Below are 144179 nucleotides of genomic sequence, written 5' to 3'. Positions count from 1 at the left end.
TCAATTTAACAGCTGACAGCGGAGTTGATTGAAATCGATTACATAACTTACTATCAAAGTTATCTGACATTGAGTTCTTGTCATATTTGATTACCTGTAGCGAATAAAATGTTGGTGTCTGAATACATTTTAGTTTGACTGTATGTATATATATATATATATATATATATATATATAAAATACTTTGCTCTGAAATAAAAATATATTAAATCAATAAAAATTCTAACCTGATATGTTCTAGTCTCAGACATATGCTGCACCAAAATGTGCTTATTTACTTTTTTAAGGACCCCCAAAGACTTTCTTTGTGTCAGGAAACATTTTGAATTAAATGCCTTGAGAAATTTGAGTAGCCAAAATGCATAATACATGTGAAAGTAAAGCAGGGTGTATCAAATATTACTTGGTCTGGACATGAACAAAACCATGAAGATTGGTTACAATAAAATTGCAACAACTTCGTAATTTCCTAGAACGCGTGTACACATTTGCTTCATCAGTAGGTAACAAGAGGCCCCTTGACAGAATTCGATAAAGCCGTACAGTAATATAATGATTTCATATGAGTTACTGTCTTCACGCTCTCTGAAAGAGCATGTCAGACATTACAGTAAACCAAGCCTGAAATTTGGACCTGATTGCGTGGCCCTGTGCCCACAGTGCAATTCACCACAGTGCAAGTTGATGGTAGAATGAGAAATGCCCCTCTCCCCTCTTTAGACGCTAAAGACATCACCCATGCTCTCAGTGGATTCTCCCTGCATTTAAATTCAAGAAGTAGGCTGAATAAGAAGCACCAGATGTACGTTAGTTCTTGATCCTCCACCTCTGCCCCTTGGAAATGTCTTAAATTTCCTGTGATGTTTCTGTCGAAGAGGACTCTTTTAGGGCAGACAGCTTTAGAATTAAGTTTCCATCCCACCTACCATGTGGTGCCCCGTCTCTACGCAAGTCCCTCTACGTCTGCATTTATCCTATTACAGAAATCTACCAGGATCTAATTCATCTCGGCAAACAGTTGGAAAATATGCGATTTGATGAGACCTAAAAAAGCTCCGCTTGTGGTGCCCATCGTGTCCCTGAATGTAATTCTCCATGATTTGAGCTGCCAAACATCCCAGCCGGGCTTAATACCTTATATCAAATCCCTCTAAAAGCGTATAATTTCCAGTGATTGCTCACACTTGCGGCCTACTTACAAACACATCGGCAACCGGGCGGTGGAAAGCCACCAGAGTACACATTCTCGGTCTCGTTGTGTTTTCAACCGCTGCCAACCTATTTATTTTTCACATTCTAAGTGGTGGCTGAGAAGAGAGGCAAGGAACAAAGAGTCCTTCTGCAAGCTTGTGCAACGTTAATACGCTTCCATTTTCCACATCGCTGTTGAGTGGATAAAAGTTGCATTTTCTCCTTTTCAACATGCTCCTATTCCACTCCAATGTAATAGCTATGTGGTACAACCGGCAACAATTTCACTGGACAGACAACAGGCTTTTCTTATCCAAGGGAACATGTAATATCTTAAATATAATGTTTATAATTGTGGGATTTTCAACATGATGCGTATAGCGTACAGACCCGAAATGGTTGCGAAAAATCATCCCGGGCCAAATCATTCACTGGAAATAGATAATTGTGACTGAGCTAAAACCATAAGCATAGCTCTCACCAAGGTATTACAGGCATAAGAAACCAAATAGTCAACCAAAGTTGTTTCATGTCTAAATTTCCAGGACAATATCCAATGACCCTTTTTAGAGGAATGTCATAACTGAGAGTGATGGCCAAGCACAATCCGGCTCATGAATCTGTCACCCTAATACAGTTTTGCACTATCATTAAATTATTGTTAGTGCTGCAGTTAGTGTGCGGTTCGTACCGGCAGTAATATTTGTGTTTTACTTTGCATCTTTTGTTGTTACATAATAAATTGGAGCAACAGTTCATCCAAAAGGAGCAAATAATTACAGATCATGGCTTTAAATGTTATTTCACAGTCCACATTTTGGTTTGTCCACGATGTCTAATAGTTTACCCAAGTACTGCTAAAGAAAAGGAATGTGTTTTTTCCCTTCATTTTTCCTCCCCAGTGAACCACAAAAAGGCCAACACATGGTCACCTCAGGACTTTATATTTAGATATCATATAATATTTTCAAACACATCAGAGAAATGATTCCTGTCCCGAAGCCTAGCTGCGTTCCAAAAAGGCCTTCTGTGAGTTACGGCTTTTACCAACTGGAAAATGCCTTGTCAAACCAAGCAAAGCGGGTCTCCATTTGGATGTCACATAATAAGTGAAAACCCAAGGAAAAACGGGTCATCAGAATTCCATAACCACACACAAGTCCCGCCTCTCGGGGGAGCCTACATGGAAAGCAAAGCGCTGCCGAAAGTCACTCCTGCTTTGGCTCTCAGCTATAACATATTTTGAGATAACTCAGCTTTTATCCAAAAATGTATGTAAAAGGTGTTGATGAATAACCAGTAATATTATAAAATAATATCACAATTTTAAATATTTGTTTTCTATTTTAATGTTTTAAAAATGTAAATTACTCCAGTGATGGTAAAGATGAATTTCAAGCATCATCACGTCAGTCTTCAACATAGAAATCATTCTAATATGCTGATTTGCTGCATAAGAACCATTTCTTATTATTAGTATAAATGTTGAAAACAATTGTGCAGCTTAATACTTAAACTATGAATCATTTCTTCCCAGGACTTTTTGATTTGAAGAAATTTGATACACTGAATGAATCCTTGCTTAATAGTATGAGTAACTTTATGAGTATATATATATATATATACACATATATATATATATATATATACACACATATATATATATACACACATATATATATTATATATATATATATATATATATATATATATATATATATATATATATATATAATTTTTTTTTTTTAGTGTTGAATGAAGTTCAGTCTAAAGCAGCTCTTGATGTTATAGTGAGACTGCTTCACTCGGTAATTACATCATTGCTTTGCATTACTGGTTGAGGTCGATGATGTCATTAAGTCTGAGCCAAAAAGCCATTCCAACATTTCTGCAATGGGTTTATTGTATGAGTAAATCTTCTGTTTGTTTCACTAATTCCTAATATCATTTACCGGCTGTTTTACATGCCCCTGAAATTCAATCAAGCCAAAGGGCTTTCTCTCTTTCGCACACGCTCTCAGCCACAGCTTAACTTTATTTGTTGAGTGCTTTTTAGAGCTGCAATTAGGGCACGGTTTTATTCTCTGTTTGCTCTGCAGGCCTTAATTAACAATGCAGAGCCATTTATTACATTACTGCTTGTAAAATTTAAGTACCTCCCCATATTGGATGCAGGATTTGACTAGAAGAGCCTGGGGGAGAATTTGACACTTTGCCGAAGCCAGCGCAAAGCTCCTTGAGAAACTCTTTGTTTCTTTTTTATTTCAATGACTCTAGAGATGCATTGCGATGTCAGAAATATAGACGTTTGCTTTAAATTATTAGTACTTTTTTAAGTAAACACAAGAATTTGGATACTCCGGGCTGCCTGGGGAGCTGTCCGTTAACAGACGAATTGGGTTTAAAGACCATGACTCTCTCCGCGACTTTGGATGCGCGACTGATAAGACGCAGCGACTGTAAGTGTTTATGGGATACACAGCAATAACGCAGGGGCCGGAAAAGCCCCTGATCCCTTCTCATAATAGCATTTTCCTAACTGCCTCTTTATCATAGGCAATTTCGAAAACTCTTCAGGGAATCCTTTTTTTCAGCCGTGGAATCACCATCCCGCAATAAATTCCACCTTTAAAAAAGTGTGGACCATGTGTTTTATGAAGTCCAAGTTCAGTCAGAGTGCAGGCTGAACCAGGGCCCCGTAGTCTCTGGGTTTCATCTGATTTGCGGTGGCAATAAAGGTGCGGGGGGGGGGAAAATCCCTCCACATGCTGCCCGTTTCAGATGTGTTTTGGATTGAAAATAGGATTAATGTGCTAAAGTGTGATTAGAATGGTTAAACACGATTAATTGGAACGGACTCGTATCGCCAGGGGAGCGAGGCGGGCGGAGGGGGGTGTTCCTGGACGGCCTCCAGCTCACCAAGTGAACAAAGCACACCAACTGTCCAGGATTTTCCATGTCTCCACTGGTGCGCCTTTTCCTTTGCATTTTCTCATAGCCAGCTTGTCTGAAGGCAGATTAAATGCAGCTGAGAATGTTGGTGTAGGCCTGCAGCGTGGGACCCTCTGGGAATAGGCAGGAACCACGAGCTTGGACTTGGCCTGAGCTGCGCTGCTTGAAAACAGCCATGCACCCAGGGCAGAGGTCCAGGTGGATCGGCAAGGGAGAGGGGAGTAATTTGGGGTTATTTAAAATGATCTATTAAACCCCTGAACTTTAATCAGGGTTGCTACTATACTGACAGGCATGATTTACTTACAAATCAAGATGATGGGGATGGGAGGGGATGGATAAGGTCAGAATTTGCGTACTTGATTTTCGGCGGACGATCAGGCGGAGTCCCGGCTCGCTAACTATTCCCGGCCAAGCGAGCTGACTCATTAGCACCTCGGAGGCATCGCGGAGACGGATCCGAGTAGCTGATGGAGCGGCGAGCTGCACTCGGGGGTGGGGCGGAGGGGGTGAGATCACGCAAGGAGCAGACACACTTGTTTGAGTTCTGTCTAAACACAGCAGGGCTCTGACAGACACCTAAAGTCAAACTGTTTTACCCCAGACTCACTAACTCACAGAGCAGAGCCTGCATTTCAAATGTGATTAGCCCTCATCATCGGAGGGTTGAAGAAGTTAACGGTCGCGTAAACACAGAACCAGCGATGGTGGGAGAGGCGCAGCCACGGGGCAAAAGTCGCAGAGGACATGAAGAGTGACATCTGAAGATCAAGGGGTCTCGTTCTGAAACAAAAACAGTTTAAGCACGGGGTTAGCAAACATGTGATTCAACACTGTCAGGTTCTCAAGAAAACCTTTGAAATGATACTAAAAAGAAATCAAATTTTGTAATTAAACTTAAACATTAATAAAACGTTAAGCTTGCCCTTTACAAATAAATGTGTCTAATGTTCCTGTTATCTGTATTTATTTAATTAAAAATGTACTTTATTAAAAATAAAAATGTAAAAATAAAACTTTACCATTTTTTTTTAATAAATGTGTAATTAAAAAATAATAAAAATGTATATAATAAATAGCCAGTCACAAAAAAATCACTTTGCAAACCAACCAATCAGAAGTGTGAGATATTAATTAAGCCAGTTAATTTAGTTTTTTGAGTTTAGTTGAATTAATTATATAATAAATTGTAATTATTCACATGTATGAATAGTAGCAATCATATAAATGGAGATAATTCAAAGACAATTAATATTAATTAAATCAGATGTTTTATATATATATATAAACACACACGCATATACATATATTACTTTCTAATCGCTATATATTATTGTGAACCATAATGATTGACAGAGTGTTGACAGATAAGCCCCGCCCCCCCGTGTTTCACCACTCACTGCTCTTCTGCTCTGACCGCTATGCATTGGAAGATTCTGACAACTCATAAAAGTATACGGGTTCTGGCAGCTGCTGCCCATAAACAGCTGCTGAACCCTATAAAACCATTATGAGGTCCTGCTCGGGTTCAGCAGGAAACAGAAATATAAATGCGTAAAATGAGTGGTAGATAAAGCGACTATGATTTAACTGATGTGCAGCAGTATTTAGCATCTCAAGAGTTGCATTTTTTATATGTATGTGTTATATGTATGTATTAACCAAAATCAGATGTCTTTTATTTTAATAGGAAAAAAGATAAGGGGTTAAAGCAAAAAAAATTTGGGCAAAAGAAGTACAATATGCCATGCAGCGGATCTGCTGTGCATGGACATGCTGTATTCATTTGTTTTGCAAATAGACAAGCCAGTAAAAACTTGCCGTCATAGCTGGTTTGGGTTCCAAATTCATCACCCTTCTTGCTTAAGCCTGAGGAATATACAAAGATTTCTTTGGTATGTGACAAGGTACGCAACATCATAGAATGCAGTGTTTCTCCAAATATGATCGAATGTCAAGACTTAGCTAGTTATAGGCTTTTGTGTTAAACCCTCTGGTTACGTCGACCTGGCAGAACGTTAATATGCATTGTCAGAGGATTTGAGGTCGGGCTGACTTGGAGAGAGGCTTTCTGATGCCTATGTGTAATTGCCCGGGTCAAGGCCATAGCTTTGGCGCAGGCGACTATAGCAGGCATTATGTATTATTATATGATGAGGGACTTCAGACTCTCGTAAAGTAAAGTATCAAGGGTATTTCCCTTTACTTTTAGCTTTGGGGCCTGGATTTTGTAAGAATCAAGCCCTGGTTCCTCAGTTATGTGTGTTTTGTTTGGCAGATTAGTTTTCAACAATCTTATTTTAAATTAAATGAAAACATAATAAAACAGAAAACAGGCACAGAAAACAGTAAAACTCCAGGTCTGATCTAAAAGTAAAGTGCATTTCTTCTTCAAATCCTAATGACAGTCTTAAGTAACATTTTTTTGTGACATTCTGACATTATATCTTCACTGCATCATTTACACTGTCAATGTCACACAGCAAATAGTTTCTTTTAAGAACCATTACATCATATGACATTTAGTATGACAGTTAATAGCACACTTAGAACCCACTATATGCCATATATGCATACTCCGCACATTATGCCAATTTTCTTTTTGTTGACCTACTACATGTTACAAAATGCATGGATGGATTTAATTATTATTCATATAGAAATTAAAGTCAAGCCATGATTGAAAGTTGAAAGTCACGATTAAAGACAAAATTGGATTAAAAATGCAAAATAATAATGATTGTTTCCAAGACACTGATGCCACTCACTAAATTAAACATATAAACAATACAATGAGGTCCTGTAACAATTTAGCATTTTAATTTAACTGTGAGCAGTGTACAGTATATACAGGTCATTGACAAATAAAGGTGTTATTTAAAAAAGTTTGTAATGCATTTTTGAATCCTGGCCAATGTGTTCAAAAGTTAAATAACATTTAAAAGTGTTTAAATTAATTTTCTTTTTACTTTTTATCTACTGAATTTTTGAAAGTAGTTACAAATACTTGTTTGTATATATACTGTAGTTGCACCGCATTACGTGGAAAGTGTGCCAACCTACCCATACTTGAAATGAGCAGTTTTTTACCAGTATTTGAGCGAACTACAAACTAGTATTTTTTCACACTTCCACAAGGATGAGTTGGATACTCTGGATGATGCATTATCTTGTTTACTGTTATTACCTTGTCAATTGATAATAAAAGAGCCATGTTTGCAGTTGTGCCACCCTGACACTTGTGAATATACAAATTGCTGGACAAATGTATCACAACAGCTTTAAAACTACTGATATTTATAAAAAGGTGCTTATATAAAAGGTTTCAAACCTAAAATGATGCCATAGTGTGAGTCTGTATGTTGTTCGGACAGTTGCACCACCGGACATTTGGGGGATTTAAGATAACAAAACATAAAATAATTAGTGCTGGGCTATTGATTAATCACGATTAAATCACATTCAAAACAAAAGTTTGGGTTACATATATATATATATATAAACTTTAAATAAATTTAACACAAACAATTTTTAATGCGACATTAACATTTTTTAAATGTCAAATGTCAATGAATTCAAACTAAACAGGTTTTATAGAATGAAGTGATGCATGTCATTTTATCAAATTATTTTAAAGGAAATAATGCACTTGGAAACAAAAACATGCACGTCATGCCATTTATCCATTTACTGGACAGTATTTATTAAACATTAAGCTAGTATTCCATTCTGACCACAGCCATATTAACAAAGAAACAGATACTCAAAACAGAATATCTCTGTTCTTTGGTGATCATTTAGTGATGCTAGAGATAGTGATGATAGATTTAGTGACAGCAACAATATTTCCTGCAGTTCCTTCCATTCAAACTAGTAAAAGTTGATGTGTGCTAGTTAGAACTGGCAGAGAGTCGTCAAGCCAGCGCTTCTTTCTGATCTTGAGCGCTCATGCTGAGATGAATAGTAATGCACATGGGGGAAGTATTTCATTCACATATGCCAAACATCAGCAGGAGCCGCAGGATGCACAGTGGACATGTCCTTTCTAAGTGTCACTTTTATTACAGGCCCTGCTGGCTAAGAAAAACCGCCCGCACTCAGCCCACTGCAAGTCATTTCTCTTCCATTTTCCACTACACACTGACATCTGATGGCCTGATGCTGGAGAGGTCTGAAAAACCAATTTACCTCCTCCTTTTCTTTTTTTTAACTGCCGCTTTCCATATTGAATCTTATGAGTTACACGTAAAAGCAAAAAAAGAGCTATGTTTCATATCCTACCATGATTTAAAAAATATACTAGTGAATGTTAACATCCATAGGTCATGGCATGTACTATAAATGTCATGTTCTATAATGAAGACGCCTCTAAAAATCATTGATAGCAGATGGGTATCAGTCCCAGGGTGAATAAATATCCCGCTCTCTTTTTCTTGTGGTCGAGAGAAACATATCCAGAGAGATGTTCTCAACATGCCTGCCAGTACGCTGAAATGATGTATTAGAGAGCAAAGAGACAACATAGCTAATCTTGAAATAACTTTCTCATGTTGTCTTGCGCAATTTCACCGTTTCGATATATCAGATAACACGTGTTGTCAGGCCTCGGAGTGCACTACATCATCTGTGATTCAGATGTCCATGAATACTGTCGGAACACACCGACTGTTTTGCGTACACTGCTATTTGTCTGCTACACTACGGTTTGCTCTCAAATTCCCTGGAGGTAATTTTCGAGTAAATTTATGATGTTTGTTCAAAATAGATCTTTGAAAACAAATCAAAGAAGTGTTTACAGAAAAGTAATGCACTGTTCATTTTTCATTGAATTAGCTATACACACAGAAAATGTTTTGACTGTTCCTACAAGACCATAAGTGCACTAAATTCATAATCATTGCTGACAGACATAACACGTTTGTGCTGCAAAAGTGCAGCGAGGGAATAAAAAAGACAATTTATCAGGCAACAGAAGTGTGTTCTCACATCCTTGAGGGTATCAAATGTATTCTTAGGCTTCTCACAATATAGTTCATTTGGCTAATATATATGGGATTATATATGGGAATCATCATAAAGAATAATGTTAATAATGTTTTGAATTCCTCAACAGCTCCGTTAATTTTTGTTGTTGTTGTACTTTTACAGTTCACATATATAGAAGAACAAATGCAATTCTGTTTCGAAATGAATATAATATTTTAAAGGGCAGCATTAAATTCATAGTAGCATAAACCTTATGATATCACCCTAAAATATCATTTTAAGAAAGCACTAAAACTATATATTTATGCCCCCTTGAACTTTGCGACCTTTTGCCACATTTCAGGCTTCAAACAAAGATATAAAACTGTAATTTTTTTGTGAAGAATCAACAACAAGTGGGACACAATCATGAAGTGGAATGAAATTTATTGGATATTTCAAACATTTTTAACAAATGAAAAACTGAAAAATTGGGCGTGCAAAATGATTCAGCCCCTTGCAGCAAACTCTCTCCAGAAGTTCAGTGAGGATCTCTGAATGATCCAATGTTGACCTAAATGACTAATGAAGATAAATAGAATCCACCTGTGTGTAATCAAGTCTCCGTATAAATGCACCTGCACTGTGATAGTCTCAGAGGTCCGTTTAAAGCGCAGAGAGCATCATGAAGAACAAGGAACACACCAGGCAGGTCTGAGATACTGTTGTGGAGAAGTTTAAAGCTGGATTTGGATACAAAAAGATTTCCCAAGCTTTAAACATCCCAAGGAGCACTGTGCAAGCGATAATATTGAAATGGAAGGAGTATCAGACCACTGTAAATCTACCAAGACCTGGCCGTCCCTCTAAACTTTCAGCTCATACAAGGAGAAGACTGATCAGAGATGCAGCCAAGAGGCCCATGATCACTGGATGAACTGCAGAGATCTACCGCTGAGGTGGGAGACTCTGTCCATAGGACAACAATCTGTTATATACTGCACAAATCTGGCCTTTATGGAAGAGTGGCAAGAAGAAAGCCATTTCTTAAAGATATCCACAAAAAGTGTTGTTTAAAGTTTGCCACAAGCCACCCGAGAGACACACCAAACATGTGGAAGAAGGTGCTCTGGTCAGATGAAACCAAAATTGAACTTTTTGGCAACAATGCAAAACGTTATGTTTAGCGTAAAAGCAACACAGCTCATCACCCTGAACACACCTTACCCACTGTCAAACATGGTGGTGGCAGCATCATGGTATGGGCCTACTTTTCTTCAGCAGGGACAGGGATTGATGGGAAGATGGATGGAGCCAAATACAGGACCATTCTGGAAGAAAACCTGATGGAGTCTGCAAAAGACCTGAGACTTGGACGGAGATTTGTCTTCCAACAAGACAATGATCCAAAACATAAAGCAAAATCTACAATGGAATGGTTCAAAAATAAACATATCCAGGTGTTAGAATGGCCAAGTCAAAGTCCAGACCTGAATCCAATCGAGAATCTGTGGAAAGAACTGAAAACTGCTGTTCACAAACGCTCTCCATCCAACCTCACTGAGCTCAAGCTGTTCTGCGAGGAGGAATGGGCAAAAATTTCAGTCTCTCGATGTGCAAAACTGATAGAGACATAACCCAAGCGACTTACAGCTGTAATCGCAGCAAAAGGTGGCGCTACAAAGTATTAACTTAAGGGGGCCGAATCATTTTGCACGCCCAGTCTTTGATTTGTTAAAAAAGTTTGAAATATCCAATACATTTCATTCCACTTCATGATTGTGTCCCACTTGTTGTTGATTCTTCACAAAAAATTACAGTTTTATATCTTTATGTTTGAAGCCTGAAATGAGGCAAAAGTTTGCAAAGTTCAAGGGGGCCGGATACTTTCGCAAGGCACTCTATGTTATATATATATATAAAAAATATATATACACACACATACACACACACACAATCTTTAACTATAGTTAAGTTTTGTTTTGTTTTTACTACACATTGTTATATGAACAAAGTCTCAGTTGTAAGGGTCATTTGTTCATGAATCATGCTTCACAAGTCGTGGTATGTTTTTGATTCACTAAAAAGAACCGGCTGATAAGAGTCAAATCAATCAGGAATCAAACTACACTAGTCATGGTATGTTTTTGATTCACAAAAAACCTGCTCATTAAAGTTATTTTTTGTGGGAAATGGACAACAATGGTGGCTATATTTTAGTGCGGTTTTCAGTTTTTCTCGGCAGAAGAATGAATGTGCGAAAACTGTTATAGGCAGTTGATTCTTGTATATATTTTTCGGAAACGTAACATTCCGAATATCATACATTACATATACACACACCTCAACTCTACTAGCTTATATCTGTGTTTGCTCAGGCGAAGTTGCGCATTGAGACAGCCGACCGAATAGACCTGCAGCTCTTCAAATACACTGCCCTTGACTTGACTCTCAATCCAATAATTAGGCAGAGGGCTCACTGGAAGGGACGGCTCCAGGCCCCACATACACCCCCGCCCCCGCGGTTCCGCTAGAAGACATTCCAAAACCCAAGATTGAGAGATTAATTTAGATTATCAGCGGCATGAGCCAAACCCAATCTGATTACTCCACCTTAGGCTTAATAGGTAAAACAAACAGCGATATCTCTGGATCTTATCTACAGACAATTGTGGCTGATGAGAGCTGGTGATAAGGAAGGTACCACTCAGAGGAAACGGTACACCCGGGTCTTTTCCGTGGATCCAGCAGGAGGCTCCTGGGTAAAGCCTGAATAACAAATGAGTTTGCTGCGGATTTGGCTAATCATCCCAGGCCTCGAAGCCCCCCGGACAATTCTCAACTTATCGCAAGAGTCAGAGCACTTGAACTGGAGACCCCTACCCCTAATTAACAACCCACCACAAATGAAAACCAGATGCTAATAATTACATAATTAAAGTGCCTATGGGGGGAAAAAAAGCATAATTTCTGCAGCCATCGCCATAAATCTTCTGCTGTCCGAGCCCATACTTTCAACGTGAACTTTTTCCCGAGCAGGTTAATGCATTACTCATACAAAAAACAGTATCCCTTTGTATTTTTATTGGACCTGCTTTATAACAAAGAATAGTCTGAGTGGTCTCCCTGAATGTCTATGGCTTGCCGAGGGCACGGGCTTTGACGCTTCGGCATGTCACCATCTGCAAAGGCTTTTTTGCTTTCGAGTCCAATCACAGAGGGGGGTCATTACAGACATAAACAAGCTGCCGCTTTACACCTACTTCTGTGACTAAACACTCCCACATACATAGAGAGAAATAAATTGAAATATCTCAGCTTTATTGTTGCAAAAATAAGGGTTGGATGGGGCGGGGAAAAAAATGGCATTGATTTTACTAACAAACTCCAGAAATAATTTGGTTTTACTTTTGATAATTCAAAGCCGCACTACCCGAGCTGGAACCAGCAGCAACGTGGCAATTAGGCAATTAAAACTATTTCACAGAATAAGCCATAAACACCTCTAAGTGTATTGTAGCCGGGGTCACATGCTCATATGGCCATAATGCGTGATCTTTCACCAACGTCTTTCCAGGATGATTAATAGTTTAATTTCGACGAATTATTCCGACACACAAAATATTTGATAGAACGACAGCTATTACTAAATCTAGTAATTGACATGTTGTCAGGATGAAAGGTGTAATTTGTTTTCAGAGCACTTAACAGGGTTAGAAAAGCCACCGGTCTTAGCATCATCAATCATCCGTCATTGAGGCGGCGGGGCAATAGCGTGCACGCGGGTGAAATGTGCTGAGCTGAATGAATACTGTCAGACAGCTCGCTTCCTCTCTTTAAATGTGTACGCGCTGTTTTTACTGTAAAGATAATTACAAGAAGTCCTCTGGTACATTATTTTTCCTTTTGAAATGAGTGATCGCTCGGGCAAAGCTGATGTTTTTTTTTTCTCCTGTTGAGGTAATTGAGTCACAAACATTTTCCAAAAGAAAATTTTATATTGAGCAATGCTGTGTGTAAATCATTGATTGCAGTTTACAAAAATAGAGTTATTTTTAGTTATTTTGGCTCATCGTGTTTATAATATTAATATAATATTATCACAAGAATGTTATATTTGATAAATAAAATATTTTATTGTATTTATTTATTAAAACTAGTGCTGTCGATTGATTCAACATTGATTAAATTTTTTATTGATTAAACATTACAGTCTTTATATATTTTTATATTAAAATTATAATAAATTAATTGTGGAAACAATATAAAATTGTTATTTTAAATATTTGATCCAACAGGTAGGAAATATACAGAAATCAAATAAAGCTATTAAACACTGCAATATTCACTTTAGTCACTGCATAAATTATACATTTCATATGAATTAATCCTTACTAAAGCTTAAACATTCAGAATAACATTCAAATATTCAGAAAAGAGCAGAGTGATTTTCTTGGATTAACAATACAGGTTTTTCAGGCTGCTGTCACTAAGATCTGAAGCACATGAAGCGGCTCCAGATCTCACATGTATCCTATGTCCTCACAATTCTTTACCGTCATTTGAGACTTTATTTAACTCATTTAAGATTTGCGAGGAGCTTACGAGGATACTTGACAAAGTAGACATTTTGGCTTAGTTATGTGGGGGGTTTTTTGCACACAAAAATCCAAATTTTATGTTTTTATTTTGTGTTTTTTGCATGCTTGAGTGGTTTAATAGCACTTGAATGAATTATAGCATGATCATATACTGCAGTGCAGCCAAAGGATGACGGGAAAACCAGATGCTGCGTTAATTGCATTAAATATTTTTATATATAATTATTATAAACGGAGGGGGGAAAAACAACAACAAAAAACGCATGTATTAATGAGTTAAAGGAAATGGATAATTAGTACATCAAATTCACAAATACTGAATCATTTAAACATTTCGAAAAATACATACCGAGTTACAAAAACAATCTTTGTCATAGCATATACTTGTTTGTTCACAGTTTGAACGTTCTTGTTTCCATTTGTTTAATTTCAAGATCTGAGGTAAATTACCCACTGTTGCTTGTAGTACGGCTTTTGTTACAAAGCCAAGAGCACTAAATGATATTCAAAGTCACAATTCACGCTTTTAACATTAAATAAAGCACATAAACATTACCTGAGATTATCATTGCCATGTTTTGTGTTGTCGACATAGAAACCGTTTCTAAACTACAATCATTGCATGTCGCCATCATGTCTGGTTAGATAAAAACTCTAATTAGCATGGAAAAGATACCTTGTATGGTGTGTTGCGTTGCGTTTAGTTAGGACATGGTGTCACTCATTGAATAGCGTACATTTGAGGCGGGGCCCATGAGTTCAACAACCAATGGAAGGTGAGTGCAGAGTTTGGGAAACCTGTTTGAAACCAGTAGTTTATTTTTTGCATGACTTCACCTTAATATTGCTGTTTTTCCACTCAAATAATTGGCACTTTAATCTAAATTCAAATGTTATGTTAATATGGTAACACCTTATTGTAAGGTGACGTAGTTACATGTTATATCATGTACTGACTATAATAATGACAGTAAATTATGCATAATTACAAGTAACTAAACCACCTTAACTCCAAAGAAAGTACTTGCAAGTTAATACTACTACTACTACTTAGTACTTATTTGAATACAATGTAAATACGTCAACTTAAAATGAAGTGTAACTTAATATTTAATATATTACAATATCATGCGTCATACACTGTTATGTTTATCATTTAAATGCAATGTAATAATCCTCACTTTCTTCTTCATCTTTGTCCTTTTGGCAAAGCTAAGCTCAGCTTATTCCCGCTGACACTCTTATGAGTTTACTTCAAAAGAGTGCAGCAGCAAGTACAGAACATACGGCATGTGGCGATGAGACGTTAAAGCCAATCACACTGGGAATGGGAAAATCTGAAGCAGATTTCTTGTATTTACATTATTCCGTTTTTGTGACTTTAAACAGTGTCAGCCAATTACGAGCTCAATTCGAACAAACCCGGCCATGACTATCCGAGGCCTTTGTTTTCCTTCATGTGTACTGTAAGGGAGTTTTCTGTGCTCAAGGGAAGCTGTTTTTCTAAGCAAGCATGTTGACACATCATTGTACCGCTACACAAGGCCATGATTGGGGCCGTGGGTTTTCCAGCACATTTCAACTTCTGACAGACTGAAGGTTAAGATGTTCTGAATTAGATTTGAATTACAACCACTAAATGCCCCTGTCAGAGGTAATTATGCCTGACACTGGCCATATACATCCAGCTGACTGGCTCTTATAGGAAGGCTCATAGCTTAAACAAAGACAGACTCTAAAGGCATATCTCCTAAAATTGTCAAAAGATAATGAGCTAACAGAGGCACATTTCTGGTAAAAGAATGCTAATCCATCTTTTAGCCAGGACTATTGCTCCACAAAAAATGCCAGCAGGATATATTCTCGCACAGCTGTGAAAGGGAAGAAATGGACGAATCATGAGCCAAGGGCTGGCTTTAAGGTTTTGATTATAAGGATCACACAAAACGCATAAACACATAGCAATTTTCTAATGCATTTCACATCCAAGCGTACCCTTAAACAGCCTGTTGTGAGCTGGCTAATATTTGCAGTTGACTTTCTTGCACGTTTGAGGGATTGGGATTCAAAAGTGTCTTGTTTGATATTTTCATAACGTCTAGCAGTGATGAAAATACATCAGGATTTTATTTCAGGGATTATGACAATTTTAAGGGCTTCGGGGAGGTGGATTCACACAAGCTGCAGTGAGAAGCGACACACAAAATCAAAATGCAAAGCTCTGTTTTACTCCGTGGCAGTTGTTTAAGTCTTTTGACACAGTAATTGCTCAGGGCTGTGCACAGGGGAACGAGGTATCCTTAAACAACGGTCAAAGTCTTTGAACAAGAATGAAAGAATGAAGAAATAAATTAAAATTCCTGTGTGAGATGCTGAAAATAAACAGTGTGCTGGGGCTGGCATCAACAATTTGCAGGACGGCCTCTGCTCTTTCTCAGGCCGAAAGCCTCCCAACATGACTGCAGCTCAGATCGCACTTCCCACCCGGCCAGGTGTGAAAGGCTCACCTCGTGTAAAAACTTGTAATCGCAAGTGATTTTTGAGTCCAAAAACACACCTATTGAGTTTTGCAAATTGTGTAAATTTTAAGTATGCCTGCTTTGTCTATAAGACTATACATAATCTTGCCCCTCCCTCACTGAATTATTTTTTTTAAGAGAACAGAGTGATGGTAGAACACGGGCCTCTATAAAAGGGGACTGTGTAATACCATTTAGGCGCACTAAATTTGGACAAACTGTCTTGTCAGTAAAGGGAAGTAAATATTGGAATAGCCTACCTACCACAATAAGGGACTGTCCCTCATACACTAATTTTAAAACTCATTATAAAATATGGCTTTTAGAAAACCAAATTTGCATGCATTCTTAAACTGCCTCATGAAACTTTTTATGTGTGACGATTACTTGAATATTTGCTCGTATATTCTGTTTTTATTGTTGCTGTTAGTGTTTTGCTGTTAGTGTGTTCTGTGTCCCTCAAACTATTGAGGGTGTGTATGCGTGCTTGTCCTTGTTTTGTTTTTTATCTGCCTAGGGAGAATAGATGAAAACTAGCTGTGGTGCTAACTCTAGCATGTTTACATTGTGTACTTGTACTGATGTCCCTATCTAAATAAATAAATTAAATTAAATTAATTTATAGGCAGTGACCTGGCCACACAAAATAAGAAGGGATTTAAACCAGGGTTAATTTGTCTGCCAAATCTTTAGAGCTGCGGTCTGTATATATATTTTTTTTTTGGTTAAAAATAGTCCAAAATAATTTTTTGAGCAAGTACATACATAACGAGTCAGTGTTCAAAATGCTCTCCTTACCTTAGCCTGATTCACATCGGTAAAATTGTAATAATGTGTTATAATTTGAGTGGTACTGGTAGCTTTCCACTTTTTTTTTTTTTTTTAATTTTTATGCATGGCACCGTTCCTCTTAGCATCATTATGTCATGTCTGTATACATACAGAGTCTGTCTAGTAGGCTATCGCATGTGAGGATGCTGCAGGTGGCGGATCATTTAAAGCCTTTTCTCTTGGCAGCTGGAGTAATTAAATGGATCATTCTGATAGCGGACTGTAATCCAGAAAGGTCTAAACAAAAATCATCAGTAACAACTGGAGATTCACCCGTAGCCAAACGCAAAGATAAAGAAACGATTAGACAGAAATCTTCAGGTAATGCTAATACATAATGCTGATGTTGTTAACATTAACAATTTCCGAACAAAGTATAACAATAATAAAATAAAATAAAAAAATAATAATAATATGCACGGTTTGAAGTGATGTGAGCCAAGCGATCGTTCGATTTAATCACCGTTGGAATAGCACATTTTATTTTAATGCTTTTTTTTCTTTTGGTTAGAACGAAAGTGGCAGACATGTTACTTGTTCAGACAACATTTTCCTGTGAAAATTATAATTGGTTGGTCATATTTTAAAGACATAGAATCTGTGATTCATAAGTACAGTATCAACACCGGTGCAGTGAATGAATGACAGTCACAAATATTCCGCCAAACATTAGATTCATCCCCGCTGAGGAGCACTGCCCATGCACAACCCACATAAAATGATAATTCCGCAAATAATTGCAAATGCAGGTTTTAAACAGAGATGGCGACAAAGAGGCAAAACTTAATGACAACAGGTTTAAAGATCCAACAAGATATGTGCATACGCATTGAAATTCAGACGAAAAAGAAAATTTAATGAAAAATTGGTTACTTTTCAGCCGACAAAGTTTAAATCCGTCTGGCTAGAGCGCTTACCATTACATTTACGCATTAGGTCAGTAGGTGAAAAGTAGGCTGTGTTTTGTAGCGGTTTGAACACATTCAACCTCATTAGCGTTTACACTATGAAAGCAATCCGGTCTAATGCGTTTTCAACTACCTCTGAAAGAGGTCGAAAGTGGACAAGCTCAAAAGTTTTAGACCCTGTTTACACTTGTATTTAAGCTTCGTCAACTTGTGATCTGATCGACCAAAACGCATCTAGAGTAAACAGGGCCTAAGGTACAAAAGCTTGTTTGTACCTTATTTACCCCATAAATGGTACATATTACCTTAAAGGTGCACTATGCAACTTATCGTCCACTGGAGGCCGCCTATTCTAAACGGCTCGCGATTACCGGGACTTTTATTATGACCGGACGGGATACAGTCGCCGGGCGCCCGCACTTCCGCTTTTTCTAGTCAGGTAAAAACAGCTATTTTTATCATATCAGATACATTTAAGGGGCCAAGGGCTTCGGCCATCTGTCCACTCTCTTCCCTGAACTGAAATTCTTTCCACACGATTGACATCAGGTTCAAGTACGCCAGGTTGGCTGGTGGTTATGTTGCCCGCATACCGCCTCCCATGGCTGAGACTGGTATTACGATACCTGTCGGGCCGGGGCTAGTAATGCTACTGCTAATCAAGGTTGATATCTCTGCAGCACTATAACTTGACATTTTTTAATGACATCATCGCCCTTATTTCTTCTCATTCTTTTGATGCATGTAGGTCATTTTTGGGATATTTTTACCTCAATTTTTACACATGGCACCTTTAAGTGTACATATTAGTACCATTTGAACTTCAGGGTACTACCTGAAAGTTGAGATATAGATCCAATTGTGAAATATAGTTTTGAGAGACTATTTCAGTTACAACAAATAAAGTCAGCTTACATATACATTTAAGACAATCCCCTTTATTCATTATTTTCTGAGTTTTCATACTAATGATACACTTTTTTGCATTGGCATACCTCACATCTCAGCAGTGTAATTTAAACTGAGAGCCTGGTCCAGAAACACCTCATTAAAAACTCACAAGTACCCTCTCAGGTGTGCCTAAATGGATGCCCACTTCATGACGCTCAAAAAAACGTTACTCACCGAGCTATACACATCACTGGGGAACCTCAGAGTTGACCCAGAGAATCAGCTCCCCTGCTATTTATAGGTATACATTACACTTCAAGTGCAAATTAGGTTACCCAGTAGTGTACACAGAGCAGTGGGCCCACGGGTCCTAGCCGACCCTATGAAGCATGTTTAACAAAACAGCCACTGAGCTTAATATACTCCGCTTATTATCAAGGGTAGGATTAGGGTAGGATTTGGCAAGCCATAAATATATCATAGCTTCATTAAATCTGGACACTGCGGTAACGTACACCAGAAAATAGATGATTCAAGCTCACAACACTCAGCAAACCTTAAATGCTCTTGTGCAGCGCAATGGAAAAAAGAGGCCTGGTCTGAAAGGGCCTTACATATGAAACCACTTAATTAGGGCTCCCAAAATTATGCCCCGCTCTTCCAAGCAGGCATTAAGCAGTTGACATGGTGAGTTTGTTGTGGTGGGGCCTAACAGGGTTGTGTTTGTGTATCATCATCAGCTGTTGCGGTCTAAACTCAAATGTTATCTGAGAGGCAAGAGCCATTTAAATCAGCTTTGATGGCTTTTAGGATAATTGTATAAACAACCAATTGCTAGTTTAGAGGGATTACTTTGTCTGAATCAGCCCTCCGGTTCATTCTGAAAAGCAGCAGTTATACTCCTGATGGCCAGGAAAAGTCCAGGTTCAGTACAAGTTAGGTTCAATTACAGCATTTATGGCATTATGTTGATTATGGCATTATGTTGATTAACACATTTTTTTTAAAGCATAAAAGGAGGTTACAGTGAGGCACTTACAATGAAAGTGAATGAGGACAATTTTTTGGACAATCACAAGAAGAAATGTAACGCTTATAACTTTATAAAAGCGTTTATATTAATTTCTCTGTTTGAAATGTGCATTATTTGAGCGGTAAAGTTGTTTGTGTGGTCATTTTAGTGTTTACTATATTATTGAAATAATGAGTATTTTAACATTAGCAGATTAGACCTATTTCCTTCCATTATAGAAGTGCCTCAACGTAACCATGAAAAAACAATGTTTTAAAGGATACATACGCACCAGTGACGCGTGGGTCAATGTATGAACAACCCGCACCCGACCAACGTTTTTAAATAACCCGCCTGCAACTCGGACCGGAAAAAAAAGAAGAAAATATTTTACCTGACCCGCTTCCTGACCCGCATTTTGAAAAGTAGTAAATGCTCCCAGGCCTATAATATCCATTAATCCATCCTGTGGAGGAGAAATGTTTCAGGCCCTGACGTGGTGCGAGAGTTGCAGCGGCGAATGCAGGCAGTTCTTGAGGCGGCCCATCATTTTCCATTTCAGCTGTCTCTAGTTGCATATTATTGATGAACGCAATGTTTATGTTTCGACCCTGCTTGGAGAATTCAGCAGCAGGTCAACTGAGAGAAAGCCCACTTTTGGAAAACCGTGAAAGCCCTTAGGAGCGCAAAGTCGCAAACTGTTCTTTTCCTGAATGCTGTATGATATAGCCTAGTGTTATGTAATAAAGGCTTGATTTATTCATTTTGTTTTCTTAACAATTAAAATGCTGCATGTGTTTATCAAGTCTAATTGAAGTGTGTTTCTCTTCCCTGACTTTCCCAACAAAGATCCCACCCTGGAATGTATACGCCAAAATTAGTTTTATGCACGCAGGTTTTTGCGTGCATATGATACGCACTATATGGCGTATTATACGCACCCATTCTACCCAAGAGCGTGTCATATACACGCCATGAAGTGCGTATCATATGCACGCCAAAACTCATTTTGGCATATACATTCCACGAGATTGCACACTCGTACCCTACTATTGATACGCATTACCATGTGATCGTGTTGGACATTACTGAGTTATATGCGTTTAAAAGTATAGCCTATTAAAATGGTACAATGGCATTGCTCAGTTTAACATGTTGGGAAATCGGGCATTTTGTCCCACGTCATCTTTATTTCAAACGACCCGACTGACCACAACCCGAAAATCATTAAAAATATTTTTGGATGACTCGTAACCGCAGGCACCCGCTCAGTTTAGATCAACCCGCGCATCACTGATACGCACCGTTTCTGTCAGTCTCATATTAATCTTGAGTACCTATAGAGTAGTGTTGAATCCTTCATATCTCAGAGGAGTCTTTAGTTTTATCATATTTATTAAAGATAGATACGCTGTACGGATTCTTTCTGAAATCAGCCAAACTTGTGCAGGTTTGCAGTGGGCGGAGCTAAAGAGTCAATCACACACATGGAATCATATATAGTCACCAAAAGGATTATTAGGAACACCATACTAAAACTGTGTCTGACCCCCTTTCGCCTTCAGAACTGCCTTAATTCTACGTGGCATTGATTCAACAAGGTGCTGAAAGCATTCTTTAGAAATGTTGGCCCATATTGATAGGATATCATCTCGCAGTTGATGGAGATTTGTGGGATGCACATCCAGGCCATTTTAGTACAGTCAACTAATTATCATGTTCAAGAAACCAATTTGAAATGATTCGAGCTTTGTGACATGGTGCATTATCCTGCTTCAGAGGATGGGTACATGGTGGTCATAAAGGGATGGACATGGTCAGTATCAATGCTCAGGTAGGCCGTGGTATTTAATAATTCATTACATTTTTTACATTTATATATCGCTTTTCTAGACACCCAAAGCGCTTTTAGAAGGGGGTATCTCCTCAGCCACCACCAATGTGCAGCATCCACTTGGATGATGCGACGGCAGCCATATTGCGCCAAACCCAAACAATAATCCGCAAATAAACTGAATCGCGATCGCATGCTGTCTGAAAGGCGTGCGCGTGTGTGCGCTTTTTCTTCTCATGCGCGCATAATTCTGTTGCTTTCGTATTTAACTATTTTACTCCCATTGTTTAGTGAAGGGTGGAAGCAGAGCTCACACACGTCCTGACACCTGCTGTCACACATCCACGCAAACTAAGAAATACAGCTCACATTAGCACTGTCCTCCTTAAAGTCCCGGTACTAATAAAAGTCCATATCATACAGTTTGTAATAGCAGGGTACCGGTAATTTGATTAACTATACCATTGTGTTGTTTACATTATATGCACTTACACACCGATTGTCAACAAAACACACACTCACTGCCTTCAGCTTCGACTCATAACTGGGAACAAATCCGCACACCTGCAGAACTCTGTTGCCGGAAAAACAAACTGCATCCACTGTTTCCTTAACGCTGGGTTATTTGGGAAGCTGAGCTGAACAAGGTTATCTTTCCCTCGCAACCAAAAACACATTTCTTTAGTGAAGTTGTTGATTTCGTGGTATAAAAACGAAATGTCAGCGCTACCGATGGCTTCCGTAACCCGAACAAAGCTTGTTGTTCGGCGTGCTCTTGCTCTCGTTGATGTGTGCACACGTTCATCCGAGAGAAGTGCCCATACAAGCAATTCCACTTTTTAAAAAGTCATACAGGGCCAAAAAAAAAAACTTTCCAAAACATATTCAAATCCTGAAGGACTGTATTTGGCACATAAATACGCCATTATACATCCAACTCATTTTTTTTAAATTTTGGCCATGAGAATACAACTCTTTAACAGCGTAAGTCAGAATGCATGAAATAGCATTAGATCCCCCCCTTTAAAGAAAGCAAGGGACAATAAGTGCTGTCCACAGAGCTTAACTTGTACTGAACCCAGAATATTGCTTTAAAACCATTTTAACGTTTATGCATAGTGACAGACGTTACATTTAGCAAAACACATTTAAGCATAAAAATCGGTTTTAACTGCAGCATGGGCAAGCCTAGTCCATATTTCTGACATGCATGTCACAGTTCTTCTGATTCCATCATCTGCAAAACACATTGATTATATTCGCCCCATGACAGATCTGGCTAATTGTCAGACTGCTGGTTTATTTAAGCTACATACCAGCCTAACATTCTTACAAAATCAATTCAAGCCCTGTCATCAGACATGCCTACGTGGAGCACTTTACATACAGTAAGAGAATATGTGCTCTAATAATACTGTAATTTTATATATTGGCTTATTTTTCTTTCCCTAAATAATACATGTGTTGTGTTAAGTTCACCCGGCAGGAATTTCACTGCGTATGTGTGCCTAGACAGAAAATAGACAGTCCAAATCTATCCCAGGTTGCCTCTTGGTGAAAATCTGGACTTCTTAAAAGGAAAAATATATAGATGAAGGGCTTGGATATCAGATTATCATCAAGTAGCACAAGTTCCCCCTTATTTTGTAGCAGATTTTAGTATCAAGTCTCTACTTCAAAGTAGCTCATTACACTAAGTCCTGATTTCATGGTCACAGCTGCATTGTATTAGCAATCACAGCATCTATACATACTGAGCTGTGGTTTCTTTTCAGGGAATGGGTGGAATATTGTGGCTTATCTTACAGATATTGATGCATGTATGATTGAGACACTCCCTTTGAGGCTCCATCAATGATGAATTGGCATGTGCAAAATCAAATTCAGCAATGAAAACAAGCCTAAATGGGTTTGTGTACATTAAGAATTTGATTGCCACAAAAAAAAAAAAAAAAAAAGTACCTCACCAAGACGATGGTACAAAACAAATAGAGGAATTTACCTTCTCTGTTGGAGTGCAGATATTATGGCCACTCATGAGTTTCCAATGGAAGTAATTTTCCCAGTATTTCCCGCCTGGCACACCAGTCATCTGCCTCCTCACGCTCTTGTCAGTCTTGCGGCAAGTCACAATTTGTGGTATAAACATGATACGCCAAACAAAATGTGTGACGTTATCAATTCCTAATTCAAATGGACACATAAATTGCAGTGGTTTAATTCTTGAAGCATACAACAATTATTTGAATTCATCCCATTTAATAATACATGCCTGATGGCTGTGTGTTCACAGGGCTCTCGGCACAATCAAGATCCCGGATTTGTATCGAGTTACGCATGGCTAAGAGAAAAAAAGAGGGCTGAATAACCAGTGTTTGAAGACTAGACTGTCTAATCACACTATGTGGGCTCACAAGCCTAGGAGGGATTGAGATTCATATAGCCTACAGTTCTTAACATATTTCTTGTTTTGTACATATGTACTTCAGAAATTCACAATATCATCAGAAATTCATCAACATTTATCAATATCTTAAAAAATAAAATTGGTGGTGCAATTACAAAAAGAAGTATGAGACAATGTTTTTATATTATGGAGGCGGCTGGGGCCATTCCATAACATCTACTCACCTTTATCCGCCATCCACTCCTTTATGCCAAACTCCAATATATCCCTAACTTGTTTTGAGGTAATCTATTTTGTATTTTATATATTGGATTTTTTTTACTGCATCTGTTGTCTCAACAATCAGCTTTGATTCCGCTTTGTGATAACGTTACTGAAATCTGATTGGCTTTAACGTTCACCACTGAATATTATTAGTTATTATAGGCTATATGTGGAAGGACTAGGAGTAATATTTCTGGATGAAACTTTTGGCAGCTAGTTGTTGCTATGCGTGCGCAAAGAAGATAACGTTGCATCGAGAAAACTAATTTCAGACTTCTGAGGCATCATGACGGTCTAATGATCTCAATAAAGGCCACTTAGTGATAACTAAGCAGATATTTCAATACTAATTTCTCACAGGAAAAGGAGTCTGTTTAAAAAAATATATTTTAAACACTTTTTTTCTTTTTCCCTGGTGCCTTTTGGGGCAAGTTACATAATTTGAATATTAATCTGTAAATAAGCCTCATCCATCAATAATAATAATTAAAAAAATCTCATCTGGACTACAGTGTTAAGTACAAAAACAAAACAAAAAAAAACAACATATTTATAAGGAAAGTCTGTTCACTAGGCGGGCATAATTTGCAACGACTCGGGGGCCGGACAGCGCAAGTCCTATTTGAATGGCGGAATCCTAAAATCTCATAAACTGCTTCACGAACTCACAATAACTAACATACCTCACATCAGCAACAAAATTTGACAATAATTGTCCAATAAATGTTGTTTCTTATGCTCAAATAGCATTCAAAAGCTTATTTTTCAGGCCAGACCCACCATGTGCAGTCCTAAGCGAGTCTCGTTTCTATGGGAACCGACGCTTCTAACGGCAGCTGTAGACAGTGGCGCAATGACTTTACCGATTGATCATGGAGTACATGGCCTAAATTCTTCAGAAGCCATTTGAAAGCTTTGAGTGTCAAACCAAAATTTTTTAAGTTCACTAGTCTTCTCCTTTACTTCAGCTCTTTTTTTTTTTTTTTAGTAAAACTCTAAATATTTTGCATTTGTAGAGCTTGACAACCTGAGACAAAAATAATCTATTACCTTAAGGTTTATATATTTTTAAAATAGCAAACAAGTTTGAATGGCACGATGATGAGTAAATAGGTCTACATTAAATGACAATTTTATTTTGTGGGTGAACTGTTTCTATATCTAATGGCAAGCCTATATAAAAAGTGAAAAGCAAGGTAGGCCTATATAATTTATATTTCTGTATAGAATTCTGTATAGAACCATATTTTTAAGAGCCAGTCTATCCGTGACATCAGTTGCTCTCTGGAAGGAAGGATCAAACAGTCTTATGTTCAACGAAAACAAATCTTCCACTCGTGTCTTCCCACCTCTCACCATCTGGAATAAATAACCAGCTCTCCAAAGAACAATAACTACACTGAGCATAGTTGTTCCTTGTTGTTGCTGATTTTTTACAGCAATCTAAAATGTGTCAGGAGTCAGGACCACTATCTTATCCACAAATATTAAAGAACAGCTTTATTATTTAATTAGAAACCTCCACTTTGTAGTGAAACAATCTGCAAGCCCTTATCCAGAATGGGTGTGAGAAACTCAGAAAAGGGCAAGTCCAAAGCACTCCTGGGAGAAAAGCGAAAGGTGTCGTTGGACTGGGTGGACTTGTCTATCTATTCAGGCCCTCTTGTGAAGACAAGGCTGGAACACACGACTGCTTAGTATCACATCTCAACAAACACTGCATTTCTGGAGGTTCAGCATATATGGGTAATTACCTTCAGATGAAAGGGAACACGGCTGACCACAAACCTGCGGAAAAGTTAGTCATTAGAGGCTGAACCACTTCACTGAACACAACCGCGTGCACAGTGAAAATAAAATACTATAATCCGTGTCCGTAACAACGGTTATGAAGCAGAGATAAACGCAGGTGGCTCGAGTCGAGAATAACAGGTGTTGATCACAGAGAACAGGCCAAGATAGTTTTTTTGTGGTGGGAAAAAATATTTTTAACCTTTACATTTTTTCACAATAACCACATAGCTTGCATATAAGGTGCTCATTGTTTGAGGGTCACACTCATGCTCATCCCAGTCAAAAGTGGTGAAATACAAAATGTTTTTTTTTTTTTTTTTTTATAAATGTAACTATATGTGACCCTGAAATACAAAACCATAAAGTCATAAACTCCCACAGGTAAATTTGTGGCAAAAGCCAAATATACATTGTGTGGGCCAAAATTAACGATTTTTCTTTTATGCCAAAAATCATTGGGATATTAAGTCAAGATCATGATATTATGTAATCTCCTACCATAAATATATCAAACATTTATTATTAATATAAAAAATGCATTGCTTAGATAGGTCTTCACTTGGTAAATTTTAAAGGCGATTTTCTAAAAAAAATTACATTTTTGTACACCCTCAGAATCCAGATTTTTAAATAGTTGTACCCTGGCCAAATATTGTCCTATTCTATCTTTTCATGATGTATAAATCTCAATTTCAAATTTTTCAAAAAATTGATCCTTACGATTGGCTGTGTGGTCCAGGTTCACATATTTTATGGTTTGCAATTATGATCCATTCTTTAAAGTTTTTAAAATACAATTATTCAATCCATAAATGTTTTTCAAAATGAAAAAATTTAAATTTTTCATATAGCCTAACTCCTTCATTACGACTTTTAGATTGTACACAAAAATGCTCAGCATTTATAATAATAATAATAATTATATATATAAAGGGGTAATATATATAAGGGATATATATGCATATTTATACACACACACACACACAAACACACGCACATATATAAAATGTATGTGTGCCGGAAGAGTCACCAAGTGTCATACCATTCTGAAGTAAAAATAAAAATCGAAATGTAAAACTGTGACCGAAGTGACACCAGAGGGATAAAACGTTGTCGCTTATTGTCACACAAATAAATAGCTAATAATTTTTTTATATTTTTTTTGCCATAATGCAATTTAGCCAGGCTAAAATGTGTCAGGAGAGTCAATTCCACACTTTCCTGTATTCCTTCAATCATTGCTTTTTGGACTGGCACATGCCATTCTGACGGACCCCTGATTGCTTTTCAGACGGATGACATTTCTCATTTGAGCTAAACGAGGGGAACATGACCGTTAGACTAAACTCTCATTACTCTCCTCTGCAAACAGTGGGGGCAATTTACAGACACCACTCAAGACTAAAACACTGTTATTGCAAATGGAAATAGGCCCTGGGACCCAAATGATTCTGTTAATTATTTCTGCATCTCGCCAGCCCGAGATGTCATGCTGTTCGAAAGCCCCCTGCTCAGACTTCATTTCAATATTCCCCAGATTGCTTTTGTGGTTCATGAGAGGAGAAAATGGGTGCGTGGCCAGGAGTGAGAGGAGAAGGGAGACAGACTTGTCTGAGCTGACGACAGGTGATGATGACAAATCAAACATACCCAGTGGCTCATCAGAGGAGCTGTGTAAAGTAATTACCATCTGATCATGGCTTTCATCCTGCTCTCATTACTGCTAACTGTGGACATTATAACCTGGGCTCTTTGGGGATTTGCTTTCAGAAATATTCATATTCCATTTCTGTTCGGCATTTAAGAATCGTAAAATGAGAGATTACATATATGCCTGCCTGCATTATTGTTCTAATGTGTTTGCAAAATACATCCTTGGTGCAGATTAATGGAGAATTCTATGATGGCTAAATTATGTTCAAGCTGATGAAGAAATATAGCCGTATCAAAACATTTCCCCTCTTGTGCATTTTCCTTATATTGGCCGTATGTACACATGCGGCCCAAAAGTCAGAGAACATATTGAAAATCTGGAATTTAAAACAGAATTTTTAACCTTCTAACAGAGAAAGCTGCCCAACTTAATATTAGGTGGCCTTAACTACTATGTACTTACATCAAAAATAAGTACAATGTACACTTTTGCTGATATTGAGGTGGGATACGGGTAGAGTTAGAGACAGGTGTGGTGGGATGGGTAAGTTTAAGAGTAAAGTTAAGGACAGGTGTGGTGGTATGGGTAAGTTTAAGAGTAAAGTTAAGGACAGGTGTGGTGGGATGGGTAAGTTTAAGAGTAAAGTTAAGGACAGGTGTGGTAGTATGGGTAAGTTTAAGAGTAAAGTCAAGGACAGGTGTGGTGGGATGGGTAAGTTTAAGAGTAAAGTTAGGGACAGGTGTGGTGGGATGGGTAAGTTTAAGGGTAAAGTTAGGGACAGGTGTGGTGGGATGGGTAAGTTTAAGAGTAAAGTTAGAGACAGGTGTGGTGGGATGGGTAAGTTTAAGAGTAAAGTTAAGGACAGGTGTGGTGGTATGGGTAAGTTTAAGAGTAAAGTTAAGGACAGGTGTGGTGGGATGGGTAAGTTTAAGAGTAAAGTTAAGGACAGGTGTGGTAGTATGGGTAAGTTTAAGAGTAAAGTCAAGGACAGGTGTGGTGGGATGGGTAAGTTTAAGAGTAAAGTTAGGGACAGGTGTGGTGGGATGGGTAAGTTTAAGGGTAAAGTTAGGGACAGGTGTGGTGGGATGGGTAAGTTTAAGGGTAAAGTTAGGGACAGGTGTGGTGGGATGGGTAAGTTTAAGAGTAAAGTTAGGGACAGGTGTGGTGGGATGGGTAAGTTTAAGAGTAAAGTTAGGGACAGGTGTGGAGGGATGGGTAAGTTTAAGAGTAAAGTTAGGGACAGTTGTGGTGGGATGGGTAAGTTTAAGGGTAAAGTTAGGGACAGGTGTGGTGAGATGGGAAAGTTTAAGGGTAAAGTTAGGGACAGGTGTGGTGGGATGGGTAAGTTTAAGGGTAAAGTTAGGGACAGGTGTGGTGGGATGGGTAAGTTTAAGGGTAAAGTTAGGGACAGGTGTGGTGGGATGGGTAAGTTTAAGAGTAAAGTTAGGGACAGGTGTGGTGGGATGGGTAAGTTTAAGGGTAAAGTTAGGGACAGGTGTGGTGGGATGGGTAAGTTTAAGAGTAAAGTTAGGGACAGGTGTGGTGGGATGGGTAAGTTTAAGAGTAAAGTTAGGGACAGGTGGGATGGGATGGGTAAGTTTATGGGTAAAGTTAGGGACAGTTGTGGTGGGATGGGTAAGTTTAAGGGTAAAGTTAGGGGCAGGTGTGGTGGGATGGGTAAGTTTAAGGGTAAAGTTAGGGACAGGTGTGTTGGGATGGGTAAGTTTAAGGTTAAAGTTAGGGACAGGTGTGGTGGGATGGGTAAGTTTAAGGTTAAAGTTAGAGACAGGTGTGGTGGGATGGTTAAGTTTAAGGGTAAAGTTAGGGACAGGTGTGGTGGGATGGGTAAGTTTAAGGGTAAAGTTAGGGACAGGTGTGGTGGGATGGGTAAATTTAAGAGTAAAGTTAGGGACAGGTGTGGTGGGATGGGTAAGTTTAAGGGTAAAGTTAGGGACAGGTGTGGTGGGATGGGTAAGTTTAAGGGTAAAGTTAGGGACAGGTGTGGTGGGATGGGTAAATTTAAGAGTAAAGTTAGGGACAGGTGTGGTGGGATGGGTAAGTTTAAGAGTAAAGTTAGAGAAAGGTGTGGTGGGATGGGTAAGTTTAAGAGTAAAGTTAGGGACAGGTGTGGTGGGATGGGTAAGTTTAAGAGTAAAGTTAGGGACAGGTGTGGTGGGATGGGTAAGTTTAAGGGTAAAGTTAGAGAAAGGTGTGGTGGGATGGGTAAGTTTAAGAGTAAAGTTAGGGACAGGTGTGGTGGGATGGGTAAGTTTAAGAGTAAAGTTAGGGACAGGTGTGGTGGGATGGGTAAGTTTAAGAGTAAAGTTAGGGACAGGTGTGGTGGGATGGGTAAGTTTAAGAGTAAAGTTAGGGACAGGTGTGGTGGGATGGGTAAGTTTAAGAGTAACGTTAGGGACAGGTGTGGTGGGATGGGTCGGGTCAGGTGTAAGGTGCATCAAATAATTTAAATGTAAGGCCACCTTATATAAAGTGGGTCTGAGAAAGTTGTAGAATTATGACAAATAATTATGATTATTGAACATTCTGCAACATTTCAAATGAAATTGATCATGTAACTTCACATCCACCTTATTTTTTAACATAAGAGCATTATCACAATGTGTAATTTTAATGTTTCTGGCTTCCAGAGTTATCCGATTCCAGTTTTTTTTTTTATGTGCACAAACAGTCCTTAATGCTACTTGATATTGCAAACTGGTACTTATTATCACATTTTAATTGGTAACACTTTATTTTAAGGTGACATGGTTAGTACTTAATGTAAAAAAAAATAAAAAAATTCATATATATATACACAACCCCAAATCAGAAAAAGTTGGGACAGTTTGGAAAACGCAAATAAAAAAAGAATGTAGTGATTTCTAAATTTACTTTGACTTGTATTTCATTGCAGACAATATGAACACAAAATATTTCATGTTTTGTCTGGTCAACTTCATGTCATTTGTAAATATGCATCCTTTCCTGTCATTCAGACCTGCAACACATTTCAAAAAAAGTTGGGACAGGAGCAATTTAGGGCTAGTAATGAGGTAAAAGGGTTAAATAATGATGTGATTTGAAACAGTTGATGTCAACAGGTGATTGAAATTATGATTTGGTACAAAAGCAGCATCCAAGAAAGATCTAATCCTTTAGGAGCAAAGATGGGCCGAGAATCGCCAGTTTGCCAACAAATACATGAGAAAATTATTGAAATGTTTAAAAACAATGTTCCTCAAAGAAAGCTAGGAAGAGATTTGGATATTTCACATTCAACAGCGCATAGCATAATTACAAGATTCAAGGAATCTGGAGGAATTTCAGTGCGTAAAGGACAAGGCCGCAAGCCTAAGCTGAACAACCGTGATCTCCGATCCCTCAGGCGGCACTGCATCAAGAATCGTCATTCATCTATGAGCGATATCACCACATGGGCTCAGGACTACTTTGGCAAACCTTTGTCAAGTACCACAATACGTAGTTACATCCACAAATGCCAGTTAAAACTGTACTGTGCCAAAAGGAAGCCTTATGTTAACAGTGTCCAGAAGCGCCGTTGACTTCTCTGGGCTCGGAGGCATCTGGGATGGACCATCACACAGTGGAAATGTGTACTATGGTCAGATGAATCAGTATTTGGGGGTTTTTTTGGGAGGAATGGACGCCGTGTGCTCCGGACCAAAGAAGAAAAGGATCATCCAGACTGTTACCAGCAACAAGTCCAAAAGCCAGGGTCTGTCTGTCATGGTATGGGGTTGTGTCAGTGCCCTTGGCAAAGGTAACTTGCACATGTGAAGGCACCATTAATGCTGAAAAGTACATAGAGATTTTGGAGCATAATATGCTCCCTTCAAGAAGATATCTTTTCCAGGGACGTCCATGCATATTTCAACAAGACAATGCAAAACCACATTCTGCACACATTACAAAGTCCTGTCTGCGGAGGAAGAGGGTACGGGTACTTGACTGGCCTGCCTGCAGTCCCGACCTGTCTCCAATAGAGAATGTGTGGCGCATTTTGAAGCGCAAAATGCGACAACGAAGACCCCGTACTGTTGCCCACCTTAAGACTTGTTTGCAGGAAGAATGGGACAAAATTACACCTGAAACACTTCATCACTTGGTGTCTTCAGTCCCTAAACATCTTTTAAGTGTTGTGAAAAGGAATGGCAACATTACAAATTGGTAAATGCTTTACTGTCCCAACTTTTTTTGAAATGTGTTGCAGGTCTGAATGACAGGAAATTATGCATATTTACAAATGACATGAAGTTGAACAGACAAAACATGAAATATTTTGTGTTCATATTGTCTGCAATGAAATACAAGTCAAAGTAATTTTAGAAATCACTTCTTTTTTATTTTATTTGCACATTCCATACTGTCCCAACTTTTTCTGATTTGGGGTTGTGTGTGTGTGTATATATATATATATATATATATATATATATATATATATATATATATATATATATATATATATATATATATATATATATATATATATATATATATATATATATATATATATATATAAATCACCCTAAAATAAAGTGTAACCTTCTAATTTATTATCATAAACACACTGGTTTGTAGCACAAATACTAGTTACTATACATTTAAGTGCTGGGTTTGGTTTAGGCGTAGTTGCACCTACTTGTGAATAATTTATAGCTATTACTATAGTAACTACTATGTAACAATGACACTGTAAAATAAAGAGTTGGCCAAATACTTTAACAGTTTACTGTCTCTTCTAGTTGTTTACCTAGCTAATGAATCAGAAGTCTTGCACATTTACAGAAAATAACTTAATTCTGTGTTGCAAAATAAGGTGAACAGATGTTTTGCTTCCATCTCTTCCATCAGATGTTTTGCTTCCATCTCTCATGCTGGAGAACATGATCATCAGGTTTTATACAATCCCGTGGAGTTCATGCAGCGCAAATCCAGCTGTTAATAAAGCTAATGAGGGACAAACTAAATGTACAAGCATCTAATAGCTGTGTAAATGCACTTCCCCTTCTTACACATCCATGATGTTCGCAAACAAAATACAGTGTTAACAAAGTGCTGTGGACGCTCTCATTCTAAACCGCTTACAAAGCTCTCCATGCATAATGAGATGAAGCAATTAGCATGAGCCAATTCATCCTAAATAGGGAGACAATGGTTCTAGTAGTGTATTAGACAGCGATCAACTGACTTCCTAATTGTAATAGTTCCTAAGTGAAAAGATAGTGGGGATTAAGAGTGTGTTTATTCTGACACCCCATTAACACCTGAGCCCCCGAGAGATAATCCCCCCATGAGACAGACCTTTCAGATGCACCACACGGTAAAGGGGCCCAGGCCCCTCACCGTTTACTCCGCTAATGAATTACATTAAGAGGGAGGAGACTGCTGCATTAGAGCAATGATTTTGTATGCCTCAAAACAATTTGCATTCTCAGTCCAAATATTGGACACAGTGAGTTTGTTTCTTATGATCTATTTAATATTAATTAGTAACTAGTAAAGTTTGTGCTTTAATTTTTATTCTTGGAAATATAATGTGTGCATATTTTATTTATTTATTTACAAATGTTGTAATAAAATATTGGATATTTTCACAGTATAACTAGAAAGGCAAGAAGAGTTGAGGTGAGGCAGCATGCGCAGACCGTTTATACGACACCATTTTAATCTAAAGCCCTATTTTTAAACAACAACTGCATTTTGGAGGTCTGAAAACACAATCTTTTGAAAACGGGTCTCTGTGCAAGTTTTTAGATACTGCACTATTATCACAGTCTCTGTGTAAACTACAAAAACGCAATATGGTTGAAAGCTGTGACGCCATACACACACAGGCATTACGTGTTCGGTCTATAGGCGCATAGTTTTTCTTTACTAAGTGACATCGTCAACTGGTCTTGCATGCATAACATAGTGTTTTAGTCGTTTTCGCTGATCCGTGTGAATGAGGATTGTTTTGCCAAGGAAAAACTGTTCCATGTTTAGTATGTTGTTGTGCAAACATACCCTAAGTAAAGAGAAAAAAAAACACTCTGGAACACTGTAGCATGAGGAAACACTGGAGAACAATAAAACCAAACTCTACCTGATAAGAACACACAACGAAATAAAACAAACTAGGGGTATAAATCCATAGAGCAAATTAGGGAGAAAACTAGGAACAGGTGGGACTAATCAATTAACAAATCAGTAACTATGGCAACTAAACAGGTAAGGAAACTAAACTCAAGGAACCAAAACGGCACAGACGATGTGACATACGCAGTCAACAAGTGTCTAGCTTATCAAAATCAGCATTACTGTGCGTTCACACCAGGTGCGACTTACATGAATAAAATCGTGAAATTTGCACGCTTGAACATTTTGAGTTTACTCGCTTCATTCACTTCACAACAGACGTGAATTTGCGTCATGGAAGGGGCTTCTGCCAGGCGGCTCTAGTTGCGTTGTGAAATGGCCGACATGGATTGTTTTAAAATATGACGAAGAAGCTCAATTTGCCAGCTTTAGCTAGCTTGTAGTCATAATATGTATAGCTCAAATTGAGTAAAGGTTTTTTTTTTTTTTTTTTTTTTTTTTTACAACTTTACAGAATGTCCAACCTCCTCACTCACTTTCTTCCAAACAAGATCATTTTTATTCCTATTTCTATAGAGTATGAAGATGTATCATACAGCTCCAGGTATCCACATATGATTTTATCCTCATTGTTTTCACTACCAGAGAAAGCTCCTGATTGGTTATCGCAGAATGTCTATTGGCGTCTTTGCGTTGACTTAACATGTTCACTCGCGCTTACACTTCATTCGCGTCTGGTGCAAACACACATTAGGGGTTAAACGGATCGTAGTTGATTTGCGATCCATACGTATCATGATCTACGGTTCGCAGATTATTTGCAAGTTTAACATGTCTATCCAGTTTACACATTCAACAGATGTTAAACCACTCCACCACTAAGAGACAATAGAGAATTTAATTCTGTATTTGCACAGCACTGTCATCTGTGCACACAGCCACAAAAATGAAAAGTGCGCAGTTAGCGTATGGACCCAGAATTGATTTGTCTCCTTGCACTTATGGAGACACACACAATTGTCAAAATACTGTCTCAGAAGGTATTCTTATTCAACCATTTGTTCTTATTTTACAGACTGTTCACTTGCTTTAAAAATGTTTGAACTTTATTAGTTAGCAAAGTAGTTTTTTACTGTGGTCTGAGTCCTTAAAGTGTGCTTTAAATAATAAATGTAAAGCAAAGTTATTTTTCTCAATTTTTCAGAAAAAATTATCCAATCCGTGACTCAAAAGCCATAACGTGATCTGAACCGTGAATTTTGTGATGCATTAAACCACTAATCATACACGCCTACTTAGAAGAATCTGCTAAATAAAAATAAAATATAATATCAGTAGACATTTTACATATTTATATATAATTACAGACACTTCTGAAAGTCTCTTTTGCTCAACAAGGCTGCATTTATTTGATCAAAATACAGTAAAGCAGACATCCTGGCATATTAAAATGAAAAATAACTATTTTCTATTTTAATATGCATTAAAATGTTATTTTTCTTCCTGCAATGGCAAACCAGTCTTCAGTGTCACATAGAAATCATTCTAATATGCTGATTTTGTGCTCATGATATGGTGCTTTGAGGAATAGTCAGTTTGAAAGAACAGTATTCATTTTAAATATATTTTTTATAACAGTGTAAATGTCTTTACTGTCACTTTTGATCAACTTAATGCATCCTCTCAGAAAAAAAGTATTAATTTTGTAAAGACCTGGCCCCTAACATTTGAACGACAGTGTGTAGAATCCTATCCAGAGGTCACTAGAATTTCTGTACTAGCTCATTCTTTGTAATTTTCTCACTTCTCACATTAGTCTCCCTATGATAAATCACTTTTGTTGTAGTACTCCTTTACAAGTCCCTTCGGATAAAAGCATCTGCTAAATGAATAAATGTAGACTCTCAAACTGATGATGCAATGCAAGTCTATTGACCACAGCGCCCACCTAGCAATTCTTAGAAAGACTACTCTGTCACCAAAAGAGACAGAAAGAACCACAACCCGACAGAGAAAAAGAGGTTTGACTGATAGAGTGATGCTAAATGTGATTGCTGATTTGGGGCCGTACATGTGGAAGCGCGTGCGATCCTTATCTCTCCTGATGCCGGGGTTATTCCTCGGCCTGCCCTTAAGACGGGGTGCACGGAGCTGGATTTAATTACACGTGAGGAAGCGCAGGCCCGTTCCTAAAGCTGAAGGGCCATCAGTAAACCGCCGTATTAATAACCCGTTGGAGTTCTGCGCAATTTAAGGGCCAGACTGCAACGCGCCGTAATCCTCATGTGAAGCGGAATCGAGAGAGACTGTACAAAAGAGGGAAACTAATGACCGCATGAGGATGAAGAGGCGCACTGCACGGAATGCCTGCTATGCTCGATTACGATTGTCGCCTGCTCCTGGAGCTTGAAAGAGAGAGAAACAAGATGCTGAGGTCGAAAGGGCGACTTGTGTAAGCGCGTGCGCGCTGAGTGACAGACGGTTTAGCGCTGGTTTGGGACCTGTGCTCGAAAGGTCAGTAAAAAGTTTTGGCAACAGAGCAAGCGGAAAACAATGAGCCCCCTCTGCATATTTATTCGTCATCTCTTTGTTTTTATAGCGCGGAGAATAAATGGCTCAAATGACACGGCACAAGCCTGCACATTGTCAACACAGGTAATAAGTCACCATTAGCCTCTCATTCCCACACTCAGCATATCAGCCCCGCCTGATCCCAGCCCAGAGCACTGGCCGTCATTTGCATTCCACCTACATATATAAACCATCGAAGCATTATGTACGTCTTTTCAACAGCTATAGTTCCCTTTCGAGAGAGGTTCCTCGTATTACGTATGGGGAAAAACTCCTTTTCTCGAGAATGTGAAGCAAAACTTTTAATAAAGGTATCTATGTAAAGCGCAGTGAGCTGCACGGCCATAGCCCAGCGCGAGGAGCGCTCTGATTGGCCGGGCTGCGGCAACTGCAGGAACCTATGGTGAGGCGGCTGAGAGGAACGAACCAATGGGGGGCGTTCCAGAAGCCCGCCGAAAAAGGTGCTTATATTTGCATACAGGAGGCTATATAAGACCCTAATTCGCCATAGGTGTCAGATTTTATCTCCTTCAGCGATACCTTCGCTGGTCTCCGGAAGAAGCACCGCCGTTGAAAAGGCACCAGCGGAACCTGCAGCTGAGGACGACGGACACTCCCTCTCCGCCTTCTCTGCCGTTCCAGCTACGCCATCCGGCGTTATATATCCTTTAAACTGTGTCTATGTTGAGTGTTATATGTGTTTGTGTGTGTGTGTTGCCGCTGCAACGCCACTTCTAGAGCTTACAGGCTTGTTCTACTCGAGGACTCTCTCGTTCCGCCGCGTCGTTAAGCGCCGCGGAAAGACGGAGCTCTTCTCACTCTCCCTCTGCTCTCGTCCCGTCGCGCTGAATAGCGCCGCGGAAAGAGAGAATGTTAGAGGACATGAGCACACTCAAGCCGAAGCTCTCTTCACTCTGCCGCCGCCGCGGCTCTTCTTCCGCCGCTGCCACAGAGTTGTTCCCACTCTTCTCTCATTCCGTCGCGCTACAGCCGCGGACAGAGAATACTAGAGTGAATAGGCGAACTCGAGCCGAAGCTCTCGTCACTATACCGTCGCGCTGAGGAGGCGCCGACAGAGTTTTTCCTCAGTCTTCCTCTTCTCTAGTTCAGTCGCGATATCGCCGCGGACAGAGAATACTAGAGTGAATAAACAAACTCGAGCCGAAACTCTCGCCGTGCTAGAAGCGCCGCGGACAGAGTTTTACCTCACGCTTCCAATTCTCTCGTCCTGTCGCTCTATCGCCGCGGACAGAGAATACTAGAGTGAATAAACAAACTCGAGCCGAAGCTCTCGCCGTGCTAGAAGCGCCGCGGACAGAGTTTTACCTCACGCTTCCAATTCTCTCGTCCTGTCGCTCTATCGCCGCGGACAGAGAATACTAGAGTGAATAAACAAACTCGAGCCGAAGCTCTCGCCGTGCTAGAAGCGCCGCGGACAGAGTTTTACCTCACGCTTCCAATTCTCTCGTCCTGTCGCTCTATCGCCGCGGACAGAGAATACTAGAGTGAATAAACAAACTCGAGCCGAAGCTCTCGCCGTGCTAGAAGCGCCGCGGACAGAGTTTTACCTCACGCTTCCAATTCTCTCGTCCTGTCGCTCTATCGCCGCGGACAGAGAATACTAGAGTGAATAAACAAACTAGAGGCGAAGCTCTCGCCGTGCTAGAAGCGCCGCGGACAGAGTTTTACCTCACGCTTCCAATTCTCTCGTCCTGTCGCTCTATCGCCGCGGACAGAGAATACTAGAGTGAATAAACAAACTCGAGCCGAAGCTCTCGCCGTGCTAGAAGCGCCGCGGACAGAGTTTTACCTCACGCTTCCAATTCTCTCGTCCTGTCGCTCTATCGCCGCGGACAGAGAATACTAGAGTGAATAAACAAACTCGAGCCGAAGCTCTCGCCGTGCTAGAAGCGCCGCGGACAGAGTTTTACCTCACGCTTCCAATTCTCTCGTCCTGTCGCTCTATCGCCGCGGACAGAGAATACTAGAGTGAATAAACAAACTCGAGCCGAAGCTCTCGCCGTGCTAGAAGCGCCGCGGACAGAGTTTTACCTCACGCTTCCAATTCTCTCGTCCTGTCGCTCTATCGCCGCGGACAGAGAATACTAGAGTGAATAAACAAACTCGAGCCGAAGCTCTCGCCGTGCTCATTCTACCGCCGTCGTGCTGAAGCGCTGCGGACAGAGAATACTAGAGTAAGTTAGACGAGCGAGCTCGGGCTGTTGGGTATGTCAAGAACAATGTCGCTGCAGCGCGCGCTTACTGCCAAGGAAGTTGTAATGGCTGCCTTGTCATGATAGCGCGCGCCCCTTCCACAGCGCGTTGCTGACTAGAGCGCGGCTTACGTCATAGCACGCGCTCACTGTCAGAGCATAAGGGCGTCGGAAAATGGCTGCCAAGCTAAGCCCTTTTTTCACTCTATCACTTCCAGTCCCCTTTATTCAGGCGGCTGGAAAGGTTTTTACACTGTAGACAAAGTGTCCACTACACAGTGTGCACCCCTACATAAGCACTGTTAATTCAGCCTCACAAAATCACAAATAAATCCCGCCGCGGCCGGATTACACCATATAAAGTCAACTAGCCTTATTGCAGTCAACTAGCCTGTGGTCAAACACGCTTGTCTGCATGCGCGCTTTCAGTCTAGACTAGAGCATAACGGCATTGTGGAATGGCTCACATACCACCCGCACTTCCTTACATTCTCCCAGTTCCCTTAAGTTAAGTGACTGGAGATGAAATATTGCAGTCAACTAGCCTGTGTTAAACACGCTCGTCTGCACACTATGCTGTGTGCGTTTACCCCTGTGGATTTGCTCACTGGTTTGCACCGTGGGTATTCTACGTAGGTTGTGCGCCACTGCACATTGTTTACACTACACACAAAAGAGCTTTCTATGTAGGAAATGTGCCCACTTTACAGTCTGCACTCCTGCACCCAAGCACTTTTCACAAAGTTCACTCTCGCACACACAATATAAATGTGAGGCGTGCGCCCACTGCAAAGCCTGCACCGCCAAAACTAACACTATCCCCACAGTGTTACAAGCAGTGTTACAGCACAAGCAACCCGGCTAACAGGCCCCTATTACTAAGCGGCCAGCCCCCGAATCTAATTCAACCCCTGGCTTTACGAGCCCAGGCCTGGCAGGCCATTCCTGGTATATAATATTGGGTGTTGAACATATAAAACGAGGTTCTCGCTACAGTTTTGCTCGCAGACCCCGCGATTCAAGCCGTGGTCGAGCCCTCTGTAAGAAGCAGTGTCAGTCACGTGCTTCTCGCTGAGGCATTGAGACTGTTAAAGGAGAGAGCGGCGAAAACAGTACACCCGACGCTAGCGAGTCAGGTTTTTACTGTCGCTAATTCCTCATGCCGAAAATGGGTGGCGGTCTCAGGCCCATTTTCCAGGCATCTGAACAAAGCACTTATGACACGCTCGTTTCAAGGTGCTGACGGTGAAACAAATCCTCGCGCACATTCGCCCCGGGGATTGGGTTTTCTCAATAGATCTGAAAAACGCATACTTCACGTTACGATAACCCCCCACCCCCACTACAGGCCATTCTTGAGATTCGCCTTCGAGGGGCAGGCTTATCAGTACAGTCATTGTCATAGACTCAAGACTTACGGCATAAGAACCGTGCATGGCTAAGCATCTCCTTTTATGGGCAGAGCACAATCTGAGCTCCCTAAGGGCGGCTTACGTGCCAGGTATTCTGAATCAGGGTCTGGACATGTTATCCAGAGGACCCATGTCCCCAGGGGGATGGTCCCTTTACCCGCAAACAATTCAGCTCGCACAGCACACGCTGCCCAATATTTTTTCTGCAAACGCAGGGATGCCCTGGCCCATGTTGGCCCAGACTCCCTCTATATGTTCCCTCCGATCGCGATCCAGCTGCAGCCTGTGCTTTTTAATAGCCCCACTTTGGAAGAACCGCACATGGTTCTCCATACTGTTTCAGCTGTCAGACACAGCCCCATGCCTATTCTGCCAATGAAAGGGAAGGTCTGGCATCCCAATCCCGAGCTGTGGGCCCTCCACGTATGGCCCATCAACGGTATCCGGGAACCTCTCTGACAAGTTATGAACACTATTTCGGAAGCTAGAGCCCCTGCTATCTGGCAGCTCTGCTTTGAAGTGGTCAGTGGTTTTCTAACCAATGTGCTACGCGAAACATCGACGCACACTCATGCGAACTGGCGGAACCGCTCGCTTTCTCCAAGAGCTAATGGATGCGGGTCGTCCCCCCTCCATACTCGGGGTGTGTGTCTCCGCCATAGCAGCTAGCCACGCTCCGATCGCGGCACATTCACTAGGGAAAAGTGATCTTATTGTGTGTTTTCTTAAAGGGGCCAGGAGATTCAGCCCGCCTTGCCCCTACCTCGGTCCCTATTTGGGACCTCGCCATGGTTTTGGAGGCCGTGAAGGGTTCCCCCTCCTAACCACTTCAGAACACGAGCTTGAAGCACATATCACTCAAAACCGTTTTTCTGCTGGCTGTGGCCTCGGTTAACCGAGTGGGTGGCTTACCTGCACTCTCCGTGAGCCCTTCCTGTCTTGAGTTTGGGTCCAGCAACTTCAAGGTTGTGCTCAAACCGAGGCATGGTTTTATGCTGAAAGTGCTATCAACCCCTTCAGTATGCAGGTCTTTGCACTGCTTAACCCGCGTCTCAGAGAGAATAAGACGCAAACCTATTCTGCCCAGTCAGAGCATTGAGATTGTATCTAGAGCGCTCCGCCCCCTTCAGGCAGTCGGATCAGCTCTTCATTGCTTCGGTGGCCGCACTAAAGTTTGTGCTGTCATGAAACAGTCTCTCACACTGGATAGTGGATGCAGTCCCACTAGCATATAGGTCCAGGACCTAACCTGTCCTACAGGCATTTAAGCCCACTCCTCTAGAGGCATGGCCTCATCTTGGGCTTGGTCGTGTGACATTTCTTTGGAAGATATCTGTGCGGCGGCAGGCTGGGCCTCTCCGTCCACTTTTATCAGATTCTACAAGTTGGAGGTTCCAGCTCTACAAGCAGGGCTTCTCTCCATCTAGGCTCTATCTTGACCCTGGCAAACAGATTGCCTTACATTTTGGCCTGTACACATTAGTCCTTAAGCACTATTCATTCATCATAAGATCCGACTAGGTCCGATCAGCTGTTCAAACGAACCGACTCTTCCGGTTCTTCATTCCCCTTATAAGCCGCCTCTGTCGGTGTCTCGGGGGTTTATAACATGTGCTTTGGGTATACTGGGTCAGTCAGCACACACGGCGCTTTACATTGTGTTCCCATACGTAATACGAGGAACCTCTCTCGAAAGGGAACGTACTCGGTTACTTTCGTAACCTCGGTTCCCTGAGAGAGAGGAACGAGTATTACGTTCCGTGCCGTGTTTATGCTTCTCAGGTATCGCTTCAGTCGATCTTAAAACCTGACACCTATGGCGAATTAGGGTCTTATATAGCCTCCTGTATGCAAATATAAGCACCTTTTTCGGCGGGCTTCTGGAACGCCCCCCATTGGTTCGTTCCTCTCAGCCGCCTCACCATAGGTTCCTGCAGTTGCCGCAGCCCGGCCAATCAGAGCGCTCCTCGCGCTGGGCTATGGCCGTGCAGCTCACTGCGCTTTACATAGATACCTTTATTAAAAGTTTTGCTTCACATTCTCGAGAAAAGGAGTTTTTCCCCATACGTAATACTCGTTCCTCTCTCTCAGGGAACCGAGGTTACGAAAGTAACCGAGTACGATATTTCTTTCCCTCCTTTATCTGCATTTTGATGAACAAAGCCTCGTTCAACTTTCCCCTCCAAGATCATCTCAGCGGACATGCTCCAGGTGATCTGCTATGAGTATTTCATCAAGAGTGCTGTACTTCGGTTAAATCTGTTTTAGACCATTTTTGGTACTTTAAAATGACGCAAAGCAGTTTAATCAACTATCCGTGTCAAGAACAAAAGCCTTAAACCAAGAACCAATATGTACTTTGTAGTCTGTATCAGTGCCACTAAACAAAACTGGAACATTAATGAAATAATTACCGTAAGCCATCTACCATTGTTTGGTCCAAGGGGTCAAGGTTTGGTTAAATGACCACGTTAGCCCCTTCTGGTAGATGTTGTAACTACACCATTAGGCTGCAAAAAACATATTTTAGTTTATTTTAGGGTTTACTTATCGCTATTAACCAGTTGCTTATTAGCATGCATATATTGGCTTATTCGTATATATAGAGCACACATTAATTAAACTTACTTTACATCCCTTAATCCCAATACCTAAACTTAACAACTATCTTACTAAATATTAATAAGCAGTAAAATAGGCTGAGGAAAAAGTCATAATAGTGAATGTGTGTTACCCATACTAAAGTGTTACCCATATTTCTTCATTGGGGATGAAAATTATTAGGAATTTGATGTTTTCAGTAATTTAGTTGCCAGCTAGGATAATTTCAAGAAAAAAATGTGTAAAAATTTTTTTTTGTATAAACTTACGCCAATGCCATAAGACATTAATATATTCAATAAGAATACTGGATACTTTTATCATCTCAACAGTAATGTCACTTTTGTAACTTGTCATTTTGTCTAGCAATTATTTTATTATGCATTCATGTATTGTGTATGTGTGTGCGCATACATAGCAATGAGGTCTATTGATTCCATCTTGCGGAGAAACATTCAAAAAAGCTTTTCATTGTTCTTGGTACTTGCACACGAGAAATGACTTAGAGGATATTATGACACTCATATAAAAAACTTAGCTACACTACACAAACTATTGAAAATCATTCAGTTCTGCTATTTTTGTTTTCTCAATGAAACCATTTCTGAACACAAAAAATACAAATGCAAACCATTATTTATCACAATAATAATGAATTTCTGTACAACAACATTATTGACTTCTAGGTTACATTTTATTTTACATTAATCTTTATTACACTGTAATTATACATTTAAGTACTGAGTAATAATAATAAGTAACGTAATTAAAATTCAAAGTAGTTGAATGTAATTATGGATAATTTATAATTATTACTATAGTAACTACATGTAACATATGTAACAATGGCACTGTAAAAACGTGTTAGCCTCTACTTTTAGCTCTACTTATAGCAATATGTATGTATACTGCAAGCACATAGACATTCAATACACCTAATTTAAAGTGTGGCCTAATATTTCAAATATAATAGTTATTATTACTCAGTAATTAAAATGCATAATTGCACTGTAACACTGGCACCTTAAAATAAAGTGTAACCAAGTGTCTGTTTCAGTTTTCAAAACCCTAAAATACTCAACATTTTCAATGTGATCTCAAACATCTGTACCCCACTAGGTACACTCGAGAGCTTCATGTTGGGATTATTGGTCTCAAGCAGTCCCAAATCAGCAAACATCCCACTAAGAATCATAATTTATAGTATACCGCGTAACATGTCTTTTTGAATCCAAAATTTAATTATAATTTGTAATAGTGTGGCAAAACTCTCCTATCAGAATATATGCTCCAATGCTTGCACAGCTGATGTGAGGTCATTTCTCACCTACCAAGAGTGAGCGCTCCAACTCTATTTTTTTATTTCTTGGCAAACATTGATGCAGCCATACAAAATGTGCAAGTGGCGAAATGAATACACAAGACCATAAAAAGGCCCGGAGAGAATGAAAAAGTATACTTGCAAACACGGGTCATACCTACTTCATCTATTACATAAGGCTCCTTGCAAATGTGATTAAAACATCGGTCATGGTTGCTGAGTCCACCTAAACGCGAACGGCCTCCTAGCACTCATAAACGGGAGGCAAGCGCACTGCTTGGGTTAGGAAAATACTGAGGTCATCAGCATATGCCTACACAGCAAAGCACACACTTACACTGTGGCCTGCGACCGGCTTCTCACACAGTATTAGTAGCCACAGCCGTGCAGCTCATAAAACAATCTAATACATCATTTCTCCTTTCAGGATCTGGAAATGCATATAGATTACAGCGAAAGCAACGAAAAGAACTCACATAACACCACAAATGAACGACCATACCATAACTTTATTGTAGATATACTCAGCTACAATTACTTAAAAAAAAGGGAGGGGGACAGGCAGGGGGGGCAGAATTTTTAAGGTTTGTGATCCATAAGGTGCAGAATGCAAACCACTGCAGCACTGATACAGTATGAATGAGAAATAGACATTTAAATACACGTCCCTTAAAAATACAGAAATTTTGCTGCAGTTTGTGACCCATAATTCCCCATTTAAAACCCCCGTACTGTTAGTGCTCTACGGTGCTCGACGTTCCCGTAAACCGGAGCTTGCCACACATTCCAGTCCTGCTATGTTGTCTATGAACACCTTGCTGCTAAGAGTGCATCTGACTTTTAAATCAGGTAATTATATATATTTTTTCCTTAAAAAAAACAAACAAAACACTTTGCTATGAAAAAAGCCCTTCTAAATAAATTTCAGGGCCGATTTAATCAGATCTATTAAATGTATTTAGTCTAAAAAGGAAATACAGGTGGGTGAGAAAGGAGAGTTTTCACTGACATGCACTAATACATCTGGATTTATATAATCTAATATTGGCGGGAGGGGTGATGGGTGAGGGACAGTGCGGTCCCAACATGTTAAAATCATGCCAGTCGAAGGACTTGACGGGTTACATTACAATTCCATATTCAAAGTATTACATTAAGGCAGGACACGAATGTACACATAGGACACATATTTAGCCCCAGATTGTAGATTCGAAACTACTTTTCTACAGTGTTTTTTTCTCTGATGATATCCTGCAGGCACATTGTATCTCTCTCTGCTCACTTTTAAATACATTGGTAATATACCAGCGATGCAAACAGCAGCAAGGCCAAAACCACAAGTTATTCCTTAAACGTTACGGCATCATATATACAGGTTTTGTATTTTTATTATCGTTCTGACATGAGGTAAAGTATGGCGCCCGAGTGCAATGCTTATTTGTGCTACATGTTTAAAAAAAAAAAGAAAGAAAAAAAAAAAAGAAGAAAAAAACATTATTCTCCACCATGAAGGAAAATACAATCTGCAGCATATGATACGATGGAGGACCACTTTAAGAAAACACTCCCACAGATGATACTTTTTTTTTTTTTTTTTACTGTGATATCTGTTCTGTGGGACTAGCTCTGGTATGATGATCGATTATGTGGATGTTTTGCTTCTCAGGAAAAAAAAAGAAGGAAAAAAGATCTCCATATCCATGCGGTGGCACCATATGTGTGATTTCACATTCTCTGAAAGTTTAAAAAACCAACAGTGAGAAGAAAGCTTAAACAAAAAGTGTAGGGGAAAAAAAAGGGTGCGCCTTTCAGAGGCTCAGGAAAAAAACGTAACAAGCTGGGGGAAACAAATGTACAAACGCAAAAAAATAATAAAGTTGCAATAGTCTGAGGGTTAGGGGTTACAGAATCAGTGTCATGTCGCAGGGCCGGTGCGCTCTGACCCTGATGCACAAACTCGCGCCATTGGTTGAGGGAATATGGAAGCCCATTCATTCCCAATGACTTTCAATATTTAACTTTGGAGTTGCGACTGGGATCAAGTAAAGAGGGTCACTCAACTCTTGCTAAAACAGAATCAGATTGCTCTCTCTCCTAAGATGGGGAGTACTTCGGTTGGAGCCGTGGAATCTTGGCTTTAATCGGGTTACAAGACAGCGTGTAACCGACTGATCAAAGTAAAAGCCTATGAGACATAGAAGCAGGAAAATAAAAACTGGAAGGCAATATCCAATATGAAGCATGGCACACAAAAGTCCTTCACCATATAGAAACCATAATTGCCAAAGTAGCAAAAGATGAGTTTAGATGTTCAACAATATTATAGGGTCGAAAGGCACCGCTTTAGAGCATGCTCCATTAAAAGATGCAAATTCAATGTCAGTGGGAATGTATTCTAGTGCAATTTATATTTATCCCCCTATAAGGTGCTCATGAGCATATACAATACTGTGACTCAATGCCATTCAGATTTGTAAAAAGGCATATCCACAAATATATTAATTAACATTTTATGATAAGGCCAAACTATTCGCAAGGGTCTTCTGAGGTAGCAATGCCAGGGATTATGTAACTTCAGGAATAGTTTGTCCGTAACATAAGTGTAGAATAGACAGAACGAGGAAGAGAAAAGTAACCTTCAAAGATGTTAAAATGTTCAAAATTGCACCCTTATTTCCTGGGGTAACAATTATAGATAAGGGTGTCCTCTGTTTTTTTGACTATTAATACATTGACCAAAAAAAAAAAGTTATACGAGTTGATAAGACCGTAACAGAGCAAAGTGACAAAGGCGAGACTCGTGGCTTTTAAGAACGCATCAGAGTGCAATCTGCCGATTTTCTCAAGTGTTAAGTGACCCTTCTGATCGGATTTGTCACAATTGTCGCCGCGGTGAAGGAAAAACCGAGCTCACCAAGACAGGCATCGAGCTTATGTGCGGAGAACTTTTTTCTTCTTCTCGGCATTTCCCCTTCAAGCATAAAAACCAAAGGAAAAACCAAAACGGGGAAACAATTTCTACAGCCTGATGAGTCGACAGAACAAAAAAACCCAACCCAACAGATTTCAAAAAGGTAAAATTAAGAGGTAATACAGTTACAGTGCAAAAAGATGAGAAATTCAAGCTTAAACATAGCACCAAAAAAAATAAAAAATAAAATTAAATGCATGCAATTAACTGAGGTATTCAAGTGAAGAATGCCTATTAATATGAAAACATTTAGACAAGAGGCTACAACTCATTTACGCAAAGAAAAAAAAAAAGGCTGGTTACCACATCTCCAAACGTGTGAATGTAGAGGGATTGATTGATCAGGTGCAACCTCACAACGCTGCATCAGTATCGACTTTGGTAAGCGATGCGCGTGAAGTCTAGCGAAATATCGGTTTGTCCTAAAGACGGTACGTAAAGGTGCTTTGTGTCTTACAGAATTATCTGATTCTATTTTTCTCTTTCCGCTTTTTAATATAAAATCTGCAGCATATTTTCCCAGGTGATATGTCCTCCTGTTTATCGTTCGTGACGTTATATCAAAACTAAGTCAGTCAAGTCAGTCTATGGAGACATCTAATGTTCATAAAGACTGTCATCAATATCAGTATCAAAAGACATTACCGAAACCCAAGTATCAACGTATATTTCGTAATAAACATTTAATATCGTATATTTTATATAACGTAGTTATGACGTCTATGCAACCCATCCGGTTGGCTACACGAACATGCATCCTCAAGTGCCGTTTTCAACTGTTGATTACAGTAATCGGGAATGTCAACTTCCTATCCGTCTTAAGGATGCGAGGGCCTTTCTCTCTCTCGGTGCTAAACAAACCTGCTGTGATCTGACGAAAAAAGGTTTACGACTCTCACCAAAATAAAGCGGACACTAGAGAAGTGCAATTATGATTGAGAATACATCATCTCAAGATAGAGAAAAGCATTTCCAACAACACCAACACTATCTTTCTTTCCACGTGCCCTTCCTGCCAAATGGCAGCGAAATGGCACTAGTGCACAGATTGAGGAATTGTGTGTTTTCATGTTGCGGTTGTTTCTCTTATTTAGTTGATACATTGGAGTTTAACTATGTACACTGTAATACTACCTATAAGCTTTAGCTTTTTTTAACCACTACCACAAAGCAGAGCATATATCTTTTTAAATGTTAATAAAAATAGGGAAGAGGGGGGGAGAAGACCTGACCTTTTTTCTTAACACTTGCGATACATAAAAAAAAGAAGCACTCGTGATCAAACAAAGCTGGGGAGAAAGAAAGATTGTGTTTGCGCACGTAAAGAATAAAATGAAACGTGAACCCTATGTGAATTACTCTGAAATCTTTTGACTCGATTCATTTCAGTTAGACAGCCCCAGTGAGAACGCAGTCAGGGACAAATCTTCACTCGGCCGTAAACTGGTGCCGAGAGGGGTTCTGCTGTGGGGTTTTTTGACTGGTGTGTTGGGGTTTCTGCTGTCTGAAGCTCAGTTGATTTGGACCTGAGGTTGATTGGCTTTGAGACTGCGCAGGGCTCGGCGGGCGGCCGCTGACTTGGCTATCCGGTAGCTGCGTCCCACGCCTTTGAACTTGCCTTTGCCCACCACTTCCACCGTCACCCGTACTTTTCCATCATAGGTTCTCTCCGCAGGGCTGTTGGACGCAGAGAAAGAAAAACATTGATATGGCTATGATTTAAATGATAAAATGAATATATTTTTAAACTATAGCAACCATCAGTAGCTATGCTTCAATCCACCTATTTTTATGCACATTTTGGGATATCGCATAAACTCTGGATGGAAATGGCAAAATAGTATGCGCTCATTTGAGCCGGATAAACTTTTTATCCGTTAAGAAAACATGAGGATAAACTACGACAGAAACACATTTAACAAATAAATTCCTCGATGTGCATCAAAAAAGACGTGTCTGTGATGGGACAGCACAACTGAACTAACTAGCAGACCAATCTCATTGCACAGCACCTGAAATACTGTTTTGGTTATCCAAGTGGTTTGTTATAATTACCTCCCAGAAATTTCTTACATGACTGTGTTCCCAAACAGCAGGCATCCGTCTCCTATTACATTGTGTCTGCGCGTTCTGAGGAGCGAATCATTTATTATATTCTAAATTATTATAGCCTGACAAGCCAGACCCACATCACTTGAGATGTTGGGTCTGGGAACACATCGTTGGCAGGGTTCAATCCAAGGGGCGGGATTAACTCCCTCTGCACGCAATAAGAGATTGCTACAACCGACCAGAGCAACGAAGAAGGTGAAGTGGAACTAGTTGATCGATTAAACTTGTACCATATCTGGTCGGCCAAACTCTGAATACATCTTCCTTTTTTGCCATTCTTTTCTCAAAGAAAAGCTTACATCTAAAGGCTGATTTATACTTCTGTGTTGGACCTATGCCGTATCCTCTATGCCGCAAGTTACACGTTGGATTTTATTTATACTTCTGTGTTGTTATCTGCGTCAATATGCAATTACACATGCAGACCGCTAGTGGGCAGTGGCCGCAGGCATGCTGATGGAAACCCCCAGTCTTATGGCAAACGCCGGAGAAGAAGTGACTTGATTACACTGTCATTGCATGCACCCGAAGTATTAGCAGTGATGGCGGTAGATAGCGGCTTTTCTTTCACCTTGAGTTCTTGTATGTAATACAAATTAAGCATCTCTAGTTGATTGGTAGAGTAACATAGACAATCTGGCACTGAATGCGTTTGTGAAATCCTGCAGTGTGCTCGTGGCCGCTGTTTTCAGGTTGCTCGCGCACTAACTAGCGCTTCAATCGATTGCTGTGGCGGAGATTCATTCCGTTGAAATCTCAAAACGAAATGCACCCATTGTGATTGTGGCAGGCAGCGGGGCGAGGGACCGCGCGAGTGGGCCGGTGACGAGTGTTAATGAGTGCCAGCTGCATGACACACCTATCTCGTCTCGCGGCCATGTGACGGGAGCATAAAAGGAGGAGCAAAGGCAGCGGAAGACGAGAGAGGACCAGGCCTGGAATTGATGTTATGTTTTGTTTATGTTTTATTATGTGTGTGTGGGCAGTCGTCCGTGAGGGGCTGCCCACGTTTTATTATGTGTGTGTATGTGGGCAGTTGTCCGTGAGGGGCTGCCCGTGGTTTTACTTTCGTTTTGTTTATTTATTTTGTATTAAAGTTTTGAACGTTTGCCGGTTCCCGCCTCCTTCCTTCCTTCCATCCACGAACTTCGTTTCAGTGATGTATTCCTGTTCTTGATTTAATCTGATTAACATCTTTGGTTTTAATGAGAAAATAAATAAACTATACAAAGCAGATCTATGTATTGATTCACTAACAAAGAATCTCTGCACTGCAAAATATTGTTATATAGCAGATATAGGATGAAACTATCATCTCTGAACATACGCAATCCTATCGCAGATGTATTTCTTTATTTACATACCTGAGGGAGTGGTTCTAGCAGACCTGAGGTGCGCGTCAGGGTACGTCGTAGGGTACGCGCGCCACACACAGCCTATGGTGTAGCTATGGCGTACACTTGACGCAGAAGTATCAATTGGGCTTAAAGGGTTAGTTCACCCAAAAATGAAATTGATGTCATTAATGACTCACCTTCAAACGGTTGTGTATCAGCGTATTGATTCATGATTCGGATCGCGTGCCAAACTGCTGAAATCACGTGACATTGGCGATCTGAATCATTGATCGATTCACTGATTTATAACTGTTTGAATCTTTATTTGAGTATTGAACACAAACAAGGAAGAGAAGACGATGCTGAATAAAGTAGTTTTTGTTATTTTTGGACCAAAATGTATTTTCGATGCTTCAAGAGATTCTAATTAACTAACTGAGGTCACATATGAACTAATTTGATGATGTTTTTATTCCCTTTCTGGACATGGACACTATAGTGCGCATAAACTTGGATACGCTCTCTGACTAAATATAAAATATCTTAAACTGTGTTCCGAAGATGAACGGAGGTCTTACGGGTGAGGAACAACATTAGGGAGAGTCATTAATGACATCAATTTCATTTTTTGGGGAACTAACCCTTTAAGTCTTCCAGAGTCATTCCCAAAGACGATTTAAAAGACCGCTGTTCACCAGCTTCTTTTTTGTCAAGTAGTATGTGGAACCGTCAACATCATGTTAAGCAGCCCACTGACTCTATACACGATGTGATTGGCCTGACTAGAGTTTTAGAGTAGGTTTTTCCAGCTCGTAAGCCAACGGAGAGTTGCTAGACGCTCTGGCTGCACTAGGGTGTGTCAAGATTTGTATGCATTTCTGTTCTCTTCACTCACTGGATAGAAACAAATTTGTGAATGTTTAATGCGATATTGCAGTTCGCAATTTTGGATGGAAACAAAGCTATACCACATTAGTGCTGTCAAAATTCATGCGTTAATGCATATAATCAATTTAATCTGTTAAAAACATTTCAGAATAAGCAATTAACGCAGCATCTTCCCCCCCCCCCACCCCCCACCATCCATTGGCTAGCGCTACATTATATGACAACACCCCTGTTCATGCAAATGCTTTTAAACCATTTATGTGCGACATGACACGAAAGAGAATGCAGTGCGGTACTGGCGGGCAGAGGCGCCCCCTCAGATTTTTGAGCCAAAAGGATTTGAATGCAGCTTTGATAATTAACCATTTTAAGCATACGGTCACACCGGTGTGATAAGAACATTCAATAAGTCAGGTCATCAACTGCTAAATTCAAATCTGCATTCACAGTTTTGGCTAGGGCTCAGCCATAGATCAGTCATATATCACACATTCTCATGAAATGCGAATCTATAGCAGGAATTGTATTTATCGTGCAAATTATACGCCCGATTGACTTTTTATGTGCATCTATGCACTGTAAACCCTTTGGGTAGGTTTAGTGTTGTGGGGTTCATGCATATAACTCGCAATAAAGTGCATATCATATGCATGTGAATTGATCTGACATATAAATCCTATGTAAGGATTGTTTTAAGTTCACTTAAATTAAAAGTCATATATTTTTAAAGCCTAAAAAATGTTAAAATTTATAGCTTTCAATTATACTGTAATGGTAAATGCTATAAATAAATGGCAAACAAATAAAAAGCCATTAAGCAAATGTTTTAAATATAGACTACTGTCTTTATGTTGTTTCTACATTAATTTTGAGATTCATAGTGAAATTATTACAATATAAAAATACATTTAACAATCGACACCACAATACTTTATAATCTGTGATATACTGGTAGTAAGAATAAATGTACTATACAGTATTTCAATATCTTTCTTGGGCTGCAAAACAATAATTATTATTCCCACAAATGTAATATGGTCTTTAGTATCAATATTGATGCATTGAATCTATAATTTTGGTATCCATCCAGCTGTACTCACATTACAGATTCCAATCTCTTATAGGCAGATTGTAGGGACTCAGAAATTGTCAGGATTCAAAAATTTTTAAATGACTCCTATTTGCTATGAACCACACACTGATACAGTAGCTTTTAGTGTATTTGCACATTCAAATTTGCACTATGTGTGTATTTTTCAGATGGTTACGTTAAGTGGTTGCTTGTGTATAAGGGAAAGACATTCCCACCTGAACTTAGCAGTCTCCGGTTCCATCTCCAGGAGTTCACGCACTGGGGATCGAGGGACATTAGCAGAGAATTTTTCTAGAAAACGAGACCAAAACAAAAGCGGAGCATTTCAATCTGACATTTCATCATGCATAAAAATGGCACGATATTTGAAAATGACTGAACTTATGGTCTTCGCCACATGAGGCGGCAAACAATCAGATGGAACAGAAACGCAGAACTGATTTACTCGTCTGTACGCCTTTGGCCCTTACCTATGAGCGGCCTCATCATTGGATAATACACTTGCCAAACTGTCTCAAGTGACATCCCGCTATCCATGTAAATTGCACCAGCTAGTGATTCAAAGATGTCTCCCATTGCTTTGGGGACCTCGATGTCTTCCTCCTTCTCCTCATCTTCCTCCGATCGGCGAAGCTACGAGAGAGTAAAAACAATTCCGGTTCCATTTTTTCTTTCCCGTACACAGAAAATAAGTGTTTCCTCTCAGGACAGAAAACTGTGCTTATCCATGTCAAATTCACATCCCCAAACTAATAACACAGAACAAACAGCAGAAAATGATTTGCAGAAAATGTGGTCATAACTTAAAGGTACAGCTATGTTGTACCGTAATGGTATTTCCTCTCGAAATGAACTGCGATCAATTACTTTTAGTATTACACTTATAAGACCTAAATGTTCAATATTGGGGACAACATTACCCAGCTATGTAATTAAGGGGAACATTACTTATTTTATTCAATTTGTCTTTCCTCTTTCAGTATCCAGTGTTGTCCCTTAGGCATAAAATGCTTTCCAGTCAAACAAGACTAGATTCTGTGCCAAGATAACCATTTCAAAATAAATTAAATCCAACTGCATTTTTACAATCCAAAAACGAAAACAAATACAAACACAGACCAGATTCCCGATGACTGCCAGTGATAGGATGTCATGGTACTTAATCTTTATGAAACATTATACATCTATGCTGACAATGGCATATAAATGAAATGATCGTTTCCAAGGCTTAATAACTTTAACAGATAACAGCGGGATGATAGCTCACCTCCGAATCCATTCCTTGCATTTCATTCTTCTCCAGCTGAAATTGCACAAAATCATCGATCACGTGGAACAGTTCGGGCGAGACAGCTTTGAAGTACTTGTGGTAATCGTACTTGACAGCCAGGGAAGCAAATATGGTGTTGTTGACAAGTGCAGAGCGCAGGTCGGTCAGCACGCCTGGAGAGTGCTGCCGGGTATCTTCATAAAGGTGCTTTGTTATGAGGTAGTCTAAAATTGCATCACCAAGGAACTCCAACCGCTGATAGCAATCTGTCCGAAGTTCAGAGTTTAACAAAGAAGGTTAAAATGAGACCGTTAATAATCACAGATCATTAATATAACAGAGTCACAACACACCACATGACATGAGGTCATTGTGGAAAAACACAAGTGGAAATACAGTATTTTTCACACAGCAAAGATTATAATACAATTATTCTTAATAATAAATCAGAAAAAAGGTTCACGAGTTATTGTTTTAGGTCTTACAAAAAGTGTCACTTTGTTCTATAAAAAAATAAAATAAATAAATGGTATAATAAGAATACTTAATCTCACACTTAGGGTTGCTTGAAATACTAGTACAAATCTTTTTTTTTTTTTTTTTTTGTAAATTTCGGTACCTGACATGATTGATATACAACAATATATTCAATGCAAGTCACCCAAATCAACTGAAGAACCAAAATTACATTAAATTCATGGGTAACTCCAGAAAATTATGAGGTTTATGCAAGATATTTAATTTAATAATTAAAAAATATTATATTTTATTATTATACAATTTAATGTAATGGTAATAATAATCATAATTCTATTAGATTATATAATACTTATTTTAGTTGCAATCTGTGGTAATTTAAACAAAAGTTTATTTTATAATGTAGTTTAAATTATATAAAACTACATTATAAAAAAAAAAACTTTGCTTAAAGTACCACAGATGGCAACAAAAATGAGTAGCAAAATAACAACAACAATAATAAATGATTACCAGTTTGTTTCTAATAAATAGTATATAATTAAATATATAATTTAATAGTAATAATTACATTCATTCTATTCAATTATATAATACTCATTTTTGTTGCAATCTGTGGTAATTTAAACAAAGTTTATTTTATAATGTAGTTTAAATTATATAAAACTACATTATAAAAAAAACAAAACAAAAAAAACTTTTTTTTAAAGTACCACAGATTACAACAAAAATGAGTAGCAAAATAACAACAACAATAATAAATGATTACCGGTCTGATTCTAAATAGTATATAATTAAATATATAATTAAACATAATTGTAATAATATTACAATATTAAATAACATAATACATACATTTTTATTACAACATTAATCTATTTAATACATATATGTTTAGAACTATAAAACAATTATTATTACCTATTTTATTGTACAAATTGGGAATCTACAAAAAAATAAATAGTATGAAAAAAGAGTCAAAGCAGTATCTTAATTTAGTTCAATATTGATGAAATCGATCAATCTTACGATTCTTAAAAGCAACTAAATAACTTCCACGGACCTGTTATGGTGTTGTAATGATACGAGGCGTGCGTAAAGGCCTGCAGAAGATATGCCTTGTTTTTAAACGTGTAGTTTATCTTCTTTTCAAAGTTCTCGAAGCCTGAAATGAGGTGGTTGAGGGTCCGTTCAGCATCTGGGTGGTCAAACATACAGCGCGGAGGAATCTTCAGCCAGCCATACTGCAGCTCAGCCGACCCCCCTGAGCTCTGCTTCTCCGGCGGGAGCACCTTCAGGCCGAGGGAGCACAGGAACAGCTGGGCTGCCCTCTCCCCACAGCTGGTGAGGTAGCACCCCAGCAGGGCCTCCACACAGTCGGCTATGCTCTTGTCAGCGATGCACTGCTCGGTGTGGAGGTCATAGGAGATGGACTGTTTCCCAATATCCGTGCCACAGTTTTCCTCGGAAGGGTTCCAGAAGCCCACCACAAAATCATCCTCCTCGCCAGCTTTGCTGGGGTCCAGGTAGCACATGGCGTCCCAGGAACTGTAGTCGAATTCATCAGCGCCACTGTCTGGGGAAAAGTGGGAGTTGTGAGGTTTTTTGGGTGCCTTCCATTCGTAGCCAGGCTCAGTCGGCTGAAGGGAGATCTTCTTCCCGAAGGCGCCGGAGCCAATCAGCATGTTATCGATGAATCGGATGTGATCGTAGTAGTACTCCATATCATCTTCCACATTGACCTCTTCTTTAAACGGCTCGACCTCAGCATCCTCTGCTTCATCGTCGTCATCCTCATCATCGCTGGCTTTTCCGTTGGCCAAATCTTTATTCTAAGAAACAAAAACAGATTTCCCAATGTCATACAGCTCCAAAACCCAAACCAAACAACATCACGAAGGGAGCGTCGAGTCCAAGAGCCCTGTGAAGCCAAGGCTCAGTATCTACAACAGATTTGCAAAGATTACAATTTAAAAGTGTTTTAGTTCAACCACAGTATTATGTTTGCTCAGGAGAGCTCTAACAGAGCCGAGGCTAACGGTCCAAGTCAATGACTCACCCAATCTAATGCGATTCAAAAGCTGAAACGGACTCTAAAAATCTTTTTTTATTGTTAATATGCCATAACTTTGACCATATGAGAGAACGTCTATTGCATATTCATTAAAAGGTTAATACCCATGACACCTAATACTGTAATAATACATGGAAGTGACACTTAAAATTACAGCACCCGAGGCAAATTTAGTACACATGTACCATACATATACACCTCGAACCACACAGAGCGACCCAAAACATACAGCCAGTCTCCGTCGAAACCATGGACAGGGCTGGTAGAAACCAGAAGCAGAGTTCTTTCCATTTTTCTTACTTCTGTGCACATGTCCTAATATATCACATATGCTTAAACACAGATGGAAAACTCTGGCTTATATTTAATAAAAATATATTATATATTTTAAATAATTGTAGCACTTCTTCCTGTCCTGACATGTTTCTTGGCTTAAGAGCTGCAGATTTCTTGAATTTCATGACATATCTAAATAACCTTATCGTGAGGGCTGCGATATGGTGAGGTTGAATTTCCAAATTACAGATTAATGTAATGTTTTTGAAACAAGCCTTTTAGTCTCATCAAGGCTGCATTTATTTGTTTAAAATACAATAAAACAGCAATATTATTATAACAATGCAAAATAACTGTTTTCAATTTTGAAATGTATTTTATTTGTGATGGCAAAGCTGAATTTTCAGCATCATTCCTCCAGTCTTCAGTGTCACATGATCCTTCAGAAATCATTCTAATATGCTGTTATGGTGATCAAGAAACAATTCTTAGAATTATCAATCTTAAAAATGGTTGTGCTGTTTAATATTTCTGTGGAAACCATGAATCTTTTTTTTTCAAAGCTCAAAAGAACAGTACTTTTAAAGCGACTTTTTTTGTAACACTAAAGTCTTTACTGTAACTTTTGATCGAATAATGCATCGTTGCAACTCTTAGTAACACAAACTTTATTAAAATTGTAAACCATTCATAGATTTACATGAGTTTTTATGGTCATCACATTTGCACATTGTTTGAATGACAGCACTGGGATTGACATACTGTGTAATTAAAATACAGAAATTAAATTAACCCTTCATCTAATAAACTGATTAAACCAACTTTACTTGACCTGACACATTAGCGTATATTGTCATTGCATTATTATTAGTAATTTATTTGCATGCCCCATTAGCCTTCCATATTAGGCTTTTTACCTAACAAAGCATTCCAATTTGTATAAGGATAATTTCCTAACTCAGTAGGTTGCATTATTACATTTCAGCTATAATTAGTCAAGCTGCTACCTTTAACTTATTCATCAATTTCTTGTATTTAGAGGTTTGGAAGTAATTACCCTAGAGATGACAAGTGAACGGTGGAAGATTTGTTGGCATTAGCTTAAAATCACACCAAAGGTGTGTCAACTGACTACATCTAATATTTTTCATGTAAAATAAATAAATCCAGCCCTTATTCTTCAAGCAGAAAGGATAAACCTGCCCCCTAGTGGGAGAGACAGAAAACAGCTGCAGCTCAACTCTGCCAAGATTTTCCTCAGCTCAAGGCACAGAGCCATGTAAACAGACTTGTAATTGTGCATGAAGATGCATGTTGATATTGGGATAAGCTCGACTTGAGCTATTGGGTAAACAAATAGAGATGCTCTCTGACTCATACCTCATCTGAGTCCCACTTGTCCGTGCTGCTTTTGTCTTGATTCACAACGTAGCCCGGAGGAAGCCAGTTTACCGGGGGATCAAAGATGGACACCACCATTCTACTAGGAAGGCCCTTTTTCTTCCCCAGGCGATACAGGTTACAGTTGCTGACCTGGAAATAACAAAGGCAAAATGTTTGTTATCCATATAACACATGAAGTAAAAATGTATCAATATTTAAATAGAGGCCTAGCAGCTGCCAACGTCTTTATAAATGGTAGCAGTAAATTAAATTAGCATCTTCTGACATCAGTAATTTCAAAGAGATGTGTGATAAAAAACCAATAACAATTTAGTATGCAAATATTATGAATCCATTAGACTTTATTTAGCAAAAATTCTATTAGTCCAAGTAATTAGTATCAAGTAGTTGCAAGAAATTAGTGCAAAGAGAAATTATTATTGTAAAAATAAATATATAATATTATTAAATTGTATTATTGAATCATAAAATGCATTAATATATTTATCTACAGTATATTAATACACAAGAATTATGTATAATACTAAGTAAGTACATTACAAATTAATTAAAATAATAATTAGATTTAAAATATAGTATTTAACCCCCTTAAACTGCCACCCCGACATGAAAATGCCCTATCCAAACTCAAATGGTTGTAATTCAAGAATGCTTTTGGAATATAGACCTATGTTTGGTCTTGTTTTAAAGACAGCAGATTATTATTATTATAGCAGATTATTGCATAAGCACTTCAAAAAATTAAAGTATGAAAAGGTTAAGGAAGTTTAAATTTACTGTAAAATTCATTGTAAAATAAAATTGTAAAATAAAAGTTTATTTTATTTTTTTTATTTACTCTAAAGCAGGGGTCTCCAACCTTTTTTCATTTGAGAGCTACTTTTTAAAAATGAAAGTCGCCAAGAGCTACTCATGTTTTACAATACTTAAAACTCTTAAATAATGCATCAATTCTCATATTAACAACAATCCAAACTGTTTTACACCTGAAAGAGTGTAGTAGAAGTTCCAGTAGTCGGTACCAATACCATAAACATTTTACGGTAGTCAGTAGGCTACCAATGTTGGTACCACAGCAAAATGTTTTTTTTTTTTTTCGTTTTTTTTTAACTATTTAAAAAATTTTTAATTAAATTTAAAACGTTTATTATTTATGATGATAATTATTATAAGTAAATCATACATTTAAACATTTAAAGGCCATATGCTGTTTAAAAAGTAATCATTGTATGTTGTGTGCAGAGACACGTGAGTGTGTGTGTGTGTGTGCACACGCTGGCGCGCGCTGCCGCACCCTCGCATCTACGCCTGTTATCCAGAATTTGCAGGAGTAATATTTAAATAGTAATTTGCAGTTTAATATTCACAGACACTAGTATATATTCGGCTACATTTTGGATACATCTTGAGTCTGTTTTTTCAAGATTGGGAAAGGTTTTGACTATAAAAATAAAAATAACAATGAAACCTGACACCGCCCACTAGGGGAGGAGCCTGCTAAAATAATTTCCATGGTAACGCAATGTTCAATTTTTTAAAACAGTTTTCACAGGATGAATTTTGAGTTCATAAACTTTCGAATTATACCTTATTTATGATGACTACTAAAATATGTGATATGAAAAAAAATGGGGGGTAGAGCACCAAGCGTCCCACTAGCAGTGACAGTTAAGGGGTTAAATTTATTTATATAAATTTATTTATATGTATTAGTTATTTATATTTATTAATAAACAAAGAATAGTGTATAAAACTAAGTACAATATAACTAGTGAGTATTTTTTTTTACATGTAAGAAAAGTAAACATTAGTACAAAAAAGAAAAAGATTCGTACATTAAAGGTGTCCTAGAATGAAAAATGTAATTAACCTTGACATAGTGAAATAATGGCTCCTACTTCTAATGTAAATCTCGTACATGAAAAACACCACGGAAAATGAAGAATTTCTCAACATAACGCCGCATGTGACGCAACCGCTGGGGATCATTAATATGTTTGCCTCCAACGTTTGCATCTGTCCGAACATGTTCATTGTCAGGCGGAACTGACGGAGCCGAATCATCGGGAGTGAAGGTAAACAAGCGACACTTGAAGATAGCAAAAACGGCAGCTCTCGTGGACACAAATGTCATGTTCCAGGCTGTGCAGGAGACGTGAGGACTTTTCATACCCTTCCCACTGATAAAAAATGTCAACAGTCATGGTTGATGTTTATTATAAACGGATAAACGGGGGGGATGATCTGAAAACACCAATAAACAATCTCCATTTGAGATGTTCTGCTTAAAGTGTCATTCAGTCGGTCTGTGTTCTGACAGTCAGGAGTCGTGAGCCGCTTAGCTGAACAACTTAAGCTGAACTACTGTAAGGGGCTGAAATAAGCCAATCAGAGCAGAGCTCCACATTAATATTCATGACTCTTCCAAATAAGGAAAAAACAGAGCATTACATCCTAAGAACAATTTATAGGGTTGTAAATGGACCTGTAAAACTGTATCTGGACAATTTTTGCCCTTAAATAAGCCACATACCCTCTATGTAGATATCAGAGAACAATTTAACATATTGTTTCAACTCATTCTAGGGCACCTTTAATGATAATCATACCTTCTTGCTTCTCATGTATGACAGCCTGCCCTCATGGGCATCAGGATAAGTGCAGAACAGGTAGGTGGTGATGGCGTGTTTCAGAAAAGAGTCGCCCAACATCTCCAACCTCTCCAGATTAAAGCCATCACTGGCATTGGAGAGGGTCAGGGCCTGCAAGATGAGGCCGGGGTTGGGGCCTAAGGTTTTCGGAGAATCCCAGGCTGGACCTGTGCAGGTTGTTGTCACGTCAGAGACCTCCAATGACACTTCTAAAGGTGCTGTGGTGCTGGTTGCCATCTCTGGATTGGGGCAACAGTTTGAGGTAGGTTTTTTCACATGTCTGTCGCAGAGATCCGAGTTCCTGCCTGGGGTACATTCATCGCTGGGCTTGGGCTGGGGCTCGCCGGCTGGAGAGGGCCGCACAGGAACTGAGGTAGTGGTTTGCGTTGTTAGGTCACTCTCCAGAGGGCCCAGCTGAGGGCATTGGCAAATGTCATGTCTGTGTGGGAGGTCGTCACTGTAGCCCCGAGTGCTGTTAGGGAGGTTTCGTGAACAGACGCAGTCGCTCTTGTCTTTGTTCAGCGTCTGGACATCAGTCACAGGGAGCACATGGGTTTCTAGCTTTACATCTGGTGTGTTGCAGTTCTCACAGGGGAGAGTGCCCTCTGGAGGCTGGGAGCGCTCCGTACTGCAGCTCTCCTCGGCAGTGTGGTCTGAATCTGAGCTTGTGCCGTGTTTACAGTGATCGTCGTCTTCCATACATGGACTGGGGCAGGAAATGAAAGATTTGCTGTCGATGGATTTCTTCCATCCGAAATCCAAATTAGGATACCTGGGGTCAATATTCAGTGAGATTATGACTCAGATGGGTAAACTTCCTAAAAACACAATGCTGAAGCCAGCTGCTTTCTAAGGTAGCGTCCTAACCAAAATGTAAAACCCTATAAAAGACAGTAACTCTGTGCCATCCTAATAACTAAACTGAATACAATAGAGTTTGATGTTAGCATATTGCTAAGTTAACTATACAACATGCGAATAAAAGCACAATGCACATGGCAAATTCAGGTTAAACAGCCATTTAGAAATTATAATTAATATATTTTTTTCTGATTTTTTTTTTTTTTTTTGATTGATTGATGGCAATTCCTTGATTCTATTATCAAGGATTTGTTAAGGATTTGTTTTTGTGTCAGTGTTAGGCTATATAAGAAAGTAAAATTTTCTTTGTATAACATTTCTGTCAACTAATTTATTAGACAACTGCTAAACAGACAGTGAACTAATGAAGTTGGAAAATTGGAGCTTAGGAGCGGGTATACTTAGCACTGTCAAAATACAAGCCCTGCATCTTCAGCATCGTCAAAATAAAAGCCCCAATTCCAACACTTAACAGTCAAACAAAAAGTATTGGCCAATGATAACAACTAATTAAAACATTTTTACAATATTTTTCAGAACTGAATGAAGCAATTACTTTATTCCATTCATCATTTTGTATGCATTTTAAACCAAGGCTTGACAGAGTTCATTATAAGATTGGTTTCACCACAAAGCATATTTGCTATTAGGGATGGGCATTGGATTCAATTTTCTTACCCAGTTGTCGGGAGAATTAACGATCAAATATCGATTAGTCATTAATATTTTTATAATAAAGTGAATTATTTTACTTTTATAATTCAAAAATGCAATGAATACAAAAATGCAGTGTGGTTTTCCTTGATGAGATCTTTATTACAAGATCATCTTGTGGCAGACAGTAAACAACGTTCAGTTATCCAAAGCAAATGTGCGCGTGCATATGCGTTTTTCTTGCATGGCGTTTTTTTCTATGCATTTGCACAGCAGAAGCGTGTCTGAAACGTGGAGGTGTTTGGTCGGTTCTAACTTGATTTCTGTTTGGTACCATAGTGAATAAACTGGGCTTAGTGGGCTAAGCTAAATGCTATCAAATCGTCACTCGTCAAATCGACATTAACCAGGGATGGATGCACTTTGTTTAAGTGGTAGATCATTTGACTCGTCACATGTTGTTCTTTTATACACAGCATTGCAATGTTTCCAGTGAACAATTTAGGTTTTTGAATCAAAAAAGTTCCACACTTCGCCGTGACCTCTTCATGAGTATTTTTTTAAAATCAAAACGGAGAGTATGGTGGTGTTGAATATTGTACCCTGGTGGTAAAATGTGCTGCCACACAGTGAAATCCATTTAATTGCTTCAAGCCTCACACACTACAACCTGCATTTAAAAAAATATATATAAGAAATGCATTTGATTAATCAATAACAAATTAACGTGATCGACAAAACGATCAACTATCGATCGTCGATTAATCATGCCCATCCCTATTTGCTTTGTTGACGAATTTTGTCAAATCAAAGTAGAAGAGGCACCATAATGTTGCCTACATTTTAGAACAGCCTTACTTGTCAGGAGTGCGCCTACAACCTCTTAAAATACCACCTATGAAGGGAGCTTCATAGGTTTTAAAAAAGAGCAAGTTAGTGTAGTGCGTCTGATTCGTGGCTTTTCAAATGACCTGAAATCAGGAGGCAGGGTCTGAGCCCCTACACCAGCGTCAATGGCTGTCTGAGACCGCAGCTCTTCGGCCGTCAGAAGGCAGTGAAGTCTGTAGAGAATGCTGGGAAGGCAGACAGCTTTCCTCCACAAAGAGGCTGGGATGGGGTGAATGGCACAGAGCTCCGGAACTAAAATCTAAGCAGATGGAACAGAAATACAACCAAAGACTGTTATCTGAAGCGAGTCAAACCTCTGTACGACCATTACCGCTCTCAGAGGGAGGAAATACTTGTGCACAGTATGATTAGACTTAATTCAGGTATGATGACTTATAATTATCACTGCAATTTTTTCCGTCAGTTAATACCTGTTTGTTTTGTAGGCTTTCCCACTTGGCCTTTCTCTTCTCTGCACTGCTGAGAGGAAGGGCTTTTCCCTTTTGATTAAGGTGCCGGGGAGTTAAAAGATTCAATCTACAGGAAAAGACCACCATAATGAATTTTTTTTGGGAAGGAAAAAAAGCACATACCAGAATGTGTCTTTTTTTGTACTTCCTACCTTGAAGATGTGTGGTCCACATCCAGTAGGGGCTGGTTAACATTAGACAGGTCCAGGTTGTACTTGGTTTTGTAGTACTCAGCGAAAGTCTCATACTCTGGAGAGGGGAATTTACTGAGCGGGGTGAGGTCTGTGTAAACGTCAGCCACATAGAACCGATGTGGCTGGTCAAAATTACGATACCTGAGAGGGAGGAATGAGACAAAAGAGCAGAGTTCAACTACATTGATAACAAAAACGCAGTACAAGTCATCAATGAGAGCTTAATTGCAAGGGCAATAAGACTCAAAGATCACAAGTAACTTCTGTACCTCGGAATGATGACAGCATCCTGGTAGTCCTCCAATCTGAAAGTGAATGGGTTTTGCTTGGTGTACTGAGTATTTGGAATGCCAATGCGTGCTTCAGACTTTTCAATATCCTCCATGAACTTGAAATCCAGGTCCAAGGTATTGGAATCCTCAACTGAACAAAGCACAATATCTTAGAGATCAGAAGGTGGCTGATGGCTAATATAAAGCCGATATATATCACACTATTTAATAAAAAATGTAATCAATATTAAAGGTGCACTATATAACTTCTGTCCACTAGAAGGCGCCTATAAGATTTTTTTTTTTTTTTTAAATAGTGTAGTTTGATGACGCCAAGTTTGAGCTCAGAATCTTGGGACATGTGGTCTTCACCTCACAGCCGGTGGGAAAGAATGGGGAGACGACTCAGGCAGAAATCATGTTCATGGATGCGAATATTAACATTACTATAGTATGAAGCAGAGCAGGAATGAATGTTGAGGGAATTGAGCAAGGGCGCTGGAATGATTGTTAATAAGATGAACCAACATGCGAGGAGCAGGACTTTTATTATGCCACAGGCGCCAGCCCTATTTCCGCTTTGCCGGTCATAAATATGAGGTAACGCTAGCCTGACAAGCCAGAACCACATCAAGATGTTTGGTCTGGAAACTCACCATTGACAGGGCTCAATCCGAGGGGCGGGATAAACAATCTTCTTTCAAGCTCCCTCTGCACGCAATTGGATAGCGCTAAAAACAACCAGAGCAACGTGAAGCGAAGCTAGTTGATAGATTAAACAGTCGCTGTATCTCGTCGGCAAAACTCCGAACACATCTTCCCTTTTTAAGAATGACTTCAGTGCCGTTCTTTGTTCTTTTCTCAGAGAAAAGCTTAACTCAAGTCTTCCAGAGTCACGGTCAAAGCTGAGTCGCAAGATTGTGTTTACTAATAGCACGCAAGCGCAACTCTGCTGTCACAATAATAAGCCCCGCCCACCGACTCTACACCCGATGTGATTGGCCTGACCAGAGTTTGGTTTTTACAGCTCAGAAGTGTATTGAGAGTTGCTAGATACTCGCGGCAGATTATATTTGCTGCCGCTATGGTGCGTCTTGATTTCTAGGCTAAGGTAACGCAGCTCTGTTTATCATATTAGATACATTTAAGTGTGTTGAAAATGATGTTATGACATTACTTTGTCATTTCACTCAGCGGATGCTGTGACAGTTGTTCACACTGCTAAGAGTAAAGCTTTTCAAATAAAACCAGAAACCAAGGGTAACGCAGATATGAGGCAATTGACAGGCGGCGCCCTAACACATCCTGGTTCCTTGGTTAAAATAGCAATTTTCTCACAATTTACAAGTAGCTGGAAATAGTTGAGATATTGTAAGTACTCAACTATTTTTTTTTTTTACATAGTGCACCTTTAAATATACAAAGATACAAGCGGCAATTACATGTATAATTATTTGACATATTTACTAAATTATTATTAAAATATTAATAATATAATGTTTTAGTATATATTATACATATAATACTAAAATTTGAAAATGAAAAACTTGATAAAAACTGATTTATACTTTAGATATCAACTTATTGATTCTGTAATTCTATTTTATTATTATAATATTTACACAAATAAATAGTTACAAACATGAATAAAAAGGTAGTATTGAGCACTGACAAATCTAAAATGTCTTCACTTGGAATCATATTTTCTCAAATAAAGGTTAGGTAATGCTACAGTACATGAATATGACATAACAGCCAACTGCAGAATAGTTCTAAATCAAGGATTTAAAATGTGTCACTCTTTTGTGTCCAGAAAGAGAAAAACTTTCCTGTACGCATCCTATTCACACAGACGGACCATCACTCAGAGTATGTGCATGTTTATAAAAAAATAAATAAAACCACTTCAGAAAATCTATCAACTGGATTTGTTAATGTTTGCAAAATTTGTAAAAATTGATTGTGTACTTACAGAATGCCAACTGTAAATTATAAAGTTAGTTTAACTGATTACCAATAAAGGCAAACACTATAATATATTTTTATTTACAATTTACTATTTTCATTTCACAGTTCTCTAATTTATTAGACTGAAACGTTAACTAACGCTAACTGTGCGTTCACACCGCCGGCGGCGAGAGCGTCAAGCTGGCCGGAAGTCATTCATTTTCAATGGGAGCCGGGCGGCGAGCTCCGGCGAGAGCGGCGCGGCGCGTCTTGGACGATTTGGGCGTCGAGGAGAGTTGAAATCAGCTCAACTTTATGGTAATGAGCTATGACGCGGTTCGGCGGCAACAGGCGGCAACCAGTCAGAATGTAGAAGTGCTCCGCTTGAGAGAAATCCAGAGAACGCAGGCCTGTAAACTTTGGTTCCGACCACATTAGTTCCCAAGCAATTTGTAGGAGAGGTTGATCATTGCTGTGCGGGTTTCCCTATCATTTATGACAAGATCATTCATAGTGATGTGTAATTTGTTAAGAAGTCGCGCAACACTATTTTATAGGCGCTAGAACGCTCGTTGTTCAGCGGGTGTGCAATAAATTCTTACTTTCACATTTAAACGATTTCATGAAGTTAATTTATACCCTACTTGTGGTCAGTATATCCATCAACATGCTTGTTTGATTTGCGGCCTCTTTAAATACAGTTTAAAAAAAGAAAAAACATTCGATCTACGTCAGAGCGGCAGCACGTCCACGGAGCTTTCTACAGCGTCGTTGTCAGGGCGGCAAGAGCGAATTTTGACGCTCTCGCCGGCGGCGGTGTGAACGCACGGTAAGGCTCAGGCGTTAAGACTCTCGATGATGTCAAAATAAAAGTCCCATTTCTATTAAAACAGTCCTGCTTCCAATTAATTTCCCATTAAAACTTAAAAGCTGGCAAAAATCCACCATGGCAAAATATTGGTCAACCACTGACTGCGAAAAATAGATGGATGATAATGAAATTCATTATTAGCTAGGTCTGTGCACTTGTGGAATGTAGAAAGTTGGATGATGTTTTTGATTGGTAAAAACTGATACAATATGGAATTTTCATGTCTGTTTAATATAATACAGGACATAAGATTTGGCCTTTTGTTCAAATAATCAAATAAATTATTTAGAGCTCCAAATATGACTGTTATAAATGGACAATTAGAGGAAGGACTAACTGTGATCTCAAAGTCAAACAAGACAACATCTGTAGCACTCACCAATGTTGAGAGGTAGAACGCAGTAGGCAGAATCTGCCTCTACAGGCTTAAACTCTAGTGCTGGCTTTTCCAGACGGAGGATGTGGGAGAAGATGTACTGGTGCAGACGCGTGATCAGCTCCAGCTGCTCTGCGCTCAGAGTGAAGCCCGACTTCTGCAGCTCAATTGAGATGGTCACCTCACCAGAACGTGTATACACAGGGAAGTGAGGGATCTGATGATACAGAACCGGAAAAAAAAAAGAGCGCGTTGTTCACTTATCCTCTTCAAACACACTTTTGACTGTTTTCTAAAAAATTATCAATGCAATTTACACAGAATAAATAAAATAAAAAAATTCTCCAAAGACCTTCAGATTCAGAAAGATAAAATAAATTGAAGGTGATTACCCGAGGTATTGGTTTAGCTGTTAGAATGCCAAAACATCGGGTCGTGTCCTCTGGCGGATACAGCTTCCTCCGTCGGAAGTTAAGCTCATCGGGAAGAGGGGTGGTGAGGACCATCCCTATGACGTAAAGGTAACAAGGCTGCTCTGGCACAGGGTAACACCCCCGCAGACACTCTGGTATCTAAAAGACATGAATTAAATTTAATTAAAAAGATAATCCTTTTATTACTTAAAAATATTCCTTAAGGAGGAATGATTTTAACTTCACAAAAGAACACTGTAAAAACTAAGAAAGTGAAAATGTTATAAATGATTTATATAGAAAATGTTATAAATTATTTATATATTGTATCACTATTTCCACAAAACTATTAAGCAGCAGAACTGTTTTCAACATTGATAATATAAGAAATGTCAAATCAGCATATTAAAATGATTTCTGAAAGATCAAGTGACACTGAAGACTAGAGTAATGATGCTGAAAATTCATCCTGACAATAGTAATAAATTAGAAGTAATAATATTTCAAAATATTACAGTTTTTTTATCAAATAAATGCAGAGTAATAAACATTAGAGACTTGTTTTATTAAAAACATTTATTTAAAAAAATCATACTGACCCCAATCTTTTGAACGATAATCTATGTTTTTATAAGCTGTCGATCCAAAAAAACGAGCATTTAAGGAGACAAAAGTGCATACAGGCAATAAGACGTGAAGCTTTAGCTAGAAGAATGGGTCAATTTTGTGATCCTGACACTCAGTATGTCTCAATATGCCTACGTGTGCAGTAAACATGTTATCAAATATCCAAATGTCAGTTTTATATATTATATTTCCTGTCGCTGATTACTTTCCCCTCCAGTGGGCTTAGTTCTCAGTCTAATATAACAAGTCGCGCTCTGACTCAAGTGCCTGTATCCACTTTTGTGTCCTTAAACGTTCGTTTATTTGGCTTAACAGCTTATAAAAACTTCTGGCTTTTTGTTCCTGGATTTTTTAGCTTGTTTTCTGTACACCTTGTCACATATAATCTTTTAGACATTGTTAGTTTTTTTGTAATAATTCAGAAATGACAAGGAAGCCACAATAGAAAGTTAATGGCGGCAGTTGGTTTGTTTTCCCCCGCGGTGGGCGGGGCTTTCAGATTATGACGCGTGTCACTCTGTCTCTATTGTAAAGTGCATCCGGAAAGTATTCACAGCGCTTAACTTTTTCCACAAGTTATGTTACAGTCTTATTTCAAAATGGATTAAAATAATTGTTTTCCTCAAAAAAAAAAAAAAATGCCCATAATGACAACGTGAAAGAAGTTTGTTTGAAATCTTTGCCATTTTTAAAAAGATTAACAAATAAATACAAAAAATAAAATAAATCACATGTACATAAGTATTCACAGCCTTTGCCGTGATACTCAAAATTGAGCTCAGGTGCATCCCGTTTCCACTGATCATCCTTGAGATGTTTCTACAGTTTGATTGGAGCCCACCTGTGGAAAATTCAGTTGATCGGACATGATTTGGAAAGGCACACACCTGTCTATAGAAGGTCCCAGTTAACAGTGCATGTCAGAGCACAAACCAAGCCAGAAAGTCCAAGGAATTGTCTGTGGACTTCTGAAACAGGATTGTACAGAGGCATAGATCTGGCGAAAGGTACAGAAAAAGTTCTGCAGCATTGAAGGTCCCAATGAGCACAGCTGCCTCCATTATCTGTAAACTGAAGAAAAGAACCACCGAGACACTTCCTAGAGCTAGCTGCCCAGCCAAACTGAGCGATTGGAGGAGAAGGGCCTTAATCAGGGAGGTGACCAAGAACCCGAAGGTCACTCAGAAAGCTCCAGCGTTTCTCTGTGGAGAGAGGAGAACCTTCCAGAAGAACAACCCTCTCTGCACTCCACCAATCAGGCCTGTATGGTAGATTGGCTAGATGGCACATGATAGCCCACCTGGTGTTTGCAAAAAGCCACTTGAAGGACTCTCAGACCATGAGAAACAAGATTCTCTGGTCTAATGAAACAAAAATTGAACTCTTTGGCCTGAATGGCAAGCGTCATGTCTTGAAGCAAGGGACAGCTCATCACCTGGCCAATACCATCCCTACAGTGAAGCATAGTGGTGGCAGCATCATGCTGTGGGGATTTTCTTCAGCGGTAGGAACAGGGAAACTAGTCAGGATCGAAGGAAAGATGAATGCAGCAATGTACAGAGACATCCTTGATGAAAACCTGCTCCAGAGCACTCTGGACCTCAGACTAGGGTGAAGATTCTTCCAACAGGACAACGACCCTAAGCACACAGCCAAGATATCAAAGGAGCGGCTACAGGACAACTCTGTTCATTATGTGCACCGACGCTCCCCATCCAACCTGATTGAGATTGAGAGGTCCTACAAAGAAGAATGGGAGAAACTGCCCAAAAATAGGTGCGCCATGCTTGTAGCATCATACTCAAAAAGACTTTGAGGCTGTAATTGGTGCCAAAGGTGCTTCAACAACCAGTAGCCATTTCACCCTGTACCCCAAGACTGGTTACTATGGTGGTACCAAAAAAAAAGCATGAATCCTGACTTTGAAGCCTTTTAATTTGCATTCTCATTACATCAGCTGACCCAACTCTGTTAAAAAGGCATTTTGGGTTAACAACACTCACGGCTTTTGGGTAACACTGTCTCCGTTTGGTGGAGCCTGGTCTTCCTGGCACACTCGTCTCTTCCTCATCATGCAAGTCCAGCTCTTCCTCATACTTTACAGTTTCCTTTCCCACCGGCATCAAATGATCATCCAGTTCACCTAGAAATTGTATATCATTTAGTGACTATCAGGATGCATCGAATCTTGTATATTTAGACTTTTTCATGCTCACCAATTTTGTGCAGTTTTTCACAACAGAGAAGAGCGACAGCTTTCTCTGCAAGTCTTGCACAATTCATTGGTGGCCCCTAAAGGGAAGAAAAAACATTCAGAAATACTAAAATCATCATACGGAATCACAAACTTTTCTGAAACTTTTTGGATTTAAATGGTATAGTTCATCAAAAAATCTAAACCTTATGAATTTATGTACAACTTTCTTCCACTCTTTTTGTATGTTGTGCAGTTCACAAATGCATGTATTTTCAATATTTGTTCACCCGATTCAAAATGTGCCATTGTTTTTCTATGCACACAAAAAAGATGGACATCTTTAATCGCTGCGTTCGCGTTAACCCTTGCATCTAGTGCATGACATGGCATTCTACACAGCGCTCAAGGTAAAAGACGTTCAACTTTTTTGAAAAGTTTCTAAACCTGCATCTCAAGTTTTTAACCACAAAAATACATTCTGCGTGAATGGCCCCTACATGATACATATATGATACATCATCCTTATCCTGCCCTGAATTTATCTTCCCTGTTTCTGTGCTTTCTTTAATGTCTCAACGGTAAACCTCTCTGTTCTGTTCTTGCATCAGATTTAGGCTGCATTCAGATTGCACACTGAGGGGGGCTGGAAGAAAGATCGAGCTTTCTGGGGTTTAGAAGTTATGCTTACTCAAAACGTAATTTAAAAAAAAAAAAAAAAATCGCACAGCACTACTTTTAACTCCTAGCAAAGCTGAGTAAATATATATAATATATATAGAGTGCCGAAGTCATGACGTCACTTTGTAGGCCAACCCGGAAGTTAGCGGCGCATGGGTTCCCTCGATCAAAAGCCTATGCATTTTTCCCATAGACTTTTGGACAATCGCAAAAAATAAGATCTGTGTTCAACAAAGAGTTATGACCCTTACACGTTTTGTCTATCAAGATAATCTTTACAAGTGAATCCAAAATGTATACCGTTTGAAGCCTAAATACAGCCGTCAGATATAAAATGCTAACGGTAGGCTATAAACGGACTGCAGCACAGTGTCGCAGATCTACGTCATCATCAAGCTTCCGCAAACTTTATTCATTATGCTCATTATGATCTGCACTGTGTATGAACACTTATCCACTTTTCATTTGAAATATTGCCCATTCGTTTTTTCCAAAAATGTTAGAAACTAATTGAGTTTATGCGTGCCTCTCTGAGATTTGTTTTCTCGTTTGTTAATGTTTTATTTATTCATTTATTATTTTGTTAGTTTATATAAACCTTAATATTATTTTCTTTGTGATTAAGATTAGGCTATTATGCCAGATCATCGTGCCCCAGATAGACTTCAAAGGTTCTCTTTCACTGTATTATGTTTGCTTGTATGTTTGCATACCATTTGCTAAATCGCCAGAAAAAAACGTGTCTTTACCACCTCAGAAGCACTAACGACGTAAGCTATAGCCATATCAATTTACAAACGTACAGTCTTGTTCAAAATAATAGCAGTACAATGTGACTAACCAGAATAATCAAGGTTTTTAGTATATTTTTTATTGCTACGTGGCAAACAAGTTACCAGTAGGTTCAGTAGATTGTCAGAAAACAAACAAGACCCAGCATTCATGATATGCACGCTCTTAAGGCTGTGCAATTGGGCAATTAGTTGAATTAGTTGAAAGGGGTGTGTTCAAAAAAATAGCAGTGTGCCATTCAATCACTGAGGTCATCAATTTTGTGAAGAAACAGGTGTGAATCAGGTGGCCCCTATTTAAGGATGAAGCCAACACTTGTTGAACATGCATTTGAAAGCTGAGGAAAATGGGTCGTTCAAGACATTGTTCAGAAGAACAGCGTACTTTGATTAAAAAGTTGATTAGAGAGGGGAAAACCTATAAAGGTGCAAAAAATGATAGGCTGTTCAGCTAAAATAATCTCCAATGCCTTAAAATGGAGAGCAAAACCAGAGAGACGTGGAAGAAAACGGAAGACAACCATCAAAATGGATAGAAGAATAACCAGAATGGCAAAGGCTCAGCCAATGATCACCTCCAGGATGATCAAAGACAGTCTGGAGTTACCTGTAAGTACTGTGACAGTTAGAAGACGTCTGTGTGAAGCTAATCTATTTTCAAGAATCCCCCGCAAAGTCCCTCTGTTAAAAAAAAGGCATGTGCAGAAGAGGTTACAATTTGCCAAAGAACACATCAACTGGCCTAAAGAGAAATGGAGGAACATTTTGTGGACTGATGAGAGTAAAATTGTTCTTTTTGGGTCCAAGGGCCAAAGGCAGTTTGTGAGACGACCCCCAAACTCTGAATTCAAGCCACAGTACACAGTGAAGACAGTGAAGCATGAAGGTGCAAGCATCATGATATGGGCATGTTTCTCCTACTATGGTGTTGGGCCTATTTATCGCATACCAGGGATCATGGATCAGTTTGCATATGTTAAAATACTTGAAGAGGTCATGTTGCCCTATGCTGAAGAGGACATGCCCTTGAAATGGTTGTTTCAACAAGACAATGACCCAAAACACACTAGTAAACGGGCAGTCTTGGTTCCAAACCAACAAAATTAATGTTATGGAGTGGCCAGCCCAATCTCCAGACCTTAATCCAATTGAGAACTTGTGGGGTGATATCAAAAATGCTGTTTCTGAAGCAAAACCAAGAAATGTGAATGAATTGTGGAATGTTGTTAAAGAATCATGGAGTGGAATAACAGCTGAGAGGTGCCACAAGTTGGTTGACTCCATGCCACACAGATGTCAAGCAGTTTTAAAAAACTGTGGTCATACAACTAAATATTAGTTTAGTGATTCACAGGATTGCTAAATCCCAGAAAAAAAAAAATTGTTTGTACAAAACAGTTTTGAGTTTGTACAGTCAAAGGTAGACACTGCTATTTTTTTGAACACACCCCTTTCAACTAATTGCCCAATTGCACAGCCTTAAGAGCGTGCATATCATGAATGCTGGGTCTTGTTTGTTTTCTGACAATCTACTGAACCTACTGGTAACTTGTTTGCCACGTAGCAATAAAAAATATACTAAAAACCTTGATTATTCTGGTTAGTCACATTGTACTGCTATTATTTTGAACAAGACTATATGTCATTTTCCTTAGACGACTGATCATATATCGAGGAGAGAACCACTATAAATCTGGACATGTAGAACAGCGCAGCTTTCATTCGACGACTTGTGGTTCCATCTCGGGACAAAACAAAACACTACAGTCACTCCACAGATATGAAGAACTGGCAATCGGTTACCTTAATATCACAGATTTCTGTGTACAACTATATTTAGAAACACTACTATTTGAAAGGACTAAATATATAACTATGTATATTAACTGAAAGGTAAACATCTAAGTGAGGCTGAAACGCGGGCTAGTTTTTAATTTTTATTAAACATTTAGTTACAGAATTCAAAAGTGAATGAAACGCGGGCTGGTGAGATTTCCCGTTTGTCACGATGACGTCTAAAGTCCCGGCCAAAGGATGTAGTCCCTTTTAGCAACTTGTTAGCAACCGCCGTTTTTAAGAGACAATACAGTATTAAAAAAATCACAAGCAGGGTAGAACTAGTGTGTTTTATGTCATAGATCAAAACGTGAAAATATTTAGAGGCTTTGTCAACCACAGACCTTATTTCAGGCGATTTAGCAAAAACCCATTCAAAAAACCCATAGACTTTAGAGCGAGGGAACCGGAAGTGCTAAAATGCTAACTCCCTTCCGCGTTTTGGCCTACAAAGTGACGTCATGACTTCGGCACTCTATTGTGGCCAGAACTTACAGTGACAGGAACTCTGAGTGGTGAGTTGATGGGTAGGAAGAGTGTGGATCGATAACCTCCGGTCTTCATCTCCACAGTTTTACACTTAGGAGCAAGATGAGTGAACGGATCACTGGGCAAACGCGCACAATATCTGCACAACACACAAATGCATTTAAGAATGACATGGCGTGCAACAAAATACAGAAGATTTACGGAAGACTTAGATTTAGGACAGGGTACTGACCTGTTGATGTGCCCAATGGCTGTGTTAATCGTGACACGGGGGCCTCCGTCTTCTGAGCGCAGAACGTAGGGTGGGAGAACATTGTCGTCATCGGTCTCCGGCTCCAGTTCGAAATCATTGCATTCTGCTGACTTCGAGCACTTATTTCGGAGGATCTGAAAGATGTACAACTCTTAAAATGACATGTTTTAATGCACACAGACCATCCATTAGAAACAGTTCTCATTAAACCTGCTGACCTTTTCTATGGCCTTGTAGGTCTTGAGGTCTTCCTCAAATGTTTTTGTCCGTTCGCTGTCAGCTAGCATGATGTAATTAGACACTGGAGCGCGGGCACGACCTTTGGATTGCACGTACGACCGGTACTCTGTCGGCAGGTCAAACCGAACGACCAAATTGCACTTTGGAATATCAACACCTTCTTCCACAATGCTGGTTGCAATGAGCAAGTTGGTTTCATGGGCTCTGAACTTCCTCAGGACCTGGACAGTAATGCAGGGGTGCAAACTCATCAGGGGTGAAAAAGGTGAAAAAAACACGAGACAAACCCCCCCTCCATTATACTGTAACACTTGCTTTTCCTTTCTCAGTTTACTTTAAGACATAAATTACTGTTTACAAGGATACTTGAAAAGATTGGCATTTTGACAAGATATGTATGTATATATATAACGTTCAAGGCCAATGAAGCGCCAAATATAACTCTCTGTGAGAAGCGGATGTGTCTGTCTCTTTCAGACAGCGGTAGAAAATAATCGCTCGCAAATGGAGAAATTAGTTGTATTTCGCTGCTGACTGCGATTTAAAGCCGCACTATGTATTTTTTCTTTCCGCTAGAGCAGTGTTTCTCAACCAGTGGGTCGCAACCCACTAGTGGGTCGTGGATCCTTCTATAGGGGGTCGTGAGACTTTCTATGTATTCTCCTATTTTCGAATTTCGTATGTTGAATCATTATTGCCGTAACTTTCTAACGCTAATTCTAAACTGTCCTATCACAATACTGTATCACTGCCGCTAACGGCTCTTATTAAAGAAGGTCCTACTCTCTTTACGCAAGCGTTATACCCCCTTCTTGGTAACGCCAGCATGCTCAAGATGCCAGAATTCCTTCTGGATTCAAACCAGACACGAATATCCAGAACTCGCAGATCGCGCAATGAAGTTTCTCTTGCCATTCAGCACCACCTATCTTGGTGAGTCGGGATTTTCAACAGTAACTGCAATAAAAACAAAAAGCAGGAATAGACTGACAACAGCTAGTTTGAGTGCAACACTACGAATGGCCCTTTCCCCAATTCCACCGCGTCTGGATATCATCGTTTCAGAGCGGCAGACCCCAAATGTCACATTAATGTGAGTAAAAATAAATAAATCAGTTTGCCTCATAGTCTGCCTAATTATTGAGAAAAAAAAATGTTTTCGTGAAATCAATGGTAAAACTTTACAATATGGTTCATAACATGAACTAATAATGAACTGCACTTTCAATATTTACTAATGCATTATTAAAATCTTGTTAACATTAGTTAATGCACTGTGAACTAACATTAACAAACCATGAACAGCTGAATTATTATAAACTAGACTAGGTCTAAAATGTATGTTATTTATTTCCAGCCTTAGTGGGTCGTATGACTGGCATACAAAAAAAAAAAAGTGAGTCGCAGAAGGCAAAAGGTTGAGAAACCCTGCGCTAGAGGGCACCTATTTAAAATAAAGGCGTAATTTGATGACGCTGAGTTTGAGCTCAGAATCTTAAGACGTGGTCTTCACCTCACAAAGAATCAGAATAGAAATCATGTTCATGGATACGATTATTAACGTTAGTGTGAAGCAGAGAAGGATAGAATGTTGAGGGACCTGAGCAAGTGTTGTTGCACAACATATTTGCTTGTTGCGAGCAACGGGACTTTTATTATGACGGTAAACAGTCGCTGGCGCCATTTCCACTTTTCCGGTCATGAGTACAAGGTAACGCAGCTCTGTTTATCATATTAGATACATTTAAGTGTGGTATTATGTTAAATTATATTAGTGTATAAATTATGTTACGCTCAGCGGCTGCTGTGACAGTTGTTCACACTGTTAAGAGTAAAGCGTTTCTGACAAATAAAACCAGAAACCGAGGGTAACGCAGATATGACGCAATTGACAGGCGACTCCCTCAGACGTCCTGGGTCCTTGGTTAAAATAGCAATTTTCTCACAATTTACAAATATTTGGAAACATTTGGGATATTGTAAAAACTCAACTGAACAAAATATGTAACACTGGCCTGGTGATTTTTGGGTATTTTGCTTCAAAAATACTAAATAGTGCACCTTTAAAGGCTTAAAATCACTTGTTTTTATAACGCAATGCTTACAAACGATAGGAATACGTGAAGAAAAGTCGCACAGGAGGATTTTCAGGACTGCCGACTTCACTCACCTCCTCTTGTTTTCTGAACTCCACCTCCATTTGTTTGTTGCGAGGCTGGTTCTTGCCGATACTGTGACCTGTGATGAAGTTGCTACTAATGTAAGCCAGCTCTGGGTCCTGCTTCCCTGCCTCCTTAATAAGTCTGATACACACACACACAATAGAAAGAGCATTAAAGTTGCTTTGGTTTTGAATTAGCAATTCTAATTAGACCCCATTGACGTGCATTATACGAGTAACGGTTGGAGTTAAAACTCTTAATTTGTGTTCTACTGAAGAAACAAACACACCTACATTTTGTATGCCCTGGGGGTAAGCAAATAAACATCAAATTTTCATTTTTCATCTCTTAAAAGTTACAAGAGTTAATCAGTAAAGATAAGCGAGTGATTTTCTTTTGTTCTTTGATCAACAGTAATGACACACACTGCAGAATGTTTATTAGCCTGCTGTCACTTTTAAAACCTAATGCACTGATCCAATATACTGCTACACAGGTTTTTTTGGACTGATTTTAGTTTTAGTGCAAGTTTTATTTTTTGCATTGTATTTTCTGAGATGGAAAGAGAACTGCAAACAAACCTGTTTAAAACCACTGCAGTATATCGCCTTTCCACAAAGATGATTCCACAGAGGATGTTGGTGAAAGGCGAGGGAAAATTAGCTTCAGGCTTTTCTTTTGCCTCCGCCTCTTCATCCTCATCTTCATCCTCAGAATCGCTCCAAGAAACGTAATTGTCCTGATTGCGGTTGTTGTACCACTCCACGCTCTCAAACTGCTGGCGTTCAAAGGGTTTGTATTCGTGAAGAATCTCCAGAAGTCTGATAACCTTGGGAGTGACAAACTTCAGGTCTAGGGAAGCTGGAGAGAAATGCTCCTCACATAAGGCGTGGATCTTTCTCAGAATGGTGTCCGTGAACAAGAGGAACTTGCGGTTCAGCTCTTCCTGTTCATGTTTGATATATTTCTGCAGCTCCCGGACCATGATTCCGGCAGCTTTATCTGCGCACCAAGGGCCCAGCACAGTCAACACGGCACGACAGTCATTCAGCACCTTGGGATAAACAATCACACACGATCATAACAAATCATACAACTACAGGCTCTTTCTGTCAAGAGTCTTAAAAATTGCTTTAAAATAAGACCCTAAGGAGGTAACCTGTTTGGAGATGAACGTGGGGTCTCTATCTTCACGATGAGTAGATAAGTTGCAGTCATTAAGAAAATGAAGGGCTTCGTCCAACTCGATCAAAAGCCTCTCAGAGAGCCCACTCTGATCCTGGTACAGCCCACAGTCCAGCACCACCTCACGGGGCTGGGAAGCATACCTGGAAGTAAATTGACGGAAGAAACTTTTTTAAAAGAAAGATCTTTAAATGAGCATACTTAATGGGGTCATATGATGCTTTTTGATGTTCTCCTTTTCCTTTAGTGTGTAACGTATTTGTGCATTTATATGATTTGCAAAGTAAGAAAGTTTCACATAAAAGGAATTTTAAGAGACTGCGGAAAGGGTGATTCTGAAATCCCCTGCCGCTTCAAAATACCTGTGTATATATCCTAATTAAATTCACAATCAAAACCTTCATCAATATTTATCTTCCTATATTATTATAATGTTCTTACCAGTCATAATTTTGCTTTTAGTGTCTTGTTTTCTAAAGTGTATATTTGGTCTCTGAGGAGTGACTGAGGGTCTGGCCTAGAAATGTGTGATGTGTCACTAAACACTTGCAACAAGGTCGTGTGTTTGGATTTTTGAGGCATCACACACCCCTAACATGTCCAGAGTGCAGTAACAGTGTTTGCTCACTTAGCTCGTCTTCCAGAGATGAAATATGGATTTGTCTTTCATTTGATGTATTATATTCATTTTATATTTTCTTTTACTAAAACACTAAAGAGTCAAGATGAATATTGCCTGTACTGCTGTCTGTACCTCTCACGGAGAGCAAGCACACGTAATCAGTATGTTTTGGTTAGAACTGGAGCTTAATCAGCTCCAACCTTGGGGAGACTGTGTATCTGTGTATGTGCGCAATATTCTATGTTACAGATCAGTCTTGAGAATGGTGTACAATGGGCCCCCTAAAAGATGGGTGGACTTGTTGTTCTGGGCAAGCTGGCGCCTGCTCCAGATCTGGCAGGTCACTACAGGCCTAATTTCAGGGTGAAAGCGTCATCAAGTGGCAAGCCTATGGAGACCTGCATCAGATTAACTGACATGAGTGGAAATTTACCATGACTGTGCATTGTCTCTGAGCCAATCAGAAACATCCACATTGCAGTACTGACGTGGATAGACCTTTAAAAAGGAATAACTGTTGGGAAAACTGTATGTACGATAGGGCAAGGCAACGAGACGTTAAGAGAAGGAGTGCGTCCTACGAACTCCTTGTGAGACTTGAAGCAGGCTTCTGCTGTTAAAACTGCAAACTATTCTTAAGTAAATTTTTCTTTTAATTGCAATCCTGACTCTTGGTCTTCATTTCTTCACTACTGGTCCTGGGTCATAAGCTGTTAACCCCTAACACTGCTCTAGACTAGGGGTGGGAATCGGCAAAGGCCTCACGGTACAATATCATGATACTTCAGCCACGATATGATATTACTGAGATTTTTTTTTTTTTTAATTGCGATATGCTGAGTATAGCGAAAACATTAATAAGGCCATTATGAATGGCTGTGCCTATTTTACTTTAACGTTAGACTTTTTTTTCACCCCTACTCTAGACCTGCCTAAAATGGCTTGATCGAAGTCCAGATATTACTTCCTCAAATGTCAAATGTCACAAATATGAAATATTAGCATTATGCCGGCCAAAGTCATACACAAAGAAAGAAGATTAGGCTTCTGTGAATGCCACGGAGATGCTGCCTTTAGATGTGAAAGCAAAATCGCTTTGTTTGGCTTTCCAAAAATGAATTAAATTAGAAATCAGAATTTATAAACCTGTTACTCAGCAGTAAAACCCAAGAGTTTGCTTGAGCACAGCACATTTTACAGAGGACATTTTCCTAAACCTGGGAGAGTACAACACTGGCTATACAAAGACTAATAACCACTGTGAAACGTTGTGCACAAGACAGTTTGGCAAAGCTGGTTCCAATCGACCACCTTGATCATCAGCCATTTCAGAATCCAACTCAGGATTGAACCAACACCGGAAAACAAGTGACATTATTAACTGAGTTTACAATTGCTTAAAGACTTGGGGTAAGAGGCGTCACATTTCAGAGAGTTTCAGAGAGACCGGGGATAGAGGAGCTGCAATAATGTGAACAAATTTTGTTTTTTGAATAAACACAATAATGAACTTTTAAAATGGCATCATATGACCGATTTAAAATAAATTTTTACAATCCTGTTGTATTCAGGGGTTAGACAGACATTTTTGCAAGGAAACACTACCTATCAAGCACCACAAGATCAGTGGCAGTTTCTGCATTGCTCTGCAAAATCTTCTCCAGGTTCTGAATCTTCTCCTCCAGATCACAAGGGTCACATTTGCCATTTAAAATGGAAGCAGTCAGACCCAAAATGCGAGGACAGCCTGGGCAACCCTCGCAAATCTGAAAAGAAATTTTACACTATTTAAAAAGGCATTATAATGAGGAATGGATATCTCCAACTTACAATATGGTATATCTATCTGTTTATCTAAGGGCCATTCCCACCAAGGTAGATAAATATAAGGATAATTATATATAGTCCAAAAAAAATGTCTTAAAGGTCCCGATCTTCGCGATTCCATCTTTCAAACTTTAGTTAGTGTGTAATGTTGCTGTTAGAGCATAAATAATACCTTTAAAATTATGAAGCTCAAAGTTAAATGTCAAGCGAGATATTTTATTTAACAGAAGTTCCCTTTCAAAGCCTACAGCGAACGGCCGGTTTGGACTACACCCCTGCACTTCCTGGCAGGAATGACATCACTAGAACAGTTTGTTGACTAACCCTCCGCCCACAAGAATATGCAAAATAGGGGGCGTGGTCTTGTTGCTCTCCTACGTGGAGAAGAGCACGCATTCAGCGATTGCATCTCCCTGTTATGGTAAGAGGCGGGACCTTTCCAGGCAAAGTGCACTAAGCTGCTGTCCAATCACAACACATGAAGCGCTGGCCCAATCAGAACTCGTTACGTGTTTCTGAAGGAGGGACTTCATAGAACAAGGAAATCATCAGGCCGTTTTTAGGACAGAGAAAACAGCGCTGTACAGGTAAGTAAATTGTGTGAAAAATACAGTTTTTTTTTTACACGCGAAACATGGACTTGTTATATTGCACACTGTAAACAATCAAAGCTTCGAAAACACACGAAGAACGGGACCTTTAATATTAACAATTCCAAACCACAGCTATAACAGCACAGAGAAATGATACGGTAGGAATCATTTTCAGAACAATTTTGTCCAGCTGATGAACGATAAAAACATTGAAAGCCAATAAGAATCCATCCTGCTATAACAAGATCTAGCATTTTAAGTGCCAAACAAGCATGCATTTAGAATAAACAGAACCAATATAATGTGGACACTAATATAGTTATCTTTATAGTAGGGCTGGACAATAATTCAATATCAATATATATCGCGATATAATTTTTTTCAATAACGGTGATATGATTTTTAAACATTTCCGATATTTCGATATACATTACAGCATTCCTCACTGACTGACGTTCAGGGCGCAGCCGTCAGAAAGAGCAGAACACGATTGGCTACTTGCGCGATGACGTACACCACGGGACACGCAGCCAGTGCGCAGCAGTAGTAGGCTGATAGATCCAACGCGGCAAGTTTTAGCTACAAAAAGAGTTTCCCTGACTAATACAAATGTGACTGGACGAGCTTCCACAAGTAAGGAGAAAGAATAACTTTCTTTAGTGGCGTGGAAGTGGTTCGGCTATCTACAGCACTATTCGCACGGGATTAGTATTAAAGACCTCAGTGATTTAGAAATGACTCCCCCACATCTGAGTTTTGCGTGGCGCATTCGCACGGGATAAGCAAGCCTGTGATTTTACTTGAATTTACTGACTTCTCCCAGATATGATAGACTTCGTTATAGATATCTGTATGAAATCATAAACAAGAATCGATATCATTTTGATTATTTTACAGTAGCCTAATAAATAAATATAATTTCGTTCAGTTAGTGAACAGATGCCATGAACTGAGCTCAGACCAGCGGCAGGAATCAGATTTAATTTATCACGAGTGAGAAGCTCACAATATACGACGGAAGATTCAGTTTCAAAAGCAAAAGTGGCTATTTAAACAAGCTTGTCATTGTACTGTACTGTTCTGTTTTTCATTAAGAACAGTAGGCTATTGATGTTAATATTAAACACACCATTCAATCAGATTACTCTCAAATTGATAATCATTCTAAAGTGAAAGTATAATCCGTGCGGGCGCGGCTGCACGGGGATTCATAACGGTGCGCATTATGAATGCAGACTTTATTCTTCGTGAAAGATAAAGATAGAAATGCTCACAGGAAGAAAAAAAGCTTGCAAAAATGATATACAATCCGCCAAATCCTGACCATATCACAGAGATGTCGATTCGCACGGGACTACTATTATCACAGGACCTCGGTGTTCGGCGAAATATGGTAGGTAATTTGCGGGGGAATTTTTACTATACAAATTACAGACATGGCTGATTCGCATGGGATTAAGATCACAGACATTCTCTGCAATTATTACAAATCACCAGAGGTCCTTAGATAACACTAGTCCCGTGCGAATGGGGCTTAAGATCTGATATTAAACTTCAGGTTTTAGTGTGCTGCAAAATGTGCCGGAGAGGTGCCGACTAGGGGTGTAACAATATATCGACATAGATGCATCAATCTAATGTCTAACAATACGATGCCATGTGTTACAAATAATCCATGTAGACTATTTGTGTAAGAGGCAAGTGGCACATTTGTTTTAATGCTTTCCACATTTGCACACAATGACATGTATTAACACCAACGAGTTCATTCTCGTTTAAATTACCTTTCAAAGCTTGTGAAAGACGGTCAGACATGGCTTTACGAAAATGTATCATTTGCTCGAGTTTAAAGCCTTGCAAAAAGCAGCGTGCACTCATCTCAAACAGAGCACAAATAGGCCACTGAATTGAGTCTTCTTTTATTTATTTTTTGTGCATCAGTAGATAAAGGTCTATAGTTTTGCATTAAAGGAGAATATAGCGCTATGAATCGTTCTTCACTGAAATTTAAAACTTAAAAGAAAATGCTCAATAAACTGCATCTGCGAAGTGAGAGTCTTATGTTTATTTGACGGTGATTTCGCATTTCTTGTTCGTATAAAGGCTAAATGCAAATAAAAGGTGAACATTAATTTATTTGTACCGTTTTTATTTCTAAAATATTACATAGTTTTATAGGAGGAGGTTTCATAGACTTCGCAAATTAATTTTTCAGAAGTTTGTAGGTACAGACATCCTTTGTGGCAGTTCTTGGTAGTTTTTCTAAAGCTTTTATATAGTTCATATCGATATCGAAATTATATCATATCGACCGAAATTAAGAAATATATCGTGATATAAATTTTGGCCATATCGTCCAGCCCTATTTTATAGTTATTCTTGGTGTGAATGGGCCTTAAGCCTGAAAAATAAACATGTTCAGACACGAACTTCAACTTGTTTCAAATGGCAACAATATCTTCTCAGAGTGCCTATGTTCAATCTCCAGAACTAAATACATGCCATTTAATATAATACCAATGGATCGGCATCTTTTTAGCACTTTATGGAGTGACAGTTAGATGAGACCTCTTTCGTCCCTCTCTTTATACTGACAGATGTGATTTCATGATTTCCATTCAAAGCAGTAACAGACTGCAAATTTACCTTCATTATTTCCTGATAAGGATGGTCCGTGATTGCAAGGTGGCATTCGTCAAAAACCAGCAGGTTGATTTTTGATAGTGGCAAGACTCCATTCTTTAACACATGCAGGAAGATGTGGCACGTCATCACCAGCACCTAAAAGAACAGACATTATGGAAAAGAGAGGGATGAGGAGGATGTGAAAATGTTGATTACACAATGACAATTCATCAAGATGTTCAACAATGAATGAATTCATTAAAACGAACATGTTTGAATCACACCTGATTCCCCATCATCTTTCTGTTCCACATCTCCACAGGCCATGATGTCATTTCTTCTGACATGTAGTCGCCTACCTGGAGATCAGAGTGGGTTCTTACAGTAGATGCTTGCTGAACCACAGATGATGCTTAATTTGGGAAAAATGAGTAAGATTAATCAACAGAGAAAGTTTTGATAATGTTTTTAATGGGGTACATAGCAACAAATCTGTGACATGGCAGACTAGACAATTACTCACCTGCATTCACCAGGAAAACTGTTCTCTTTTCATCCTCTCCACGGATTTGGTGGGAGAGTTCTTTGATTAGGAGTACTGCGATAAAGGTCTTCCCTGAGCCAGTATTTAAGCAGACTATAGTATTGTGTTCAAGAGCTGCTTCAAGAAGTTCAACCTGGTGGGAAATTGCAATTGGGTGAAATAATTCAGCAAAATGTAATTATGTACATTACCATTAAGTTACTTTTTAAAAGAAATTAATACTTTTATTCAGCAAGGGTGCATTAAACTGATTTATTATGAAGTGTATAAAATTATGTCTCATAAGAAATGCTATTCAAACGTCTTATTCATTAAAAAATCTTGGGGGGGGGGGAACTGTCACCATTTTCTTTCATTTACTCTAATGAAATGAACTATTGTTCTTCTATAGTATCACACTGGACTGACCCTCTTTACTTGTTTTCTGGGTAATTCAGTCACATTTTAAAGAAAAAATTGCTTCAAAATGTGCTTATATCGTCCGATCTTGCGGGCTATGTGTAATATAAAAATAATAATCCAATCAATCGCGAGTTGATGAGAAATAAATCATTGTGTTTGTTTGATAAAGACGTTTACGAGCCCTGTGGTCGAGAGAATCATTCTGGTTGCTTCTCCTTCAATCTCTCCTCACCCTTGTGAACTGAGAGGGGAGTTAAGCTCATTAAATATGCAAATCTTATCCAATCCTAGCCGTGGGCGTTTACTTCCAACTCAGCGTTTTGGAGAGAGCCTCAAAACCAGTGGAGAAAATAGCCTATTACTTATTAGTTAGGATGTTTTTGAATGTAAAAAACACAAACATCCTTAGCTAAACTCAGACAACAGTATAAAAAAGAAAAAAAGCCAGTTAATGACACCTTTAAGCCTTGCAAATTTAAGAATTCACAAACAGACACAAAAGTGAAACATGTTGGTTATCGAGCACTGTGAGTTTTTTTTTTTTTGTGCGCATTTATTTTAAAAAACGTATAAAAAGTATAAAAGCTGTGAACAATTAACAAACAACTTAAAGAACAATACAGTAATCTATCAACCTAAGAAGAACCATTTCAAAGACTTGCCTGATATTTTCTTGGTGTGTATATGTTGTCATGGATAGCTTCCTGCTGCCACGGGAGACCGAAGAAGGGCCCCATGGGTGAGGAGGCAGGGGTCACCAGCTGTAGGCCAGCCATGCTTATAGACTGTTAAGCAGGGGACCTCCAGTCATCCAGTGTTTATCTCATTGCATCATGGCCTTCTAATGCTCACTGCAAGAGACAGACCATGTAACATCAGATCAGTCCCAGACAACAGTGCTGAATTCAACTATGCCTCATTGCTGTTATGTTCTGAGATATTTTAAAGTGACATGTTATTCAGTTAGGGGTCATCTGGATCAGGTGGGTTACTGATTACAGAGGAGTGTGTTTACTCACAGCGTGTACGTTCCCCACTTCACTGTGTGACCAGGCCGCACTTATTCTGGGCGTCATTATCAGAGCTCTTAAAATCAGCTCATTCTTGTTCACCCCCGAGGTACTCTGCTAGGAAAAAACAAACACACACTTAGAACCTGCAAAAACACTAAAGCAAAAAATACAAATGTTTTACAAATGGAGCAAACAGGTAGGAGATTATACCGTATTTTTCAATTTCTTTAATTATGGAATCAAGCAAGCATCTTACTATAATGTAGTGATGTAAAAAAACAATTTAATAATGCAATTTTACACAGAACATTAAAAAGACACCTATTTTAAACAAAATATGAACTCAAAAAAATATTTAAAAGCAGGACATGTGCCTCATTTATTGACAGTTGAGTTGGTAAACTTTAATTAAAATATTTAATAATTATTCTACTGCAGTCATTTTATTTATATACAGTATGTAGAAGGAAATTATTTTTGTAAACAATTAACTATACAATAAGATTCAAAGGTTTGGGGTCAGATTTTTTTAATGTTTGGATTTGATTCTCATGGTCATCCACACTGCACGCATTTATATATACACAGTAATATTGTTATTCGTTTTTTTATATTAAAATATTTGAAAATGTAATTTATTCCTGTGGGGTGGCAAAGCAAAATTTTCAGCAGTCATTGCTCAAATCGTCAGTGTGACATGACCGTATTGATTTGGTACTCAATAATAATTTTTTTATGCTGATCAATATTTTTGTGGAAACCTTTTTTTTTCCAGAATTATTTAATGAATAGAAGGTTCAATAGAGTAGAATATTGAAGTATGGTCAGTAATAAGTATATATAGTATACTGAAATATTTTTTTTATAGGCTTTACTTTCACGTTCTCTTGCTGAATAAAAAGTATTAATTTCTTTCATTCTTTCTTTCTTTCTTTCAAAAAATTAAAAAACAATTACTGACCCTAAATGTTTGAATGGCAGTGTATGGCAAACCATTTTCCTACATTGAAAGATTTTTGGCGGCCGCCAAAACAAATGTTTGTGCCGCCAAAGCCTTATTCGATGAATTATTGTGATTTATAAATTGATGTAGATTACTAATGCACGTGACAGGGCGCACATTAACTGAGTGACAGAGAACAAGCAGAGAGCCTGCGCGCGCACTCTGTCTTCAAAACGATCACCATCTGAGCTCTCACTCGCACATATCAATCAAAATTAACAGAACTGACACAATGGTAAAAGGTTGAAAGACTGACTCATGTTCCGTGTGGCGCTTTCGCACAATATTTCCCCTGAATTAGCCTACTGCTGGATTTGAATTGTGCTCAAAAGACGCACTTCTTTTGACAGATGTTTTGCACACGCAGCTGGCATAATCCATACTTTCAAATAAACGGAAAAATATCCTTATGAAGTGTTTTCTGTGATGACAAATCTTTGGCGTTGTTTTAACGGTCTGGGTTCACATATAACGCGTCCGCTTTTGTCCGATTCGCGAACTAATGACTCATTTGAACCGATTCATTTGAATGAACTGATCTGTCCAACACTGAACTCACGAATCAGTGTGTAATCATTTACTCACAACACCTCTGAAATGAGAATGCAAGTGTGCTTATCCCATTAAACAAGAGGGGTTAGTAAGAATTAGTCTTAATAATCCACAGTATTTTCATGTATTTATTTTGAGCATTTATATTGATAATGAGTAGTAAATTACCAAAACAACGCAAGTTGTTGATAGCCAATAGTTTTATTAAATTGTATATGGTAGAGAATTAGACTATTTGTTATTACATTTTTAATGCTACTTTTTAATAATTGTTGCCAAAATAATTAATCGGTAAACCAAACTGTGTAAAAACGAGGAACTAAAGAAACAAACATCAAGACATCACACATAAATGAGATGAAAAAAATTGCATTTATTTTACATTTATTGTCTGTATTGGGCTCACAGATCACACGGGTAGGTACTTTTACTGTTGGTATGTGTGTGCGCGCGTATATGCGTGTGTGGATGACCATGTCTGATCAGCCACCCCCGAAGACCTGACCCAGGAAAAACCAACTACATAATAAATTAATATACCTTAAAAATGGCACAGGTTTCTTATTTGCACTAAATCATTGACAAAATCATACATATATTATCCATTGCTTTGACCAATTAACAGTGGACATTTAATTACATGACTATTTCAGCAGATAGAAATGATCACAGTACCTTAATGCTGCCAATGGGGGAGGGGGCCTGAGATAATATTCTTTCGATACTCTGAAAAAGAAGAGAGAGAAAATATAGCTTTTGATAATGGACATATCTCTGGCAAGGAGAGGACAGCTGAATTTGGATGACAACTGGCTTGTCAACACATTTTTGCCACTCAGGATCGAGCGCACACTTTCCTCCCGACAACCGCTGTTCGACACAGCTGCAACAAATCACCACAAGTCATTTCAGCTCAAGTAACACACGGCTTCATTTTCAGTGAGCGAACACATTTGCTCTTGGTTAAAACTCTGCTCTGAGACTTCATGTTCGGGTTCATGAATCTCTAATGCAACCACATAGGTTATTTACTTTCAGATTTTGAAAACGCTGACACACATCTGTTTCGGTGAACGAAACATTCGATGTTAAATGCTTGACTGCAAAACAGCTGGCCAGGTCACGGCTGCCCGATTCGACTATCCACAAGCAGATTTCCAGTGTTGAAAATCAAAGCTCAGGACAACATATTACTGGCACATTTTTTTTGCATATAATAAATACCATTCATGATTTTCAGGCTGAGGACCCCTTGATGGACAACAAAGAGATGATGCATGAAAACTGTAGTACTGGGATAGTTCACCCAAATATTAAAATTACCCCATGATTTATTCCATAGGTGTACATGACATTCTTCTTTTAAATGAATACAATCAGTAGTTATATTAAAACTTTTCCTGGCTAATTCAGGCTTTTTAATGGCAGCTTAAAATTTAAAGCCCAAAAAAGTGCCTCCATCCATTATAAAAGTAATGGTTTGTGTAAGAAAAATAACCAAATGTAATATGTTATAAATTAAAATATCTAGCTTCCGCCAGACCACGTTCCGTATTCAACTTACGAAAGAAAGTCCAACTGCCGGACATAAAACAACGGACGTAGCTTAAGCGTAGCGTAGAGTTACACTTTCTTCATAAGTTAAATACGGAATGAAGGGGGATTCTGAAATCCACTGCCACTTCAATATACCTGTATATATTTATATCCCAATTAACTTCATAATCAAAACCTTAATCAATATTTACCTTCCTATATTATTAAAATGATTCTATCCAGTTATGATTTTGCAGTTCTGATCACAGCATAGACTCATAGGATTCTGAAGAGCAGTTTTGAAGCATAGAGACAAGCTGGCCGTTGCCATCTTGGCAGCACGTCGCACCCGGATAACAGAAAACAGGCAAAGAGGCAGGACGTTGGCGGAGCTGAGGTGAAACAATAGCTGTGTCTCATGAGGACACGTCCTGTGTAGGATGCAGTATACGGAGTGTCCTCAATCAGAATTAAACGAGATGTCCTTCGTAGGACACACAGGCAGGAAGTATCACGTTGCTATGCCAACAAGTTCAGCCTCGTTGCGCTCTCACGCCATGTTATATGAATGAAAATTATTTATAACTTGAAAATGACTATGAAATGTTTCTTGTCTTGACAGCAATGTACTGTTCTAAACGTTTAAAATGCACGAAACTGTTGTAATCCTGTTTACCACAACTATCTGTTTGAGGTAATAGAGCTTTAAAAAAACAACAACAAAAAAAGCTTGAACTACTTAATTTAACACCACACCTACTCTCGCATGTATATCTGGCGGTGGTGCCGTTATTTCATAATAATATTAAAAAAAACATATGACGGTTGTTAACGAAGACGCAAAGAATTGTGGGCTATCTCCAGCCGCGAAGGCTACACCTCATGCACACTCCGAATTGAAGGTCGCATTTGGAGTGTCCTACTCACTTTTTTGAAATGAGACTGAAATGATGACGTATGCACCCTTGGAATGCGACCTCCGGAGGACGCAGCCTTCTGAAATGAGACACTGCTATTGACTAAAAGACAGGGGATAAATGGCTATGCACCTGTCACTCCAAGTGGCCACGCCCTTAATTATGCAGAACTTTAAGGCTTTATAAATGTAAACGAATGAGTTATAAAAACACCCCCCTCACAGTTGTTATTAAGGGCAGAATTTGCTGTATAGTAGGCTTGGGCGGTATCCAAATTTTGATACCGTCAAACCTCCTCCCTATTTTACCTCGGTATACGGTATTACCGTGAATAATTAAAACATTATGATGTAAGGCTCAGACAGCGTCAACAAACTGTTGGCTTGGCTTATATATATATATATATATATTTTTTTTTTTTTTTTTTTTTTACATTTGAGCCCCTGCCCCTGAGAAACTCTCTGCACGTTTTATGCTTACCGTTATGAGACAATTGTCAGACAATTGACTTTTTTTTTTGTGAGTCCCATGTCCACTTGATTTTTGTGGAGTTCATGCTTATTGCTTACATTGCCAGCTGTGTGACAAAAGGCTTCGGCAATATTACAGCATAGTCCGAGGGTGCGCTCGGTTTTTCATCCACGCAGCAGTGAGTGGATGGTGGTTTCGGATATGCGCCCTTAGGTTCAAGGTATTTCCATCTCTCGCGGTCATCTTTTTGTTGCACAATTTGCAAATTGCCTCGTCTGTATTTACCGTCAAAACCCAAAATACTTCTAAACTGCAGAAGTTGTGTTCTTTTTCGATAATAACTCAGTGCCCGACTCGCCGTCTTTTCCCCTCTCTCTCTCTCTCTCTCATCCACGCTGTCACAACAACGCATACACATATTTAGGCATTTAATAAATAAATAGTATTTAATATGTAAATAGTTTAATTAGTTCAACTTATTAAATATTTAATAATTAATTGTTGATCAGCAATATGTAAGTTGATCTGTTTTTTGGTTTTTTTGACGGTTTGACGGTATTGAAACTGATACCGTTGCTATTTTTAGATCCCGCGGTATACCATTTTACCGTATTACCGCCCAAGCCTACTGTATAGACCAAAACCACAATTTGTACTAGGCTGTAAATATGTTTTTTTTCTGCCTTAAAGTTGGGAATTTTAACATGGGGCTCAACGAGATTCTGCTCCCTTTTGGAGCCTTTTGGAAACTGCAGTTTAAGTTCCATATTGGCTTCAACGGAAACTGGGGGAGGTTGCCGCTTGTATGGAAGGTGGTCTGCTGGAAGCTATATTTTATATATAGCTTATATATATATTTTTTTTTTATTTGGATATTTTTCTTACACAAACTATTACTTTTGTAATGGATAGAGGCACTTTTTTGGGGCTTTAAATTTTGGGCTGTCATTATATATATATATATATATATATATATATATATATATATATATATATATAAACTGTATTCAACTGAAAGAAGAATGTCATATACACCTAGGATGTCTTGAAAGGGGAGTAAATCGTGGGGTAATTTTTATTTTTGGGTGAACTTTCCCTTTAAATACTGTATAAATTCAGTGTTGGGTATATATAATGATTTGATAAACGGCAGAATCAATGGTCAGATAAAACAAACATCAAAATAGTGCAATTTATTTACTTTTTAATGTCAGTGGTGGGCAATAAGTTAGCAGCACTCTTATATTACAGTAACAACACCTTCAGCGGCAGAAAATCTGACTGCAATGGTAATCATTGTAAATGTAAAGCCTGTATTCTTAAATTGATCAATAATCAAGTTAGGATCGTTGGATGTTTGATTCAGTGGATTTACTGCAAAGGCAGATGAAGTGAAGTGCTCTTATTTTAACTGAGCAGAACTACATCCAATTGAGTAAAACAGCATGGATGTCTAGACTTCCTGTTAACCTCTAGCCACACTGTAGGCAAAAAGGCTGGCCAGACTGGCTGCATACCGCAGAACAAAGCGCGCTGAGCATGACCTACATTACCATGTGAATGACAAGGAATATAACAGCAGCTATGATTCTACGAGGACTGACTGTTTACAAGTAAGATTCAATCCAAGTCAACAGTTAAAATCTCTCAAAAAAGTGCTTACTACAGCAGAAACAAGGAAAACGTACACTGGAACAAACACAGTAGTGAAACCAGCTGTCCTGCAGAAAAATAAAAAAATTAATCAATACATTAAACCATGTATTTATGAGTTACATTACGACTCCAATCATTTACATTCCCAATAAGATATTCATATACAAACAAGACAAAAACTGGCTTCAAAGTAATTCCACATGCAGGAGTACCAACATAAACGTGCCCAACACCTGATTTGAGGCCTCCAAACTCACACTTGTCACATGAAAGGGCCCCTCAGGCCAACCGATCCAGCGGGTCACCTAATTTGACCCTTAAAATAAAGGGCAAGTTTCCATAACCCTCGTCTCATGCACTCATAAATTCTCATCAATAATTCATTCTGCTTACATTACTGTCACCTTATTTTGAAGAATGCAACTAGTTGATTCAGCGGCATATGGCATTCGCAGCGCATGTGTTTATAATGGTGAAATTTCCTAAAGAGAAGCAGCAGCAAATTCATAAACTTAGTCAAGAGGTACACAACTTTACAGTGCTATTCTTCTGTGATGAATATCTAGAGCTCATAGTAAACCTGAACTTCAGACTAAAATCGCTTATTAAAACCAGTTTCCAGATATAACCATTCTTGAAATAAGCACATATGAAATAGCATCACACTTAGTTTTGGGTTCGAAGCCTTTGATATGAAGCATGGAACTGATGGATATATCCAGATGTTTTATTAATAAGTTGATTATTTATTTAATAAGATATCAAATTTATGTCAAATCTCGTTATTTGTATTACATTTTCCATTAAAAATATAGCAGCAGAAGCTTTTGTATACGATATGACATTTTTAAAGCAATAACTGGCTTCTAATGAAAACAATTAGTGGTGTAACAAAACTGATGATGTTACGAAATGATACGCTATTACTGTGACAGTCCAAGACATGATAAAGGGTTAGCAAATAAATGTACTGTTGATGAAAATGATACATTTGGTATTACAGGGGGCATTATCTGGGGACATTGGCATTATCCCACAAAGATTCCCCCATTGCATTATTATACGCTATATATTTAACATTATTTAGCTGTATAATGTAGTAATCACACTTTTCTCAAACAGTAATTTGCATTTTGGGTGAACTATAGACAATTTATATTGTCACTAAATTTCTATTGCGATATATTGTGACATGGCATAGGCCTATTATTACACCCCTAAAAATATTCATTATTTTATCTTTAAATTCACTGAATATTTTAAGCAGTTTCAAAGTAAAGGATTTTTAAAACCCTATAATGAATGTTCATCGCCCCGATTATATTCTGTTTCAGTACCATGGTTTAAATCAAAGTACAGTAGTACCACCCGATACCATGACTGAACCATAGTACTGCCACTGAAGTATTGGGGGGGATACGCCACACAAAAATAACAAATTACTTTTAGTTCTATAATATATTTTAAACCATCTTCGTAATAATTCAACAACATAACGTTTTTGTAAGAGACATCATTAACATATTCATACATCGTGGTACTACTACTAAGATACTTGAGCTATTACCAAAGTGCATGTCCGAATTGTGTATGGCATTACCATGGTAACACAAAAAACCTGACAGACCAAATTAAGATATTATTTAATACATAATCTTAAAGCAACACCACATTTACTTTATTCTAAAATGAAAAGGAAAAACGAGCGTTTTAGCCCACGTTTCTTACAAAGAAGCGGGGCAGATGAAAACCAACGCCCTCCAGCAGCATATTTACCTCACTATACACATCATAATCACAGGTGTATCAACACTTTTCGTCATATGCTAAAGATTATTATTCTTGCATATCAGTTAGGCCTCATTGCGACCTTGGCCTTGAAGCCAGCAGCACACCCAAGCCCCCCCAAAAAATCGTGAATCTGTCAGTTTGCCAATCATAAACGTGATTCTCGCACTTTGCTCATATTTGATTAGATGTGAAGTACATCATCGAATCTGTCCTCATAATGCATGCGTCTGCCATGTGAATCAGTCTTTCAGGGGCTAACAGACGCGTGTAGCTAAAAAGGCACCGTCATGCAAGAAGAAAACACATCATGCATTGATTTAACGTTACCTCACTTAAAACGTCTTATGATTAACCCCGTGTTGGATTTACACTGCCAGGGATTCAATGCACGAACGGTTTTCAACAAATGTAAGCCGGACAGTTCTGGTTTTAAGGGTGATAGTGGTTAGCACGCGAGCTCGTGTTAGCTTCGGTTGTTTTTATTGATTGTTTCAGGATCAAGAGAGGAAAAACACAAGCGGTCGGGCTGCGATGTGTTTGCATATTGAGGCGCGTGCTCACCGATGGTGATTTGTTTTATTGGCCGTGTTGTGTTGAAGAATGTCTTGTTAAACGGTGCGGCGCCCCTCTCTCCCCATTCCCTCCTGCTGCTCTGCTGCTGCTGCTGTTGTCAGGCTTCTGCACGCGTGTGAAGCCAGCGACTACGAGGAAATCGGGAAATGTGAGCACTGCTACTATGGCAACACAACTAATCCATAGCAATGATAGTTCTTTAAAATAAAAGTCTCTGCCGTTTTGTGGCCCTTTTTGGAAAAAGAAGCACACACTACATTAGCCTATTCAATTTATAAACAATTCCAACACAGCGTCAAATGAATCGGTCATACGTCGTACAACGCAATATTTGTGCGGAGTTTGAATAAACGTTTTTTTTTTTTTTTTTTGCTAACATTAATTTGAAAACAAATTAAATCATATTTTACTTTTTACACCTTCACATTTGGTCCTCAAATTATATTTACCTTATTTAAAAAAAAAATCATAATGCTTTGAACATTCAGTTTACACTATACAACATAATTGCCAAACAATAATTAAGATCAACACAAAGGAAAAAAGAAGGCATTGCATAAATAAATAAAAGTTACACATTGAATACAGTAAAACGTTTTTTGGCCGTGTTGTTTTATAACTTTTTCAATGTGTATATATATATATATATATATATATATATATATATATATATATACACACACACATTGAAAAAGTTATAAAACGTTATAAAACTCCCTATGATCTAGGGATGGGAACATTATTTACTCCCTATGGTCTAGGGAAAATTATATATATAGGGATCATAGGGAGGTATGATTCTTTGAGGAAACCATTTAGAAGCATACTTTATTTCGGGATTCGTTGAAAAACCTTGTAAGATGGTATTCGAGATAAACAAAATTATCTCATCAGAACTGAAAGGTATAATTGCACAACCAAAACAACTGAAGAAGAGTTGGTCATATTCCGAGAAAAAAAGAACATTTAGTGTCTCTGTCAACTCAAATATTTTTGTGAAACATTAATACATGTAATAAATAATATTTTTTTACATAATCAAAATAGTTAACAAATATTTCCGGGGACCCACCATAGACGTAATGGATTTGATGCTGTACAAACCATATTTTCTAGCCTCCTACACTGCCCCTGCCCCCAAACCTACCCATCACAGGAAACTTTCTGCATTTTTACATTTTAAAAATAACTCATTCTGTATGATTTATAAGCTTTTGTACCCATTGGGACCTCAATTTAGGTCCCCACAGTGACACGAGTCCTAATGAGTGTGCATTCAGGTTGAAGTTACCACCAGGCTAGAAAAACATGCACACACACACACACACACACACACACACACACACACACACACACACACACACACACACACACACACACACACACACACACACACACACACACACACACACACACACACACACACACACACACACACACACACACACAGAAAACAAAAAAATGGGTCATAAAATTGCACAAAACAAAAATAAAGTAAAAGCATATACAAATGGATGTGCAAATGCAGTGTACAATTAGAAGTTAACAACATAAAATGAAACAAATGACTAAAAATAAGTCATATAATTAATAATTTATTGTAAATTGTTTTTTTAATAATAACAATTTCATGCATTCATGAACAGAAATGACAGATAACGATGATCCACGTAAAGCAATGTAAAACAGCAGCTAGAAAGTGCTAAATAAATATATTTCAACTAAATATTTCCTCTTATGATTTGCCAAACTAGTCAAGTTGTAGGCTTTCCATTCCATAGCCGAAAGCACAGTTATAAGGGTATCTTACTACCATCTACTGGTCATTTTAGGAACTGTTTCAGAAAGATAAACGTTTGAGCTGTGTTTGAATCTGGAGTCAGTTCCTGTTTTTTTGTAATGTTTATTATCAGAGCGGCACTGTTAGACCATATTAAACATTTACATAAAAGGAAAGACTCCATAGTAACTATAACTATAGTTCATGTCTTCTGCAGTGTAGAACATGGTGCGGCCGGCTCTGCACGCTTGTATTTGCTTGGTGGATTTGAATGTCTGACTGAATGAAAGACTGTATTTAGTAGGAAAACTTGCACTTTAACCTGTGATTATGGTACACGTATGTAGGATAGTAGAGGAATATAAGTATTTAGGGGCATTTTTTGATAACATGTTGAAGTTTGATAATAATAAAACATACTGATGCCTTTATTTATTTTTTAAAGTTTCGTTTGTGTTGATTATCTTTTAATGTGCAGACATGGTCTTTTTAAAATTCGTTCGTTGGAAATATCTGTCTTTTTCTTTTATATGTTGGTTTTCTGCATTGTCTATGAAAAACATAGTGTGTGTGTGAGACTTATGTATTTTGAATATTTGTATGTAACGTTATGTGTTGAACCGTGATAGTCCGATGTCATGGGCATTAAAAATAAAGCTCGCTAAATTAAACTACAAACTAACACCACATACAGAAAACGATAATAAAATTAGTCTAATTTAACAATCTGTAAACTGTGCCAGTGAAATGAATATTCATTTAATGGTATTTATCTGATTATTATTATTTACATATAACCAATACGCGTATTCAAAAACGCTGCACTTTCCCGAGATGCATCCGCTCCAGCTCGCTTCCTTTAGACCAATCAGAAGGATGGTGAGAAAACCCTCTTCTCTGATTGGCTTAAAGCTGCAGATGCGCAATTTTCAAAGTCAACTAACTGCAGTGTGGAAGACTCGTAGTCAGAGCGTACAGCAAATAAAGTGTATTCAAATAACCTGCGTCATTGGAGGGATTTTAAACGGCTTTACCATCTTACTTTATTTGCTTTTAAAGTAAAGCATTTAAAACGGTACGTGCATGTTCTAATTTTCTTCTCATTAGCTTGTTTAATTTGTAATTTTCTTTGTTTAGGCGTCCTTTGGCTAGACAATATCAACATAATGGATCGGATGTAACTTAGTATACGTATACGTAACGTATTTTGTTGATGAATATTTTTTTATGTGGTGAATAACGTTATATATATGCAAACGACCTTTCGATGTGACTTATATTTGATTACTAAATCCTGGTTTTGTTTAAAGGTTAACTTACCTTTTAAAGGGCATTTCAGACCGGGAGCCCAGAAGACGCTCCTTTAACATGGCATCATCACAGATATTAGCAGCCAAAAAAGATGAGAAAGGAAGAAATATACAAGTGGTTGTGCGATGCAGGTGAATGCACATGTTTTATATGTTTGTTTGTATGTTTATGCTATTGTAAGTGTGCCACACTCACGTGTTTTCCTCTGGCAGTGGTTTCTTATGTTGGTTTTTACACTCCTAGTACTAAATCCTCATTGTTTATTATATATAAATAACGTATGCTGTGTTAGGTTAACATTTTATATATATATATATATATATATATATATATATATATATATATATATATATAATTTGTAGTGTGTGTTTTATGAGATCAAAAATGAACATCTCTGTATAACTTTACACCATTCCCATGTAAATGTGTGATTCACAGGCCCTTCAACACAGTGGAGCGTAAATCTGCCTCTCATAATGTTGTTGAATGTGACCAAACTCGAAAAGAGGTAATGGTCCGTACTGGAGGTGCCACGGACAAATCTGCAAGAAAAACATACACTTTTGACATGGTGAGTTTTTGGCTTGTTTTGCACCCGCATTTTGAGTATTATTGATGTCCAAATCTTTTCTTGTGCTGTAATGCTCATTAAATGTCTGGTCTGGTTTAGGTTTTTGGTCCTTCTGCCAAACAAATTGAAGTTTATAGAACCGTGGTTTGCCCCATATTAGATGAAGTTATAATGGGCTATAACTGTACAGTATTTGCGTGAGTATCTCTCTTTAAATGTCATATTCAACTTTACTGATGGTTTTGCCTGTTATGTTCATAAATGTATGTAAAGGGTTTTTCATCAGATGTTTTTTAAATGTAATGAGACCATTATGAATTTTACCATGAAAAAATTATGTCAAATAAGATGGCATGACATTAAAAAAAATATATAGATTTTGTATCGAAATTTTTATTTCTCTTTGCTAAAAGATATGGACAAACTGGAACAGGAAAAACCTTCACAATGGAGGGTGACAGGTCACCAAATGAGGAGTTTACTTGGGAAGAGGTAACATTTGAGTTACATTTTGGTAGTTCTGCAGCATTATAAAGTGTATAATCCAGTGGCTGAAATCGAATGAAACATTAGTTTTTTTTTTCCAAAAGGCCACTAATATTAATAAAGGTTTCTTGTAGCAGCAACTATTCTCATTTAGATTTATGTAACTTTTTCTAGCCTTATTCTGACTCCCTCTTAATAAACTGCTTGTTTTTGCTACTGTACCTTTTAAGTCTTATTGTAAATTATATCCGTTTGATATTTTGCTGTTGGGCCACAATATCACTACTAATATTTCCATGATATGGTCTGATCAGGGATTTATCATGTTTTTCTTTCTTTCACCTTTTCTCTTACAGGACCCTCTGGCTGGAATTATTCCCAGAACTCTTCATCAGATCTTTGAGAAACTGTCAAGTAACGGCACAGAATTCTCAGTGAAGGTATCTCTGCTGGAAATCTATAATGAAGAACTGTTTGACCTGCTCAGTCCTGCTCCTGATGTCACAGAGAGACTACAACTGTTTGATGATCCCAGAAATAAAGTATGTTTCTTATTGGTTTCCTCAAAAAGAAAAGATGCAATGCCTTATACCTCCCATATATATATATATATATATATATATATATATATATATATATATATATATATATATATATATATATATATATATATGAGACACTAAAATCTGACATTCTGTGTTTCTGTCAGAGGGGTGTGACCATTAAAGGTCTGGAGGAGATCACTGTGCACAATAAGAACGAGGTGTATCAGATCCTGGAGAGAGGAGCGGCCAAGAGGAAGACTGCCTCCACCCTCATGAATGCTTACTCTAGGTAATAACCTTGCGTCCCAATTAAAGAGACAAAAAATGTATGACAGTGATAAGTGTTTATTTTTTTATAATGCCCCTCCTCGATTTTTATTTGAACAGTCGATCCCACTCTGTGTTCTCCGTGACTATTCACATGAAAGAGATCACACTGGAAGGAGAAGAGCTGGTTAAGATCGGAAAACTTAACTTGGTGAGTCTACTTTCTTCAGTTCATGGGATTTGAATCTGCAGCTCTGTCTCAATAGTGGAAGTTCACCTTTTTTACACGACAACTCTTCTGTCACTGATCAGGTGGATCTTGCGGGTAGTGAGAACATCGGGCGATCTGGTGCCGTTGATAAACGTGCGCGTGAAGCCGGCAACATAAACCAGTCGCTGCTGACTCTGGGTCGTGTAATCAAGGCTCTTGTGGAGAGAGGGCCTCATGTGCCTTACAGGGAGTCCAAACTCACCCGCATACTGCAGGACTCGCTGGGAGGACGCACCAAAACCTCCATTATTGCCACTGTGTCTCCTGCCTCCATCAATCTGGAGGTATGACTTGTGCTGGTTGGCTTTCTATTGTTTCTCTGTTGTGTTTAGGAATATTGATTTCTAATGTTATTTTAGGAAACTCTGAGCACTCTGGACTATGCTAACAGGGCCAAGAGTATCATGAATAAGCCAGAGGTCAACCAAAAACTCACCAAGAGAACTCTGATAAAGGTGAGTTTCTTTACTGATGTACTTTTTCATTAACCTTACTTGACTATATTACCAATTTCTTCATCTTCATGCAGCATCAGCATTGACTATTTCTAAAATAAATGTTGCAGGAATACACAGAGGAGATTGAGCGACTGAAAAGAGATCTGGCTGCCACCCGTGACAAACATGGCGTGTACCTCTCTGTTGATAACTATGAGTGAGTTCTGTGTACATGCTAGATTAGTTTTTTTTTTTAATTATTATTTATTCAGCAATGATGCATTAAAGGTTTAGTTCACCCAAACATGAATTGTCATTAATTAATTGCCCTCATGTTGCTGTTCCAAATCTGTAAGCCCTTTTGTTCATCTTCAGAACACAAAGATATTTGATCCCCCATAGATTAATGAAGACAACCCCTCCCCCATAGACTGCATTTTAATTACTAATTTTCTTTGCCTTTTATTCCACATTTTCCCTTCCTTGTCAGTCTCCGACGCAGTTCACGTTGTAAACACGGTACATTGCTTCTATATATATATATAATCACCCCATTGGTCGTATTGTGCTCATCTGAACTGTGTCCGAGACTGACACGGAAGAGGAAATTGTTAAAATCATGTTTTTAATTATTTTTTCCACACAAAGTATTCTGGTTGAACCACTGTAGTCACATGGACTATTTTAATGATGCCTTTACAACATTTCTGGTTCTTGAAAGTGGTTATAAAATTGCATGGAGGGGTCAGAGAGCTCTCAGATTTCAAAATACCTTCAATTGTGTTCCAAAGATTAATGATGGTCTTACTGGTTTGGAATCACGAGAGTGAGTAATTAATGTCAGAATTTAATTTTTGCTTGAATTAACCCTTTACACTGGTCTAAAGTGACTTTATGCATGCTACAAAATAATAAATTATTTCTATTTAACTTTTGAAATAGTATTGTTTGATTGTTGGTTCTTGGATATTGTAGTTTATAGAAAGGAGGACACTTTCCCCTGGTTTCAAAGACCAGGCTTAAGCTAGTCCCAGACTAAAATGCGTGTTTGAGGTATTTTAACTGAAATATATCCAAACCATTGTTTAGTCTCAAGATGCACATCAGTAATGTTTTTATCTAATGCATGTTCATAAAAGCTACTTAAATGTCCTAATTGAACTAAGACCTAATCCTGGATTAATCTAAACTTTATCTGTGAAATCGGGCCTTTGGCATGTAACTCGCCTTGAATTGTGAATTATGCTGTTCACTGTTTATCTTAAGAAAATCTAAAAATATTTGTTCCAGGAATACATTTTTTGTATTATTGTTTGAAGCAGACTACCGTATATATTTAATTCTTTATTTGGTTATTTGCAGGAATATAAACAGTAAACTGTTGTCTCAGGAAGAGCAGATTACTGAGTACAACGAGCGGATCGCTGCTATGGAGGAGGAGCTCAAGAAGGTGAGCATCTTTCAAATAGATTCTACTTCTTCTTTCCGATGTATACAAGACCTGCCCAACTTCCACTTTTGAGTGTGAGTGATGTATCTGAATAATTTTGTGCTTGTGTTGGCAGATTATGGACTTGTTCACAGACAGTAAGCAAAAATTAGACCAGTGCACTGAGGACCTACAGGAGAAGAACCAGAAACTGGAGGAGGCCCACAAGGACCTAACAGAGACCAAGCACCGCCTCACTCAGGAGGAGTTCATTGCATTACAGCTCCAGAGTAATGAGGGTCAACTCTACAGCACTGCTGACCAGGTCTGTGATGGTAGAAGAAATCAGATATTGTGACATTTCATGATGCACTGATATTAAGACCCTATCCTTACTCTGTCTCTCTCATCCAGCTGTTGAGCACTGCTGAGGCCAGCACTCAGGACGTTAGCGGTCTTCATGCGAAGCTGCTGAGGAAGAAGGAGGTGGAGCTTCATAATGGGGAGGTCCAGCAGAGCTTCGCCCAACGCATGGAGAACTGTTACAACAGCATGCAGACCTCGCTGCAGGAGCAGAGTCACAAACATGCTGCGATGATTGACTATTACCGCTCTTCCGTGGGTAAGAGATGCCACATGGATGCACTCTCTGTGTAATATACATATTTTTTGGGCATTTAAAATCTCTTCAAATGAAAGAGTCCTTCCGAAAAACAGATTAAATTAACTTATGTTTCGATGTCTGTGTAGGTGAGCTGCTGAATACAAATGGCACAGTGTTTAAGGAGACGTTAGGTGCTGTCTGTGAGTCTTACAGCAGTATTAAAGGAGCTGTTGGAGAAGGTGTAGATCGGTGCAAGGAACGAGTGTTGCATCAGGAGCAACTCTCTCAGGAGGCTCAGAACAGCATGCTGGAAATACTGGTAAGAACTCTCATCAGTCCAAATGTTTAGGATTAAACACTTGTTTTGATGTTAATAGCCTTAGTTTTGTTTTCAAATACTTGAATCTATGGGGAGTCCTGCTTTAAAGGGATAGTTCACCCAAAAATAAAGTTTTCATTTATCTGCTTACCCCCAGGCTATCCAATGTAGGAGTCTTTGTTTTTTCAGTAGAACACAAATGGAGATTTTTAACTCCAACCTTTGCTGTGTGTAAGTGATACAACCATGTCAACTGGGTCTAGTTCTATTAGGGTAAAAAAAACCTGCACAGACAACTTCAAATTAAACCCTGCAGCTCGTGACGACACATTGATGTCTTAAGACATGAAACAAATCAGTTTGTGTGATAAACCGAACAGTATTTATATAATTTTTTACCTCAAATACAACACCATGCCCAACAGCCCTGAAAGCGCAGCACTTCCGGAAAGGAAGGTCAATGCACACAATCTAGTGTAGAGACATCACTTCCTGTCTGTGAGGTCTCTACACGATCTGGCATAGCTTACGCAACTGCCAGAAGTGACCTCTGTTTAAGCAAATATTTGAAAATATTTATTTAGATTTAGTGGAATCTCATGTTATATCATTTGCTTTTGTTTTTAAAAAAAATGCCTTTTTCTCGTATACGAGCATGAGAGAGTTTACGCAAACGCCAGAAGGTATGCCAGATTGTGTAGAAACCTACACGCAGGAAGTGATGTACATTGACCTTCTTTTCCGGAAGTGCTGCGCTTTCAGTCTGTTGGGCATGGTGTTGTATTTGTGGTAAAAAAAAAAAATATATAAATACTGTCCAGTTTATTGCACAAACCGATCGCTTTGTGTCTTAAGACATCAGTGTGTCGTCACGAGCCGCAGGGTTGTCTGTGCATGATTTCTTTTTGTTTTTTAAATATCCTAATAGATCTAGACCCCGTGGACATGTTTGTATCACTTGCGCACAGCAACGGTTGGAGTTAAAAATCTTTATTTGTGTTCTACTGAAAAAACAAGACTCCTACACTTTAGGTGGCCTGAGGGGTTAGCAGATAAATGTCAAATTTTCATTTTTGGGTGAACTATCCTTTTATAAATAAAGTTACTATAGTTACATTCATTGAATTGCAGAATTTGGGACATTTTAGGAGCTTCATGCTCGTCAGGGATCCTACTTTATTTACTAAACGAAGTCATTAGTGTTTTTACTGGATATGGATTTAAGAATCTTTTGTACAATTTATATCTGATCAAATATGAGCTTGATATGACAAGCAACAAGTATAACACAAAAATGCCCATGGAGTGTTATTAACTACAATGACTTTTCCAGGCCTATATGTCACTTTTGACATTGTTACATCATATATCCAGGTTTTCCAAGACTCCTGATCCATTGGATATAAAATTGTGCATTCCAATTTTCTCTTTTTTTCCTTTACCTCTGCCTGTATCTTTAAAAGCCCTGGCAACTTTACTCTATTCATTTTAAAATGTATCTAATGCACATCCTTTTCATACTGTGTACCTTGATGTTGTAATGCCTAAATTCACATTTTGTTGCTTTTCTTTTTCTTTCTTTTTTTTTAGGATGAACACAAACAGCATCTAGAGGAGGTTCTGATTGCCCAGGCGGTGCCAGGAATCCGGTCTGTCATGGCTATGAATGACGGTCTGAAACAAACCCTTCACAGATACCACACTTTGACTGAACAGGTATGTGTGAGAGAAAAAAAAATGGGTTGACCTGCCAGTTTCCTGCTTATTTGAGATTTGTAATAAGTCCTGTTCAAATGTCTTACAGATGCAGGGTCTGAAAGCAGAGATGATGTCATTTTTTGACTCTTACATGGAATCGTTGGCCAGTATGCGAGAGTGTGCTGTGCAAGGCTTCAGCACTCTGCACGCTGAACACGACAAGCTCAAGCAACAGATTAGCCAAGCTGGAAACAGCCATCAGGCGGTAGGTCTATAACCCCTGGACAGTTTCTTGAAGAGGAGGATTGTCTTTAATCCAAGCGATCACATTTGTTAAATTGATTGGCTCAGATGTTCACAAGCTTTATGGGTATGAATGTAACAAATTAACCAATTTTCTCTCCTTATAAAGTTCTCCTGTTAAGTTCTGTGGTAGTTTTGTCTAAATCTCTTGACCACTAGTTCTAAAGCTGCTGAAATTGTTCCTTTTGTGCAGCGTGTGGCCGAACTGGTTCAGTGTTTTCAGAACCAAATGAATCTCTTGGCGGTGGACACTCAGACTGACTTTGAGGGTATTTCACATGCAGCATCTGCTCAGATTGTTCCACTAGAAACACTTGAGAGCTCAATACAGAGGTGAGAGAATATTCACAACATATACCTTCAAGTTTTTTTTTTAACAAAACCCTAATATAAAATTTTTATTATAGTAAATGTACAGTGGCTGAGGAGCACACTGTGTCTGTCCGTACTCGACTGGGTTCTTCTGTGGACGGACTGATAACCAAGATGAATGGAGTGACGGAAGAGGGAGAGAGAACGCTGGAGGAGTGTTCTGGATACTGCGGGCTGCTACAGACATCCCTTGACTTGCTGGCTGAGTCAGGACTCAAGTGGTGTCACGAAGCCAGAAACTCAACTGAGAATAAAACCCAGGAACAGCTCAAACTCATCAGGGAGACAGACACTGCTGTGCAAGACTTGCTAAAGGTTAGTTTGCTTTTGCACTTAAAACACTTGTCTACTTGCATAAAGTATTTCTGGTGTTAGGCTGAAATGGTCAAGGGTGTGTGTAGTAGGACTGTTGGTTACCTAATGGAACACACTTGGGTCCTGATCAGACAACGTATTTTTCAGTTGCGAAACCGCGAGGCACACCATACTTGGTTTGCAGTTCGCAGTGCTTTTTATGTTGCTAGGTAACCCTCAAATCAGTTGTACTTGTGCTGTCAGTCGAATCAAGGTAACGTCACGACAACGGAAGGCCCGGCACTTCATTAATTTGATTGGACAAAAAAGGCGACGACGTCGGGTGCATTTCCACTCAGTTGATATATTTTTTTATTTTTTACCTTCATGCACTAAGATTGCTCCTTCAAAAACGCAAGGCGCACAAGCATCGTGCTTAACATTCTCTGCCAAAAGAAATCGATTAAAAAAGGTGCATTTCACTGCAGAAATGTGCTCTGCCTGATCGGGGCTCTACATTGTTTCTGGATTTGATGAATGATAGAATATTTTAACCACTTTAGCACATTTTGCATTTTTTGGAGAATTAGGAATATCTGATGTCTCATTTTACAAAAAAAAAACTATATTTTAACACAGTGGTGGAATATTGCATATATTATTTTGTATCTATTCACAATCTTATGATAAACATTGATAAAAAATAAATATTTTGATTTTATTTTTAATTTATTTATTTAAAAATCGATTTTTTTTTAATCATTTTTGGGATCCAAGCTTTTTGGAAGTTTCTGTTGATTCTATAAATTGGCACTAAACAGGGGAAAAATAATTTTCTTGATATCTCCTTGCAAATAAGTTATTGAGATTTATCTGACCAAGGTGTCTAATAACTCCTACTCATCTGCATTGACATCAACTGGCCACTAGGAAATCGAAAAGAAGGCTCCGCCTCTTTGTAAAGGGAGATCTCGGGCTCTGATTGGTGTAGAATCATGATCCACATGTCTATAAAGAGCTGAGATTCTCAGCTTTTCTGTAGCATGATGCAATATGTGATGACGTCATCAAAAATCGTGGCTAACATCGACAATCAAAACTAGCAATAATAAGAGTATTTGTCTGGATCACGTTTTGATCTGGACATCGGTGACATATACAGTGTCATTTGGCCATACTTGCTCACAGACATGTGAAAATAGTCTCATTTTGAAGCAAACAACCTAAGGAATAAGCTAATATAGGGTTTGAGGCTAGTAGCTTTACAACGAGTTTGTGATCCGAACAGGAATATGAATCGTGTTTGCTTGTTCAAAGGAGTCATTTCCATCTTTGTGATTCTTTTGATAATAAATTAACTGTAAATTATTAGATTGGTGAAATTAACTGCTCAGCGATATTCCTGAGGCCGATAGCTTTCATTTGATATATGACTTGTCTATTTTAGGTGTGTTTGTGTGATAAAAATATGAAATGTTATATTATTTGCATGATTTTCTCAAGGGGGGGTCATTGCTGGGGGTCGAATTCAGACCGTATTATTTCCTTCTATGTAATATAAATGCAGAAGTTATTGGGTTATTAAGAAAGGTATAGGTGCAGAGCTGAAGTGGTTAAGCCCCAAATATCACTCTTGAAGTGTGTGTTAAAGTCAGAAATAGAGTTGGTGCTCTAAAATGGTGCCATCGTTGATGGCTGACAGACATCACAATGTTGAGCTGTACACTCACTGTAGACCGTATGATGCCAATTCTGTAGACATTGCCCAACACTTGTCAGTGAGAAACGGAAGGTGTGATGGTGTTTTCTTCTCTATTGTAATGGATATAAGAGAGTTCAAACAACTTTTTTTTCCTTTTTTTTAATCCATCCATCAGGAATGCATTAGCTTGTGATTTTTGCTATTGCTGTGATCTCATGAATGTCATGTTTGCTCAACCAAGTGTACCGCACACGTTCTGAATACTGAAGCTAAACAAATCATTGGCTCCAGTGTAGTTGGCAACAACTGTTTCTGTTGTTTTTACCGTGGAAGAAAGTGCATACATGTTTTCCATCTTTTTTTCTTTTTTTTTCTGTTTTTTTACAGTGCATGTGCCCAACCTTTTGAATGGAGGAAAACTGAATAGTTGCCCCTACTAAAGCTTTATTTTGCCCTTATTTTTTGTGTGCATATAGTCTGTAGAGGAAAAGGGGGAGAAAGGCATTCAAGACTGTGAAGCCCGTTTGACTCGTATGCAGCAGGAAGTGGAAGGAATTCTGGGTCGAGTGGAATTGCAGACCGGTAAAGATGATGCTACCTTGCAGGAGCACAAAGAGACCCTCTCCTCCATCAACACTCAGGCACTGGACACTGTACACAACTTCATCAGCTCAGAGCTACGGCAAGATTTACCAACAGGTACAAGAGAAGCTATGAGGGAAATATTTAAAATGCAACATCTATCCATGTGTACAGGGCAGTAATGTGACGTGTGTCTTTACAGGAACGACCCCTCAGCGTAGGGAGTATGCGTATCCACGTATGCTGAACAAGCCGAGGAGTCGAGAGGAACTGGAAAAGGAGTTCAGAGCTCAACAGGAAGCACTTCAGTGTGCAGTGAGCCAGTGTGATACCGTCATTGAGGCAGAAGAGGAGAAGCCTCTAGACCAGGTATCACAATCGCAAGTTTAGTCCATCCATAGTCTATATTACATGAGGAGATTAAATCAATGTTTGCTATTAAAATTTATAAAGATTTATTTGAAGATGCTATAAATTTTATTGTTTGGACTGGTGTAACCTCATATATGTTTTTAGGACTCTCTGGAGGATGAAGTCAGTGTTTCTAGTGATGGAAACAACACAGAACAGTCATGCTCTGATGAGAACCTGACTTGTTATGAGAACGGAAGGGTTCCCTTCTTCAAGGTGAGATATTTTGCACCAGTTTAATGTTATACATTTAATGTTATAATTTAATGTGCAAAAAAGGTCCATTTGTCAATAGTGTTGTGATATATGAAGTCCATTTCAAATCAAGCAGCTTTCTGTTGATCAACGTAGAGAATTTGTAAAAAAAAAAAACAAAAAAAAAAAATTGAAATCTGTAGGGTGGAAGTCTTTCGCCTTCATGCAGTTACGTGGATTTCTTTTAAAATTACTGGATTTCTCTGTGAAAATTTGCCAAACAGTAGTAAATGTGACCACACCTTTTATAGTGTTGGCAAACCATTAACAAACTCATTGGTTGTAGATGCAGACTGACAATATTTTGTTCTTTTTGTCTAACTAGAAGAAAAGCAAGAAAGAAAACAGCAATAAATCCCTGAACCGTTCAAAGGTGGAGAACGAGAGTATGTGTACACCACCACGTTCTAAACTACCACTCAGGTGTCAGAATTAAACTAAATTATGTTCAAGCTTTTACTCTCTCCTTAGGTGTCTTAAAGCGCTTCTTTTAAACTTATGTATGTCTTTCAACATGATTTGTCTATGTGCTTACCTTTCATATGTATGTTTTCTCAATCACTGTTTAATATTAAAAGTTATAACTTCAGAGTAATTTCTTAATGTTACTTTCCTGTTAGTTTCACTAGAGTTTAGAGCTTGTTTTTTTTGTTTGTGATTTGATTTTGTTGAACATTTGTATGTTTAATTAAAAGCTAAAATGACATGATCCACTCCATATTTGAACCAATAAAACATATTTTTAAAGTATGGTTCTATTTTAAAATGTTTGTATAAAGTTTATATTTTTCTATTACAATCAGTTTGTTCAATAACATTGGTGGTTTTTGTATGTATTTTTCTCAATTTAAGGGTCTTAAGGTTCTTTTTTTCTTTTCTTTTTACAAGAGAATTGTTTGCTGGAGGAGGTTTGGATTATTATAATTAATAAAGAAATTAAAGTAAGATTTCCATGTTGAGTAAGATGAGGCTTTATCTATTATATACTATATTGGTTATTAATTTTAATACTCACTCAATTCAAGTGCACAAATGAGCGTTTAATATTTTAATTTGAGCAGTTTGAGTAAAAAAAAAAAAAAAGTCTAAGCTTGTTTATAATTACGATGTTTGGAGTTTTGTTCAAGGTAAATTACACTAAACTATTGTTTAATTTAAAGTAACTTCTAGTTAATGTCGTGTGTGTTTTGTGACATTTCAGGACACAAATGTGCATAATAACATAGGTTAAGTTAATGTCCTCTCAAGTCACACTCTTGTAATACCCATGTCCCCATTTTCAACAGGCTTATAAATCATAATTTTCTGTGATGTGTAGGGGATAGAAAATATGGTTTGTTTGGTACACAAACCATTACGCCTATGGAATGTCCCCACAAAAACAAACCTGTGTGTGTGAGACAACGATTTACGTTGTAGAATGTAGAACAACACTAGGTCTATCGGCAAATTACTTTACCACCGGCCTTATTTTACTCATAAATTGAAAAACCCATAGAATAATCTTGAGGGAACCGATAGCGAATTAGTCTTCCGGGGGTTTGACGTCACGTAGAACTATTGATTAGAAAATATAAATATTTGGCTAAAGCTGGTTACGAAAAGGCCCGTTTCAATTTCAGTTTCCACTCGTCCAATCAGAACCGCTGTTTGTAGCACGTGTTTGTATGCCAGACTCTAGTGCAATCAGAACCACTCTGTGTACCACGTGGTTTTATTCCACGTCTGCGAAGGGAAGCCAGATTACAGTCAACGGAGGAGCATCTGCAACCTCAGTTGTAACTTGCTATCAAACCCATTATTGAAAATGTAAATATACACTCGATGGCATGCAGTCGGATGATTTGACCCTGGAATGGATTTAGAGGAGGCTTTCCAGGTGGTTGGAGAATTCGGTAGACACCAGAAGCGGATGATCACCATCCTGGTTTTCCTACAGGTAACGTTAACTAATGATACACGCAATTCTGTAAACACTGGACTGCCAAGTGTTTGTGTAGGTAAATTGTATATGTATGCTCACACAAGCCAGCAATTATGCAAAACTTATGTTTGAGGGATCAAACCTTTTAAAGCCTTACACGCATTATCTTATCTCCAGACAGTGGGATGTATTTGCTTTAATTTAACTTGGGTTAATCATTAATATGTTTGCTTAATTCATTCGTTAAGGGTTTTCATGTTCACTTCTTTCAATGGGCTATTTTAATCAGGTAAAGAGTTTATCATCCAGAAATGTCATTACTTTGTTGCCTCGTTTATTTTTGAGTATTAAACAAATTGACCAACAAGCCTAAAATGTTTGTAAAGCAATTTAAGTAATACTTTGGATTATTGAGATCTATATACTACTTTTTATATTATCTTACAAAATGTAGGCTATGTTTTCTATTTTTAGAAGGTAAAGTTTGCTACTGACTCTTGAGATGGCAAAAGGGAACTGGATGTTAGCAAATGGGGATGTAACAATATATCGTGTCACAATATATCGCAATACAACAATCTGTATTGTGTATACTTAACCCAAAATGAAATTTACTTTGTGAGGAAAAGTTTACAGAGTTTAAATGTCAATACTACATTAAACTACTATAATAATGAAATATTTGTGGGGTCTTGATAATGTCGAGTTATGTTACCAGTACAAAGTGACCAACAATATTTTAAATATACATAATTATGTATTTTCATCTTTAGAATCATGAAAGTTTTTAATCTGGTCTGTGGTGTCACCATTGTCCTGTGCATTACCACCAGCACCAAATCCAAGCCTATTAATTTCTACCGCCAATGTAACAACAAATTTATAATTTTAATCTTTTTGTTTAATCTCAATAATATTTTGTCAGTTCAGTATCGTGACGTATCGAATCGTGACATGAAGGTATTGTTACACCTGTATTAGCAGCAACACATTATTATTAGCTGTTTGATAATGTAGTCAAGCCAAAGGCTAATAATAATTACTGTTATGTGTCTGGCATTGTAGAGACCGATACATAAAACGCATGACCATTCTGATACATGTAGATGAGTCTGTGTGAGTAAGTGGAGGTAGGGTTATGTTTATATTAAAGGCATTAATAATAATAAAAAATTAGCAGGAATATTTTGTGATAAAAGATAAATTAAATTATTGACTACAGGGGGGATTTAAAAAAAAAAAAAAAGAGTTGAGTAAATCCATTCAAACCCTAAAGTCAAATGAACATTTTTGAAAATGTATTGTTCTGACAACATTTCTTCCTAATTTCAAATACAAATATTGTCATTTAAAGTATGTATTTGGAGGACAACAAATAACTTTAGTATCATGTGTTGTTTAAAATGAATATAATGTTTTAACTGGAATAATAACCCCGATTCCTATGTACCGCTTTTATGCGTCTTGGCACCAGTCTTTCATATTGCTGTTTGGTGAATTTATGCCACTCCTGGAGCAACAATTCAAGCAGCTCTGTTTTTTTTTTTTTTTGATGGGTGTGTGAACTTCCATCTTCCACTTGATCAACTTTCCAGAATCCAAAGGTTTTCAGTAGGGTTCAGGTCTGGAGATTGCGATGGCCATGACACTGACAGGGCTTGACCTGGTGATTCTGCTTCCACACCTTGATTGGCCAGCTGTGTGGATTGGAGCATTGTCCAGTGGGAAAAGGGAGACAATGAGCATAAGAACCATTGTGCAGTGCTGCTTATATTTATCAAGCAGTAAAAATGGCCCTATACCTATGCCCAAAACCAGCCGTCTATGGATGAGAGTTTTAAAGAAAGACTGGTGGGACAATGTCCTGCTCCACTTCACAGATGATGAGTGGTAGTAGAATTTTAGAATGACACAACAGTTATTCATTCAACAACTACAACCATGTGTCATGTCATTATGCCATTTCTATGTCATTGGACATGCAGAGTAGGCATGTTCAAGTGTTTACATGTTCTCTTGTCCGGAAATTTAATTTCGATTGCTCTCCTCAATTGGATCAATAAGGTGTTAACATGAAGGCTTTTCGGTCCAGTTTAGCTATCAATACGGTCGTTAATGGATTATTTGGTTTGATGTAATCGTAGCCAGTGTCTTGCATGAGTCAATGCATGACTCAACGCATGACTAAAGGACAATGTTTTTACTTGACATTTGGAAGAAATTGTGTCAGTAGTTTATAGAATAAAAACAAAAATGTTGATTTAACACACACACACACACACACACACACACACACACACACACACACACACACACCTAAAGGATTATTAGGAACACCTGTTCAATTTCTCATTGATGCAATTATCTAATCAACCAATCACATGGCAGTTGCTTGAATGCATTTAGGGGTGTGGGCCTGGTCAAGACAATCTCCTGAACTCCAAACTGAATGTCAGAATTGGAAAGAATGGTAATTTAAGCAATTTTGAGCGTGGCATGGTTGTTGGTGCCAGGCGGGCAGGTCTGAGTATTTCACAATCTGCTCAGTTACTGGGATTTCACACACAACCATTTCTAGGGTTTACAAAGAATGGTGTGAAAAGGGAAAAACATCCAGTATGCGGCAGTCCTGTGGGCAAAAATGCCTTGTTGATGCTAGAGGTCAGAGGAGAATGGGCCGACTGATTTAAGCTGATAGAAGCGCAACTTTGACTGAAATAGCCACTCGTTAAAACCGAGGTATGCAGCAAAGTATTTGTGAAGCCACAACACGCACAACTGAAGACTGGAAATTTTTTTCCGTGATCTGATGAGTCTCGATTTCTGTTGAGACATTCAGATGGTAGAGTCAGAATTTGGCGTAAACAGAATGAGATCATGGATTCATCATGCCTTGTTACCATTGTACAGCCTTCTGGTGGTTGTGTAATGGTGTGGGGGTGTTTTCTTGGCACACTTTAGGCCCCTTAGTGCCAATTGGGCATCATTTAAATGCCACGGCCTACCTGAGCATTGTTTCTGACCATGTCTATCCCTTTATGACCACCATGTACCCATTCTCTGATGGCTACTTCCAGCAGGATAATGCACCATGTCACAAAGCTCTAATTATTTCAAACTGGTTTCTTGAACATGACAATGAGTTCAATGTACTAAAATGGCCCCCACAGTCACCAGATCTCAACTCAATAGAGCATCTTTGGGATGTGGTGGAACTGGAGCTTCGTGCCCTGGATGTGCATCCCACAAATCTCCATCAACTGAAAGATGCTATCCTATCAATATGGGCCAACATTTCTAAAGAATGCTTTCAGCACAATGCCACGTAGAATTAAGGCAGTTCTAAAGGCAAAAGGGGGTCAGTATTAGTATGGTGTTCCTAATAATCCTTTAAGTATGTATGTATATATATATATATATATATATATATATATATATATATATATATATATATATATATATATATATATATATATATATATATATATATATATATATATATATATATATATATATATATATATATATATATGTTTTTGTGACATATGAGGACACAAATGTGTATAATGACATGGGTATAACTTAGGTATTACAAGGAGAGGGTGAAATATGAGGACATTGGCCATGTCCCAATTTTCCTAAATGCTTATAAATCACACAGGATGAGTTTTTTTAGAAAGTAAAAATGCAGAATGTTTCCTGTGATGGGTAGGTTTAGGGGTAGGGGCAGTGTAAGGGGATAGAAAATACAGTTTGTACAGTATAAAAACCATTACGCTTGTGGAATATCCCCATATGTCACAAAAACAAACGTGTGTGTGTTTGTGTGTGTGTGTGTGTGTGTGTGTGTGTGTGTGTGTGTGTGTGTGTGTGTGTGTGTGTGTGTGTATATATATATATATATATATATATATATATTATATGTATATGTGAGATCAGTGTGAATATTGTTTATTTGCTGGAAGAGAACTGGGCCTGGATCAATGAAAGTTAAGTAACTTGACTTTTTTTATTTTTTTTTATTTTTACAGATTTACATGGCATGTCAATCCATGCTCATAATTTTAGTGGGTGCAGTGCCCGAATATCATGTAGAACCTGTTACTGAAGGTGTGGATAGTGATATAACGCAAAGTGTGAAGTTCACAGGGGATGTCAGCTCAATTGTGACTGAGGTAAGAGACTGTGCATCAAACAAACGTTCATTCTTTCAAATACAAATCTAGGCTTTATATAGATTAGGAAGAATTTATGACTGTGTTTACTGTATATTATAATCTTAGTGTTCGGACAGGACTGCAGATGAATGCCTGTATATTCAAGCTATTTGATATTTCGTTTGGTCTTTTCTTGCAGTGGTACCTAATTAAACATCAAGCCTACAAAGTGAACTTGGCTGGGTCCCTGTTCTTTGCAGGTGTTCTAATCGGGAATGTCCTGTTTGGACCACTCTCTGATAAGATCGGCAGGAAGCCTGTTTTTCTAACTGGTAGGATGGAGATAAACTGGATTCTTCTTTACTAAACTATAATCTAGCCTTCATAGCTCTCTAACTTTCAGAGGTGTAAAGTGTACCTGAAAACCATACTTAAGTAAAAGTACAGATTCCTTACAGCGAAAATGACGCCATAACAATTTACAAGTCACCCAATGCCCTTAGACGGTGATAGTGCTTCTTTATAACAGAAATAAACTGCTGCAGAAAAAGTTGTAATGTGGCTTGCAAAATGTAATGTGTAATTGCATTATTTAACACAAATGTATTGGAGTGTAAATTACATTTACTTATTCAAAAATGTAGTGAAGTAGAGAGTAAAAGTTGCTAATATCTTTGATATTTAGTACTAGTGTTGTCACGATACCAAAATTATGACTTCGATACGATACCAGACTAAAATATCGATATATCGATACTAAATCGATACCACAGTAAAAAAATAAGATAAGATAAACAGAACTTGTTATTATTCATTGTTATTTTTTACTAAAAATTCATGTGGCCAGCATGTTCCTTAGGGTTGGGCATCGTTTTGATTTGAACAATTATTGATCAATTGATCAATTACTATTAAAATTATCTCACAAATTTTTGCTATCTCAATGTATTTTTTACAATGGGATAATTGTATTGCAATAGCTTATACACAGCACAAAAAAAGCTTGATTTCGAATAGTAAATTGAATTTAAAAAGACGAGTAAACAGTTTTAAAATAAGAACAAATAAACATATTACAAACAAAAGCACAAATAAATGCAATAGAATAGAAGATACAAATGAAATAGACTGCTTTATTTTTTCAGGTAGGTCTAACATTCAGATAAGAAACTGAATAAAAAAATGCATAGTAATTACATTTAAAACAACATTGGATAATGTTCTTTGTAAAAAAAAAAAAAAATCAATAGCGTACAGATGAAACTATTAAAGTTACACAAGTGGATCAGTCAAGAGCAGTTGATCGTTTGTCTTTTTGTAGTTTGAATAACAAATGACTGCGGTCCCTTTAAGACTAACGGATGCATGGATCCTCCTGTTACTCGTTCTTCCTGAACTGTTTGCGACTGTGTTTATGTTAATACTCTTCCAGATGTGCACTGATAATTCTTTGAGTGTATTTGACCAATAATAAGCTGGAAAAAGAAGCAAATGTTTGCACTTCTATCATGTCAGAGGCGGCTTTATTACGGTAGTCTATGTGTGCGCTTCAGATGTGAACACGAAATCTGCGGGGTTTAGTAGAATTAATTTATGTGCAATCCCGCGCGAAATTCAGACCGATCACACACTAACACTAACACACTGTCATGAGGAAAAAGTCCAGCAGAACGCGCGTTCGCTGTGCTCACATGTTAACCGGGCTGAGTGAGAATATGCCGGTGTGTGTCAACTCGCTGTCGGTCGGAGAGGAGAGCGCAGTCGGTATCGATACTGTAAAAACTGAGAATCAAATCGTTTCAGATATTCCAGTATCGATACATATCGAAATATCGATATTTTTGACAACACTATTTAGTACGACTACAAAGTAGCCAAAAAGTACTGTAACTAATTACATTTACTCAAATGCTTTACTCCACTGCCGTAAGTACTATAAAAAGTTGTTTAAACTTTATCTTGTAGATAATGATCAGTTCATAAGAGTTCATAACTTTTTTTTGGTTAAAAATGGTCCAGCATCAAATTTTGAGCTGGTACATAACCAGCCATCTCCTTACCTTAGCCCGATTCACAGCGGTAAGCTTGTAATAATGTGTTATAATTAGAGGGGTATGGTGGAAATTCGAGCATACGTCTGTATACATAAGAAATCTGACTAGTAGTAGTATCGCATGTGAGGATGCTACAGGTGGCGGATCATTTATAGTCTTTTCTCACAGCAGCTGGAATAATTAAACGTTTCATTTCGATGGCTGATTGTAATCCAAAAAGATCCAAGCGACAAAATGAACAAAGTATTTTGCACGGTTTGATGTGATATGAGTGATCATTAGATTTAATCACCGTTGGTAGCGTGATTTTTTGTAATGCTTTTTTTCTCAGTTGGCTGAAGGCCTATTCGGATGGTAACTGTTTCTCGTGGGGTCGGAAGGTAGCCTGACAAGCCAGACCCACATCAAGATGTTTGGTCTGGAAATTCACCATAGACAGGGCTCAGTCCGAGGGGCGGGATAAACGGTTGTCTTTCAAACTCCCTCTACATGCGATAGGATAGCGGTACACCAACCGGAGCAACGACGGTGAAGGGGAGCTCGATGACTGATTAAACATTCGCCGTATCCGGTCGGCCAAACTCCGAACACATCTTCCCTTTTTAAGAATGACTTAAGTGCCGCTCTTTGTTCTTTTCTCAGAGAAAAGCTTAACTCCAAGTCTTCCGGAGGCGCGGGCAGAGCTGATTCGAAAGACCGCCGTTCGCCAGTTTCTGTGTTGACTAGAAGCACGCAAACGCAACTCGGCCGTAGTCATTATGGCCCCGCCCGCCGACTCTATAGCCTACACGATGTGATTGGGCCGTCCAGATTCTGAGGAATACAGCTCAGATAGGAATTGAGAGTTGCTAGACCACACTTGCGGGCAAATTAAATTTGCTGCCGCTAGGGTGCATCTAGATTTCTAGGCTAGTCGGAAGGTATATTATCCTATGATTTTAACACTGAGGTGGCCTGCACAAGTGCACATTTATTTTGTCGGATTTCCATGTGTGAAATACCTGCCTTCGCGGAAATAAACGCTTGTCAATGGAGAGTGGCCAGACTCTATGTACAAATGAAATGTACGAGAGTCTGGTAAGACCAGGCTAAGTGTATAGCTGCTTTACATTGCTAATAAGTTTGTTCTGATACACTTCTAGTGCTAACTGAAAGTCAAGAGCAAATAAACAAACATAAAATCTTATCTAAAACAACAGTTTGACATGGTGTTATTAAAGTGACCTCTATTTAAACCGTTCTCTCTCTTAGGTCTGTTTTTTGAGGTCTTGTTTGGGTACGGCACAGCTTTAGCACCCAGCTATGAGTGGTTTGCTGTGTCTCGGCTGCTGGTGGGGATGATGAACGGAGGAATGTCATTGGTCTGCTTTGTTCTCACTCAGGAATATGTGGGAAAGTCCTACTGGGCTATGACAGGTGCGCATTAATTAACAATTAAATCACTAAAGTTGTTTACTTCCATAGTAGCATATGAAGCTAATTTGATTGTCTGTGTTCCAGGGACCTTGACTAATATGACCTTTGCAGTGGGCATCGCTCTGTTCGGCGCCTTGGGTTATTATGTTCGGCCGTGGCGGAACCTAGCAACCGTGGCCAACTGTCCTGGACTTTTGCTCTTTTTGCTCTGTGTGTAAGTGAGCGACGTTGTCGGATCATTACTTCCTGTACAGCAGTGTGACTTCACTAAAAGCCACCATGATGGTTCTGCCACAAGTGAATTTTTTACAGTGAAAGGGGGCTGTGTAAAGCTGCTCTTGTTGTCAATTTTTAGAACACGAAACCTTGGCAAAGGTGTACTCTAGACACAAAAAAAAAGTCACAATACCATTCAAAAGTTGTGGCCTGTAAGATTTAGTTTTTGTTTTTGAAAAATAAAATAAAAACTATTTTATTCAGGTAGAATTTTATTTGATCAAAACTAGAGTAAAAACTGTAATATTGTGAAATAATATTTACACTTTAAATAACTGTTCTATTTGTTTAAAAATATTTCTTATTATAAATGTTGAAAACAGTTATGGTGCTTAATATTTCTGTGCAAATGTGTAACCATATTTCAGTGGATAGAAAGTTCAAAGGAACAGCATTTATTTAAAATATAATTATTCGGTTTCTTGTCTTGTCTATTGATCAATTTAATGCCTCATTACTGAATAAAAGTATTTATTTCTCATTATTACTGATCCCAAACTTTTTAAATGGTAGTGTAAATGATTTTAATTATTTTATGTTTGTGTATTTTTTTAACTGATTTTAACTACACAGTTGTCCTGAAATAAACCTAAATTAACAACTCAATAAAAACATTTAAAATGTTATTTTTAAATGTCACATTTGTATAGGTAATTTCCTGTCAATTCACTTGTAATGCATGTCAATAAATATGTAACAAGAGCAAAAAAAAAAGCTTATAAAACGTATTAATAAAAATCCTGTATTATAAGTAAACACTTGAAATACCCCTCAAAAAAGGTAAAAATATGGGAATGTAATCTAAAATGTCATAACGTCTTAATTTCTGTGATTGTGTTGCCAGGACTATGCCAGAATCTCCTCGCTGGCTTTATTCTCGGGGTCGCACAAAGCAGGCCGAGGACATCCTGCAGGACTTCGCTGTCAGGAACGGGAAAGGCCGAATTCCGGTGAAGCTCCGACGGCCTGTCAGCACCAGCTCTCCGAACGCAGCCAGCCCTGGGGTTTTCCAGCTGTTCACACATCCCATACTGCGCTGGAGGACTGTGGTGCTCATGTATGTGTGGTGAGTATTTTCCAAGAGCTGATATTATCTATATCTCAATTTCTAAGTTCGTGCATTTTTGTGTGATCAATCTTTGTATGTGTATGCATATTTTGCAGGTATGCCTGTAGCCTTGTGTATTACGGGTTGACCCTCAATGCCAGTGAAGATAAAGGTAATCGTTACCTTAGTGTTTCCATGTATGGCCTGGTGGAACTTCCTGCTTACCCTCTCTGCATGTACTTCATTAACAAACAGTGGTAAATACACTCGTACAATCACATCCACACACTGCATTATCAGACTCTCTCATATTATTATCTGAACGTATTTGTTTTGCGTTCAGGGCAGGCAGGAGGAAGTCAATGGCCAATTTTCTCACCTTTGCAGGCGTATCCTGTCTGCTCACAATGGTTGTACCTGTATCAGGTGATTATCTTTCCAAATTTTTATTAGAAACAATATGCCCGGTTTGCCAGAGGGCATATCTGTCATCATACAGTATGATTTTTTTACATGATTATATAAAAGATTAAAAAAGTTCAAATAAATTAGCAATAAGTTTGCAGATGCCACTTGGTTTACATTTGATTATTCATGCAATTATTTTTCAAGAAAGCTTTAAAATGCAAATGTATGTATATTTAAATTCCGAAAAACACAATCCTTACATACTTAACATGTCTAGATATTTGTTGTGATATTTGATAATATCATGAAGAATATACAACAGTATTCTCCCTAAATATACATCATGTCAAGCCTGTTGTTTGCTTTTTAGGCTCCTTAATAAGTGCCACGTCACTGGCTCTAGTGGGAAAACTGATGGTCAGTGCTGCATTTAATATTGCCTATGTGTATACGTCAGAGCTCTACCCAACCGTCATCAGGTACAGCCAACACATTTGCTGCATTTTAGACGTAGCACATCTTTTGTGTTTTAGCTCTTTTACACTTGACTTTATAAGTAGAAATGTGTATTATTTAAAATGTGTTAAATTGTATACAGAATAAAAATCACTGCTTGAGCAAACAGCACCCTCTAGTGTAGATTCCCATGGAATCACTCTAATTTTATGTCAGTACCAGAGTTTGCGTTAGACTTTCCCACTGTCCGTCATTTTGACCAACAGAGTCAAGACATTCACATTTGTATTTTAATCATGAACTTACAGTACGAGCATATAGTCTAGGTCAGGTTTTCTCAAAGTGTGCTCTGTGAAAGGGATGCAGAAAACACAAATGCAATCGCGGAATCCAGTCATATCATATCAGTCTGTCATATCACATGCACACAGAAGCTCAAATATTTTCACCAACTTGTTAAAATAAAAGTCTGGTTTAATCTAAAGAAATATCACAAAAAACTGAAATACGTATATCACTATTGTACAGTAGAATGTACTTCTCACAGTAATAATACAATTATTAACTTTATTTAAGGAATAATCACAGTTTTTACATATTTAAATGTTAACAGTAAACCTATTTTGTGCAGCACTTTGTTTGCTACAAAATAAAAGCAATTGTTACTTTTTTATTTGATTTACATTTTGACAGATTACCCTTTATTTCATTGATACATTTGTAAATTAAATATTTCATAGACCCCCGTTTTTTGCAAACATTAAAAAAAATAATAGTTTGAATTAGTTAGACATGCTTCACCATTTAAATTGGGAAAAAGAGAAACATTTAAACAGATTACATATGGCCCTAAAATTTGTATTTTTTTTAAGCTTTTAATAAATTCTTGATTTAATTTTGTATTTTTCTATTATTGATTTGTATTATTTATATTAACTAGACAAACTTTTTGATTGCAAGAGTACAAACTGTAGAGAGCACATGCTTAATCACTGTTATAATTATGAGAAGGCCCTTAATGGAAAAATATCTCCTCTCTAAGGGATGTTTGAGAACCCCTGGGCTAGGTTATGTATTTATTTATGAAGAGAACAGAGACTGTGTGTCACTTGTCATGTTCAACACCACACTAGGCAGATGAATGGTTGTTGTTGTTTTTACACAACCGTGACCGTGGAGGCCACTAAAGCATGACCTTTTGTGTCTGGACAGCCAAATATGAACAATGCAATATATTCTATCACAACAATCAATTCAGATTATAATATGAACTACAAAACATAAGAAATGAACTGAACTAAACTCAATCAACCCTCTGCATCTGCCCAGGCTTATACTGGGAGCTCGCCTCTGTGTAATCAAACACATCAAGTGAGACTGATGCAGAGGCAGTTTTTCAGTAGATTCTGCATATTTGTCTCGGACGGACGACTTTATTTAATTTTGCTTTAGTTCTGGAGGCTAAACCAATCCTCTGGTGACATGGAGCACGCTTGCCACCGACTGGACAGGGGTGGGAATTACAGTTACAAGTTAAACGACTGGATCACCCTCTGTGTAAGCTGTCAAAATGACGGACAGCCTTCAGATTTTTTCATCACTGCAAAAAATTCAGTCAATGACAGAAAATATACAATTAACGTGACTTCTGGTCAGTACAATCCAAAAGTACGCCACTTTATGTGCTAGTTTAATTCTAATGTAAGCATGTTTGTGTGTATTAGGAATGCTGGGTTGGGTGTGTGTTCCATGTCCTGTAGAGTTGGGGGAATTCTGGCCCCGTTTGTGCCAAGTTTGGTAAGTAGCTATGATCCGGCTGACTTAAGAAATGCAAAATTTCTAATTCTACAATTCTTTGCATTAATATTATTGTCTCTCCCTCAATAATGTGTCTAATAATATTGCAGTAACATATTTTTTATGTATATAAAAACTTTATAATAACTGCATGCTATGAACTATTAGTTAAGCATTTTAAATATATAATTCATCATTTAAAGCATTAATAAAGAGTTAATAAAGCATTAATAAGCCGTTTATAACTACAGCTATAAATGCTTTAATCTATAAGCATATCTTTAATGTGTTTAATAATTGTATTTTCAAACTCTGTTGATGATCAATTTATTATTTCTCAATTAAATATTACATTTTTTACAAACCAGTTATTTAGGAGTTGTCAGTGGTTCGTACGATCATTTAGAAAGTGAGTAAATGATTAATAAACTATTTTAATATTCCTGCTGTAGTTCATGATTAATTCAGGAAGTTCTAAAACATTTGATAGTCGTCTAATTTTGTGAGCTCATCTAAAGTGAGGACTATTTATGTTTTGCAAAGCTTTTACAAAAGAGATTAAAAGGCTTAGTTTTCTTCTGCACTGACGATGTCTATTGTTTTAGAAGTTAGTACATTTTATTATATTATAATAAAACAAATTGTTGTTTGTATTTTGGTACTACTGTAATCCAGTGTTGGCTCTGTAAATGTTTATTCAGCAATGTTTACTCTTTACAGATTCATTTTTTTTTTATCAGATTGCAGAGGCTTATTTTTATTTTACTACAACGTTATGTTTTCTGGAGGTGTACATTAATTTTTATTTTCTATGACCCTGAAGAGGTTTATTTTTCATTTTATATCTAGATACCAGTTCTCTTGTGAAGAAAACTAAGCTTTTAAATCTTTTTTGTAAAAGTTTAACGTGGCATGAATAGTCCTCACTTTAAATGAGCTGACAAAGATAGTTAAAGCTACACTATGTAACTTTTCCATCCGCTAGAGGGCGCCTATTCAAAACAAAGACCTAGTTTGATGACGCCAAATTTGAGCACAGAATCTTGGGACATGTGGTCTTCACCTCACAGCTGGTGAAAGAGAATCTAGATTAATAACGTTAATAACCGAATCCATGAACATGATGTCTGCCTAAATCCTGGCAGACATCATGTCCATGGATTCGGTTATTAACGTTAATGTATATGAAACAAAGCAGGACCAAGTGTTGAGGAGCTGAGCAAGGCCATTTGTTGCACATTGTTGGATTGTTGCACAACAGCAGTGGGACTTTTATTATGACGGGACACACCAATGTCGCTGGCGCCATTTCCGCTTTGCCAGTCATGAGTATGAGGTAATGCAGCTCTGTTTATCATATTAGATACATTTAAGTGTGTTTAAAATTGTTATGACGTTACTTTGTGTGTTCACTCAGCAGCCGCTGTGACACTTGTTCACACTGCTAAGAGTAAAGCGTTTCTGACAAATAAAACCGGAAACCGAGGGTAACGCAGATATGACGCAATTGACAGGCGACTTCCTCAGACGTCCCGGCTCCTTGGTTAAAATAGCATTTTTCTCACAATGTACACATTTTTGGAAACATTTTGGATATTGTAAGAACTCAGCTGAACATAATATATAACACTGGCGTGATGGTTTTTGGATATTTTACTGCAAAATTACTACATAGTGAACCTTTAACTGACGACTACTAAATGATTTAATCAGGTATTTCAGTAGGAATGCTGTAAATAAAGAATTTATTACAGTTTTTCTCGATTGCTTAAACACATTTCTTGAAACTATGCCTCATATTCTCAAAACTATAAACACAAATCCATAACATCTCACCCAGTTTCCCAAACAACCTATTTTCAGGTCAAAATGAAGCTCTACAATCAAAACCATTCACTCTTGCTGAAAAACCAAACTTTGCCCTCAGACAAGACACACAAGCCCTCAAAATCACACACACTACAACATAGTCTAACACACTGGTGCAATCAATTCAAAACAACATTTCCAAAACTGGTAAGTTATGTTACTTGTGGTTCCCCTCCTCACAAACCTTTTCACATGATGAACAAAAGACACAAACAATGGATACATTAGTACATTTTTATTCATTTATTCATACTACACAGTAAAAAATAAAAATAAAAATTGTATTCCGCCTCAGCCTCCCGTCTTTGGTCTGGGTCAGGCCAGAGAATCTCATCCACATCACAGGCTATATTAGCCCTAGCCTGGCAGCGGGGGTAAAATCCTCTTGCATGCCTGATCCACCTCTGGCACGCATCTACTGACACATGGCCTGGACGAGGTGAACAAGCATATAAGGTTCTCGATCATACACTTTCCACTAGTGTTGTAGTCAAGACCACCTAAACTGAGACCAAGACAAGACCAAGACTTTGAAGGGCCGAGACAAAGACAAGACCAAGGCCAGTGCATGTCCCCACACTTATGATAAAATGTGGAATATGCATATGTTTGGTACTTCTCTCGTATGATCAACTAAACTGGCTCTAATTTCATCCGAGACTGCTTGTCTTCCTCCTCCTCCTCCTCCTCCTCTCCCTTCTCCTCCTCCTTCACCACGTCCTCTTCCTCTCCCTCCTCCTTCACCATGTCCTCCTCCTCTCCCTCCTCCTCCTTCACCACGTCCTCTCCCTCCTCCTTCACCATGTCCTCTTCCTCTCCCTCCTCCTTCACCATGTCCTCTTCCTCTCCCTCCTCCTTCACCATGTCCTCTTCCTCTCCCTCCTCCTCCTCCTTCACCATGTCATCTTCCTCTCCCTCCTCCTCCTCCTCCTTCACTATGTCATCTTCCTCTCCCTCCTCCTTCACCATGTCCTCTTCCTCTCCCTCCTCCTTCACCATGTCCTCTTCCTCTCCCTCCTCCTTCACCACGTCCTCTTCCTCTTCCTCCTCGACCGCTTCCTTCATTTCTTTGTGGATCCATTGTTCCAAAGCTCAAATGAACTGACTCTGGCACTTTTATGTATCTTGAAAGTTCTGATTGATGTGTGTTAAATTTTGACTCTTAGTGTTTTCACCTGGGTAATTGTGTGCTAATTGAGCTGAAACTATGCTGACTTGAGTGAACAATATTGAATGCTAGTGCTTTCTAAATGACCAAATGGTCTAGGCAACGAGAAATTAAGGGATTTGTGTGTAGAGTTTTGCAGTGACAGTTCAACAAATCTGACTCATGTGTCAAAACAGGGAATAGTGTTTATAGTTTAGTGAAATGGGTGTGCTTTTTGATAAATGGCGTTATGGTTTTGAAATTTTAGTTCAAAAGCCTGGTTATAGTGTTTAAGCAATCGAGAAAAACTGTAACACTAAGTAACTTACTTTGTCTAAATAATATGTATAAATGTATATTTAAACAATTTATTAATCATTTACTTAGACTTTCTAAATGATCTTATGAACCACTGACAACTCTTAAATAACTGGTTTATAAATGATGTAATACTTAATTAAAAAATTATGAATCAATCATTTAATAAAGAATGAAAATACAATTATTAAACACATGATAGATATGCTTATAAGTCAAGAATAAAGCATTTATAGCTGTATTTATAAACTGCCTATTAAAGGGTCACTATGTAGTATTTTTGCAGTAAAATATCCAAAAACCACCAGGCCAGTGTTATGTTTTGTTCAGTTGAGTACTTACAATATCCCAAATGTTTCCAACTATTTGTAAATTGTGACTACTTTAAATAAGGACCGGGACGTTTCAGCTTAGCGTTTGTGCGAGTCGCCTGTCAATCGCGTCATATCTGCGTTACGCTCGGTTTTATTCTGCAGAAGCGTTTTTCTCTTAGCAGTGTGAACATGTCACAGCAGCTCTGAGCGAACGCACAGAGGAACGTCATAACATAATTTTAAACACACTTAAATGTATCTAATATAAGCAGAGCTGCTTTACCTTATAATCATGACCGGAATAAGTGGAAGTGCGCGCGCCCGGCGACTGTGTCCCGTCCTGTCATAATAAAAGTCCCGGCACTCGAGAGCCGTGTGTTTGCATAACAATCGCTCCAGCGGCCGTGTTCAGCTCCACAACACTCGGTCCTGCTCTGCTTTACACTACAGTAAGGTTAATAACCGCATCCATGAACATTTCTGCCCGAGTCCTATTTTCGACCGGCTGTGAGGTGAAGACCACATGTCTCAAGATACTGCGCTCACACTTGGCGTCATCAAACTACGCTTTTATTTAGAATAGGCGCCCTCCAGTGGACGGAAAGTTGCATAGTGCACCTTTAATGTCCATTAATGCTTTTATAAATTATGAATTAACTATTTATTAATGCTTAACTAATGATTCATAGCATGCAGTTATTATAAAGTGTTACCCTTATATATAGTGTATTTGTGATCTTTGATTTGATATGTATTATTTTTGTATTATTAATTGATTATGTTCCCCCCACCCCAGAAATCATTGCACTCCTCCATGCCTTTTATGGTGTTCTGTCTGAGTGGGATTTCCGCGGGCTGCCTGGGGCTCCTTCTACCTGAGACGCTCAATAAACCTGCGGCTGAAACTCTTGATGAACTGTCCAGCCCCACCTACCAGCGAATCTTAGAACCGCAGGTGAACATGGATAGAATTTCATAAGACTATTAAAGTGTTTGATTGCATAATTTTCTGGAGCACTTACTTACTTCTGGTTAGTTGATTGCAAGCATTCTGCAGGCAAATATTTGTGTGTAGTTTCATGCCTCTTATATAGCAGTCTCCTTACGTTTACATTTCCCTCAATGCATTTGACAGATTTTATCCATAGCGACTTACATTCGAAGCACATATTTCATCAGTTCTTGCAATTGCAATTTCTTAGAATGAAACCCATGACTTTGACATTGCATTGTGCTTTACTGTTCGAGAATTGTCAATTTCCTTTTAACTTTTAATGACCAACATACTGTTGTTCAGATTGTTTTCACTGTAATTTATTGTTTCTGTATAAGAATCTCAATTAGACCTTTCTTTATAATGGATTGTTGTGTGTGTTTTTTTTAAAGGTCCACCTTTTGGAAGAAAAGCATTTAGTTGAACACAACAGAGCGGATAGTGACTGAGACAAGGACCTTGAAAAAACATTTGGTCAATTCCTAAGCACAACTGACCAGTGCCAGAATGTTGTCCCATACACAGACTCACCGAAAGACTAAAGGTGCCTTCTAGAAGCAATCTGCTCAAAGGATCAATTCAACTATCAGGATTATTTTTAAATAAAAAGGACCAGATACTCATTTGTAAACTTGTTTCTCGTAATGTCTGACAGTCCTGCTATATTTCATGTTTACTGCCATTTGTAAAACAAATATCTTGCTGTATTGTTTGTTCGTTTTTTTTTTTAAATGTGAGATGTGACTACATTCACCAGCCTGTATTATATTTGCTTTCAATTAATAATCAATATTGTTGCAAACACTACAAAATAGTGATACTGGATCTTTATTAGAGGTAAAGGTCATTTTAGGTTTTTGTAAAGAAATAATTCAAGCTAAAAATGTATTTGTCGTTATTATTTTATTTATTTACTGCCATTGTTTTTGTTCCAAACTTGTATTCTGGTATTATATGGTATTATCTGTCGAACATGCAATTTTAGGGATCAAAGTGGGGTTTTTTTAGGGATCAAAATCTGGACCACTAGATTTGAAATTCAATGGATTCAATTATATTTGGATCAAAATGAGGGTGAATGATAATATTTTTGGGGAGGTGAACTATACTTCTAAGAGAATTATTCTTTCTCCTAAGGGAGAAGTCAACCTGTAAATCTCTGTATATTTCTGTACGTCACTGATAATGCATTTGTTTTAATCTTCGAATTTAAGCTTTTAAATAAATGCCTCTAATATACAGTAATGAGTTTGAACGTACATGTCCGTCTGTCACCAGTAGATGGCAGTGTGTTGAAGGCCACTGCCCCTGGGTCTGAACTGAGGTCACCTTTGACATGTTCCAGTCATGGTGATGATGTCAGCGTTGACGCAGATGAACGGTGCTCAGGTAAACCGCAGGATTCAGGAGCTAGGAGTTTCAAAGAAGCCGGCGCACAACTTTCAACCACAAACCAGTTTTTTTGTTTCCGTCTATCTTTCCTTGCTGTAAGCCTGTGGCACTTCATGTAGCTGACGGAACAGGTCGAGAGAGAGAGAGAGAGCAGGCATTAACTATAATAACTGTTTTCATTCTTTAATTCTTCCTCCAAGGCCTGACTGGCATTATATCACCTGAGATAAACAGTAGGTACAAAGGTGTGGCAGTGTGTGAGTGCTTTATACACTTTGTGTTCAACTTACAATAAAAACAAAACAAAATAATTTGTCTTTTTCAGACATAAACATGCATATTGTGATGTATTTGCTATATATATTTAGTTTGATTGATTGCATGTATATCCCATTTTACTCTGATCTACGAGTAACCAGAATGCTGTTTCCAGAAAGACTGATTTCCCACAAATCGTCATGGAATGTCTAAACATATCATGGTATCTTTAGTGAATGTAATGGAAGCCATAAAGCCTGGGGTGATATCACTTTCTTTCTGTCAGCACATAATCACATTCAGAAAGCACAACAACTGTCACACACCTGGTACAGAAAAGTGCCTCAGGTTCAATATCAGGTCAGTATTATTAAATGTGAGTATGTGTGGGAAGCGAGTGTTCGAAAGGTGAGTCATCAACACGGGTATGAGGCCTTAGGAGGAAGCCCGATTTCTGGAAAATCAGAACAATATGACCCGAGAATGAACTCGCAAGATTGTTGCTGCAGGCCATACTGTACTGGTTCTGTCTGTATGGAGCAAAATAACCTGTGAAAATAATGCCGTAAAAAAAAAAAAAAAAAAAAAAAAAAAAATATATATATATATATATATATATATATATATATATATATATATATATATATATATATATATATATATAAATAAAAGACATCAAAAATGCTTTTACTATGCTATTTTACATTAAGCATAATTTATGCAATCTATACGATTTTTGATTCATTGTTAGTAGGCTATATATATATATATATATATATATATATATATATATATATATATATATATATATATATATATATATATATATATATATATATATATATATATAGCCTACTATAATAAAGTTATTATAAATGAATTTACAACAATATCAAAAATCTCAGGATTTATTATGCAATTTAGTCTGCTTTGGCAAGCAGGGCGGGACCGAGAGCCATGGGAAGCTCCAAGAGGCAGTGCACTGTTAGTTTTAGTATTATTAAGTCGTCAGCGAGGGGCTGCCTCTTTACTTTTGTTTTGGTGTTTATGTTTATTTTATTATTAAAGCTATGTTTAACATTGGCTGTTTCCGCCTCCAACAAACCTTTGTTACAGCTGCATTTAAGTCCACTTTTTTATGCCCTTCCCTCGCTAAATTCCCCTTTGTCTCGTTCACTCGTACGTCATTGTTTACGTTGCACGAGTCCCTACTGACGGAAACACTTTAAATAGAATTTAATTGTTTAAATAGAACACCCTAAGCCTTTGATCACTTGTGGTAGTGTGAGCACTGCACGTTGCTGTTGTGATGTCACAATTGTGTTGCATTGTGGTCTATGGATCTGCCTGAAGTGTAGTATCTGAAGTGTAGTATCGTCCTAATATTGTGTTGGTCCCCATTTACTACCAACAGAGGTGGGCAAAGTACACAGCTCTATTACTTGAGTAAAAGTAAAAGTACTACTGGTCAAATATTACTCCGCTTCAAGTGAAAGTTGTAAAAACAGATTTTTACTTAAGTAAAAGAAGTATTTGTTTTCAAAAGAACTTAAGTATCAAAAGTAAATTTTCTTTTTTTATGCCAATGTATTATTTTATTATTGTTGTATAAATGCACACTGTCATCATGGTTTAAGCCAGTCAGTGATGCTCCATCTGACATACTAGCATACGACTAACTTAAACTCAAGTAAATACTTGTATAAAAGTTACAAAGCTCTTTACAAAGCTGCTGTCACTTTAAGGCCGAATGCACGGATCCAATACACTGATACACATCTAATATTCTCCTTTTACTCTTCTCTTTCTCCCAGAAGTTAATATTTTTGTATATTTTATAAGACATGCACCTAGTGTATGCCAACTAAACTAATCGATATTTTTTTAAAACTGAAACATACTTTCAAAGAATGGCTATGGGTGCACACACTTGTGCCTAAGATCCGTCTACTTCCATTTTGCTATGAACTGATCAGTGTTAAAAATTTGGGGAAATGTATAATGACCCTATAAGAGTGATTCCTGATAGACTGTCTGCAACAACGACAACAAAAAACCTTTTAAAGAAGGAAAAAATCATCCACCGACTTTCAGAGCTGCTACAGAAACGACTTTCGACTCCGAGGACCTTGATAGAAATGTAGTGGAGTAAAAAGTACGATATCTGTCTTTCAAATGTAGTGAAGTTAAAGTCATAAGTTTCCAGAAAAAATAATACTCAAGAAAAGTACAGATACTCAAAAAGTGTACTTAAGTACAGCACTTAAGTAAATGTACTTAGTTACTGTTTACCTTTGCCAACAACAGTCCTGACCCGTCGAGGCATGGACTGCTCTTGACTCCTGAAAGTGTGCTGTGGTATCTGGCACCAAGATATTAGCAGCAGATCCTTTCATTCCTGTAAGTTGCGAGGTGGGGCCTCCGTGGATTGGACTTGCTGGTTCAGCACATACCACAGATACTTGACTGGATTGAAATCTGGGAAATTTCCCAGATTTCCCCTGGGAAAGTCAACACCTCAAACGTGTGCTCCTCAAACCATTCTTGCCACTTTCGGATTTGGACAGGGGTCATTATAAGCACCCTGACTGACCTACGGCTATGGAGCCCCATAAACACACAAAACTGTGATACACTGTGTATTCTGACACCTTTCTACCAGAACCAGCATTAACTTCTTGAGTAATTTGAGCTTTATCTGTTGATCGGAGCACACAGACCAGCCTTTGCTCCCCACATGCATCAATGATCTTTGGCCGTACATTACCCTGTCGCCACCTCGGTGTTCCTTCCTTGGACCACTTTTGATGGACACTAACCTGCAGACCGGGACATCCCACAAGAGTTGCAGTTTTAGAGATGCTCTGACCCAGTCGTCAAACCATCACAATTTGGTTCTTGTCAAACTCGCTCAAACCCTTACACTTGCCCATTTTTCCTGCTTTTAAAACATCAACTTTGAGGACAAAATGTTCACTTACTTATTCAGCAAGATTCAATGTAAATACAATGTACACTTTACTATCCATGAGGCCACAGGAGAGAATTTATGATTGATGAAGCGATGGAACTGGCGCTGGTAGGTCACGTGATAATGACAGCTTGGCGAACATAGTACATCCAAAATTACATTCATAAACACATACAAACTATAAAGAACATATGTTTTAGTGATTGTAATGTAAGTACTTATTCACAATAACCTACTTAAAGGAGTGTGCGATTTCGGACACAGCCTAGGTCAGAGGTGAAAAATTGATCACCAACCCTAATTAAACAGCTGAACCTGCTACTTGTTCACGAGAAACTTCCAAGAAGGTGTGCTGGAGCAGGTTGTAGCTAAATTCTGCTGGAAAGTGGCCCTCGAGGAAGATTGGACACTCCTGATCATGGGGTTCAGGACAAAAAAAGTTGGGAACCCCTATTATTTTTCGTTTTAGATGATCCATGATGTGCCTCTTGTTTTCATGTGAAATGTCTTTTCAGATTAGGTGTACATTCAGGCAGCTAAATTTAATAAAAGCCCTCTTTATTTGAATCACCTCCCAAATCAGTTCCCTTTAAATATCCCATCTCCCATACATCACATTACGGTAGTGAAATATATTGTAAATGCTGCTTCATTCCGACTTTAAATGTCTATAAAAGCATTGCTTTAAATGGAAACGGTATTGGTAGATGTTGAATGGAAATTAAGGGATTGACTTAATGCATTCAGTGGAACACGTTATAGTCTGAACAGCTGAATGACATTCGAAAAGTTTCTTTATTACTTATAAGTTGTGACAGTGTCACTGATGGCCACATCTGATGACAGATTTGTACTGTACTGTGTTTGTAATCCCACTAAAAGTGCACTTACCCATGAAACTCCTTCAAATCCTCCCTGAAGGTTGTAGATACTCAGTCGAGCTGAACCCATTCATTCATAAGCATTTTTGCCGAATCAAAAGCTTATGCACATGTGCTGACAGTGGGTGCAGCATTATCATTGAGCTGATTCTTTTTTTATTAAAGCATGTCAGTCACCCTGTTATTGAACCCTGAAACCCCACCCAACTTCTGTGTCTGATGAATGACTTTAAAAAATGCAGCGCTGCCGTGCGCTGTGATTCACCCAAGGCTTTTGAGGAGAATTTATGTATAACTCAGATTCAGTCAACTTGGGTCAACAGCAAGTCTCATCATCAGCGGGATATTTCCCCTCATATTTTCGTCATGAATGAATATTCCCCATAGGGAAGTACAGTAGGCAATAACATGTGCACCTAAGGTGAGATGGATTATGTTACAAAGAACAAAAGGATCTGCAGAAGTCATATTTAGGTGATATCCTCATTCTTGTGAGGGCTGAATTTGTCATGAGACACATTTCCATTATAATGGAATGCTTTGAGAGTGAAAGAGTGAGTTCAGAATCAGTGCACTGCTGATATTTTCATGAGAAAGTTCTGCACTTTTGATACTATCTATCATCTATCTATCTATCTATCTATCTATCTATCTATCTATCTATCTATCTATCTATCTATCTATCTATCTATCTATCTATCTATCTATCTATCTATCTATCTATCTATCTATCTATCTATCTATCTATCTATCTATCTATCTATCTATCTATCTATCTATCTATCTATCTATCTATCTATCTATCTATCTATCTATCTATCTATCTATCTATCTATCTATCTATCTATCTATCTAATCGTGTACACTCACCTTTGCTCTTTTGTGAACTCTGACTACATAGGGGTGGTGTGAGTACATGTAGGTAAGGTGTGTGTTTGGGTCAGGAAGCATTTGTTCTTTAGGGTAATTACAGTGTAGACACCAGCTGCTGTTTCTGCATTCCAACACATACTGATGCTGCCAAAAGAGGTCATGACACATCACATACAGCTTCCACAATGACAGATCCCCAAACACTTCAGATGTTACCTGTAGCTGCTGAGGTTCATGCCTGAATGGATTTATGTAGCTTAAAGATACTTTGGAATATGAATTTTGGAAACTCTTCACCGGTCGATTAGTTAAGATGGCTGATTGTAACCTTACCAGTCTTACCGTTTAAGTAATTTTGCCACTTACAAATCATGTTGTTTATCCCGCTGGCAGTCTGATGAGTGAAGGTGTGACATTATTTATACACACATACACAAGAAGTAATCCGGTTCAGAAGTTCAGCTGAACTGTGATCCTGCCCCAAGGGCATAATGGAACAATAAAGAGGGAAATAGGATGATACCGTGTGGATTTCAATAGGAATTTGATTGTTAGAAAAAAAAGAAAAAAAAAGAAAGTTATCTGTTAACGATGACTTCTTCAGCAGAGCAGAAACAAATTATTATTATTAATATGATTCACACTATAACAATGTTTTAATTGTATGATGTATATAATGTAGGCTATTATACATTTTATAATATAGTAATTGTACTTTTCCTAATTAAAAATGCTATTAAGAAAATCTTTAATGTTAGCACAAGTGTAATTTTACTTCAACAGAAAATGGTAAAATGTCTTTAAAAGTTTAAAATACCATACCTGATGACAGAATATGTTTCCAGCATTTACCAAAAGCGGTTGACTGTGCCAAACCATTAACCTTTGTTTGGACTATGGCTGCATCCATATTTACATACTCTCTTAAGTAGGTTCTTGGACCACTAAAAGTTAATGCATTATCATGTGACCTACCCGCGTCAGTTGCGCCATTCACAAATCCTCTACTGTGGCCTCATGGGATAGTAAAGTGTCCAAGCTTTAACAATTTTGTGTTTATTTACTCATCATCTTTATTTTTCCTTCTAGTCTATTTTTTATATTAACCCTTAAACGCGTACCTTGGGTCTTTAGTGACCCAGGACGGCATTTCAGATGTTACCTGTAGCTGCCGAGGTTCATGCCTGAATGGATTTATGTAGCTTAAAGATACTATGGAATATGAATTTTGGAAACTCTTCACCGGTCGATTAGTTAAGATGGCTGATTGTAACCTTACCAGTCTTACCGTTTAAGTCATTTTGCCACTTACAAATCATTCATTGATTTATTTGAAATAGAAATCTTTTGTAACAATGTAAATATATTTACTGTCACTTTTGTTCAATTAAGTGTATACCTTTGAACTTAAATGATCTTATTTTAAATGTTCATTAATGTGTGTATTTGTGTATTAAAAAAGTATTTCTGAACCCAAACACAATGCTCACGCCGAACAAAGTCCAAATAAACACATCAAATCTCTTTATTAAACAGAAAAATCAGCAGAGCTCCATATGCACATTTCAAAATAGATATCATAAAAGATATAAAATTAACAATCAACTACTGAACAAGACAAACATTAGCACAGGAACTACAAATTACACACAAGTATTGACACAACAAGAGAATACACATATACTCCTAATTTGGAGAAAAAGTGCTGCTTGTTTTCTCCTTCCCTGTACTTAAACTGATCCCCCAGTTCACAGCGCAAAGATCATTTTTCACAGCTTACATTCATGATAAACACAAATAACTATGCATTAGTCCCCTATTTAATGTAGTTTAAAGTAATATATAACTTCTGTAAGTACTAGAATACAGAGTCGCAACAGCGACAGCATGTACTGTATAGACAACTAGTCATTTTATTAGTACAGTGGCCTAGAAATTAGAAAGTGGCTTAATATTTTTTCTTTTTAGTGAGCTATCTCTATTCACTTGAATACATATTAGAGCTTATTTGTTCCTACTTCATTTCATTAAAAAAAAAAATATATATGTCACACAACGCTGAGATGAAAGAATGAATTTAAATGCATTTCTATAGTTTTTTCACCCTCCTAACTAGATCTCATGCACATCAAAATGGCTTTTTGTATGTATTTTACACAAGGTTAAATAACTTTTTCATGCATTCTAGTGGATATTACCCTTTTCAAACAACAGTTCAAGACTTTGCATTATATGACTGTGTCAGGTCCATCATTTCAACAGATTTCCAGATGTTTTGCTTTACATAAACATCAGGAAGGAAACTGCATATGACTGTAAATGATTCCCAAAGGCAGTTTGACGTTTGTGCGTTTATGGTGCAGTGTCTAATTGATGTGTTTCAACTATATATGCGTGGACTCCCTCCGGTTTCTCTCGATCCCGTGGGTTCTGTAGTTAAAAAACACGTGCAATCCATTGACCGGATGCACGATTGGCACCGTCTGCATCCTTGGATACGTTTCCGTCGCCAGAGTGCAATCTGCCGTGGCGAGCAGCTCCACCGTAAGAGTCTTCAGCACAATCAAAGCAAGCTCCCTCCCGATGCATCTCCTCACGCCGCCTCCGAAAGGCACGTAACTGAAGCGGTCGGTTTTGATATTGTCTTTGTCTGCACAGAATCGGTCTGGGTCAAAAAGCTCCGGGTTCTGATACGCTTCTGCGGTCTCGTGCGTGTCACGAATGCTGTACATGACGCTCCAGCCCTTCGGGATCTGATAACCCTGAAGATGCACAATATAGAAATGATTACATTAGACAGAGCACATTGCCTTATAGAACCTTCTATGACCTAAATAAATAAATAAATACAAATTATCAGTTAATTATTCAACTTTTTATACACCATTTTAGTTTTAGATGCACATGTTTTTGAAGTGACTATCATGCGATCCTAATGGTATTTCTTTCATCATTCGGAACTAGTCCCAATGGAATCAAATAAGAATCCAAATGGTATCTAATGAGACATTACTGGATATTTTGCGATCATAACTAGTCATGTCCAATCCTAGCACAAAATTTGCTCTCATTTACCTACCACCAAACCCAGTGCATGCCTTAGGGGGTCTGTTAAAAGTCAATGGGCTCAGGGGAGGCAAGCCTTTATTTTCTCATCCAATTTAGGCACTGCCTCCCTTTACCTCCTTGGAGGAAACACCCCTGAGTAGTACTTATTTTGGTCAAATGTAAACAAAACAAAAAACACTCACGTTCAGTTCAAATGTTTGCAGAACTGTCCTGTATCCCCCAGACACTGGTGGAAGGAACCGAAGCACCTCTTTGACCACACAATCCAGGTAAGAAAGTTGACTCAGTTTCTCCAAACTTAAGTAAGGGACATGGGTCCGTGAGCGACATCCCTCTTCCTTGTCCCCTGCTTCACAACACAGAGTTTTATTCGTCGTTGATCTCCACTCGCTGGTACTCTTCTCAGCAGCATCGCTTTCCTTACTGGTGATGTTCCCGTGGCAATACGAGCGACAGGGTCCGTGCGAGTCGCTGATCAAGCCCTCGCTCTCTAACTCTGCTCTGGCACACCTGCTCACGTCTGGATGACGCAGAAGCTGCAGGATGAGGGAGGTTGATGCGCTGGCAGTAGTGGAGTGGGCAGCGAAGATTAACTCTACCGCCGTTTCCTGTAATGCATTTTAATAAATAAAATAAATTAAAAAAAAATATATATATATAAAAAATATATATATATTAATTTAAAAAAGGATATTTTTAGAAAACAGTACTTAATTAATTATTATATTTTAATATATTTTAAATTTAAAATAATTTTAAAAGTATACGCTTAAGTGCAAACTGAATTTAAAAATGTTTTGGACACCTAATTGCATTTTAATTGCAATTAAATGAAAATGCATTATATTTTAATTTATATTAAATGCAATTAGCTGAACTTAAAAAGTGTTTTGACCCACTTAAGCAGGATTTAAGTATATGTAATTTCATAATTCATTATTTTGTCTTTGAAATAAGATTTAAGTATACTGCAGAACCTATAGTGTAATTTCTATTGAAATGTGTGTATGTATTTAAATATGTTTGTAATTACACGTTTGTAAAGATGAAGATGCATTTAGTGCATTTACGATGTTTTAACTTTAAATGTAATATCAAATAACGCACTACAGTTAAAATTATAATCAAGTACTTCACATACTTGATTATATGAAAAGTAAAACTTCAATATATGTGATGCTTTACATGCGCTTTAGTAGCCTGGATGCCAGCCGAACTCAGCCCCGCCCACAACATTTGAGCTCAGGCGGTTCGGTCTGGACTCGATCTATAGAGGAGTTATTATGCCTGAACAGAAACTGTTTGGACCAATGAAATCATCAGGGCGGGCTTTAGACGATGATGAATAGATGAACAACAGTAATGTAATATGCACATCATCAAAGGGGCTTGGATTATGTTTGTTCAAATCCTAAACGGAGAGCTTGTTTGTATATGCATTCACCTTCACTATTTTTCTCTGAAATGATGATCATGTTGGTAAATGCTCTGTGTATCCTTGAATTCTTTTTATTTTTTTTACAACACCGGCAAAGATCATTTATTTCAGCATGCGTGCAGACCGGGTTGCCAAGTTTTCACAACAAAACGCGCCAACTACTAGCCCTAAACAATAGCTTGTTGGGTGGGTTCTTCGGGAAAAAATGGTAAAATGTGTGTTATTTTTGCATGGTTGCCTTCTAAAATTCGCACTCATGGGTCTATATATCACATAATAGTCACTTCAACCCGCGGATATGGAAAACAACCCGCGGGGAAAAAAACGCGGACTTGGCAACACAGTGCAGTTGAGCTCTGTTGACCTATGCTGTTGACATTTGACAACTAGCATAATGCATCGCTTCGTTGCTCTGATTGGTTGTAGGTCTGCCCAATTGATGTCTTTCCTGGTTCGGTTGAAACACACCTCATAATCACAGCCCAATGGAGCAGTTTCAAATCGGCCCATAACTATGTCTTTATTTCGGGGGGTTTTGCGCACAAAAACTATTCTCGTCGCTTCATAAAATTATTATAGAATCACTGTGGTGAGATGGCCTTTGTAACGACGTCTTTGTGCCTTTTATGGGTCTTGAGGAAATGACATTGGTGTCAATGAAAGCCTTTCTGAGCCATCGGATTTCAACAAAAATACCTTAATTTGTGTTCTGAAGATGAATGGCGGTCTTACGGTTGTGTCAAATCCCTTTAAGTGCACTTCTTTTTCACAAGGGTGGGTATAGTACAAAGATAACACACAAGATCTGGCCTTCTAGTTTTTACCTTGAGTTCTTGCATTGTGAGTTCGTAGTCATCTTCCTTTGCACTACTCAGCATATAGTCAAAAGCGTCACAGTAATCGCTGGATTGCTGCTTTTTCAGTTTCTCCTCTATGATCTTCTCCATGGCAGAGTGCAGAATCTCACGGGCCCTTATTCCCTGCAGCCCACATTCATAAAAGATTTAGCAAATAGCCAAGATTTAGACATTCATTCAGTTCCTACATATTTTTAAGTATTGGCCTGAGGAAGGAAGGGCATTCTCACCTTGCGCAGGCCGCTTATGGGGGTGTCAATAGGAAGTGAAAAGAGGTTGTTCATGAGCTGTTCAAAGGTTTTAGAGAGAGAAGCGATTTGCTGCTCATCCAGGTGCAGACCGAGCAGGACTTGCACCGCGATGCGGAAGGTGAGTGACTTGGCTGCGGCGTAAACATCCACAGACCCGGTCACGGTGCACCACTTGGCAATTTCGGACTTGACGACATCTTGAAGGCGTATCAGATAGGCCTCCAGCGCTCCACGGCTAAACACTTTTGCAAGGATCTAGGAAGCAAATAGAGTGCTGCAGTGATGATGTATTTGTGTAGGCCAACGTTAGCATTACACTGGTTCCCAACAGAGAGCCTATAAGCTCTGTGATCAACAAAAGTTTATGATGCTTGCACCTCCAATTTTATGAATTCTGAAGCCTAAATACAATCACCTTAAAAAAAGCTAATCTGCTATTAACACTACCACCACACTCGATTTTCCCTGAAAGTGTGATAGGAATAGATTGCAAGAGTGTGATTATAAACACAATGAGGCGGTGAGAGCGGACTAGTATGTAAATAAGTTTACCTGATCGGTTTGATGCTGTTAAATGTCCCTGACAGTCCCATTTAGCAATTTGTTAGCAACCGCCTTTAAAAATCACGAGTGGGGAATTACGGGTGTTTTATGTCTTTTGAATAAAACATGAAAATATTGTGAGCTTGTGTTCACCACAGACCTCATTTCAGGCTTGTAGCCAAAATTCCTATTTGAAAAAACCTATTGACTTTGGGACGGTGGAACCAGAAGAGCTAAACTGCTAACTTGTCTCCGGGTTTTGGTCTATAAAAATGTGGCATCCCTGCACGACTCAATAAAAACAATGTATATTGATTAAACTATTCATTGCAACAGGAATGTCTCAAAGAAAATAGATTCAATAAGTAAAGAATTCACCTTTACAGGTATATTTATAGGAGAAATAAAGCAACAAATTGGTTACACTTAAAGGTCCACTGAAATCAAAATTTAAGTTTTTTAGATTTTAGTATGATTGTGTTAGCCTTAAAGTTATGAATAAGCCTGTTCCAAATATGACAAAATTTGCATTTAGGAGATATAAGCATTCAAAATGTACAGTCCCCCACTTCCACTAAAACGAATCTCAGATTTTGGTGACATCATCGCAGACTTCACTTTCTCGTCAAATCTTCTGTCCAATCAGAATGCGCTCTAGAATCTAAAGCCCGCCCCCTACACTGCTGAAGCTGAAATCGGTCAGTTAACACACATTTACTAATTTCTACATGGTGAAAGGCACATATCACGATTCAGTGTAAATATGCTTTCATTTGAGGCGATTAAAGTCTGTTTTCACGTTAGTTTTATACACTGCAGCAGCGCACACACCCCAACTGCTCTGGTCTAAATTTAGACTACAGACACGAGAGCGCAGCGCGGATCATATGCGCGAGTCCACGCAGACAACAAACATATCGGACCCATTTGAATTCTGCACAGAATGCTAAATTTTAAAGCGATATGGAGGAGATTATGATGGTAAACAGTGTTAGAGGAAACTGGCTTTACCAAACAGAGAAAGGGCCGCTCTTGCGCTCTAGTCAAGCTGTGTATTAACGAAACGCTATTGGCTGTTTCAAAAAAGGGGAGGAGCTGCTAACAGCGGGAGCCGTTTCAGGGAAATCACGTCAACACATTGAATAATGCGCCGCGTTTCAAGGCACTTCAGTGGGCCTTTAAGGGTTGGTAACAAATGGGCTACACTTAAAGGAACTGTATGAAAGAAATGTATTTCAATTAATCATAAAATGGCCCTGATATGTCATTAGATATTAAGAAATCATTTCAATTTCAAATACTTATATAACTGACAACAGTAGTCCGGCCAGGATATTGTCATTTAAAAGTTGTTGTTGCAGCCCTCAACTGATGTTGATGTTGACATGTTGTGTTTTGGCCTGAAGCTCCGCCCTCCTAGCCTAGAAATCTAGACGCACCCTAGCGGCAGCAAATCTAATCTGCCCGCGAGTGTCGTCTAGCAACTCTCAATACCCTTCTAAGCTCTTGCCGGGCCAATCACATCGTGTATAGAGTCGGTGGGCGGGGCCATAATGACGACGGCCGAGTTGCGTTTGCGTGTTTCTAGTAAACACAGAAACTGGCGAACGGCAGTCTTTCGAATCAGCTTTGACCGCGACTCTGGAAGACTTGGAGTTAAGCTTTTCTCTGAGAAAAGAACAAAGAACGGCACGGAAGTCATTCTTAAAAAGGGAAGATGTGTTCGGAGTTTTGCCAACCGGATACGGTGAATGTTTAATCTATCAACAAGCTCTGTTTCACCTTCGTTGCTCTGGTTGGTTGTAGCACTATCCTATCGCGTGCAGAGAGAGTTCGAAAGACAACCATTTATCCCGCCCCTCGGATTGAGCCCTGTCAATGGTGAATTTCCAGACCAAACATCTTGATGTGGGTCTGGCTTGTCAGGCTACCACCCTCCACCTATCGACCAATCATGAAGTCAGTAGTGTTTGGGCATCCGGGTTGCCAGATCTGCTCTAGTTGCAGATCCTGCAGCCAATCTGGCAACCTCGAGTCATGGGGGAGGGGAGAGGGGACACGCTGCTCTACAGTCATTTGAAAGTGTTTGCAATACCAGGTTTGGCCACAATCTTACATACACTTCCTTTAAGGTTTGGTAAAAAATGGGTTACGCATAATACTTTTCAATGATATTCCTTTTTTATTGAGGCTTGAGAAGGTGCATGCATTTTGGACATTCAGCTTACCTTTCTTTTCCTCTTGTGCAGGTCACCAACTGAGTTTACTAGAGTGTTGGGCCCCAGGATGATGCGTGTGCTCTGGGGCCACTGCGTGCACACCAGCGTGTGTTCACCCAGCAGAATCTTACGGATGTTTTCTGCACCGGTCACTCGGACGAGGGGTTTTCCCAAAAGGTGAGTTTTAAAAACATTTCCATGTTTCTCTCGTCTAGAGATGTGAAAGCCGGATCCCTGTTAAAACATTATGAAAAACACTTTTAGAGGTCTGCAACACCCTAGGTCCCCACTACTTTTGACCAATTCATTTCTTAAACTTTCCCAGTTGTTTGTGACTATAAGGATTTTATAGAGGTCAGTCTAACTACAAACATTTATATAAACATTTATACTAAGGGTTGTCAAATGATTATTTGTGATTCGCACCCAAAATTAAAGTTTGTGTTTACATAATATATGTATGTGTACTGGGTATAATTATTATGTACATTTAAATACACACACATACATGTATATATTACACACATACATGTATATATTTAAGAAATATTTGCAAGTAGCCAATATACTATATATATATATATATAAATATAAATAATATGTTGTAGGCTTATAAAAATGTATAAAAAGAAATCTTGAATATATGCATAAATGTGTGTATTTATAGATTATAAATCAGTACACACACATATGCAAGCACAAACATTTATTTTGGGTGTGATTACTCGCAATTAATAATTTGACAGCAATTTAAACTGATAGGCCTATAGAAATTTCCATATTTTTTTACTAATCTTCATGACTAGGCCTACTTATACCAATTCTTAAAATTCCTGATATTTCAAGGTTTTCCATGACCACATGGAACGTGACGTTTTCTTCTAAAAAAAACATTTTGCATCTTCTAAAAATGATCATTAAAATTAAGGTGATAATGTTTGTTTTTACCCCCATTAAAATTACACCAGGGTTGCCAGGTATGTACAACGTAGCTCAATGGCCAATTTGTATGAGGGGTGTTGTGGGGTGTTGTGGTGCCGAAATCCTACGTATGGATAAATAATTAAAAAAAAAAAAATTAACCCTAGGCAACACTTAAAAGACCGATTCCGCGGGAAAACCGCGGATTTGGCAGCACTAAATTACACCCTCATGATCTTGTTCACACATGTCAGGGAATAATTCCCCATGTGTATTTGTATATTATACCAACAAGCGCTCATATGTGCCTCGAATGCCTTTGAGGAAAGCTCCTTTGCTTGATAAGTGAAATGCAACAGCCTATAGGCTAATTAGCGAAATAACATAAAATGCAAAATACGATAATATATAAGAAAAAAATATGTTGTTTGCTGCGGAGTCGACCCTTTCGTTGCCGTTTAATAATTTTACATAGGCTACTAACAAAATCTATGTGTTATTTTTATACGCTTCAAACGCGTTTAATTTAAACATCGTTTCAATGACAACAAAAGTTTAAATGTGAGTTAGAGGGCTAAATGTTTAAAAAATAGGCTTTGCTTGAGGGGTAACCATAGCAACAACATGCTCGGGGTATAACGCATCCTTGATACACACACACACACACACACACACACACACACACACACACACACACACACACACACACACACACACACACACACAAACTCAAAAGAAAATTACTGACAGAAATTATTTTACAATGACGAACCTGCTGAAAGGAAATGTTTTTATAAAGTTTTAGCCTAAAACGTAGCCGATTAATTATGTAGCCTTTCGTGTTTTTCTTTGATCGTTTTCAAGCTACTTCAAAAACGTTTAATAATAGGAAAATTATTATATATATATATATATATATATATATATATATATATATATATATATATATATATATATATATATATATGCTAGCCTACGCAATAGGCTAGGCATAATATAATATATAATTCATAGTGTGACTTTCTAGAGAGTACAGAGTGTGAAATGCATAGCCTAAATCATAAAACACCGCGAACAGAATCGAAGGAAACAGAGTATTTATATGTTGAAGCCCTACCTGGAAAAGCCAGTGGAAAGTTTCTCCGACCAGCGGCCAGCCCATGGAGCCCTGCGGAAGTGGGAGTTTACACGTCCGATCCCGGGTGATGCTCCACCTGAACTCCCACAGCAGCCGCGAGACCACAAGCAACAGCAGCACCGGTAAGGCGGCGCCGGCAGCCGCCAGCAGCGCGGACACGACGCAGTCATGCCCGAACATCTCCAACGATGATCAAAGCCAACGGGGGAAAAGAAAGAAAAGAACGCACGTGCGTCTGTGCGTGCTGTTGATGATTTCTACTTGATGGAGCGCCTCCAAAAGTTGTGCGACGCGCAAGGTCCCTTTACGCGCTCCTTGGATATCTGTGGGACATGAATAGGAGGTTACATTTGGCTACATTTAATATGGGCTTAATGGAGAGAGGATTTCTACCCTGCTAGTCGTTTAAACTTCCCAGAGAATGACAAGAAACTGACAACTATTCCAAACAGTTTTACAAGTTGCATGCGCTGGCATGTCTTTCATCCGTGTTTATCCAACTTTTCTCGGGGTGCAACCCCTGGGACAGCCCTGCTCTCATTGACTGCAAATCAGAACTGAACTTGACATTATGAGAAATTTGGAAACGAGCACACATTTGTTCATTAAATAGAATCCCAAACACTTCAGAGTAAGTAAAACTCATACACTTTAAAAAAAATACCATAATATAGCTAATATAGCATATAGTAGTGTAATAGGCTACTTAATAATCACTGCCTTATTTTTCATGGTGTAACAAAAAACCTCTCTGTCAGATCTGTGGCTATAAAACATGCAATCAATCATTTCAAAATACATCATATTAATCAAAAAGCTAAGGGTGACCTTACAGATGAAACAGAGACAGACAGTGTAGGCTACTCACCTCCACACTAGTGTAAAATCATACCGAAGATATCCAGTGAAATTTCCAGAATCTGTCTCTCTATGGCGAGCTATGTGTCTTCAGTGCATCTCGCGCGCTCGAGCTTTATAGGTATTGGCACATGTTATGATCCACCTTCACCAGTGACGTGTGAGCAGTTTTTTTCTCCTATAGTTGAAGAGGTCGTGGATAGATCACAGGGAAAGCATGGGAAACGATTGAGAGGTTCCACAGAGGGAATCAGAGAGAGAGAGAGAGAGAGAGAGAGAGAGAGAGAGAGAGAGAGAGAGAGAGAGAGAGAGAGAGAGAGAGAGAGAGAGAGAGAGAGAGAGAGAGAATGTAGGGTTTTTACTGATTGGTTACCTATTTCCTCATGAGATTCCATTCGATCCACTTGTCATTCATGGCATTTTAGACAAGCATTGTTGTTTATATTGTCTTGTCATTTATTTATTTATTTATTTATTTATTTATTTATTTATTTTGCCTATTTATTTTGCCTGTTTATTGTTAAATATCTCTAGACCTATAAAATAGCCTATTTACGTACAACGGATAAAGTC

At 38.3% G+C, this 144179-nt stretch overlaps 4 protein-coding genes across 5 annotated transcripts; 2 read left to right on the top strand and 2 right to left on the bottom strand.

The window, feature by feature from the left end:
• Positions 1-44529: 44529 nt before the first annotated feature.
• On the bottom strand, positions 44530-94251 carry dicer1 (dicer 1, ribonuclease type III). The gene is made up of 29 exons (XM_067455692.1): positions 94111-94251; positions 87854-87904; positions 85630-85734; positions 85273-85461; positions 84188-84341; positions 83949-84076; positions 83686-83820; positions 80225-80385; positions 77972-78140; positions 77394-77866; positions 76821-76953; positions 74629-74871; positions 74390-74544; positions 74164-74296; positions 70383-70458; positions 70170-70309; positions 67519-67698; positions 67130-67343; positions 63930-64083; positions 63619-63801; positions 63428-63533; positions 63080-63255; positions 60552-61365; positions 57919-58071; positions 55252-56020; positions 53709-53977; positions 52912-53074; positions 52657-52732; positions 44530-48688 (listed from the first exon to the last, which is right to left on the bottom strand). Exons 4-29 carry the CDS (start codon positions 85384-85386, stop codon positions 48523-48525), a joined length of 5637 nt encoding a protein of 1878 aa, XP_067311793.1. The 5' UTR covers positions 85387-85461; positions 85630-85734; positions 87854-87904; positions 94111-94251; the 3' UTR covers positions 44530-48522.
• A 2589-nt stretch (positions 94252-96840) lies between these two features.
• kif11 (kinesin family member 11) lies at positions 96841-108507 on the top strand. Of its 2 annotated transcripts, none has more exons than XM_067454640.1 (23): positions 96841-96977; positions 97213-97344; positions 97652-97784; positions 97884-97981; positions 98198-98276; positions 98627-98812; positions 98980-99104; positions 99203-99293; positions 99395-99637; positions 99713-99808; positions 99919-100007; positions 101153-101240; positions 101356-101544; positions 101634-101841; positions 101970-102142; positions 103733-103858; positions 103947-104105; positions 104337-104476; positions 104551-104830; positions 106988-107210; positions 107296-107462; positions 107610-107720; positions 108085-108507. In XM_067454640.1, exons 2-23 carry the CDS (start codon positions 97271-97273, stop codon positions 108193-108195), a joined length of 3189 nt encoding a protein of 1062 aa, XP_067310741.1. In that variant the 5' UTR covers positions 96841-96977; positions 97213-97270; the 3' UTR covers positions 108196-108507. The 2 variants fall into 2 exon arrangements, with proteins under 2 accessions (XP_067310741.1, XP_067310742.1); XM_067454641.1 differs by having other exon boundaries at positions 96848-96977; positions 97232-97344.
• A 978-nt stretch (positions 108508-109485) lies between these two features.
• Positions 109486-127178, top strand: slc22a15 (solute carrier family 22 member 15). Its single transcript, XM_067455691.1, has 12 exons — positions 109486-109698; positions 113715-113858; positions 114040-114172; positions 117146-117310; positions 117395-117524; positions 118431-118652; positions 118751-118891; positions 118978-119060; positions 119413-119521; positions 121223-121295; positions 125740-125898; positions 126330-127178. Exons 1-12 carry the CDS (start codon positions 109615-109617, stop codon positions 126384-126386), a joined length of 1500 nt encoding a protein of 499 aa, XP_067311792.1. The 5' UTR covers positions 109486-109614; the 3' UTR covers positions 126387-127178.
• Positions 127179-133923: 6745 nt separating this feature from the next.
• cyp26c1 (cytochrome P450, family 26, subfamily C, polypeptide 1) lies at positions 133924-143734 on the bottom strand. The gene is made up of 7 exons (XM_067454638.1): positions 143617-143734; positions 142728-143071; positions 140699-140923; positions 137907-138182; positions 137644-137799; positions 135564-135989; positions 133924-135074 (listed from the first exon to the last, which is right to left on the bottom strand). Exons 2-7 carry the CDS (start codon positions 142926-142928, stop codon positions 134697-134699), a joined length of 1662 nt encoding a protein of 553 aa, XP_067310739.1. The 5' UTR covers positions 142929-143071; positions 143617-143734; the 3' UTR covers positions 133924-134696.
• Between the last annotated feature and the right edge of the window lie 445 nt (positions 143735-144179).

Source organism: Pseudorasbora parva, chromosome 10 (assembly GCF_024679245.1).
Source record: "Pseudorasbora parva isolate DD20220531a chromosome 10, ASM2467924v1, whole genome shotgun sequence".
Classification (NCBI taxonomy): Eukaryota; Metazoa; Chordata; class Actinopteri; order Cypriniformes; family Gobionidae; genus Pseudorasbora; species Pseudorasbora parva.
Note: the sequence above shows the minus strand (reverse complement) of the source record. Positions and strands in the feature narration are given on the sequence as shown.

What these genes read in the sequence shown, in the direction of transcription:
- kif11 (XM_067454640.1), top strand. Translation starts at nt 97,271, where the DNA reads ATGGCATCATCACAGATATTAGCAGCCAAAAAAGATGAGAAAGGAAGA. An exon ending in CTGCCTCCATCAATCTGGAG is followed by an intron (nt 99,638 to 99,712) that starts GTATGACTTGTG and finishes ATGTTATTTTAG; the next exon opens with GAAACTCTGAGCACTCTGGA. An exon ending in CTGGAAACAGCCATCAGGCG is followed by an intron (nt 104,106 to 104,336) that starts GTAGGTCTATAA and finishes CCTTTTGTGCAG; the next exon opens with CGTGTGGCCGAACTGGTTCA.
- slc22a15 (XM_067455691.1), top strand. Translation starts at nt 109,615, where the DNA reads ATGGATTTAGAGGAGGCTTTCCAGGTGGTTGGAGAATTCGGTAGACAC. An exon ending in TCAGCTCAATTGTGACTGAG is followed by an intron (nt 113,859 to 114,039) that starts GTAAGAGACTGT and finishes CTTTTCTTGCAG; the next exon opens with TGGTACCTAATTAAACATCA. An exon ending in GTCCTACTGGGCTATGACAG is followed by an intron (nt 117,311 to 117,394) that starts GTGCGCATTAAT and finishes TCTGTGTTCCAG; the next exon opens with GGACCTTGACTAATATGACC.
- dicer1 (XM_067455692.1), bottom strand. Translation starts at nt 85,386, where the DNA reads ATGGCTGGCCTACAGCTGGTGACCCCTGCCTCCTCACCCATGGGGCCC. An exon ending in AGTTCAGAAAACAAGAGGAG is followed by an intron (nt 74,872 to 76,820) that starts GTGAGTGAAGTC and finishes ATTACTGTCCAG; the next exon opens with GTCCTGAGGAAGTTCAGAGC. An exon ending in GATGCTGTCATCATTCCGAG is followed by an intron (nt 63,802 to 63,929) that starts GTACAGAAGTTA and finishes CCTCCCTCTCAG; the next exon opens with GTATCGTAATTTTGACCAGC.
- cyp26c1 (XM_067454638.1), bottom strand. Translation starts at nt 142,928, where the DNA reads ATGTTCGGGCATGACTGCGTCGTGTCCGCGCTGCTGGCGGCTGCCGGC. An exon ending in CCATAAGCGGCCTGCGCAAG is followed by an intron (nt 137,800 to 137,906) that starts GTGAGAATGCCC and finishes TGTGGGCTGCAG; the next exon opens with GGAATAAGGGCCCGTGAGAT. An exon ending in TGCAAACATTTGAACTGAAC is followed by an intron (nt 135,075 to 135,563) that starts GTGAGTGTTTTT and finishes GTGCATCTTCAG; the next exon opens with GGTTATCAGATCCCGAAGGG.